Below are 113,149 nucleotides of genomic sequence, written 5' to 3'. Positions count from 1 at the left end.
GGAGCGGGACGAGGGAGGCAGCTGGAGATGGGGAGGTTTATTTAAGCTAACGTGACAAACTCACAGCATCATCCTTAACTAGGGTACCACAAACCCAAAACAGATTAAGCCTTGATAAAGTAATAGACAATCACAATGTAGAGCAATTATTGTTAAAGCAATCAACTTATATAGCAATTTTCTTCTCAATTTGTGCTCAAAGTGCTTTCTTTACCCAAGCACCATTGTGTATACCTTATTTTTCTGACTCTATGGCGCACCACATTATAAGGCGCAATATCAATGAATTGGTCTGTTTTCATACATAAGGCTTAGCAGATTATAAGGCGCATTAAGCGAAACAAAACAGTCAGATAAGTCAAACTTTATTAAACTCATTCACAATAACTCTCAACATTGCAGGTCATCTTCTTGCTTCCTCCACTTCTGTACCATTGATTCATTAATGTTGAATTCTCCTGCGGCTGCTCTATTGCTATGTTCTCCTGCGTGACTGATAGCCTCGAGTTTGAAATCCGCTTTGTAAGCATGTCTCGGGTGCCATTTTGGGGTCCTTATACACACACCATAATATTATGTTGAAGTACAGTACGTATTACTCCGCGAGGCTCCTGACTACGGTAGCTGTAATGCTCCGACAATCCATCGAGCGGTGCGGCTTCGTAGCTTACCAAGGTTTTACTAGAACATTTTGACAGATTTTTGAGCGCCATGTCCCACATAAAATCGGTTTGAGGTTAGTAAGCACAACCAGAATTAATACATAAGGCACACCAAATTATGAGCGTGCTGTTGATTTTTGAGAAAATTAAAGGATTTTAAGTGCACCTTATATTCTGAAAAATACGGTACCTAAGTATCTTGTGCCAAATATTTACACACACATCTGAGGGGCATCAGAGGCAACTTAGGGATCAGTGTCTTGCCTAAGAATACTTTAGCATCCAGACTAGGAGAGCCAGGGATTGAACCACGAACCTTCCCAATCCACTCTACCTCCTGAGCCACAGCCCCTCGCAGTCACAGCAAGAAGAAATCAGCAGTTTCACATGTATTTTCCACAAATGACAGTGCAAGTTCAGGAAGTAAGAGTAATATATTTTCCAGCATGTCTATTACCATTGAAGCTTTTCAGAAAAGGCAAAACATTTTGAGCAAATAAATAAATAAATAAAGTAAATATTTATGGATAAAACTGAATTAATTGTTTTTTAAAAAGTATAATAATAAACATAGTTAGGTTCATATTGCCTTAATACAGTAACAAGCTAAATGTTTGCTTGATTAGATCTTAACTGGTTCATTGTGCAATCAGCTAATTGTTGCAGCTCATACTAGAAGTACTTGATTCTTCATCTTGGTTGTTATTCCCACACTGAACATAATCTATAAAAGATCTATAAGAGATCTATAAGAGATCATAAACCCAGTTTAAGCAGAGACTCGCCTGTGATGTGAATGAATCATTAACCATAGGAAAACATGATGAAATTGAAGGATGCTCTCTCATAAACACCTGCAACAACGTGGGCAACATTTTCCCAAACAGTGTAATTTAACTGTCAAATAAAACTTTTTTGAGTTTGAGAAAGTTTGAACATAGCATTCTCCAAAGGGCCTATAAAGTATTAATGAATCATCTTTTTTTAGGCGTATGATATGGTACCAGGGCACAGTAAGGGAATAAAAGGCTTTGGGGCAATCTCAAAACTCCAGTGGAGGGATGGGATAGTGGAAACAAAAAAATACAGTTTTGATTGCACTTTTCCTCTTCAGAAAACAAAGTAATGTATATGTTTGTGGCTGGATCAAATACCTAATGTTTGAATTCAGGGGACAGACACCTTGTCTCTAAAAGCAGATGTTTTGGCAATTAGCACATCTGGAGCTTCCAGGTGTGCATTAACACAACGCAACAATGCTTCTAAGAATGGATGTTCTAGCAAATTCTGACCAAAATCAGATGCTGCTCAGATTAATTTTTAAAGCTACGTCTCAGACTCTACCGCATGGAAGCTAAGAAAATTTTTGAGTTAAGTCAACAGAATTCTGGCCAACAGCCTCGGTTAGCACAACATAGATTCTGACCTGTGGTTACATAATAAAGTTCTTCTTTATACCACAACTGTTGCTGGAGCGTTAACCACTTTAGACACTGAAAGAAAAAGCCTTTTCTCAACGTTTCCAAACATGGCCGCACAGCTTAGGTTTGCAAAGCTGCACCTAAACAAACAAGAAGAAAACCAATATCCTTTGGACAGACAAGGACAAAGTGGAGATGTTTAACCATAGCGCACAACATCAAAGCTGGCAAAAACTTACACAGCATATCAGCACAAACACCTGATACAAGCGTCAAGCAACGTGGTGAACATGGCAACCTAGACACTTCACCCCCGTTGCCTACTGGTGGCATCAGAGGGCCCGGTGGCGCCAGTGTCTGGCAGCCTCGCCTCTGTCAGTGCGCCTCAGGGTGGCTGTGGCTACAATGTAGCTTGCCATCACCAGTGTGTGGATGTGTGTGTGAATGGTTGGATGACTGGATGTGTAAAGCACTTTGGGGTCCTTAAGGACTAGAAAAGCGCTATACAAATACAGGCCATTTACCTTGTAGTCACTGAGACAACCAGGAACTCCTCTGTGTACCAAAGTACACTAGAGGAAAATGCAAGGCCATCTGTCCAACAGCTGAGTCATGCAATAGGACAGTTATCCCAAGCATGGCAGCAAATTTACAACAGAATGGTTGAAAAGGCTAATGCAATGGGCCAGTCAAAGCCCAGAACTCAACCCAAATGAAATGCTGTGGTAACACATTAAGAGAGCTATACACAAATGAATGCCCTCAAACCTCAATAAACTGAAGAAATGTTATAAAGAAGAGTGTGCCGAAATTCCTCCAAAACAATATGAAAGACTGATAAAGTCATATTGAAAATGATTACTTCAAGTTATTGCTGCCATAGGCAGTTCTACAAGCTCCAAGTCCTGCGAAAACTTTCTTTTTCACGACTGTCTCTGTGTAACATACCAAAACATGACTTTTTTTCATTCACTTTATTCCTTCAACTTTCTCATGGTTTTGACAGTCCTTGAAATGTGCTCTTGGATACTAGCAGTAAAAAGGTTGTTATAAATAAGTACAGAGTACTTCATTGTACTTCACTGGTGTCACCTACCACCTCTGACTGCAAGTAAACAGAGCCTCTGTCCCTCTTGTCTATTTATGTTATACTTTCATTTAAAAAATGCAAGCAGTAAAAGAATGTCACCGCAGGTCATGTTTTGGTTCAGGAAGTAAATATAATTCATTGTTTGAGCAAGCAACAGAGAGCGAGAACTCTTTTTTTTTTTTTACAAGGGAGGACAGTCATTATCTCCACAGACAAAACAGCTCACTTGTCAGGCAACTGCAAACATTAACTGTTTGAACAAACAACAGGCACTGTTGTTCTGCTGAAGACGGTCCAAAGCAAGTGCTAAATGCCAACCAATAACTTCCACACTGAAAATCTAAGAATTGGCACTTTTTTATGCAGATCAGGGAATGTCTGATCAAAGAAATACATGAGATCAAGTGTTCCCTGACAGCTTTTGAAATCCAACCGATTGCAGTCAATACGCTAAAACATTAAATTACATATATTATACGACAAAGGTGTTTTTTTAGTTGCGGCTGGCAAATTGTGACCAGAACTGAGAAGGACAGATTTTACCTACAGTCAAGGCAGCAGCTGGAGTTCGGATTCACACTCCTTGATTCTGTGCTAAATAAAAATTTTATTGTAGCTGAAAAAATAACTTCATATCAGTACAGTGCAGTGAGTTTCTGTGGGCTGCTGATGCAACATGTGGCCAGATCACTAATGAGAGACACCACTGTGATACTTTCGTCACATGTTTTGGTGCTTACGCAGCAGATAAAAGGAATCCATGTATATTATTTCAGCTTTGTATCAGCCATTAGAGTTGAAAGTTAAAAAAAGTAACAGCTATAAATGTAAATGTCACACGTCTACATTTTTTTTTGCAGTTTCTGTTAGTGGCTAAAGTGAAGTGCAAGCAAATTACTATCATTGCAGCAGAGGTGTAAGTAATAATGACAGGTGTTAGGGCTCATTTTGTTGTTGGTTATAATGAAGAGAGTGTCAGAAGGTATGCTCAGCAACTTATGTGCAAGAACCTAAATTATTCATCGGAAAGGAATAAAATCACTTCATAACACTGACAACAACAAAGAATAAGAAGTGTCAAGTTTTAGCCCTGTAACCAGATAGAAATGGGTATGACGTTTAAATTCTGGATGCCTTTATCATGTAAAATAATCCAGCTATTGTTCTTAGTGCTTTGTGTGTTTAGTTTATTAGGCTTGTATATGTAAATATCAGCAAAAGTACAGATTTTCTTTGCTTAAGTACAAGTAAAGATATCTGTGTTAAAAAAAATACTTGAGTAAAGAAGTTTCTTCAGTACTTTACTGAAGTAAAAGTGAAGAAGTAGGAGCCCTGAAATGTGCTCAAAGCAAGGAAGTATACAGTAGCTCCTTGAAGGACAGTTCTAGGTAATTTAACCAAATGTTTCACAGCTATCATGGCTGATTTCCATCCTCACACTGACAGTACACTGTCTTTAGACTAGACTGTATACAGTTAGTTTAAACTTGGAAGTGAATGAATCTAAGCAGCAGCATCTTAAATGCAACTCCTCTACTACACTTAATGTAAACCTAAATCTGATCCTGAGCACCACAGCTCTGTGCACCAGTCGCACAAACTGCTCTAATGCAAGCTAACCTGTTTATCCTGCACAAAACTAACCAGAATTGTCATGCAAAATTTGAATAACATAAGGCTAGTATACTCAGTTTGGTTAGCAGGATGTCTCAAAAAATGAAAATACGTAATATATTAAAACACATCATATTTAGATCCAATATGTGATTAAAACTATGACATTACATTTGCAGTTTATCAAGTGTGACTCAGCTGTCCTTACCTTTAAATAAAATCTCTCTCCTTCCTCTCCTGTTCTGCGTTACTACATGGTTCTTCGAGTGAAGTTGGCTCTTGTTTGTTAATGTTTGTTAATCTGACAGAAAGTTTGAATATGAAATTACCTGCCACTTAAAAAAAACCTCACTAACTTCAGGCCTCCTCTTCTGGAGTGCTAGCTTGACACTGAAAACACACATGTGAACACATTGTCCGCTCTTAAGTAAATAGTTGTTTATTTATATATATGCCTCTGCTGGTTATTCCAAGATCTCCTAAATCTTCCCATTGAAATCAGAATGCCAATATCTGTATTTGTTGTCTGTTCGTTTATCTGTTTGTTAGCAGTCTAGCATCCACAGTTTTCAAGATATCATTTTCAATTTTTGTGTGATGGTAGATACCAGTAATAGCTCTGGCCGATTTAATTTGTGAAAATCCGTAAAACCTGATGTGTTCATAGGTTGTCTAAGTCTCAAGGTCAAAGATGACCTTTAAAAAAATTTCAAGAAACCATATGGAGTAATATATCAAATTAAGAAGACAGCTTTTTCTGTACAGTGCCCTGAGACATCACAATGACACCATAAATTGTGCAAAATCACACAGCAAACTTTAAACTTTAAATTCAAACTTAAACTTTAAACTCTAAACTTTCAAGCAATAAATCAGTCATTATGAGACATAAGCACTTTCTTTATTTGAGCTCTTTAAATACAACTAGGGCTGGGCCATATTATACCGTTCACGGTAATACCGGTATAATGTTAGGCAACGATAGGAAAATGAAATATCGCGATAGAATGGGAGTAAAACGCGCATGCGCAGTGCCTTTGTTTTCATACGCACATGGCCGATTGTTGAGTGAAACAGATGAACCAGAATTGGTTTGTAAAAATGGTGCAACTTCAGTGATGTGGAACTGATTTGGTGTTTGTCCGTCAGATACACGACAAAGCACATTTTTTTTGCAGAACATGCAAGCGGCCGTCGTTATTGTCGTATTTGTCGGACTAAGATGCTCTTAAATCTGGGAGTAATCTGGGTCCTAAACTCCGTATGCTTCAGGTCAAACAACACTGCAGCATCACTGAGCGTTAAAAACTGTCTAAATTCTTTCATCTTTAATAAAACGATCAGCATTGCTGCTTTACCAGGTGTAACTATAAAGTTTAACTTCCAGGCATCCATGAAAACAAAAGTTATTACATTTAACGGAGTTAGAAGTTAGCAGGAAGCTAGCGGAAGTTAGCTCGCTAGTTTTGCTAGTTACCTAAGCATGATATTGCATGTTCTGACTGAGAGATTTCTGAAAAAAATCAAACGTACAGCTCTGCTATCACTTCCAACATAAATGAAGACAGGAAACTAAACAGCAGTGACATTTGTAGGGTTACTGAAGTTGGGCTAGCTGGTATATAATGATGTGCTACGTGATCGCTAGCGACACAGCTATGTTAGCATAACATAAACAGTGAAGCTGGAGGACGAACACTAACACTTTTCCACTTATAAAAGTTAACGTTAAGGTTCTTCATGGTTAGAGACAAATGCAATCGCATGGCAGGATGCTGTAAACGGACCAAACTTCAGTCAGGAGAACAACTGAGATAATCCATCCACAATACGAGGTTAGTCATTAATATACTGCAACATGGGAATAGAGCAGCTGCCAGAGAATTCAACATTAATGAATCAATGGTACAGAAGTGGAGGAAGCAAGAAGAATGAGTTTAATCAAGTTTGATTTATCTGACTGCTTTGTTTCGCTTAATGTGCCTTATAATCCCGTGCACCTTATGGTCCGAAAAATGCGTACTGCACACTGCAGTTTAATGTTGCAAAGCACCTCTTTTTAACTTCAGTGGATATTATACATGGTTATGCTCAGGATATGTCAGCCCATTTCTACTGGAAATGCCTTTTGGTTAAACTTTAAGCAAGGAATTTGCATTTGCACTGTTACATTTTTATAAAGCTTTAATGTACATAAAAACCAGCTTCTTGTTTAAGTGAAAATAAATGGAAGGTTGTCTTTTTGCGCTAGTAATGTTGTGGAGTTGTATTTTGTCTCGCATCAATTATATCGTCGGTTATATCGTTATCGCAAATTTTCAAATATATATCGTGATAAATATTTTTGGCCATATCGCCCTGCTCTAAATACAACAGTATATGACTTCTCAATTACACAAAAAGATGAATATACTTCACTAGATTTCCATATTAACGATACTGACATCAGCATAAAACGTCAACATCTGGAGTAGCTCTTGCTCTTAACAGGGAGTTGCGCTCTCAGAGTGCTATTTTTTAATGTGTAATTAGTTCTTTCGATTAATAATATTTTAAAATTTTCTTTCTGTGAAGCACTTCATACCCTGGTTAATAAAAGTTCTATTTATGTCCAGTAACTCCAGTTCCTCTATTTGTGTTTGTGCATTACATGGCAATTATTTACTAATCTTTATGAAGCTTGCGATGGAAAGCAGTAGCTCAGAAGTGGAGGGTGCTGCACATTCAGGTTCTGGGTGACCAGTTGGTTCCCTCAATTACTTGGAACTGGTTCCAGACCAGTTCGGTGCATTGACTTACAAACCACTCATTTTTCCTGGTTTTTGTCCTATACGCTGTGTGACTGATACCTTGTACTAGAACAAAGGGGTTTAATCTCATCAGTCTCCTTCTCACTGATGTAGTGAATAACCGAGGTGCTAGCATCCTATGGACACTGTCTATTTACTGTCATGGCAAAATTTTCAATATATAAATAAAATATATATAAAAAACAAATTATTAGAAATGGGATACTGATCTCCTATAAAGACATCATTTCAACTGAACTTTAAAGATAATAAGGTGAAGATCACTTTATTCTCAGGAATTGTGGTCCATTTTTCTTTTTCTTTCTGCCTCAGTTGGACACCTCTTCTGTCGCCTTTCTAACTCTGATCTCATGTGTGTGATACTCCCAAGTTGGGTGGGGGTAATTGATATGTTGCCTTGTGCCATTGCATAGTCTCCATGTGAAGACACGCAACACTACAGTTCAACTAGAAATCATTCAGCAGCAGCAGCAGCAGGCGGGAAAGAGACGACCTTCTGACGCTGCGCTCTCGAGCTGAGTGAAGGGAATAAGAATCAAATTTGCACCAATGAACCTGTGCGACCACTGAGACTGCAATCCCTCTTCCCTACATGATAACAAGAGTTTTTGTGGACCAGCAAAACGGCGTGTTATGTTTATCTTTTAGCTTGTCTTCAGAGGCATGGGTAAGTAATAACTGTTAAACCACAAGAAAGCAGCACGTTTGACTTTGCCTTTTAGCAGTAGAGGCAGCAGGGGTGTTTGTCAAAGCCACGCTCCTGATGGTGTTTCACAAAGGCACAGATGATTAAACTGCATATTTCTGTACTTAGAGCAGATATGGAGATAGGATGAAAACACTGTTTACTTTTGAGGCATATACCTAATGATGCTGTCAAGAGCAATTTACAACAATTGCCAACTAAATTGCATCCATTATCCCTTATAGCATTTTCATAAGTATTTTCCAATATGTCCCTTGTTTAAAAGTATCTAAGGGATATAATTAAATTTTAGTGTCTCTTTTAGTGTATGCGAGTCTCTTGTGCCCATTTATACTTTCCACATGTGAGTCATTGCTAAGTAATCCATAGATATTAGCACTCAATATAGCATCCTACAACCTGTAAATATTCATATCTGTTTAACTGGCAGATTATAGAAGTAGAGTGGTGGATTTTTTCATATTAACTTAAAAAAACGTTTTGACATTAACTTAGGCAACGGTGAGTAACTCAAGGGAATCTTTATTAAGAAGCTCCATTACTACATTCAGGCACAGCTCAGAAACAGTCATTTCAATTTTTTCACTTGCAGATTCTAATACATTTTTTCCCCCTAGTGGTGCTGACTTCTCTCTTTTCTGCTTTTCCCACTTCACCTTAAGCTAAAATTGTTTGCTTTTATGGAGAAATGGGGGCATGGCAGCATTCAGATTACAGGTAGAATATGTTTAGAAGTTAGAAAGGTAACATACAGATGGTTCACAAAGGCCAACTAAATTGGCCAGTGCAGACGTTTCATAAACGTGATGGTAATTTTGCCTGTGCACTGCAAGGTAATTATTTCTCCACACAAATGGTATCAAACCATGCCTAATGTGCCGATGCCCTAAATCATCTTCCTAAACCCCTTTGCCCCATGTGGAGATATTCCAAGCGCCGTTTTTATTAGTTGTCTTGTTGTTGTGCTACTCCTATCCCAAATTCTCAGCCTCAGCAAAAGGTCATCCAAAATTTCTGGCAACTACCCTTGACCTGTCCAGCTTTGGTGTATTTATCAGGAGTTTATGCTCCTGCTGGCATAACTGTCTGGGTCACAGTGCTGAAGCTCACAGGTCACCACAACATAACTAAAAAGGACCAAATGCTCCCACATAGCATAAAATAAAAGAAGTTAAAGGAAGATGTGATTTTAGGGTCATGGTCATGCTTGGTCAGATTTTCTGCTACACTGTATGGGCCCATGATGCAAAAACTAAATACAATGGAATATTAAATAAAAACATAAAAAAAAAACCCCAGCTCAGACCATAGACTATAATAAATAAACTCTGTATTCGTTGGAAATACAGTCAGAACATTAAAATCAAACTATTAGACATGAACAAAATACTTTAGAATTACAATTGTATATAAATAATATACAATTTCAACCATTTCAGCTGCAAACCAGGCAGTGTTAAATAATCTCAGAGAATATACTCTAAAAACATAATATAAATGCACATTAGGTGTGCAGTATAATTTACCATGATATCATACCACAGGAAAAAGTGAACCTACTGTAAATTAGTGAATTAGGTTATAAATTAGATTAAAATAAAAAAGAGAGACGCGTTTATAAGGTTATAGCTGTATAAACACTACAGGTAGATCATTTTAGTCCTTTGGCGAGTGGCTGTTATGCAACATATTGAAACCATAGTATGTGATGTAGATAAGAACCATCAGGAGTCTAATATGTGTGGCAAGTTTTGGTGCTAAGCTCCTCATCATGTGGAAGAAGTTTACAGACAGACAAACAGACATAGAAAAATATGTTGCATACTCCACGTCATCCCTGTGTCCTTTTCGGGAATTTTTGTTCCGTGTCATGTAAGGGTAACAGCGCACTATTGCAGAACAAACATCAGGTCAGTCTGGATAAACTGTTATATTGTTATGCATTGAAAAGATTTCACATACACACACATACATGCAGACAGACTGTGTCCACTGTTTCAGAGCAGGAGTTATTATCATTTTCACAGTAGCAGTACCTCAGTGGCTTTTTAAGTTCAGCGAAATGTCACTACACTTTGTCTCACTGCTCAATTGTGATGCCCCTCCAACAGTCTTGGAGGCAGTCCAGCCCTATGTTAGAGGGACACTGCCTGACATGAGAGGGTTGTCAGCTAGTGCAGCACTCTGGCTCTGTGATTCTCTCTCTTCCATCCACCTGGCATTAACCTTCCTTTGTGTCTGCACCTTCAATGGCCACACAGAGCATATGACACACATCGATCATCCGCTTGCATTGCGAATATTGTTGACCTTCACACTTAATCTATTTAGTTTAGTTCAGTTTCACTAAATTCCATTTTATTTTTGTAAATCTCTTGTGTGCAACTCCACTTCTAACTGTTCTTGTGCCAGTTTATGACAGTAGACAGTGGAGAGATTCACAGTCAGTGATAATCCTGATTTTATTAAGTCAGTTCAAGTTAAACACCAAGTTTACGTGTTTTTTTTCTATTTGCATCTTTAGGCTACAAATATTTTTAATGCATTTTGCTATTACTGTTGCATATTTTAAAATGAAAAATGGAAATAAAATTTTAAACAGGGTATTTTAAAAATTATTATGATCATATCTTAAACTGTAAGTGAATTGAGTTGTAAAGGAGCATTACGTGTTTATAATGTCTTACCAAGGCAAATCTATCCACTTTATGCATTTCAACCGCTGTGTCTTTGATTTTACTCTTCCTGAGAAAAATATATTTCCAAGTTTTTCTGCAGATGATGTAAAACAGTCTGTGTGTATCTTGCAGTTTAAGGCAAAACTCAAAAATAACAGTAACAATGCTCTGCAAACGGCATCCTGCAGACACAGAAATGTGCTTTGCAGTGGCACTGGCCCAAACCGATTTGGAACTAGTGAGGCTTCTGGTTTATCCCACTTCAGTAGGCAGCCATCCAGAAAGAGAGTGCCTTTAAACACAGCAGTCTACTGTGAGGTTCGTAGGCGGGAAGGAGCAGACACACTGGGTTTAATACATACACACAGAGATGCTTGAAAAACCAGTAGACCCACATAAAGCATCCTAAAACCCAAAATAGGAAAAATAAAATAAAATAATTCAAAGTTACATTATTCGTCAGTCTATTCTGGACTTCACAGGTTTTAGAAAGCAGTGTTTGAAAGCAGAAAAGCTTTACAATCCTCTGTAATGCTTCTTTAGAATCAAAGCAACCAACTGCAATAAGAACTGTTGATTGTAAGTACTCCAAAAGTGAGTGAGTGCTAAATCCTTCTCTAATCTCTTTTACGAGTTACATTTACTACATTTATTTTTATTTCATTTTTAGTCAGAAATCAAAGCTGACTTTGATTATCATTGAGAAGACACAAAATGCCAGATGTTTCGGCCTTTTTGGTGATAGTTTTATTTTCCCACCATGGCAATGCTGTTTTAATCAAAAACTCTTTCAGAATTAGTGAATTGGTTGCTGTTTGTTTTCTATGCATTTTCTAAATCAGTACCTGGCATTCAGTCCTCAGACAAAGTTTGATTATGATCCATTACCTGAAAACCTGTCATCTGTGCTTTGTATTGGTTATTCATCAATGTTAGCACTATAACATGATAACATGGTAAATGATGTTCCTGCTAGGCATCTGCATTACATATTGTCACTCTGAACATTAAAACATCTGAGCTCAGTCACGGAGCTGCAAGCAAGTGCGAACTTCAAATCACTGACATTTTCTCTGTCTGTTCTATGAGCTATTTTAAGAGCATACATGTGCAGACCACCTACTGACATGTTTATCAGCGTGCAGCCCACGTACCAAACATACCCGTGCATAATTCAACTTTTGTCACCCAAGCAAAATGCCAGATATTTTTATGAACTCAATTACTTGTTAATGTGATATAGAAACCAAATAAATCTGGTACATATAAATGGTCTGCACTAAAAAAAAAAAAAAAATTACTGTTATCGCATCAGTCAATTTTCTGATTGCTTTTTGGCAATTAATGATAGAAAGCTTGTATCATATTAATCAATCAAAATTTCTGTAAAGTTAAAGTAATGTGAGTACCACAGTGGCCCTTCCTATGAATGCACCCCAAAGGTAATTGCATTTTATGATCTCCTCCACCCATATCCTGTGGATAAGAGAGGTATGAAGAAAGTGCACCTCCTATTTTTTCATTCTATGTCCTTGTTTACTTTAGCTAATTGACTTTGAGCTTGTTTTCTTTCATATCCTAATAAATAATATGTTAATCCAGCTGGGACAGCAGGGTGGAAATGAGCACTGAAAGAAATTAGCAAATGACATTTTAACAAGGATGTCTGTGGTGATATAATGGGGCCTAATGAAAGTAATGTTTTCATTGATGTGCTGACAGCATGGCATTCTCCCAGCTGTACCCCTGCCTTTGCCTTGTGGGATGTGTATAACAGAAAATAGAAGGGGACAGACTACGAAAACATAGACCTGTTTGTCAATATAAATTCGTGTGTGTATATGCACAAACGTGCCCTTCAACTAATGGCAAGAGATGATACAGTTTAGGCAAATTATACTACATGAATAAAGATACATATGTCAAAGCTGATTGCTAGAATTATAAGTCACACGTCAGATGCTTTCTGAGACCAAGTATTTAATGCAGCCTACTTCTTAAAACATTTTGGAGAAGTCTGTTGGAAAACAAATCCCCGTGAAGTACGTGGTCCTGATAGCTTGTTGATGCAGTGAATATTTGTGGGTGGTGAAGTGGCCACATTTGGTTGCGGCAAATTGTATTTGCAGTGAAGTGGGAAAAGCTCTATTGGCTTTACTCATTTGGCAGCTTATGTAAAACTAAACATTCTGCACTGCCAGTTTGACATCCAAACTTGCAACATTTTTTAATCTCAGTGTTCATGAAAAAATGCCTTTTGGTGTTGCTGTTCCATCTTTTTAAGAATTTTTCAGATTGTTGATTTGGCCAGTGCCATAGTTTTTACTGTCTTGCAGATATTTTGGTTTTTCAGCCTATGATGGCGTCCTCCGCCTGCATCGATAGCACTTCGGACCTCATATTAAAAGTTCAAGTGAACAGCTACCAAATGCAAATTCAACACTTCAAATCAACTCGAGACTTTTTATCTGCTTAATCTGTCATGCAATGATGAGGGAACAGCCCTCTCACGTAAATGACACTGCTTGTCAGTCACTTGTCTAATTATTCTTGAGCCTTGGAAAATGAGGCACTTTGTTATGGAAGTGTCCGGTAAATTCTTCACAAATTAGTGAATGTACTTCTAACCGAGAATCATGAGTTAAAAATGAACCTCGAAGTCCACACTTCGATTAGTAACATTTGGCTGTACAATGGGAGTCAGTGATGGACAGTGTTAGGTAAAACTTACAACATACAAAGTACAGCATTTATGTAATCACATTAAATTTTCAGCAGTAACGTAATGCATTCAGTAATTGCTTCACAATTACAATTGTGTTGCTACCTGCGTTACAAAGTACAGCATTTATGTAATCACATTAAATTTTCAGCAGTAACGTAATGCATTCAGTAATTGCTTCACAATTACAATTGTGTTGCTACCTGCGTTACAAAGGCGCTGCAGTTAGCTGCACACTGGGCAAATAGAAAGAATCTCTGCATACAACACAAACATGAACCCAGAGTGATGATAAAGCTGAGTGGAAGCCCACCCCAGCCCAGCGGCCAGATCCCTGAGTCTGATCTTCAACAGGAAACAAATCCAGTGAGGAGCAGTCAGGCCTACAGCCTCTGTTTCTACCTATTCATGTTTCTACACTAGAATCACTGTGGTGATTGCTTTAAAGTCTCTTTGGGCTGGTTTTCAATTCTGCCTTGTGTTGTCAGCTTTGTTCAAATGTAAATCCTAAAAATAAGATTGTATGTGTGTCCTCATTAAAATATAGATTTGTGGTGGTGTGTGGGACTTTAGACTTACAGGTTTATATTGTAATTATGTGCATTTCCGGTTAATTTATGGAGTAATAAGAAACTAATGTAACACGTGGTGTAACAAATTATTTTCTCCATAAAGTAATTAAGTAACTGCATTACTTTTAAGAAAAGTAGCAAATAATGTGTAATGCTATTTGAGTAACGATCCCAGCGCTGGTGATGATGAGATAGAGTATTTTTTACATCCTCATTTGATTGACATCATTGTATAGTAAATACATCAATGTACCACATTAGTCTTGTGTGCTGTAGTGATATAAAGAACCTTAATGTGATCATCTTGCTTACAGCGTAGCAAGCTCACCTGTCTCAGGACACGGACAACCTATTAGATGATGGTATGCAGTCCTGTGATTTGGGAAAAGGCATATCTTGTTTACATTGAGGCCACAATGTGGCCCTAGCCGTGGCCGGGAAGAGAGAGTGCTGTAGCCGTGTGTCTCTCCAGCCTACCTGGTGAGGATAAGCAGGTCATTACAGAGTCCCCATACAAGCCATCTCTGGCTACGAGTTGTCTGCTGTGCAGCTGGCTAGTGACCAGAGAAAGAAGCAAACCGAGGCTTCTGACCTCTGTCATCCACCCAAAGTTATGGAAACGCCAGCCATCGCCAACCGACACAAAATGATTTTGTCAGGGTTAGGTTGGAACTTTTTTCACATTTAACTTAATTATGTAAATTTAGTTAAGTAATATGGCCTTGTCTTCTTAAGACAGATTTTTCATACTCCCACAGTATGTGTTGTTTCAAAAAAGGTGTATACAGGTTGCTTAAGAAAATTAACAAATGCTTAATATGGACATATTCACGCATTGTTATATCAATCACATCATTCTTTCTTCTTTTGTTATTCTCTTTTTATTAAACAACCTATATAAACACAAATAATCCAAAATAAACATATAATCAAGAACAGACGTAAATAATAAAAATAAATAAATAAATAAAAATAAGAAAAACAGACGGGTGTACCCTCTAGTGTGTATGTACTCGCACACACATATTCACTCACACACCCATATTCTTAAGCATACATACACATACCTACTTACATATGTGTTCACTTGTAGTCTCATACATACTAACATATACATATAAACACATAACGATTCAGAAATGTGGCATATATAGTTACAGAGATTCAAACAAGATCGGGTCTCCTTAACCGGATGTAGTGTTTCCATTTACCCCAAATTTCACTAAATATATCAAACTGGAGTCTTTTAATGAAGGTAATTCTTTCCATTTTAAACATCCCATGTACAGTCTCATGCCAATCACCCAGTGATGGAATTTTCACACTAAGCCATTTCTTGGTAATAATTTTACGGGCAGCCAAACTCAGGATACCATACAACTGCTTAGACATTTTATCTACATTTACTGAGTATAAATATCCAAACAAAAGTTCGTCCCAATTAAAGGGAAGCTGCATACCAAAAATAATCTGCAACTCAGAGTGGATCAATACCCAAAAAATGTTGATCCTTGGGCAAGACCAGAACAGATGAAAATGTTTTACTCCTTGGGCCCCACAATTTCTCCAGCAATTAGAGTGATTAAAATAATGTTTACTTTGTGCAGGGGTAATAAAAAACCTACAGATACTCTTCCAACCGTAACATCTCCATGTATTAGAACTAGAAATTCTCCACTGAAAAGCGCACTGCTCATACCAAATGTTATCTGATATTGCTATATTTGTTTCATTTTCCCATTTTTTTTTGATGTAGGTAGTATTCCACTTCTTAACCTCTTGTATACCCTTGTACAATCTTGAAATCACCTTAAGGCCTGTGTCAGCCTGATAAGCCTTGACAAATATACTCAGAACAGGTAAAGAAAAAAGATCTGTTCTCTTAGGTATAAAATTATATAGATGATGCCTAATTTGTAAGAACCTTAAAAAGTCCGTTTTACTTAACTGGTATTGATCATTTATTGATTGGAAGTCCCTAAGAATTCCCTTATTGTAAAACATACAATATGCCGTTAAACCTTGTCCAGACCATTTTTTATATCTTACGTCTAATTCATTAGGTAAAAAATCACTGTCAAAAGCGCACCATCTTAAAATCCTAACCTCTTCAATCCAATCATTCTTATTAAGAAATTGTAACCAGAGTTTTAAAGGTAGGTTAATCCATTGGTTTCCTTGATGAATTTGTTTTTTAATAAGTGTCACATCCCCTAGAATTGCCTGAATTGGAGAATCTTTTAAGGTCACTGTTTCTAGTTCTTTCCATCGCGCTTGATAATCTACATTACACCAACACACTAATGTCCTCAATTGAGCAGAAATATAATAGTCTTTCAAACATGGGAACCCCAACCCTCCTTTGTCTTTAGCCAACTGAATAGTTTGGTACTTAATCCGTGGTTTTTTCCCCTGCCATATAAACCTAGAGATTATTTTGTCCCATTCCCGAAATTGTTTGTCAGTTATTTCTACAGGGAGTGTTTGGAATAGGTAGAGCATCCTGGGCAAGATATTCATTTTAACTGTATCTATACGTGATTCAAAATTTAAAAATGGTAATAAATTCCATCTTTTAATATCCTCATTTATTTTATAACTTAAAGGATTAAAGTTTGCATTGTATATCTTAGACAGATCTTTAGTAATATTTACTCCAAGATACTTCATCTGCTCCGTTTCCCATTTCAAATTGGCTTTAGCCTTAATTTCATAATTGGGCTCATAGTTAAAAGTTAATATCTGAGTCTTCGATATATTTAGTTTATAACCTGATATTGAACTAAAGATCTCCAGAAGTGACAATAGCTTGGGGAAAGTAGTGTTTGGATTTGTCAAATAAATCAAAATATCGTCAGCAAACAAGGAAATCTTATGCTCTCGACCCCTAATCTTGACTCCAGTAATAGTATTGCTTTGTATTACACTTTGACTCAGGGCCTCTATGAAGAGAGCAAAGAGTGAGGGGCTTAGAAGACAACCCTGACGTGTCCCTCTCTGTAGGTTAAAAACATTTGAAAGCGCCCCGTTAACTTTGATTCTTGCCTTTGGTGATTTATATAATGCTTGTATAATCCTGATAAACGATTGATGGAATCCGAATTTATCCATGACTTTGTATAAAAATTCCCAATTAACCCGATCGAAGGCCTTTTCTGCATCTAAGCTCATAAGGACCATCTGAATTTTATTTTTCCTAACATAATCAATAACGTGTAGTGTTCGGCGAACATTATCTTGCGTTTGTCTCTGCTTAATAAAACCAGTCTGATCCAAACTAATTATCTGAACAAGAATATTTTCAATTCTTTTGGCAAGAATGTATGTAAATATCTTAAAGTCCTGGTTAAGAACACTAATGGGGCGGTAATTTCCACAGTCAAGCCTGTCCTTTCCTTCTTTAGCTATTATAGAGATAGAAGCCTCATTCCAAGATGGGGGAATTACTCCCGTCTTTAAAATATAGTTGAATGATGTTCTCATCAAAGGAATCAGTACCTCTTTCATTTCTTTATACCAGTCTGATGGGAATCCATCTGGGCCTGGGCATTTATTCGGTTTCAATTTTGTAATAGCTTTTTTAATTTCAAATTCAGATATGTCCTTGATTAGGGTTATATTCTGTTTTTCATTCAACTTTGGTAAGTCGAATGAATCTAAAAAAGATATCATACCTTTAATATCCACTCTAGGTTGTGTATATAGTTCTTTGTAGAATTTTAGGAAGGCTGACTGTATATCTTCAAGTTTATACACAATGTTATTTGTTTGAGGGTCCTTTATTTTATATATTGTATTTTCTAATTGTTGTTTTTTTAATTTATAAGCCAGTAATTTAGCAGATTTGCCTCCTACCTCATAGTATCTTTGTTTTAAAAAAACCATATTTTTTTGTATTTCACTTGAAAAAATTTCATCGATTTCGTTTTTCTTCTTTTGTATTTCTAATTGTAAGTTTGTAACTGCGCTTATTTTATGGGCATCTTCAAGATATTGTAGTTGTGTCTGGAGTTTTCTTAAATGCTCATTTCTCTTCTTTTTTAAATTAGCGCTGTAACCTATGAGTTTTCCTCTTATCACTGCTTTTAGGGCGTCCCATAGAATACTTGGGGAAACTTCTTCATTATTATTTTCCGCTATATAATCTATTATATCTTGACTAATTTGTTCTTTCATCGTGCTTAGAATACTTGTATTTAATCTCCAGGATGTAACTCTTCTTTCGTATCCAAGCACTACTTCCAGGTACAATGGGGCATGGTCTGATAAATCCATCACTCCTATCCTGCAATTGATCACCCTGCTAAAATCTTTTTGGTACATAAAAAAATAATCCAATCTAGAATAAAATGAATGAGGGTGAGAAAAAAAGGTATAATCCTTCTTGTTGGGGTTTAGTTCTCTCCATACATCTATGAGCCCTACGTCCTTTAAGATTAATTTGATGTTTTTGGTTGTTTTATTCAATCCCGGAGCGTGTGGGTTTGATGAGTCCAAGGACGGGTTGAGGCGAACATTCCAATCTCCTCCCAAAATCAGAGTACCTTGTGCCTCTCCAACAATCAATTCAAAAACCTTTTTGAAAAATTTTATCTCTGATCCTGGGGGAGCATTTACATTTATAAGAGTAATCAGTATACCCTCCAGGTACCCTTTGACTAACACAAACCTCCCCTCCTTATCACTGATTTCTTGGATGCATTCAAAATTTAACCTACTAGAGATTAGAATTACCACACCCCTTTTAGGACTCTGAGGGCAGGAAGAGGAATACTGATTAAATTTCCATTTCTTTAATTTATCATGTTCGAGCTTCGATAAGTGAGATTCCTGTATAAAGGCAACTTCTATTTGTTCTCTTTTTATTTTTGACATAATTTTACTTCTTTTAATATGGCTCCCCAGACCATTTACATTAAATGACACTATTTTAGTTACCTTACAGGGCATTGATGTACGACCTTATATAATTCCAATCTCTGTACATAGCCAAAGATCGAAAGGTACTCCCCCAAAACAGAAAAAAAAGAGAAAAAAGAAAAGAAGAAAAAAAAAAAAAAAAAAAAAAAAACATTATACAACGAAAACATATAATCAGGTTGACTTCCAAAAACATAATCGCTATATTAGCTATATTTGGTGAGGGAAAAACTCTTCTGTCCACTTGTGGAAGAGTGCCCTCTCCGGCACACAGGCCGAAAGCCCAGTGGTCTGTAGGGTCCAACTTATTGTGCAAATAAATGACCCGACTTTAATGTAATTTTATATGCCCTCTTTATAAGATTAACTAATTATATAACAAAACAAGTAAATTGAAATAAAATTCATATTCTCAGTTCATCTTAGGTCTCAATATTCTTGAGTTTACCTCTAGTATAGTGCTCCGTCACACACTTGCTGTTTATCCACTGTCATCTTGGTGCCTAAATATCTGAAGGCGTTCCTTGAAACCCAGCTTTGGAGTCGAGTTTCCACCTTTCTTCTTCGTACTTGTTTGCCAAGTGTGCTGTTTTATTTGATCCAAGAATGAGTCTCTGTCTTTCACAACTTCTACCGATAATCCCCTCTTCACCATATCGGTAGTCGCTTCGTGCGCCGTGTTGTATGTCACAATTCCCTCTCTGTAGAACACCCTTAGCTTGGCCGGGAAAGGCGTCTGGAAGCGAATATTGTTCTCTTTAAGCACCTTCTTCGCTGTCGCATATTCCTTTCTTCTTCTTTGTATCTCCGGGGCATAGTCATTGTCCACATATATCCTAGAATCCATAAAGTTGAAGCCCTTAGCCTGCCAGGCCTTCTTAATAATGTCTTCTTTGTTACGATAACTTGCGAGTTTAACTACAATTGAGCGTGGAGGGGCTCCTTCCGGGGGTTTTTTGCCACCGGCTCGATGTGCTCTTTCAATTCCCAACACCGTGGGGCGGGAGAGACTCATTGTCTTTTCAAATAGAACCTCTACAAAATTGACAACGGATGGAAATTTGTCCTCTTCCCCTTCCCTCACGCCATATATTCTAAGATTCTTGCGACGTGACCGTCCCTCTAATTCCAGTAGCTTAGATTCGCATCGCAACTGAAAATTTGCCATTTCAATTAGCAGCTCCTCCGAGGCCTGGATTCGAGTCTCCATTACGTCTATGCGTCCCTCTGCTTCGTCGAGTCTTATACCAATGCCGACGACCTTCTCCCTTATAGCATTAAACTGATCATTTGTGTCTTTTCTAAAAGCACGTAATTCTTTTAATATCATGTCCATCGTAGCTGGGTGGTCCTTCGCTGTGGCGTTAGCATCGGGTTGCTGGTCTTCTTCCATATTGCTGCTAGCTTGCGACGAAGCATCTTCTTCCGCTTCAGTACGTTCTCCTACATCCTTTTTCTTGGATTTTCTGGGCATTTCTATTCCTTGGTATAGTACCCCACAAAGATAAATCCAAACTTTTTATGTTTCGAGTTAGGTAAATTGGGGTAGAAAAAATGTCGGGAGCAACTATCCTACACAGCCATCACACGACCCGCCAAACCGGAAGTCCCTTTTTTCACATTTAACTTAATTATGTAAATTTAGTTAAGTAATATGGCCTTGTCTTCTTAAGACAGATTTTTCATACTCCCACAGTATGTGTTGTTTCAAAAAAGGTGTATACAGGTTGCTTAAGAAAATTAACAAATGCTTAATATGGACATATTCACGCATTGTTATATCAATCACATCATTCTTTCTTCATTAGACTACTGTGATGACACTCGGGTCACTTTAATGGACTGGGTGGACGTGTTAGAGGGTGATGAAGGGACCAAAGTGGTGATGCAGACTGAGATAAAAACAGCACATATAATGAAAGCATCAGCAGACAGAGAAGAAATAAAAAGACTTATAGAAGGATATCGTGCAGAAAGCAAACATAAATTATAACTTCTATATCACAACTAATCGAACATAAATACAGGAGTTTCTGTCTCAATGTACCTGAAATAGCAGGACATATTTTCAGATCTGCTCTCACTGGTCTGACAGAGAAACAAGGAACAACTACCAAGAGGACAGCAGAGAAGACTGAGGCAGGGAAGATTTGTGTCCTCTAATGGATTTTATGGGAAAAAATGCATTTGGGGCACACTGAGGTATAGCACTTAGAAATCCCCAAAGATTTGCACAGTGATGCAGGTAAGCTCAGAAGGTCTGACAAAAATTGAAACTCTTGACTTGCTCATGCTTTCTGCATCCACAAGAAATGGAGTCGTGTTAGTTTTGCCAGAAAAGGACATGAAAGAAAATTTATTTGAAATCTTACATAATTGTCAGAAATATTAGTCTAATAAAAATCTATGAAATGAGCTGTAATTACTTATCTGGTTAAGTTGCAAAATATTAATTTTCTACAATATTCCTAAACAATCCACTTTTTATGCAGACTCCACACCAAGATGCTCATATAAATATGGTAAATTTCATATTAAATTTGACTCCCTCAACAGTGAAATGAGAAAAGAAAGCATCAAACACCCTGAGATCTCCTTGCACTTCTTTTAATCATCTCATGAGTTCTCAAAGTGTTAAGTGGGAGGATGTCGATAATTGATGATGATGTTGTCTCTAGACAGGAACTCACCATAGCAGCTGAAACAACCATGTCTAAAAAGTGAGGATAAAGTGGTACTTAAGTACCCCTGGATTTGTCAGACACTCTCCAACAAAAGCACTCAGAGCTGCCAAAAAGAAAAGTCTTGTTCCATCTCCGCAGCAGAATTTGACTAGTTGGATGATGACTGCGTAGCAGCCAAGAAAAGCTGTGACGCGTCTCCCTGTCAGGATCATCACATCCACATGTTTCAGCTCTGACATCTCAGCATAAGCAGGTGTAATCTTCAAAGTGAACCCTGCTGCAATTACACCCAGCGAGTGTTTTAGCATGTCAGCAAGAAAAAGAAAGTGAAAGTTTGACTTTCAGTGCTGGCTAAAGTGTTCTGTGAAGTTTTAAGAGCATATTTGCAGCAGCTGAGCACACTAATTACAATTCATTTTTAGCTGTTTGCTACCAAAGGTGTGACATCTAAGTGGTGGGTTTTAAAGAATGTGTATCACCAAGATGACAGACTGTTTACTTTGTTTATTTAATTTAGTGAAACTCCAAAACTCAACACATATGTACGGCATAAATAGATATAACACATCACAAATGCTAATTGCTGTATCAACTGCAGTCTAGTGTTAAATGCAAAGCTGGGTGCTATGTTACAGTAAGTAGATATGACTTACATGGGCTTTATCTGCCAACTAGGAAGCCATTTCTTCCCTACAAACCATTCTGCTGTGTTGCTTATCATGTTCTCACCTTCTGCAAAACCCATGAACATATGCAGTATGTTTATATTTAGGTTTTATTGTAGATTGCATTTGGCAAAAGGCAAAAGGTAAAAAAGGTAACAAGAAGCACTCTGAGAGCACAAACCCCCAAGACAGATTCATCTCAGGGTGCAGTACTGGATGTTCTATAGTTTCATTTTGACTTTGAAGCATACTTTAAGAAGTTAGTTCAGTAAAAACAATTGCAACATGCAGGTTTTTGTTATTTGCCCTGTTAAAACCCATTTTAACATACAGTAGTACAATTACTTTTAATATTTTTAACATATAAACGTCATAAATAAAGTGGAAAAAAGTTTTCAGTGAATTACTTATGTTCACATATTGTACATGTATTCACATTTTTATGTATTTAAAAGGTTAGAACTTGTTACTGTAATGTACCTAACAAAGCCATAATACAATAATGTATTTACAATCCCCATATATCATTCCCTATTTACTGTAACTATATGTTGTCAATACAAACAACAGCAGTAAAACAAGACATTTTAAATAGCTTTATATAGCCTTATTATAACTTCAATATAAATCTACTGACCTTCTAATTTTGTCAGAATTAATTCGAAACTTTTTGAACTGTCGTGTTTACAGAAAGAACTATGACACACATGCACACACTCTACCAAATCATAACATCCTTGGTGAATGTAATAAATGGTATTCTCAAAATGTTGTTGACAACAGGAGGTCACCGAAAGGGATTACTGCATTCTTCCCAAGATATGCATGTAATACACCATTTGTGCACCAGTGACAGAACTAAATTGGAAAAGACACAAGAGTTAGATTTGTCTGGCATATGTTAGCTATCAGTGTCAGCTGATGTTAATTCATTAAACTAATGTTCTATATTCAGTGCTCAACAGATGCTAAAGTGGAAATTGCATGTTAACATATAAACCTGTTCTTTAAAAGCTAACCATTCACAGGTATAGCCACATATTGTTTCCATTTTCCATGAAATTGGATGTCAAATTCCGTATTCAAGTTTATTATTAACAGGACGTTTGCATTAGTTGATGGACAGCATATCATATCTGCCTGAAATGACTTCATTAAATGTTGTCATGATTCATTTAGAGGACTCTGACAGGACAGACTGGACAGGTGTCATGTACAAGCAATGACATGAAGACCTAATTCCGTGCTAGCGCTTGGCTGATTATACCTCAATCAGAGTATGTTTATTTGCACAATGTCATTATTTACTATCCATTTAACTGGTGTGTTATACAGTACATCCTTTTTTTTCTTTTTTATGATAATTTGCTTCTATTGTAAAGTCTGTTTTGTTTGCTGCAATTTCCCCACACAAGCTTTCATTCAGCAATCGAACAATCCCCAACATTGTTTTGTCATTACCCTTCTATAAAAGCACAAGAACCTTTGTGTTGAAAAGCAGCTGGAAAAGGACTGAATGACAGCGAGCAAGAGTGAGAGGACAATGCCCACCTCAAGAAAAGGATGCAGTTGGCTGGGGAAGGACAGAGCTGCTTACCAGGGTGGTTAATGTTAGAAGAAGAATGTGTGCTGACAAGATAAATAGGTAACTGAGAGTCCTGGGTTGGGGTTGCAAGTGCTACGTTGAAGACAGATTAGATGTGTCACTAGAGCCAAAGAACATTGTAGTGACAATGTCACTGACAGTGAGCAGTACTAGGCCTTAAATGTGACAGCACTTTAACCTCCTCACTCAGAGTTCCAGTAAAGGAATTGGAGGAGTTAAATCATGTGTTTGAACTGTCCTCACCCAAAGTTAGTTGATCAATTTAACAATGTCTGCAAACAGCAAAGTCAGTCAGTCCGCTTTCTTGTTTCAGAATTAAATGTAGCAACACTTGATGGATAAATAAATAAATAAACATAATGGCAAGCTTACAGTCCCAGCTCTGCCTTTCACCCTTTGACAGCTAGAACAGGATATATCCCCCCTGAATTGGAGAAGTAAATGAATGGATGGATCAGAGAGGATCAAGCTTATCCGTTTATGATTTCAGCTTTTTGTGCACAACCATCAGGTCAGCATTTGTGATTTGAGTAAGACTGATTGAGAATATGGAATATGGGTAGCCTTAAAGTAACCTAGTAACATGGTAAAGTAAGAAGGTGACAAAAGTTAACATTATTTGTTTACCATGAAAAATGGGAAGGGCAACTTCCAGAGCTGAAAGACGAAGACAACATGGAAGTGCAGATCCTCTCTGTGGCACTGGAGGCTGTCAGACCAATTTTACCATTTTTTTTTTTTTTTTGAAACTTCGCCACCTGGATACTGTAGTGGCAATGGTTGTTTTGATTGAAAGAGGCTGCTGGAGCCCATCAGTTTGCTAGACTTCACCGCCACTACGTTGAGTTATTAAGCTGTCTCTTTTTGTGTGATTTGCAATTTCTGTAGTCTTTTTAATCCTATATCTAACAAATAACATGACTTGTTCTGTGGTACAAAGTCTCAATTGGCGCTTAGAATCTGGCTTTAGCTGGCCAATACGTGTGGCCGTGTGTTCCACCCCACAGTTTGCTAACAACATAGTAAACATTAGCTGATAACATGCTGGCAACATGGCAACATGACAAAATGCTAACATTGATTGTTATTGTAAGCATGTACCATGCTGGCCATAGCATTAAGTTTTTTTGTTTTTAAAAGCCTCAGGTCTATTTCTAAAAATCTGTTTACTGACTACTTAAAATTTATGTGTCGAATTGATCTTACTCTCCTACTCTCTAGCTTTTAATGAACTCTCTCTACCTTGAGCACAACTGTGCCATAAATATTGAGCCTTATTTTTGGTTCTTGCAAATTTGACCACAGTCCTCCTTCATAAACCTTACCAGGCCGCCGCACCATGGGCCTAGACAGAGAAAATGTTAGCACCTTGTAAGTGGAAAAACAAAACGAAATTTGGTTTTATTGGCTCACTGATGTGAAGACAGGCAGTCAAAAGAGTACCTCAGTATAGCAAGAATGCTCAGATCAAAACGTACTGAGTAGACTACAAAAGAGTGTTGGTCGTGCTCGATGCACCTTTTCTTTAGATTTGACCTCTGTAATTGAATTTGAACAAAGATAATCCATGTTGTCCAGCCTGCCATGTAATTACAACAGCTTATGATCTCTCTGGATAGTTTCCAGGGAGAGGATGTGTCAGCTTATGCTCCGTTTGAATAAAGCAGTCAATAACTCATCAACAGTGGCGAGTGAATGAGTGAACACAGCAGCATGTTCTTTCTTACAGACACTCCCTACTCACAAATTATACACTGCCTCACACACACACGTGCGCACACACAACTAGATACATGGGAGAGGCTTCAAAATGCTCAAGCACGTATGCAGCTACTGCATTGCACGTACACAGGAAACATGAATAATCTCAGAACTATTATTATTATTAAAAACAACTAGTGGCTACTTGATCCACAGACACTAGCTCATACTCAAAAGAGTACTACACAGCAATGTGTGCTGTGTAGTACAAAAGAGTCACAACCAAAGGAGAAAAAAATGTTCTATTGATTTTTAATTTAAATTTACATGAAAATGACACAAAAAGTCTCTAAAAGCTGCTTCAAACAAAGTTCTTTACACACAAGTTCTTTAAATGACATTTAGAAGGTAAATAATGATTTTATTCAACGCTGAAATACGTTAAATGTGTTACCTTTGTTATTCATTTGTGTGAAGAATGACAACATATTCTCTTACTGTTCTGCATATATTCACACTTCCTTCATCACCATTTTTAATATGTAAACTGTTTTCTCTTTTTTTTTTTAAATACATTTTTATGACTTGTAGCTCCATTTACGTTAGTTTTGAAAAATGACACGGAAGAAAACTGATAATTGCTTTTGCTTTTTATTGGAATAACTGTGCTAAATGTCACTAAATTGTAGACCTCTGATCAGACAAAAACACACGATTTAAGACGAGGAAACTGTTAGCTTTCAAAATATATGAATTCATCACATAAGTATTCAAGAAATTAACTGCACCACTGATCATCACTGATCCCTATTAGCCCAGTAAATTTATTCAGTAATTTATCACTGACATTATATGTTATGTTGATAAAATGTTTATATCTTATACCTTTATATAGTGGGTATTAGAACACTGCCATGCTCTTTGTTAAATCCAGAACTGAATTCAAAATCCTGCTCCTCACATACAAGGTCTTCAATAATCCAGCCCCATCTTATCTTAATGATCTTGTAGTACCATATCACCCCATTAGAGCACGTCACTCTCCCACTGCAGGCTTACTTGTTGTTCCAAGAGGATTTAAAAGTAGATTCGGAGTCAGAGCCTTCAGTTTTTAGGCCCCTCTTCTATGGAACCAGCTTCCAGTTTGGATTTGGGAGACAGACACTATCTCTATTTTAAGATTAGGCTTAAAGTCTATTTTTTGTTAAAACTCCTTTCTCACTAACTATGTGTAATAGACCTCTCTGCATTGAATCATACTTGTTATTAATCTCTGGCTCTCTTCCACAGCATGTCTTTTATCCTGTCTTCCTTCTCTCTCCCCAACCAGTTACAGCAGATGGCCGCCCCTCCCTGAGCCTGGTTCTGCTGGTTTGTTTCCGTTAAAAGGGAGTTTTTCCTTCCCACTGTTGCCAAAGTGCTTGCTCAAGGGGGTCATATGATTGTTGGGCTCTGTATGTATTATTGTAGGGTCTACCTAACAATATAAAGCTCCTTGAGGAGACTGCTGTTGTGATTTGGCGCTATATAAATAACACTGAATTGAATTGAATTGAATTAAAACTGATAAATCTTCTTGGCTTGATTGAAACTGATTTAAACACAGCTTTGAGATGCACACAGGACTGCTCTGAATCCTTTTACAGAAGCAACTAAATCTATATACATGTATATGGTATGGTTTTGTTCTGTCCTGAGACCCCTCTGTTCTCACATTGTCATGCTAGGGAAGCCCAACAGCAATAAGAACCATGTACAGAAGAGTGAAGGCACCAGTGACAACTTATATGGCTCTAAGTTACACATATCTGAAAAGATAAGGCTAGGGTGAAATTTTGGTGCAAAAGAACTGACGATGCACAACAGTTGCAGGCACCTTAAACTCCTAATCCCAAAAGCTTGGATACTGTGTAAAATTTGAATGCAATGATTTGAAAATGTTATAAAAAACATACTTAGAATAGAACTTAGAAAACACATGAAATGTTTAAATTGAGAAAATATATTGTTTTAAGAAAAGACTAGCTTGTTTTGATCAACACATCCCAAAAGAGTTGGGACAGGGCCGGTGTTTCGCACTCTTCTTGTAACATTCTGTCGACATCAGTTATGTGTTTTTAACAACTCACCGCTTGTCAGAAATGAAGTCGTAAATATTGTAAGACACAATCATAGACAGACTGATGTAACCCTGTCAATGTGTGCATAACCTTTACAACCAGAGATTTTATGGTATGTTTACCAAATTGCTTAATAATAATATAATATATTATAAATATAATAATAATGCTGTGTTCCTGCTTAAAAGAAAATGTGTCAACTTTTCACTGTCATAAAGCATAAAATGAAAAGAACACACTGTTTACTCAGAGGTTGTGTAGAGTTGATACTTTATTCTGTTATTTACCTCTAGCAGCTTTCTGTATCTCAGTCACACTGGATGACCATGGAACGACAAAGAAGCATTATTTACTATATTTTTAATTACTCTACATTTTCTCACAGATATTGAAACTCTTTAACTTGCACTATTGACCTACTATGAGCCAATATAATATTTTTAAATGCAGACTAACCACATTGTGCAATTACTTTCAGACAAAATACAAACATTGATGCAAACTTTGGTGTAGCTCTAATTCAAAATGAGTATTACTTTAAAAAAAGAAGAAGAAGAAGAAGAAGAATTTGTCTTACTGTCATAATGTATTTATGTTTTCACTGTGGGTATGAATAATTTGTAAAATATTATAATTTTATTTACATGTTATAGAATCGCCAAATGTTTTGAAAAAATAATTCTGTAATGAATACATTGTAAACATTAATTTTTTTTAAAACAATTACTGCATATTGCGTTCTCTTTGAACTGTCACTTGTATTAGTATCATCCTTGATTGGTATTTTCTAAACTACATTTAAAATAATATACATAACATATTTTAAAGTATTATCACTTAGCAGCCTGTAGCAACAATATGCCTCACAGCTTGCTATGAATGTCAAATCTTTCTCTTGCAAATCCGACAGTCACTAATTCAGACCTTTTTTTTTAATTGTTTTCCTCTCTGGATTTATACCCACAGCCACTTTATTTGTACATATGTTGAACTCCTCATTAACATAAATGTCTAGTCAACCAATCACATGGAAGAAACTGAGTGCATTTAGTCATCTAGACAGGTCAAGATCTACATCAGAATTTAAGTGGCTTTTCATGGCATGGTTGTTAGTGCCAAATGAGCTGGGATTTTCCAATGTAGAATAAAGCCATAGAAAGATAACAGTAACTAACCACTCATTACAACCAACCATTTCTGAATGTACAACATGTCAAAACTTGAAGCAGTCTCGATTTCATTGCACACTAGTGTCAGCATTTCCCTGCCCTACTACCAACTGAACATGATTTAAATTCCTAATCTTACCTGAGTATTGTTGCTGACCATGTCTATCCCTTTATAACCACACTGTACCCATCTTCTGATGGCTGCTTCCAGCAGGATAACACGCCATGTCTCAAAAGCTCAAATAATCTCAAACTGGTTTCTTTAACATAACAATGGCTTCACTGTACTCATTGGTCTCCACAGTAACCAGATCTCAATTCAACAGAGCACCTTTGGAATGTGGTCGAATGGAAGATTCACAGCATGGATACGCAGCCCCTGTTAGGGGAGATGAAAGAAAAACTGTGAATATATAAAAAATTACATGTGCAATTATAATTAAAATATAATCCCATTATAAAGGACAGCATTTTACCTGATCAACAGAAGAACTGAAAACAGTCAATTATAATGTGTTAAAGTGGAGACATTGCAATAATCTTTACTTCATTTTTATCTTTAATTTTAATCTTTATCTTTAAAATCGTGAATATGTTTGAAACAAACACAGTCACTTGGTTACATACCATGCACTGTCCATGAAAGCTACTTGCACAGTAGCTCGCTCTATATTGAATTCAATATTCAATTCAATCAATGAAAGCCATTGAAGAATTCATACAAAGGCCACTAATTACAATTAGCCTACAACAATAACTATTATACTGCAGGCCAATACTGTCAGCGCTAACAATAGTTAATGAGTGACATGTACAGAAGTGGACAAAAGATGTTTTTAGTCAAAAGACATAAATTAACAATGAACCACACCACACTAAGAACAAGATGGATTGATTGTGATAGATTTTTTTCCCCCCAATCAGAAGACTCCTGTGAGGGCTTCAGGGCAGATCTTTTGGATTAACACATCTCAAGTTTAAGGAAGCTGTCTTATTCTTATTGTTATCACTTCCACACAAGCTCAACCTTAATTGGACAGTGCTATAAAACTCTGAATTTTGACTGTACAAATTTAGATACCAATGCTAAGTCTCTTGCGGCATACAAGGCACAGAGCTACTTCCTTCATGCATTTTAAGTATGTGTTGTCAGAAGGCAAAAATCAGAATTTTAACATTTTTGGGGTAGGTTTACATTCTAAATAGAGAGATTGGTTGAAATCTGTCAACAGCAACAAGATTGAGAGGTTCCAGGGACAACCCACAGTCTGTGTCCAAATCCTATGTACCACCGCCAGAACTCAGAATCCCCTCCGATTAAGCCTAGCCAACTGACAGATTTCAGTCTTCTGTCACTTTCCCTCCCTTCATCCTTTTTTGCCATTTTTCATTCACTTTCCATTCCTCTGATCTTTTACTGTCCCTTTAATAATATTTGCTTGTTTTTCAGCTTTCGTTTTTTTTTTTAAATATACCTGCTTCTCACATGGTGGCATAGTGGCATCCCCAAGCAGAAGATGTGGACATTACAAGAAGAGTGAGGGGGGTGAGCTTGGTGGGTCGATCTGAACTTGCACACAGCAAGCCTCACTTGGTGCCAGGGCCTTGCTGGATGCCAAGTTTTCTGTGTGACTGTGTGTATATGGACTCTTGGCAATCATTGTTAGCCAAAAGCCAAAGTCTGCCTCTGTGCAGACTTCTGCATGAATCTCTTCAGGGGCTCGCAACCTTTTTTTGGCAAGGCAAGGCAAGGCAAGTTTATTTGTATAGCACAATTCAACAACAAGGTGATTCAAAGTGCTTTAAAGAGACATTAGAAACAAGAACAAATAAAAAGCATGATTTAAAATTGATTAAAACAAGCAAATAAACTAACTAACTAATTAACAAACAAACAAACAAACAAACAAACAACAGTATATAAAATCAAAACAGATAAAATCAGAACAGTAGATAAAATCAGTAGTTAAATGTAAGTTTTGAAATTTAAGCTTAAAGTGTGGATTTGGTGCTTTATTCAAATGCAGCTGAGAACAGGTGAGTCTTCAACCTGGATTTAAATAAACTGAGTGTTTCAGCTGATCTGAGGCTTTCTGGGAGTTTGTTCCAGATATAAGGAGCATAAAAGCTGAATGCAGCTTCTCCGTGTCTGGTTCTGACTCTGGGAACTGATAAAAGACCGGATCCAGATGACCTGAGGGATCTGGATGGTTCATACTGGGTCAGGAGGCAGATGAGCCCACATTGATGGCGAGAAATTACAACAACTTATAAATGATTTAAAGACTGCACTTTAATACTATCTTGGACATATTCTGTTTCTTTTCCAGCTGCAGTTACTCTTGTTATGTAATAACTATAATGATTACTTCTCAAGCATCACATTTACATAATGACCTATGACACAAAAGAGACCACATTAAAAAGGAGGAGGAAATAAAATACAAAAATTAAAAATCACAAAATCAAAGACGAAGAGTACAAAAAATAAATATAAAAATAAATATAAAAATAACAAATCACAACAGAGCCATATTCACTCCAGCTACGTATTTGTCCTGCCCATTTTCAGCACAATAGGCTGTTAAACACAGCACTTAATTTGAAAGGTCAAATTGAAAGAAGGGAGAGATAAGGATTTGGTGTACCAATGAGTACATAAAGCGCCACCATAAAGCATTACCAGTATTTTAGGTAATGTTTCTGTCTTCTTCACTGCCCTCTTACACTGTCTCCCTCGTCACTTCATCGCTCTACTCTCTGTCACACAAGCACCCTCAACCACAAGTACAAACACACTCCAGAGGAGCCAAGGTCAACACTCACTCACAGATGTACATCTGTAGATGGCAAGTGATCTGAAAACCAGTGACACAGACTGGAAGATTTGAGGCGACTGGTATAAAAATCAACAAAGCTGCAGTGGTTAATCTTTGCTTTGATCATAAACAGTGCAGCCACACTGTTTGGATTTTCTTTTCTTTTCAATACAGATGCTTATTATAGAAAAAATTGCAGCTTCTAAGATTAGAGCTGAGTGAATGGAGTAAATTGAATGAAATCTCTGTGGGCTTCATAAGTTTTCATACCTTCCCCACTGTGGATGAAAACACTTCCAGTATCAGAAAAACGTATAATACACTGTAGCATTTCCACATAAAACCAACCTGCTACACTACAGCAAAAATAGAGCTGGCAGTATGGCAAGGTTCGTTACCTTATATATTGCAGTCTTCTGCACCCAGTCTTCAAACACATGATCTATCTGTGGCCTTTTAAGAGGAAATGTCAAATCAGCGCCTATGATGAGGTCTGGACGAGAACAACCAATGGGGCATCACTTTTACGTGGAAAAATAACAAGCGCGCCTATCCTCTGCAACGCACAAAAATGTCCATCGTCAGTCATTTAGTCTGGTATTGATTCTTAAAATTGTTTTTGGAGTCAGGAGATGATAGCAGGAAGTATTATAAATCACTTCACTAGTGTCAAAAAACCTTACTATGTAAGTTGTGGAAGTTACGGCATGGATGGGAAAAGTGTGGAAAAAATATTTTGGGATTTTTTGATTATTTTGTAAGTACAGTTATTTTTTTTAGTATTCATCATAATAAAATAACATGATGTTTAGAATCTCCAGATATCTTTCTCTGACTATATGAAGTCAGTACAAGCAACGGCAGTATCTAAAAGAAAGAAGCTCTATATACAACGCATTGACCTTCAGATCAATCTATTGTTATAAAGAAGAGGTCAGATGTGACATGATGCTTTAAATCGTCCTATATGCTGTCAATGCACACCACACTTGTGAGAATCATAGTCTCTAGGTTTTGAGGCTTTTTTGTCAATTTCTGAACAATAAATCATGATGTTACCCTTGAAGACTTTGGTGGATATAAGCCAGATTTTAATGGATTGTCAACATGAACCCACTCTACACCTGGTTTTATCCAAATTCATTCAAAACCTATTAAACTACTGTGGTTTTGACACATACACATGCACACAACCAAAAACATAAACTCCTTGGTGGAAGTAATGATGCAATGATAGAGCTATATTTTATTCTCAGTATAACACATACACACAATGATAAACACAGTATGTCCTACATGTTGCTGCCATTAAATTCAAAAAGAGCAAATATTTTTCCTAAAACAAGTTTTATAAAATATATCTACTTCTAGGCGTAAGCATGTGTTGCAGGCTTGCAGCACCAGCAATCACCATGTAAAAATATAAACAAAATTATTGTACGTAGTTTAAATGTTTGTAGTGTACAAAGGATTATTATAATTGTAGAATGATTTTGACATCCACTCTGCAAACAGAGGATAAATTAAAAAGTGTAAAAAAAAAAAAAAAGGTGAGTAAAGTCCAAACTTTATTAAGCCTTTCATCAAAGTGAAATTTTAAAAAAAAACCTGGCCAGCGTGTTCTCTGAGCTGCTTGGGGCATCCAGGCCCACACACAGTGAGGCAATGTTTAGAGAAAATGATGAAGCAAGAATGAGAAGGCAACAAGCCAAGCACATGAGAATTGGTATGGTTTACAGTACACTATCCTTACAAGAAGCCACTAAACTCTTTTTAAGGTTAGAGTCTGTTTCTATACTTTAGAACATATTCAAAACCTGGAATGTTTAGAGTTCAAAATAAGGTCTTTCAGGTGTATTTCCTATTTCAAACTCCACTATTATCATAAAAAACAGCAAAACACGTGTTCTGGGCAAAGAATATTACACTGGGTAGTTATCTTTATTTACAATTCCGCAGTTGTGTCTCTTTGCATTGGTATTTGCCAGCACAGATGAACAGAACACCCAGTACCCAGTAGCACATAGCTTGATGTAGATGATGCTGTACATAGGTCAAATGCTGACTGGGTAAAAAAAAAAAAAAAAAGCAGACTGGAACAGGGAAAGGAACAACAATGGAACTTACCTTAAATGACCTTAAATGGGTAAAGCACTGAAAAAACCCCATTAAAGAGTGAAAAATGTAGCACAATACCTACAGACAGTGGCTGAATTGTACTTGAAATGGACACTCAATTTCATTTCAGCTCTTTGTATGTTACAATTTCACTCTTCCCTGCAGCTGGTGAGGACCGACAGTAGCACAAGTAACATCAACCCACAGACACACACACAGTTGTTTGTGGCACTGCCACCCCCCTAGTGACACTAAGCGGCAACAACATGTGGATGATAGTCTGCAAAGATCTCTGCAGGGTGTGAATAGAACCATATTGGAGCCCTCAGGGAGTCCCCAGGACTGTCAGGTCTGAAAGTGGATACAGAGAAACATAAAGCCATCCTAATGTAGGAACTGCTCAAATAACAAATGTGTCAGAGAAACAGCCAATTAATTCTGTTTGTGAAATGCTTTTAAGTGGCAACAAACAGCATCTGTGCATGTATACACCAAACCCTATAGCATCATCTTTTCAATTCATTCCTAAATGTTGACCTGAATAAGGCCCAACACTTCAGTGTGAAAGAGAAGAACAAAATAGGCAATAGCGCTTTTTCAACATACTTTCATTTATCATAAAGCGCCTTGAAGGAAAATATAAATTACAGACGGAGAGAGAATAGAACTGCTGTTGGTCCAACAGCCAAGCTCAACCTCATTCAATCATACCAATGTCTGTGTTTAGTTTTTCATCTCTTCTTCCCCGTAATATTTCATACTCTCTCTCAATCTCCTTGCCTGAATACCTTCTGTCTTTTTTACCTCTTCTTTTTCTGTCTGTATCTGCCTTTTTTGTCTTTCAGACTACACTACTGTGTGACTGCACTTTCAAATATATCCAAATTACAGGAAGAAAAAAAAGTTTGGTGAGGTCCAACAGCCTGGAGATGTGGGGCTTTCTCCTGAATTATGCTATTTGTTTTCTCTCATTCCTGATGGCCTGGTGGGGCTTGCTTTCAACATTTTCATACATGTCCTGCAAAGGCAAGAACAGAGGGGGTGAATAAAAGGGCTTGTGATGGTTTGAGGGGAAGAGAGGGACGGAGAGAGTGTGAGAGAGAGAGTATCATTTGTTTCTATCCTTATCGAGAATAAGTGTGGTCACAAAACTCAAACTAAATCCTCTAAAAAGTAAGACAATTTGGCCACGTTCTTACTTTAGACCAGGTTTAGAAGTTCGGTTAAGATTACAAAGATTCTCGCTAGTTGTATTGAAGATTTTAAATGCTATCCCTCTGCCAGTGATTACAAAAAAATATTATCCAAGGCAAGAGGATCTTTTGCCAAAAGATTTTGGCAGAGTTTGTATCACCAAACATTTTTTTTTGCACCAATTTTGTCATACAATCATTCTCACACGTTTTTTAATTAAGGACACATTTGAAAAAGGGTATTGTTTTAGATTTTTGAATAATAATATAATATTATCATTTGATTATCTAGGGCATTTTAAAGGTCAGTAGTTATTTGAAGAATACTGTGTAAATGTGGTTTGGTTAATAAGGAAACTGCCACTGTTTTTTTTTTCTTTCAGTTTTGCAAACATTTCACATTATTTACAAAGATTAGGGAGCACATTAAAGGCCCAATCTGTGAATAAAAAGAAAAAAGCAAGAAAAAGCGCTTTTGTCCAGATGCTCAACATGAAGCTGGAGTTGGCAGCTTCAATTGGAAACAGATAGCATGGCACTGTTCAGTGGTAATCAGATCTGATTTGCCTACCAGCACCACTAGAACTCAACAGTTATCAGATTGTGTCTCATTCATTTAATTCATAAAAATGAAAAATGCACGAGATGTCCAACCAAGAAGTAATCCCACATATAATCCCAAAAAATGGCACAGTGACTTTTTGGGATTTCTGCTGGTAGCCTAACACTCTCACATAAATGACATGATTCCAGGAAAGAATTAAGATAATAAGCCACCCTTTGCAGTCTATGTGTGTCTTTGTGAGTGTGTTTGTGTGTTCCTATTTGTGTGTAAGTTTTACTACTTTACTATTTATGTATTTAGTCTATGTGGAAAATCTGATTATCCTGCCTTATATCCTCTCTTCTTTGTTTTGATTCATACATGCATTTCAAATATTGTTTTTCTTGTTGTCTAGCCTGCACTACTGAGAAGAACCTAGAAATACAATAAAAGTAACTGAAAACAGAAAAATATCCTTGATTTTTAATGTGTTAACAGTAGTTGCATACAAACCTACCACAACCAAAAGTGAAACCCTTGTATAGTGGCATTCTCATTCAATATCTATCCTTCAGACTGGGTGGTAATTTACTGAATGTCTGTTTATGCACTCACCAACCAAGTTATTACGAACACCTTTTCAAATTTTGGTTAATCCAAATACCTAATCGGCCAATCTTATGGCACCAACATGTTTATGTGATCTTGAACATTGGTGTTGGTGCCAGATGGACTGTGCTGCTGGTCTACTGGGGTTTTTCCACACAACCATCTCTAGCATTTACAGAGAATGATCCAAAAAAGATAAAATATCCAGTTTATTTATGCCAGAGGTTAGAGGACAATGGTCAGACTGCTTCAAGCTCATTGCAAGACAGCAGAAATGGTGTACAATTATATATTTTGAGTGGTAATATTGACACTGAAAAGAAAATACAGTATATAAATTTTAATGCCACCCACTCCTAGTCAAGAGTCACACCAGCAGACTAACATGTACTAATTTGCAATGAACGATTGCTGAGGCTGACAGCAATATTAATAATTTTGCAGGTACAAAGTATGTGACAAAAGTATATTTTGGCCTAACAATAGCGCTAGAAATTTATTCTAAATCATTTTTTGGCAACATGGATGTTAAATATATGAGAAAATACACTTATAAGCAGGAATAAGGGAATCAACAAAGTCATCCCCTGGGAACCAAGGCCATCTGTGTCAGCTGTCATAGTGACGTCTCCAGTAGCTGCTGAGAAATTTCACTTACAAACAAAGATTTTTATCTCCAATGGGATTTTTTTTGCTAATATTATAAATAATTATTTAGTATGATCCACCATCTGCAGAATCTGTATCTCAATATTGCAGCAAATTGTTTAAAATATGTTGATCTATAATCAGATGATGGACCAATCTACACAGCTACCACATCCGTAAAATATCTTATTTTTATGATACTAGTCTTTTTATTCAGGCTTTATTAAAATAAACCAATAATAAAACAAAAATTTGAACATCAACTGTCAGTGACAGATATAAAAATATTTTTTAAAAACATTGTACATCTTATGACTGCGTGCATAAAATTTGTGTGATTTAGTGCAAAAAAAGAAAATGCAGTATCTTTTTACACTGTGTCCAAGGTGTATGTAAATGTGTGTATTTATGTGCGCAAGGGCATATGCTAATGTGAAGTGTGTGTATTTTTGTGTATGTGCTAGTCCCCACTCCTCATGCAGCGCTGTCACCCTGACTCACAGCCAGACACATATTTCATGGCTTGATGGTTTCTCTGTGTGATGCCAGGGCCAGATAGCTTATCTGTGAAATCCTCCTCACTTGCCTGGAGTTTAGTTCAATAAAATGCGGGAAAGAACAGCCATTGACAAAGAAACCCCAGAGAGGAGAGAAGATCAGATACAGGAGCCAGATACACTATTCAGGTTGGGAGACTCAGGTCAGACTAGGGCATTAAAGAGGCAAGTAAGCGATAAAAGCAACATGTAATAAGTGTACAAAGCATTCATCTACATCACGCTTTCTGTAAAGTACTGCAGTTTTGCTTTGATTTTTTGTACAGAAAACAAAAAGGAACAATGATTTCTCCATAATTTTCAGATTTATCTTCAATTATATTTCAAAAACAATGTTTACATTGTGTAAAAAAAACCGATTTCGTATATCAAATAGTAAAACACATCTTATGTGTAAGATGTGTTATGGATGGATGGATGGATGGATGGATGGATGGATGGATGGATGGATGGATGGATGTTCTTAACTATTCACTTGGGCATTTTTTGACGATCTCACCTCCATCTTTACTTCTGAAGCTTAGGTTTTAGCTACACAGGTCCAGAAACTGACACATGAGCCTTTGTCAACTTCCAGTTCCTTTTGAAAATGTATATTCCCCAACCAGTTGATAATAGATTGTTGGAGGTGGCTGGCTGTTGCTAGGCAAAATTGGTTGCAGAGAGTATGCTGCATCGTGAACCTCTGATTGCTCTGCTTGCTAGTAGATTGACAAAGTGGCCTATAGATTGCATAGAAGATTCCAACTTGTCTGCAACCCCTCTCACTCTAATAAAAAGTTCACCTCAAAGTAAAAGTTGTGCTTTACTGCTAAAGAGATGCAACTTGAAAGGCATATGCTCTCCATTTCCAGTTTGTATTGCATTCTTCACAGTTTTACTACCACTTCATCAAGTAGTCTGTGAGTCTTTGGAGACAAGTTGGCATCTTCCATACAAACTACATTAAACTGCAGCAATTTTCTAGCAATCAAAGCAATTACAGGTTTTCATACAGCATTGTATACCTTTTGTTTACAATTTCATCTAGTAGCAGAAAGCAACTGCCTGTAACCTGTAACCACTCGACAACTGGTCAAAATCAGTGAATACTTCACAAAAAAAGGGGGTCGGGTTTGTTTTTAATCTGTCATGTATGAAGACAATTCAATTAAAGTATTACCGGCTGAGCCAGAGGATTGTGGAGTGGACCAGAAGTTCACCATTGACAAGGTGTTGAGGAATGTGTTTGAACAAATTTGATCTGCAGCAGATCCTCTATGCAGCTTACACAGCTTAAAGGTTCTGCTGCTAAAGGCTTGGTGCCAGATACCACAGCGCACTTTTAGAAGTCTTGTAGAGTTCATGTTTCATTGGGTCAAAGCTGTTGGCAAGATACACTGGAACAATAGCACATTAGAAAGGGATGGTCAAATGTTTTAGCATATCAGTGTATATCTGGTGAGTTTGTAAGTAACTAAGGGCACAAATATGCAATTCCAGAAACTAAAAGCTCAAGAAGTATACTAGAAGACCAGCGGCAGGGGGTGCATTTATATCAGTCAATGCAATCACTGTATTTATATGTTTTAAATAAATAAAAAAAAATTGATCAGGACACAAGAAGTAAAAGCAGGATAGTGAAGGACAAATGAGTCATGTTTTGCATATGAAGGGCACTGAAGAGGTATAAATGACTCTTCTTTTAATGAAAATAGGTGATAAATTTGCCATAATGTACCACTTATTCTCCTATTGCCATCTATTTTGAAGGATTTTTGGGTCAACCTTATCTGTGTGTGCACACACATACACACATAGCTGGAGCTGAATAAAACTCTGCAGTAACACACACACACAAACAGAGAGAGAGAGACATACAGGAATTCAATATCACTGCTTCAGTTGCTGTGAGATGCTTTCCCCACTGGTGTGCACACACGCACACACAAAACTTCAGCCAACTTCTCACAGTGGCATTGTTCAAATACACAACTGCCCTAGCTATGATTAATTCATTATAAGACGAAGCATAGTATATGTTGTCTGTGTGTGTGTGTGTGTGTGTGTGTGTGTGTGTGTGTGTGTGTGTGTGTGTGTGTGTGTGTGTGTGTGTGTGTGTGTGTGTGTGTGTGTGTGTGTAAGGGGACAAAGAAAAAAAAACTGTAGGGGAGAAGAGAAAAATGCGAAAAAGATGGAAAAAGAGAGGGAGGAATGGGGAGAGAGGGGAGATTCAGAAATGTAAAAAGTCAGCGTATAAAAAAACAGACAGAAAAAAAGAGAGAAGAGGGCATGACAGGTTTGGGTTATTAGTGCTCCCTAGTGGTCAGCTGGCGGATTTATTCATTTGATTTATTACACTGTCCCTGCTCTGGGATTTCATGTTTGCTCCCACTCACATTATTCTCATTTTGTATTTATCATGTGTGCAACTTCGAAATTGCTGCTGCCATCGACTTTGAGCCTTATAAGTAGGCTTGATATATACCCATCCCCACTCCACCTCCATTCCCACACCCACAACAAGAGTCCTCTACACATCATCAGTTCCCCACCAGCTCCCCTCAAGCCAACTCAAACATACAAACAACCCAACAATGAATTCTGAGACAGACTAATAAAGGCAATTGTGTTGATGTATGTAGCTGTTAGGCACGGCTACTGTGCGCCAATGGACAGTATTTTGCAGACTTCTATCCCCATTGTTCCATCTGAAGCAGAGTTAGGAAAACACTCCATTTATCGTATGTCAAACAACGGCCTTGTGTTTTCATATAAATGTTAATGCTCTCTCCCCGTGCACACTGTTTAGTCCAGGGGGGTTCTCTCAATAAAAGGAAGAAGGAACCGCAGCCGAAGGAAGAAAGACTACAAGGCAGCCGAAGAATAAAAAAGTAATCCAGCTTTTCACTAAAATCCTGTTTTTCAAAATGTCACATTGGATTAATAAAGGCCTTACATGGTCATGTACTTTTGTTTTGTCCAGCTGAGGAAACAGGGGCATGAATGAGAGGATTACAAACATGGCTGCACACAATTTCTTAAATAAAAAATGTATTTTTTGTAGAGTTCATAACTCTACAATTCTACCAATAATGCAAATCAAAATATATTAAACACAGGGAGAAAAACATTACAATTTCACTGTACCTGCAACTGTTATGCAGGTAATACTGGTGTGCCACAATGACGACTACGTTTCACTTAAGTCTAAAGGTTTACATGCTGATAACCTTTACAGCAGCCCCATTGTTTTAAGTCCTTATTAAAGCAAACCTCTAATCAGTCAATCACATGTAAGTAACTCAGTGCATTTAGGCATGTAGGTATATACCCATCTTCTGATGTTGCTTCTTGATGAACAGGCAAAAAGCATCATAAAGTTCATGTCTTCTCATATTGGTTTGAGTTCAGTCGACTCCAGTGACCTTCACAGTAACCTAATCTTAATCAAGTAGAGCACAATTGAGATGTGGTTGCATTGTGGATATCCAGCTGAAAAGTCTGCATCTGTCATGTCAATATGAATCAAAATGTCCGATGAACATTTCTAGCACCTTGTTGAATCTATGTTATGAAGAATTAAGGAAGTTCTGAAGGCAAAAGCAGATCCAACACCGTACAACCAAGGTGTAACTAACAAAATGGCCAGTGAGTGTATGTAAGTCCAGACCTGTTGGGCTTCATCACTGCCTGACACAGATAAACACATCAAATTAAACTAGCATTGGGGTACATCATAGTAGTTCTATCTTCTTTCTATTGATTGGGACTAGTTCGGCTACTTGTAGTGTAGCTATGTGGGACAAAATGTTTACTACAAGTGTAAATTAATAAAATTATTGTATTACTTTAATCATCTAAAATTTCGAAGAAAGAAAAATTGAAAATGTTATTAATAATCTTAAATCCATTGAACTTGACTGTGTGGATGGTAAGATGTCCACACCCAAAATATAGTCATTGCACTGTCTTAGAAGTTTAACCACCTATTTTGATGCAAAAGTATAATGTCCAATTATCAAAATAATTTGCAATCAAGGGTTTAAGATTCAGTGCATTTTTCATTTCATAATTTCATTTCATTTTCCATCGTTTTCCCTCATTCAGAACACGTAAGAGGAAAATAAATCCAAACTAGCTCATATTTAATACATTTAGTGTTCAGTTTGTCAGTATTATTCATAATCTGATTCATATACAAATTTTACTGAAAAAATCATGGTGAAAATGTATTTTCTTTTTTCAAAACGTTGTAATTCATTGAAAAAAATACATTTATGACATCCAAAATCCCTTCTGTAAAAACTAATATAATATTATGAAGCTGACTTTCTCCAGTTATAAATTATTTTTATAAGTACATTAGTTTTTTGGGTTTTTTTATTACACCACTCATTTCTGTTTTGTTAACTACTTGGGTTAAGGCAGTAGGTGTTGTACACCCTGGACAGGTCCTAGTCTACCAGACACCTAATACAGACAGAAAACAGACACATTCACAACTAGAGCCAATTTAGGATCACCTGCTGACCCAACCTAATGAGAGAAATGTCACATAACATTTCAGAAATCCTGTGATGCACAAAGTTATTTATTTACTGTAATCATGCAGGGAGGCTTCAAAGTGATCTTTGTTTTTTGATTTTCCCCTGCGTTCATTTCCCAAGTTTTGCAGCTGTCTCATTCACTGAGTTCTTTGTTCCATGCCAGCTGTTAACTCCTCTCGACAAACCATTACCACATTATTTTATACTTGTCTTTCCTGAAAATGCTGCAATAGCCTTGGAGACAGTCTGGCATGCTAGAATAAACATTTCATAATGGAACTATTGATTTGCTGTGGGTATTTTTTTATTGCAGGTAAAAGTATTCTCAAGGTGATGGGGTAATAATATGAAGGGCTTTTTTATTTGTTTATTTATTTATTTTATTCAATCAATGAAAGCTGGAGAAGAGGTGAGGAAAAAAAACAGATAAAGGAAGAATGAAAACAACAAAAACAAACATTGTCAGTGCATTTTAATTTTAAAATGACCAATAATGTCATAATAAATGAAGAATCTTTTAATCTTAATAAGCTTAGGATGAGTCAGTTTATATGAAAAAATCATATAAAGATGGATAAAATAATCACTGTGAAAAATAAGTCATTTGGTATGAGTCTGATTCTTTAAAATCAATTGTGGTCTGGCAATTGTTTGTTGAGAAGGAAGAAATATTTTCAACATAGCAAAAGGAAAGCATATCAAGTCACAAATAAATAAATTATATCTGTGCTGCCCTGCACTGTTAGTGTATGTGGATTTTATTTCAAAACCTGCATCTTTATTTATTTATTTATTTTACATCAAAGGTACAGTGTGTAAAATTGCTACATGTCAGTAGATTACAGTCAGCTGAATTTTTCTTTCTTAGCCCTTCCTACTCAAGTTTATAATTCTAGTTACGGTGGCAGCTGTTGAACAAATAACTCCCACCTACACTCTAGTGAGTGTACGCTGTCAGTTTGCTGTTTACCTCAGCTGTCAATATGCTGGGTGTCCATGTCTATTTACTCTAAAGTAAACTTTATGAAAGGACGGTGGTATGAGATGATGACTCACTGAAGCTCACTTCTCTCTGATCAGCAACACTGAGGTGAGTTGTTGAGGATATCCTGAACTTTACTGTTAGCCACTGTTAGGTGCTGTTAGACAACATTAGTCATAGTTTCTTTGAAGTGGAGCTAGCATCGTGTTTATCAGACTGTTAATCAGAAGGAAAGTGTGACTTTTAGGACACTCAAGCCAAACTTTAGATGAAACATGATGAGATGAGATAGCCTTTATTTGTCAGTTGCAGGTCAAAATTTAGGAGGCATAAAGTTATCTTATAACGATTTGTCATTGTTTTTAGCCAGTTTGTTCTCAGCTGACCAGAGATGGGAGGACCACATGTCAAACTGCTGCAATAAGTAACTATGAAAATATCAGAAATACATATTATTATATATTACAATACAAGCATGTTTATGATGCTTATTTATTTCTATTGCTGATGCCTATGTTTAAGATGATGCTTGAGGTGAAGAAGATGAGGTGGAAACGAGAGAGGAGTGTTAGTGGAGGAGGAGAAAGACATAAGGGGAAAGAGATGATGAACACATGTACAAATATTAAATGGTCGCATAAAGTTTAAAAGAGCTATTTGTGATCTTTAAATTAAAAGTAACTTATAAGGCATGACACCAACAGTCTCTAGTCACATACTTAAAAAAACGTTTGTTTGTGTGTTATCAGAGCATTCTGGTGTATATATGTGGTACATTAGTGGTCAGAAAACACTTGGCCAATTGTAACCTTTAAATAGAACAAAGTCTTGTGTTGCTGCTGGCAACAGCAGTGGACCCAAAATATTGCCCATTGCCATCTAAAGTATTCAAAGGCCAGCTCAAAATAATCCGCAACTAGAGCAGAAAATACCAATAATTCCAAAGATCTGGAAGTAATTATTCATCACTGAAAGTCTGGAACTCCGTACTTGACACCATCCCCACAAACTCTTCAAATCTGTAACTTGTAGTTTTACAGAACATTTAGTAAATGTTACAGAATGGCATTTTCCCTGTTTTTCTTAAATCTCACCTCAACAAAATCAAAATAACTGGTAATAGAGAGATCTATTTCAAAATTCTTTTTTCTTTTTCTTTTTCTTTTTACAAATAACAGAAAAAATACCTTTCAACTTACAGTCTTTATTATAAGTACCAGTTTTGATAATCACATCAAGAAAGTCAACAAAACTATTCATCACTTAAAAAAATTTTATGAAAAGTTTGTAAATTAAACTGACTCTGGAAATTCGACCACGCTTTCATATCACGCATCTAAGATTATTCTAATTGTCTATTTGCAGCAGTCTCCAAACAATCAGATTGTGTGTGTGCTTTGTAGGTTTTATCTTGCCTTGAAAATCTATACAGTTTTATGTTTTATTTTCTGTGTTGAGCACATTAAGTTTATGAATAATGAAACATGCTATATACATATTATCACCACTACTATTACATAAGTTAATATCTAATGAGCCAATCTCTGTTATTGGAATGTAAACAGACAAAACGTTTAACTAATTTGCCTCAAGAAGATTTCAGATTGGCTACCTGAGTAATCCAGCTTCTCAACTGTTTTAGCAGTTGTTTTCTTAAATAAAAAACAAAACAAACAGTTTAATAAAAATTTTATTTAAAAAAACAACAACATGTGAAGAGGTCTTAACATAACATGACAGTGTTCTCTTTATTATGAGCTTTAATGATCATGGCAGACATCTTTAGGTATTCACTACCTTGCAATGGATAGCTTACGTCTATGACGACAACCTCTTACAGCAGGACACACCAGACCGAGAAACCTCAAGTGGTTTGGGAAGCCACATTAAAGCCTACTAAAGAAAATGTATTCCCTTCATCTTTCTCTCACTCCTTTAAATTTTCTCTACTATCTCACTTGAAAACATGTTTCGCAGTATTTCACCCCCTCACCATTTTTTCTCTCTCTGTCTTGAAAACCCTCTTATTCTCTTTCTTATGCTTCCCAGCATTGTGCTTTGATTTTTCACCCCGCCCCACCTCTCTCTCCCTCTATTTCGCAGGCTCTCAGGGTGCTTTGTATCCCCCAGACACAATACCATCCATTCATATTACATCAAGAGACAGTGACACCAATTATTTGAAGGGTCCATTAGGCTGCACAACCCCATGATCCAGAGGATGAAGGGAGAATAGAGACAGATGGACAGAGAGCTGGGAGAAATATGAAGGACATTTGAGCTTAGATTAGGGTGAAATTAGATGTAGAAGGTCTGGTGAAGTTTCGAGGGAGGTAAAAACTTCAGTGGACCAGCACTTGAAACTGTCAGATCATAATAATTAATTGTCATCAAAAATAACTGAACTCCAATTATGACTTTGATGTTTGCAGCAAAAACTCAACAATGGAAAAGCTAAAAGACAAAACCAAGACTGCTGCCTCTAAATCTTTATAATTATTATTATTCTGCTCTTATATCCCGTTGCTGCAGTAGGATTGCCTCAAGCTCAAAATTTTCCCTTGTTAACTCATAATTTTTAGTTTAAGTTGTGAATTGACTAGGCTTTGTTTCTAATATTATTATCTGAGCATTAAAAAAGGACTGCACATGTGTAAGTATCATTGCAAAGCAAACCTTTACATCGTACTTCTTAAAGGGCATACACAAAGCAAGCTGTCAGCTGGCACCTGCAAAAGCAGATATGATTCTGTGTGAAAATCAGACACTGTCAAACCTTAGCACAAGAAGAGTTCCTCAGCATTAGCCAGTTCACCTGATGGTTGAAGTTGACAAGTAAATTGTATGTGTTTTGCTTTAGAGTGTGTTATTATCAAGTTCTTGACTAGACATTTAAATCTAGCTGGCTTTGCTGGTTGTGGCAGTGTTGCCAACTCCTCAGTAAGGAAAATCGCTATTGGTTGTCCTAAAAGTCGCTAGAAGTTGCTAAATGACGTCATCGCCTAATTTGCATAATTGGTCATGCTAATCTAATTGTAACCTATGTTGTTGGAGAGAGAAATAACATCGTGGAAGAGACATAAAGTGAGTAAAAAACGTCCTAAATGCATTTAGAGTTTATTTAGAACTACAAATTAAATTCACTAGAACTAAACAAATTAAGAGTGAAAGAGTAAAAGAAGAACTGACTGCGTTACAGCACCCGCTGCTTGTTGAGAGTAAAAGCGATACGCGCTTTCACGTCTTTTTTTAGTGACTTTTTTTTAGAAAAAAAAAAGTCGCTAAGGGGTCTGAAAACTCGCTAAATATAGCGACAAAGTCGCTAAGTTGGCAACACTGGGTTGTGGACAGAACTATAGTTGGTTAAACATGTTATTCTTATTGTATTAATGTGCAATGGAAAGTCCCGGTTTAAAGATGAACACTGCAGGCTTGTAGCCCTTTCAGACAGCTGCAGTATCCTCTCTTCTTCCTTTGTTTGTGAATTGAAGTTGTAAACTAGCAAGGGGAAGTAAGCATATGAAAGCTGTGCTAAACAGCACTATTCTGTTTTTTTAAAAGGTAAAAATGTTAATATTATATTTCAATTTTGTCAGAATAAACTGGAATGCAACCGAGGAACCAAAGTGTTGAGTAACAATACGCTGCATCGTGACATAAATGTTAGGGAATAAAATATAAAACCTACAAAGGCAAACCAAGGCTACTGTGCTAGCACTGCTAGGATTAGCCAAAGTCTGCAAACTGTTTGGAAAGTTATACACAGTTCAAAGTGATACACATTTCAGCAACATGTAAAACATAAATTTATTAATTGTTTCATATAGCTCCCAAAACACTGATAGTGTTTAATTTTTATTCTCTCATTTCAAAGACCAACATCCCTACTGCTAAGGAAGCTAGCCATCACATGTGACAGACTAAAGTATGGCTAATGCAACAGCTTTAATGACGATTAATTTACTGTTGGCTTAATTCTGGATTAGTACTTTAATCTTGTTACTCATACTTTTGTAGAGAGGTTTAATTGCTTTATTGCTTTAATTCATGTTTCACATATCCAGCTGCAAACTAAACATTAGATTTTTACATTTACTATAATCAGGGTAGGTAATGATATATTGTGCAATATAAATTTCCTAGATGTCCACTCCCCAGAGATGTTAAAAAAAAAAGGTGCACACATCATTAGACCTACAACACACTAAAGGGGCACCCAGATGACTTTCCCAGTGCATTTGTAATGACACTTGTGCTCCATGTGGACTCAGAACTTGAGACTCAAGTTGTACACTCGATCATCACAGCCACAAATATTAGTAATGAGTGGAGAAAGAGTAGTGTTTGTAAATCTAATATTGAACAAAAACATATTTAAATTAGATAAAACTAGAGAGGTCATATGTGAATTTATGTCATCAGAACTGAAGATTATAGTTTCTGATTTCAACCGTATACTTGTGATAAATAACCAAATGAATTGTGACCATGCAAAACACTGTGTAGTCTGAGAGATTAAATAACCATTAGTGCCACTTTTGGTTTCTAACTTTCATACTGTAAGAAAAAAGCTCCGCTCTTCTTGCATTGCATCATCTTAAAGAGCACACATCCTCTTCTCTTCTATCCTTTCGTGGCATATTTATCACTCAAAATTTGTTCTCTCTCTCTGGACTTGCTGCTCCATTTCTCCCATTTTGTGTGGGCACTAAGTTTTCCTCTGAGGCCACTGTCATTGTTTTCCATTTGGGATGACTCTAAACTCTTCAGGCATCTCCACACAGCAGAGAGGGAGATGGGAAGACAGGGAAAGGGATAGAGAACAGGGGCCAAGTCTGGGAACCAAGGATCTGTAGCCAATCTACCATGATGCTTCGGTCTGCAGTTCTGGGAGTGAAGTCAATCTCCTGCTTTATAATTTCGTTACACACATTCAAGCTCAGATGTACATGGACACACACAGCCGCAAGTCCTACTTTTTATTACACATGTGTTGAAAGTGCTGCGACACACGTCCACCCACTTAAACTCAGCTGAAAATGTCACTTTTTCCACTCTTTTCCTTTGGAAGTTAGAGGGCTTAATCGGCTACAAGTTTGGTGGAAGTTTTAAAAAACTGCAGAAGTGAAAAAGAGGGGAAACACTGTGGCAAGAAGGTGTGACATGGGGGATGTTATCTTTGAGTTGATTTAAAGTTGGTCTGAACATAAGAAAATAAAATGAGAATTTTAACCCTCATTTGGGGCATCAAATAAATACTATCAAACAAAACAATGTTTGGAGATTTTATCTTAGAAATTAACTGATTATCAAAACTATTAGTGATTATTTTCAGCTTTGAGGGGTAATAAATAGGGTTAAATACCAACACATATATACACACTTCCAAATACACACAGATATATATGGAGGATCCATATACACTTTAATTTCCACTTTTTTTTACCCTTTCAAAAGCTGAGGAAATACGTGTCTTTGATATACAGTCTATGGCAAGAACAGAAGCAAGCACATACACACAGATATACACATAAATAATAGGCTACAAAAACACCTCATGCTGCAGGTGCCAATATTGCAGGTGGCAGGTAGCATGTGGTGTGCGTCTGTCAGACACAAATGACAGTGTGAGACTTTGTAGAGCAGTGTTGCTGATGCTTACAGCATCACCACATAGCATAATTATAGAGCAGACTGTCTCTAAGCTGTTGCATCTCTTCTCTCTTTTACATGCAGGTAAAAAAAAAAAAATCAGCCTTTGACAGCTTTTGTTTTACAGTCGTTTATTTTCAAAGCCAGAAGTTGCTTGACATCCCAAAAAACTATAATATGAGGGGTTCTGTTGCAGAATCTCCCACTGTTTTGGGTTAAGTTAGATTTAACCCAGCTATTGAAAACAGTCCACCAGACAACAGACAAAAGCAGATAAAAATGATGCATCAAACACAGCTGCTATACCCCCTGCAAATACACAACCTAGTAAATCTAATAAGAGCCTATTTAATGGGTCAACCCTATGATGGGGTTCATGATGTATGGGGCAATCTTCTGCTCGTTCGCACCCTGCAGCACTTAAGCCCTTTTGACTGTTTCCACAACATCCATAAGGACAAGCTCAGCCTGAGAGCCACTGGCCTAGATGAAGTTGGTAAGGGTGGAAGTGCGGTGGGGAAGAGGAGCAAGTTAATGAAAAGGAGGGAGAAAATTTTAGATAACATCTGTGGTTAAAGAAAATAAGTTTACGACTAGCAGTGGCAGGTATTTCCTTCTCTGAGGCACTAAAACGCCAGTTCTTGAGAGCCACCAATTTTGAGGAGTAATGCATAACACTGGAATACTGCAGCTGAACTGAATGTGGCTGGAATTAAAAAAGTATAGTTGCCTCAGGTTCAGACCGCCAGCTGTTCCATCCCCCTAACAAGTATTTGCTCGGTGATTGGTATTGATCATACACACTATCAGCCCCCTGCAGGGGTAAGTTTGACTCAACTGAGATAATTATTTAGTGTTAGAAGCGAGCAAAAATCTTTATCTTTTTCACTCTAACTGAAAATCTATCTTTCAACCTAACAAAGTCGACTAAAGCCAAACTCTGGTGTTTACTAAGGAATTACCAGTCTGAATTCACCTCTCTACTTGTCCATGGTGTGCCACTCCTCTAACCCTATTACAGCTGGCACAAGCTTTGTTTGTTGATGTATGTTCAGCAGCATTTGCAAGCATCAATATACCTTTTAAGATGTATGTTATTCACCCATTTTAGTATAAGTTCAGACCAAATCATGCTTTTTAAAATGGGTCAGGGTTAAAAAAATTCTATCAAGTCTGTTTAATAAGGGGATTTTCTATACTAATACATCCAGGGTAAAGTCACACTGCAGCAGTTACTGAACATTGCCTCATGGTCCTTTTGGAGTTCTTCATGTTTAAAACACTCAAATCTCCATCCTAAAGCAAATCAGTTATTGATCATTAATTTAAATCTCGAGAATGAATTTTAAACCAGCAGTGGATTTTCATATTTCTGTCTCATCCAGCTTAACTTTTACTCCAGTCATACTTTTTAAACTTTTCCATGGACTGATATAAGGCAGTGTGAGTGAAGATGATGCAAGCTTCTTTTAGTTTTCACTCCGTCCTTTGGGTAGTCACTTTGTGACAAATTTATTCTACATGAAGTAGTTCTTTATTTTAAATTTTTAGTTTTCATTTATCGTGTACATTTAATAAGCATTATTTTTGCTCATCAGAAAGTATAAATACATCTCACTCCGACTGAGTTAATTTTATCATGTGATCACAGGTTATATTATCCAACAAGGCAGACACACATAAAGCTCCTTGCCTGTTTGTATCCATCCTTTACATTACTGTGAGCTTGTGGGTATTGTTGGTAAAGGCTTATTTCTGCTAATAAGAAACTGTAGCTCTCTCTGTTTTAAGGGCATGTATGTCTCCTGTTAATGTAGTCTGTGTGTGTGTGTGTGTGTGTGTGTGTGTGTGTGTGTGTGTGTGTGTGGTACACTGGTTTAACACATTGTGTTCTGGCATGGAAGCATGAAGCAGGAGACAATACTGGATCTCTGGATTATTTAGTATCAGTCACTGTCATACAGAAATGCAGAGAACCATGAGCTGTGTGCGGTGCACGTCTTTTAGGCGTGGCTCCTCTGATAAAGCACAGAATGAATGCCTTTAACCAAGAACACCAGAGATTTCTTTTGCTGTTAGTGATCAGGCTAACTTATCATGCTAGCATTACAGTTGTATCACTGTTATATAACTTTGCAAACTCAGACGTCTGCAATACTCACATGGTCAAGCTTTTTTCCTGGTGGTTTGTGCATATGCATAGTGGATAAAGCTATGATCTTTCACAGTAAACCGATGGGAGACCAGCAAGTGAGGCAAGCTGCTGGTGGCTCTATTCTCACTGCACTGACATGAGTTATTGTCTGTACTTTGTTAGCAAGTGGACAAGCTTCAGTGATTTGTCATTGTAACAGATGAGTTTCCTCTTGCTAACCACCATGGCCAACGTGTGTGATGTAGAGAAGATGGAATGTGTTATTAACTCATTTAATACTTTATCTAGGAACTGATGATGATGATGATGATGATGATGGAGAGTGGATTGCAGCTCTGACCATGTCTGGTGTAATAAAACAACCAAATTGACCAGGTGCAGCCTCATCATCACTTTCAGATTAGCATCTATGAGAATGTCCGAATGTAATATTTTTGACCAATTTTTTTGGAAACACTTCAACTTCATTTTTCATTTACATTTTTAATTTTCCCTGTAGATATTCACAGTCACAAACAGTTAAGCCTTTTAATTCTGCTAAAAACAATTTTATATTAACACATTTTAATATCCTTTTTTTTAATGAAGGCATAGGTCACTGCAAATATATGATTTATAAAATATGATGTTGGATTATAGAAGAATATAAAGTATTAAAAATGAGTCCAAACTTAAACATATGCAGTAATAACATTAATCCATTTAACACTGAAGGGAAACCATTTTCATTGCATTTTTAATTATATTTGCTTTTGATTTCTTATGAAAAATCTGCCAATAACACTGTTTTAGGTGTACTGAGGTACGTGCGTGCGTGTGGATGTATGTCAATATGTGTATTTATGTATTAATGTGTGGTGCCCAAATTATGCCAGTCTCGCTGAAATAAAAACTATGAGGGAATGTGGTGATGAGGACTAAAAAGCAGACCAGTAGTTTGATGTAAAATGAATACTGAGGAATGGGCAGATCACAAAAAGTAATTTACTTTCTTTATATTAAAACATTAAAACCTTTTTAAAAATATTTCATTACATAAAATTGTATGCATCACATCATCACAGTGCAACAACATAACAAAGAACAGACTTTCCAGCTAACACAAGTAGAATCTCACTATTTCCTGCTCATCATTGCCTTGAAAGTGATCGCACAGATATCTAAACCCACTCACTTTCACACACTCAGACAAATGCAAGCACCTTCCTTCATGTGATACTGGCCACTCAGTGATGTATGTGAGGTCAGTGGACTAAACATTTTCACTCTGTGGCCTGCAGCCTGCAGGGGTCTGCTTGGTCAGCACAGAACCGCTCACCCTTATCAGCAGACAGGGAATACCTGCAGGACTGCCTCAGTTTGAAAGTCATGATAAGTGTGTCTATATGGTTAAGTGTGTGTGTTTGTGTGTGCCTTTACCTCCAGGACAAACTGAGAGAGGAGGCTGCTGAAGTGTGGGTTGGTGTGTGTCAGAGTATTATACAGAAAAAAAAAATCTGGAGTTTGTTGTGTTATACAGCAAAAAGTAAAATAAAATAAAATCCTTAAAAATCCAATGAAAGCAAGTCATATCTTGACTATCAAAAGGGAGCTGACAAGGGATTAAGGATAATTTTAACATTTTACTGGTTACATTATTAAATGTCATATAATAAGTCCAATCCCTGATTCTCTGCCTGTTGTTGTATTAACCATGTCAGATCTGGTATAACACTAAACCCTCATAAAGGCTTTGATACAACAGAGGCACATCACATTTATAGTAATTGCTAAGGATTTTGTGGGGATATACAATTCCTCAAACTTTTCATTTATCACTGAATATATGTGGATGATATTCTAAAAGGACAATAACAAGGAAATCCAACAACAACACCCTAATAAATGGCTGTAAAATAATTATTAGATCAGTAATACGCTTAACTTTTTTTAAAATGTCTTTTTTAATCCCTTTAATTAAATTTGGTTGCGATGCTCAGCCCCCCTCCCTTGGGACTAATTAGTCAGATCATCTAAAAAAAATTTAAATCACTTAAACATCAGTTTCAAAAACAATTATCAATCTCAGTTTTATTTCCCATTATTAGATAATGTCTTTATAGTAAACCCAACAAATATACAACTGGCTGATATTATACTGGGCAATACTGACTTATCACAGCCAGGCCCATATTAGTATTGGTTGTTTTCTTATATACTGTGATATATTGATTTTTACAGAACATAATGCTGAAAAAGGCTGTGGTGGTTTTCAAATTGTGTTATCTCATAGTTTGTCCAGAAGAGAGGCTTCAACGACATTTTAACAGTACTCTCAGCACTGCCTGCAGCACATATAGCAGAAAACCGCTTTTTCCTTTTCATGGCAACTCTACATCAAAGTCTGCCCCACATATTGTTTCAAGACTCAGATGGGACTCGTCACCCAGGCAACCTAGAAGAGAGTGGCCTGGAACTTGGAAACAAGTTGTAAAAACTGCATTTTAAACAAAATGATTTTTTTTTCTTTAGACCTAACCAAATAGCTCAAAGATGTGTACTATAAACTGAGATTAAAGTGTTAGTGAGATACGCTAATCTTAAAGTGATAGTTTTTAGTGTCATGAAGATGGTTCTTTCTTTATCTGTCTAGATCACCATGGTAACTTATAAATGTATAACCCATGGTCCTGAACAGGCTGTGTTCATTTTCAGTTTAAAACTGTGGCCACATTTCCATTAATTATTTTATTTACAGTATGCTCTAAGTGTGATATACATTCTTTGCTGAAGGAATGTTTTATATATGCGATATGTTAATCCATATTTTACTAACACCACTGAATAAAGGCCAGCTGAAAAGCTCAAACTGCATGTATTTCATTGTCACTAGAATTTTCTTTCATTCAGCTAGTGATGCAGAAAATGTGTAAATGTTTTTACGCTTGGTCTTTATGAGCTGCTAAGTCTTTTTTACACTGCTGGAATTACAGCTACTTGAACGCACATTAGGAAATTGATATGTTCTAGAATAATTACCACCAACAATACTTATCCATCAGTAAAATTTATTTCACTTTGATATAGCAACAAACCAAAGTGATTTTCAAGCCTCCTTCACTGAGCTGTGAGAAAGAGTCAGACATAAAAAAAAACCGCAAAGTAACCTTAAATGGTCCAATGTCTCAAAAGGTCATTATCTCAAATGTGCAGCAGTCATGTTAGAAATAACCCGCAGCTCTGAGAGTGCATAGAGTGGTATAAAGATATTTTTGTCTTGAGGTGTATATAATATACCTGGAGATAATATTCTATTTTGTATTAATCACTCACAAGATTAACATTTTTCTGCAGCATCTTATTTAATTTAGCTTCATTTTCTTTATTTACAGCAACAGGGTTGCCTTTCACAGCTATATTTTTATAGTTCTTATAGATCTCTATCACATTTTCCTCTATGTTAAACTGTCTTCACAGAGCTGGTGGCTAAACAAAACAAAACAGCACCAACAAAATTACACCTTACAGCAAATGCAACTTGAATAAGGAGCCAGTCAGGTCCATTTTAAAAACCTTTTTTCATTCATTCATTCAATAAATAATATAATATTTATATAATGATCGCATGTGAAAGACAAATTAGCATCTTGTGTCATATTTTGATAGTGATCCTTCTTTTCGTATCCACTTGTGTTTTTAATATTTCTCTAACAAGCTGGTGTTCTCTGAGCAAAGAAAATTGATTCTATCATAGTGAACACTTCAAAGGATAAAGCTGTTTATATTCTCTTCTTCTTCTTGTCTTCATAATCCTTGTAATCGGAAGGTTGCCGGTTCAGGCCCCGGCTTGGACAGTCTCGGTCGTTGTGTCCTTGGGCAAGACACTTCACCCGTTACCTACTGGTGGTGGTCAGAGGGCCCAGTGGCGCCAGCGTCCGGCAGCCTCGCCTCTGTCAGTGCGCCCCAGGGTGGCTGTGGCTACAATGTAGCTGCCATCACCAGTGTGTGAATGTGTGTGTGAATGGGTGGATGACTGGATATGTAAAGCGCTTTGGGGTCCTTAGGGACTAGAAAAGCGCTATACAAATGCAGGCCATTTACCATTTACCTGATTTAAAACAATAATAATAATCCAAAAACAGCAGAAGAGTAGTCTTTATTAAACACTGTTCATACATGAGTAAATAGTGTATTTGTTGCCAATATATAAACCAAAAATTGGACATGTTTGATGGCATGGTGAATACAATATAATGTAATGTAAATGTTTCAGGTGAATAAGGCACAGACTAAAAGGATGCCGCTCTTGATTTTTGTGCAAGAAATAAACTATAGATTATCTGTGAGTCTTAAAAAGAGTTGCTAAAGAGCTGAACCGCAAGAGATTTCACCTCACTGTCGATCATATCCCTGTGGAGAAAAGCTTGTCAGACTGGAACAGGAGATATATGTAAATATTTAAACATCCACATGACACCAAAGCTGACACCTTCAAAAGCCAAGAAAAAGCGATTTTAAGATTTCCATCACAAGCACAGCTTAAAAATAACATTGAAAAGGAGCATGTGGGAGTTGTACTCCGCAACTTTGTTCTGCCTATTAACTGTGCCCTTCTGTGCTTGTTTTCTCCACCACAGAAGATTTCTCTGTCCTCCCACTGACGATTTTATTTACTGGGTTGACAATGTCATTTATATGACAAAACCACAGAGATTTTTCCGTAAGTTTATGGTTGTGTGAGCAATTATTCACATGTGGTTTTACTGCGATTAGATAACCTGGTCTGTCTCATAATATTTAGTGAAACCATAAGTAGAGTTTTAAAATGTAAATTTTATGCAGAAACTGTGGGAGAAATCATTGTGTACCAGAGAAAAACATTATTTGAGTAGACACATCTTGAAAAAAAGTTGAGGTTTGATAAAGTTTAAAGTGAACTAAAATAAAATTTTTAAAAGGAGCAGATGGCTGCTGTTTACATGAGTTTCCCAATGAATCTCTATATAGATAAAAGAAAAACTGATATTTTCACAAGAGGAGAACTAAATATTATTTTTAGTATAATTAACCTTCAATAGGTGTTGTAATCATAGACTATTAGAAAAAAAAGAAAATGCAGCTTTGAGGTTGGAAAAATTAAGCCAATGCTAAAATCCCAAAAAGCCTGTTTTCTATCTGAAGGCCACTCCATGCTAACAGCTAGCTGCAAAACGATTTTCGGTTTTGCAGATTTTTTGAGAAAAAAAAAAAGGCTTTCTGCCTCGACTTCTATAAACCCGTACCTGCTGAGCTTCAGATCTCAGTCACCCATTCAATAAAAAAATTGAAAACGTTTTTTTTTTTATTGTTGTTTTGATCATATCATGTTTCCAAATGGAACTTTTTCTGTACTATGAAACCACATGCTCATTGGCTACCTGAACACATCTTTTATGCAATGAAGATGGGAGGGGGAAAGAAAAGCAGGTGACATTACAATAGCTACGTCTTTTATACTGTCTGTGGTTGCACTGTCTAATGTGGAATCTGAGCTTCCCTGTTTTTTGTTTTGGTAGCGATTCTGGTCAAACATGCACATTAATGCAAATGATTCACAACCTTAGAAATCCTAAGCCTTTTAAAAGGAGGATAGTTTTAATAAAAGTGAACTTCCAGACTAGGGCTGAACGATATATCGCATTTGCGATAATATCGCGACATGATCAAGTGCAATTTTCTAACCTCAAAGGCTGCGATTATACTCTGGACATGTCCAAATTCATGGGCTGCATCCTCCTGAGGCCGCATTTGTAGACCGATTACGTCACAGCGACGCGCCGAAGGCTGTCCAAATTACTACCATATCCCAGAATTCATAGCGCGGCCCAGCCAAACTCCAGTTTCCAGCAATGGCGGCCGCTACTAAGTTTTAAAATTACTCATACTAATCTTTCAGGGTCACAAAATAAACTTTTAACATATTTTCAGGCGAGAAAGTAGTTGTGTAAACATCAAATATCTGCTCGGTTTATCAAGATATCCCATATTTGCAAAAGTGCTTCGACGTTTTCAGAGGCGTCTGCTACCCACCAGCTCGACAGCTAGCCGGGAGCTCGAGGGTTACTGATGCGGCCGAGAACGGCACAACTCCCGGCACATCATTTTCAGATCACCGCGGAGTTTCGCTGCTCGGGTTAAACGTAATATATAAGTCACTTAGACAACCTAAAAATGTTATTGTTGGGCTTTTTTCAGTGTTTTGTTTGTTCGTGAGTAAATCGGTTTGGCTGAGATTAAAGTTATTAGATTAGATAAAATGAAACTTTATTAATCCCCCGGGTGGGTTCCTCCTTGGTTTTCACACAGCTGACTAAACGTCAAACAGAAAACTTATTAAACAGAAGTATGAGACAGTCGAGAATTTACACCAGTGTCTGGTTATATTTTAGATAGCAAGAAGCAGACGGCCGAGTTTATTAAACTCCACCGAGACAGCGGTGACGCTAATCAGAACTAGCCTTCTGATTAGCTAATCAGATTTTAAAGGCGTGTTTGTGTGTGTGTTTATACAATTGCTATTATGTTTGCACTTTATGTGTAATGTTACTGACTGCAGAGATCAGTAAGATGTGTGTATTTTTTATTTATTAGTTTTATTTATTTAATATTATTTTTTAATTGAATGACTGTCTAGTAGTTCACAGATGTCGAAAAACTGAGTGTGGTAAAGCCACTGATTTTTTTTTATGTATATTTCTGCAATATGCACATTGTACTGACTTTCATTTTAATGTTTACACCAGGGTTCCTTGTCAGCACTTTATGCTCAGATGTTTGTAAGCTAAAAATAAACTATTGTGTATGTTCAAATATACTGTTGTGGTTGAAGAAGTTAAATAAAAATGTCAGTCATCAATTCATGCATCACCTCATGTCATCATAACAGAGGTCTGTCTTCCAGGAAAGAACAGTTTAAAATTAATGTAATATAGTATTGGCCATACTATATGATGTATTGCTTGTCTTTGTTTAATAATACAGAAGACAAAGACCTTAAAAAATAATCGCATCGCAATCGCAATATTGGGGCAAAAAATCGCAATTAGATTATTTTCCATAATCGTTCAGCCCTACTCCAGACTGTAGTCTGGAAAAAAAAAAAGATTTATCAAAGATTTTGTTTATGTTATGTTTACTTAATTTATGCGCACATATTTCATTATAGATCAGCTACTTTCCGCTGCTCCTTTCTGTTCTGTATTTAACCATATGTAAGTGTGTGTGCACATGTTTTTATTGATAAGATTTTTATTAGGATAAAAATTATAATAATAAAAGTTTTCCAATAGCTGTAATGCTTCTCAGATCTTCACATGAGGAAGACCAATGAGTAGCAAAACATTTTAATTCCACCAGTTTGATATATAGAAAACAGGTCAATTACTAGCCATTTCCTGATTGATTATATCTCTCTTTCAAAAATAATAATGTAATAAACAAATAGTGAATTTTACTTCTTCACATGTGCATAACTTCAAATTGCTCTCTCACTTTAGAAATGCACATCCTACAGCTGCCTTTGGTTTAGAACCTGCAGTTCCAGAGGTCATAACGGCTCACTGGCCCTTTTTGCCAAAAAAGGTAAATAAAAAACATAACAATGACAATGAAAACATTATTCTTTATATTCGTAACTGTTCGAATGTTTTTGTTAGAATTTATCATTAAGTAAAAATGTTTTGCTCTACATCAATTACCCGGGCTCTATTCTTTTATTTTTGCCGATAGGTTAGCAATGAAACTGAAACTTTTTTCTCTTTATATGTAACCAGGTTCAATTACACTTTGCTGCAACTGGGTCCCAAAAAAAGAAAAGAAAAGAGGATGGCTCATTACAGGTGGCTCAAACACAGCACACGACAAAAGGGATAGCACGTACATAGCCAGTGTACAATGCTTTAAAGTGTGACTGTTTTAGCACTTCACAATTGCAACCATCCACTTAAATTTAACAAACATAGCTCAAAGCAGAGATTTATAGTGACTCTGTCTAAAACCAGGCCTAAATGGACACATATTAAATAATCATAAACAGACTTCTGAGCGGTGGTAAATATTTTAATTATTTATGCTTATTAGGGATGTCACTACGCTATTTTATACTTACCAGGCTGTGGCTTCATTATAAGACTTAAATATGTTTTGTGTCCAAAATTGTTTGTTTTTGTTGGTAAAAAAAAAAATCTTTCAAAAACAGCTCTTTTCTTGGTAAAAGTTGTCACTACCTTCCCTATGCGGATACAGGTATTTAACTCCTACATTTAACGCATACCAGACAGAAAAACTGTAAACTACTTCTTTTTATTGGGTGGTTTTTTCAAATCCAGATAAAATTCATTATTACAGACAGGTAGGTGTGTGCTCATTACGATAACAGGCATCAGGGCTCCTACAAACCACAGAGAGACTGAGAAAGGAGCAACATAATTAATTTTATTTCAAGCAATTATGCATATCGTTTTTTTTGCCTATAATGGTCTATTGTTGTTTTAAATTACATATTACATAATTCATCATTATCAGTCTGTTTCAGTGCTTAATGCCCTGCACACAGCATTTTTGCATGTTTGTATGCTACATTACCTTTCAGTTTTTATACTTCAACAAAAAAGAAAGAAAATACTATTTGCCTAAAATGTTTTAAAATAAATTTCATTGTGTGCTTTTTAAATAGCATTTGTACATATTTAAAATATCCGCATCAGTATTGCACAGACCACTGGAATCTTTGCATATCATGAATGAAACCACATATTTCTGATCTTACCATGTTCCCATATTCACATCTCGTACCAGTGCACTTCCAGCCAAACCAGGATAAGAGAAGCGCACATCTGACTAGAAAGCATCAAAACCTTGCATAATCTTGCTTTCAGAATATGAAACCTGTAAAAAATGTAGCATGACATCCCTTCTATCAGCCCTACAGTAATGCTATCGCAACCGGTGCAAATCATTAAAGGTAAAAGGTCATGAACCAGCCTTAAGGCTATCACCTATACTTGTATTCATTCTCACCTTTATAGAGTGTGGATATACAAGTGAAGCTGCTAATGGGGATTTCCGCTGTGGCCAATTAGCACATGAAATGTTTTCTCATTGTGAGAACGCCAACATGCCAATTAAATTGTTTATATATATATACATACATGTATACATACAATACATTTTACACAAAAGTATCATAGCTTATGAGATCTTGTTAGTACATGAACCCAATGTGTTATTCACCTAACTTGATAACAAAAAACAAATAAAATATTATATTAGCTATTCTCACCACCGACAACACCAGCTTCAGAAAAGCGATGAGTCATGAGATGCTGGAAGGTATGAGCAAAGGTGAAAATAATGTTGGGTTATGTGGGGCACGGATGGCAGGAAGGGGCCAGCAGGACTCATTATCGAGTAGCAACTCTCCTGGCTGTATTCATATGTGTTGACAAGAGCACAGAGAGGAGAGCTGAGAGGAGACAGAAAACAAAAGTATTATTGGAAAATGACAGGGTGGGGCAGAGGATAGAGATAACAGGGAAAGGGGATGAAATAAAGTCTTTAATTAAACTTCTAGTGAGGATGATGCAAATTTCTTAACTTGTTTTCTGTATTTCATAAATTATGTTTTTAAAAATCGAATTCATTACTATTTTCTACTTTTTTAATAAAATACATGGCCACTATTACATTTAAACTCTCATTCCATTGCTATAATTTTGCAATGAAATGCAAGAAAATATGAAGCAGAACTTACTTTGAAGGTGAACACTGTCTATTTCCTGTTTGCGTTGCTCTTTCCACAGTTTCCTTGTAACTTACGAGTAGCTGACGAGTGTTTGCAGCCCGCAACTAACAAAAACAGAAATTCTGGGCAACAAACTGTGAGCAGCTATGTCACTCGGCTAGCTGCCAAACCATTTGCAAGGTTTTCGGTTTTTGTAGCTTTATAGGTTTTATAGCTCTTCGCAACCAGTTTCCCATAGTGACAACAAACAATGTCAAGCAACCACTTGGCAACTGGGTGGGGAACACATTTTTCCCTAGCAACCAGGGTTAACGGGGTCACTGACCAGTCTGTAGGCCTGTGTAAATGGGGCTTTATCAATCAGTTTCACAGTGAGGGAAGTGAGGGCCACATCCAGCAGCCACTCACATCTGATCAGGGAATATTAATTTTTTTAGGGGTCCATGGCTTCTCAAGGTCTGTGTGACTGAAGCCTAATACAGACGATGATGCACGCAGTCAATGGTACAATTATTCAATTCATAAAATTTTTATAAAACATAGACATACAGGATATGTAATGCTATATATCTAAAAGTATTACATACATTTCTATTTCACACTCACATATAGTTCTTTTGCATTTGTAGTGGAATCTATGCTGTCTGACAGAGAGCTAACTGTAGAGGTTGGATTAAAGAAATTTTTGCTTTGAAACACAACTAAAGAACTGAATATCTGCAATTTAGTCTTCTTCAATTACAGAAATTGTAACCTTTGGAAGAAAACATATTCACAAGTTAGGAAGGCCTATTATGAAGCAATGCCAAGAAAGGCGAGTATGAGCAAGCAACTCATACATCTTCTTTTCAACACCAAGAAAAACACAGGATATAACTGGAAGCACCTTTGAGGGTGAAATGAGAGAAATGGAAAAAAAAGGGAGGTGCAGTAAATCAAATACGAGTATAGGGAAGGAGAGGTGATAGAGATATGAAAAGGATAAAGAAAGGAGGCAAGAGAGCCAAAATCAGGTGTTTTCTCTGCTCAGTGCTCAAGTGGAGTTTGATTATCCTCCTTCAGGGTACATTGTACATTTATTAGATTGCATTACAAAGAATAATCTTACAACAAAAAGGTTAAAGGTTAAGATGAATACAGTAGGTACACACAACACTGCTGTATATTTTATATTAATATTCAGATATTAATCATTTATTATATGAATTACAATATGTATTTGTCATAGTGGTGGGTATGGCTAATTGGCAACTCTAAATTAGCTGTAGTAGTAAATTTGTGTCTGTGTTAGCCATGTGATTGATTGGCAACCCATCTAAATGACCTAATTTCTTCAGTCTTTCAACAATCCTTATTCTAAAGTGGGTGTTGCTCATGGATGGATGAATCCATTGTAGTTTTGTGTCTTGATTCAAAAAGAGAGTGACACCCTGGGGTAAAACTAGGTGTGCAGCTTCAATGATGCCAGACACCTAGAATGAACGCCTTTCTATGGGTCACTGGATGTTTTCTGAGAGAAAAACCATGTTTGATATTTAGAACAGCAAATGTTGAAACCTTTGAGGAGCAGTCTAAAGGTTCAATCACCACTGTGTTTTATCAATAAGTGAAAGAGGGTAGCAAAACAGGAATTAATTTATGTGAAAATGTCTCAGATTATTGCTTTTGCAGGGTTGGTTGCTCAAATCATAAAACAATGCAGCTGTCACAGCACGCGTGTGTGTGGCGTGTGCCACCAAGTGACACAGATTGTTGCACAAACCCAATTATATGGTGACATCAAGAAAACACAGTTTCTACGGTACAATAAAATCGGCAGCGACAAAGTCACCAGCAGAATTATCTGAAGCAGTGACATGGAAATGGAAATAACATGGAAATAATCAATAGATTTAAAGAAGTCACTGATTAAATGATTGGCATTTTGCAGGAGAAAGAAGAGATTACAGTACCTATTTAAAGCCTTGATAATGCTTTTTCATGTCCATAAGTGTCTGCTTTGATTAAAGCCCGTTTATTCTTTCACCTCTGTGCCTGTGACAGAGTATAATCAAGCCCTTATACACCTGGACAGCTGGAGCTCAGACGCCAAATATTCATTCCTGTTATTCTTCTTTGAAGTTTCCTACCTGGGGAGTATGTATAGTCAGCGCATTGTAATGTCACAAAAACAGGCATGGACGTGTATGTCCACATCCACCATCGCTCTCGCCATGATGATGAAATTTACATCACTCTTACCGGAGTGGACCATAAAATTTGTGACTATACAGACACATCTGCAGAGAGCCTCAACCTGGCCTCACAGCTGCATGCTATAGTCACAACCTGTACACTCTTGATTTGTTTTGTGGGACATTCATTTTCCATTTTTTCCATGTTTCTCAACACAGTAGTTCCGGTATTATTTGTATCCCTGAACATGACTTTTCAATGACGCAATATCAGCAATATATCTTTTTTTTCTGCAAAACAAAGAAATGCTGCTTTAGTACAGTAAATGAAAGAAATCGGTTACCACAACTCTTTGGGGCAGGAAAAAAAGAATTTTCTAATATAGTGGAGAACAAAACACGACGTTTTCTGTCATTTAATCATTTATCTATAACTTTGGTGTCTGAATGACATAAGGGAGGGTTAACTTTGGTATAAAAATGTATAAAAATACAGTTAAAAGTCCAAAATTTATGCCCTCTTTCACATATAGCTGTCCAGTGGGTCAGATTAGAGTCTCTGCCAGTCGATCTTGGCCCCTGGGCCTCACGTCACAGAGGATTAAGTTGTATTGAGTTTAATGCCAGAGATCCATGTTTGAGTCTTGCATATCAGAGATTTTCACACATCATTTTTATGATTTTTAATATGTTATTAATTACAAAAATTTCACTTGTTTAGGTTTAACCATGAACAATTATTTCAGTGAATATCAGAGTACTTTATTAAGTTAGTTCAGTCTGTTACTGTTCTTATTGTCTTGGAACAACTGTAACAAATGAAATAATGCTGTCATGGTGAGTGCTGTGTGGCAGGCAGGAAGGACGATCCAAATGCAGGAATCACGGATGGAGGGAAGCGCAGTTTTATCATTGGGAAACTTTAATACAGAAAACAAAAGCGAAGCATAATAACTAGAGGACTCAAGGAACTGGAAAACAAGAAATTTCATCTAGAAACTATACGGAAACTAGGAACACGGAGGAAAAGCACCGCACTGAGGAGGTGTGTGAAGGTTAACGACGCGAAAACAAGCAGGGGGAGACTGAGGACTAAAATACACAGGTAGGATCACGCGAGGATGGGGAACAGGAAGAAACACAGCTGGGACAAATCAGACATAATGAGACAAGGGAAGGCAAAGCTAGATACACTGGCGTAGGAGACAGACTATCAAAATAAAACAGGAAATATGCCTCTTAATGCACAGACACCGACTCAGAGACACAAGCTTAACTCTACGACATAACTGATATGGTAACAGAAGGAAATAGCTCAATTATAAATATCAATAATATTACAGAGATGAAATTTGACATTTGACTCTAAACTGTAAAACTGTAAACTGTAAAACTTAATTTGCATCAGGTTAATCATTAACAACTAAGAAGGTAGACGTAAAGAAAATGCTGAGGTTTGCAACTGTTGCTCTTCTTTAAAAAATGTGTTTTCTTGGTCCTCTACAAAAAAAATACTTGCTTCTGATATGTGATCCTTTAATACGGAAATTTTATTGTATTCTATTCTTAGTGATGCCAAAAAAGGAACAATTTGTGTCCATGAACACCAACAAACATTACTTTTTTCTGAATGTTTCAAGAACTGCTGTGAAATCAGGCTAAGAATTTACGTCAATCCGCCAACTACGCATGAACTCCAGGAGGTGGACATCAAACAGACGTCAAGAAAGTGTAACGGTGACGACTACTCGGCTGTCATGTCTCCAGCTGTCACTGTCCGTGACAGAGTACAATCAAAGCTTAAGAATCCCACGTCACACTTTATTTATTAAAACAACAATACAGTGGAAAAAAACATACACGTATGTCTGCAAAATATAACAACTATGTATTTAGGACAAAAATTTATATATCCTCCAAATCCAACAGCCTTTACAGTAAGACAGCCCCATAGCAAATGAAGTTAAAACAGAGCTGCTGCAATGTCTGAGATTCTAAAACCTGCAGATTAGTCTCAATCTAAGACCCTAAATAATACCAATCAGAAGAATCATGAAGTCATCATGACCAAGTATAGATGCAAAATTTGCACAGGGATTCAAGGAGAAATCATCATTAGTCAGTAAATGGTTTAATCTTTCTTTTTTTTGACAAAGAAAAAAGGTTCCCTGCAAGATCCCAGAAGTCCAATAATGACTAAAAATAATCAAGGGAGATGCATCCATCCATCTATTTTCTGCTTATCTGGGGCTGGGACATGAGGGCAGCAGCCTTAGCAAGGATATTCAGACCTCCTTCTCCCCAGCCACCTCATCCAGGTTATCCAAGGGAACCCAGAAGCATTCCCAGGGCCAGCCGAGAGATATAATCTTTCCAGTCTATCCTGAATCTGCCCCTAGGCCTCCTTCCAATGGGAACACCTCACCCAGGAGGCTTCTTCTGGGGGGACTTCAGTGGATTTCACTGCTACACTACTTAGCGCATAATATATACATGAAATATATATGATAATGCAATCTTCATTTGTCCTCTATTTTGATCATCATAAGCCAATAAAAGAATCCATTTTCATGCAATAAAAAAATATGAACTAATCATGACGACAGGAGCAGGTTTTCTCCTCTATGCCAGAAAAAGCACTTGGCTGTGTCATTGTGGCTGTGTCGGCCATCTCCAATAGCAGTCAGCATATTTGGAAGCTTGAAACTAACAGTACATGTTTACATTTTAGGCACTTAGCTGTCACTCTTATCCAGAGCAACTTACATTGAGTGCAGCGGGGGAATAAATTATCTTGGATCAACACGATTGTAAACAACCATTTAAAAAAAGGAAAGAAAAAGAGTAAGTTGAGAATGCCTCGTGCCTTACTGTACACACGATCTGTATTAATACAGTAACAGGCAAATTTGAATTTAACTAGTCAACTCGCATCAAAGACCAAATGTGTCACTCATAAGTTAATAAATGCATCTCTTATTGTTTTGTTAACTAACTACTCAAGTTTTAAGACCTTATCTATTTTGTGTATGTTTTAAAGGCATCCGTGAATCTGGCATCCCTCCCCTTTTTCAATTCTTTCACTTCTCATTAGTACACTGCCAGGCCCGGGAGCCGCTGCCAGTGCCCTCCAAGGCCTTCCCCAACCGCAGCCAATTCATGTTTAAGCCATTCACCTTTATCTACTAAAAACGCTGTAAATCCTAAAATGAGGACATGGGCCCAGCTAGTGAATCTATCTCCCCTGAGATAGACTTAGGGCCTTACCCATGGTATCCCTGGATTACACTGTCTGACAGCTCCAGCCATGGATGAATGGAGTTTAAACGGGTAAGATAAACACAGAAATGTAATATGTTCTGTAATTATTGCTTATATGCAAAATATTATGTGATAGTCATCCGTGCAATGACAAAGATTTAATTCATCAGAACTTCCTATGCAAAAAGAATTATCATGGTTCTGAACTACAAAGGGAAAGGATGAAGGAAGGGGAGGAGCGAGCAGAAATAAGCTGAGCTCCAGTTAAAGGCGCACACAATACACTGCATCACTCAAGGTGTTAATGGTTTCACTATGAGAAACATAATGAATAGCAAGTATTCTGCATGTTGCCTATTTATTTGCCCGCATCAGGTTTGAAATTATTTATTACAAATTGTAATGAATACAACAATTTGTTTTAAATATATAAAAATTGGAAGCCTGTTATTTTGAAACATCAGTCAACAGTGTAGAAAACAGAGCAGGTGAGCAGGACTCTGCAGGAGTCTTGAAGGACATGAACTCCTGAACTATGGTACTAGAAACATCAATGCCACTGGAGGAGGACCAGGAGGAGTAGTGTGTCCTTGAAATGGCTTTGGCACTCTTGCAGTGATGTCTGCACACTCCTCCTCTGTCTGTGTGTGTATCATCTTGCTCCCTATTACTTTATATTTATCCATCTCCTCTTTTATCTGTCTCTAATAGCCCATCTGTCACCTTCTGTCCTTCCCTCTATCCATCTTTCGCTTGCTTTCTCTCTCCATTAGTAACTATCCATAAAGTCTTTGCACTAACTGACCTCTACAAACTTTTCATTAATGCCCGTGTCCCCCTGATTGCTTTGAGCATGCGTGAACACAAAATAATGCCAACACAATTATACTGTATACACTGTATATGCATGACATCCATAAAATGTGATTTTGCACAAGTGCAAACACACACTAGAGCGATAAACACAGAAACACACGTACTGCATACATTCACTCATTGATGCACTAACATGCATTACCATTATTTCACTGATCTGAAGAAGTGTAGCATAAAGGAGCAGAAGATAAAGTGCTAAGGTTGCTTTGTTCTCCTCCAGCCCTGGTACAACTACTAAACATGCCTCCCGGTGAATTGTGAGCTACTAGCAAGAGAACAGCCAAAAAGGATACTAAAAATAGCACAGTGGTTTGTTTTAGTCACAGGAAGTCAATCAGAGTTGAGTTGAGTAACGGGCAAATAGGAGGAGATTTTTTCTTACGGTCATCGTGGACTGGGTCTATTTTTCTATGACTATATATTGTTATACAGTGAGGGGGAAAAAGATCTTGCATGTTCCTACTCTAAACAGCCTTCTACTACAAAGATCATCCCTTCGATCGCAGATGCATTAGTCTCCATCTTCTCCTCCTCACACAATCTTAGAGCTCTGCTGCACTCGTGGGAGCTGGAAGGCGGCATTATTTTTATTTTTTTATTTTTTTTTACACATGACAAGGCCATGAAATATGACACTGACGGGCAGAAGCTGCTGCCTGTACAGATACAGAATATAGAACGGGGTTTTACAAGCCAAACCGTTCTGACGTGACGGAACTGCTGGCCATCGCAGCTGCTGAGGAGATGGTAGGTAAAGATGCCAATTCTGTCACGCCACGCTGTATGTAAATGACAGCCCACGTCAGTCAAGCACGGAGAGCTGAAGAGATCGAAAATGAAGGGAGGTGTGAGGGTGTAGACAGAAGGAGAGGGGAACACTGACATACTGGTCAGTGCTTTTTAATGTCAATTAAAAAGCAGCACCATGACAGGAAACTTGCCATAAAGCCAGGGAGCTGTGACGGTGTGACTAATGGCAAGGACAGACCAATGCCTCGCCTACATCCCTCTTTGCTCCATCTTGTCTTTATGCGCTTCTCTCTCATTTTCTTTCCAACTAATTCTAATAGTTTCTCTCATCTTGCAGTTACTCTCAATTTCTTTCCTTTTCCAATTCCTTAACCTCTTTGCGCTCTAATTTCTCTCCCCGACCCTCAAGGCCAAAGATGTGAAGAACATGGATATGGATGTGGCCTTCACATGAGTCATGATAATGGCTGTCCCTGCTATTGACCCCTTCACCTCACCTTTCAGGTCTGCCGAGAAAAACCAAATGCCAACTCTAATTAGCATAGAGCCCATTAGCTTTCCTCCAGTAACTCGAAGAAGAGAGACAGGCTCTGAGTCACCTTATTACACGCAGAGTAATTGGGGATTTGTTTCTGGGCTTCACACCTCAAGGACCTCAGTTCTAAGGCTCACATAGCTGCCCTTGTAAATATGTTTAGCTCATATAGATCATTGTAAGTGAACAAACACACAGGTCATATCACTCAAATGTCTTTTGAAGTTTATTCCTTTAAATGTCTGATTTCTTTGTTCTCCAGTGTTCCAGAAAGATTAAATAATATAAAACAGATGTGCATTAGATACACTGATGTTGATCTGTTTTTAAATGCTCTTGGTAATTCTAGAACACAAAGTCTTGTTTTTATAGCCATCCAAAGTTATGGCTCTCACAAAGAAAAATGCACTAATCTTCCAAGATCAACAGTCAGAAGCTTGATGTCCATTTTTTTTTTGTCTTTCTGGGAGAGGTAGCAGCATCGTTGGAAGGACAGGCTAATCATGTCCCACTATCAAAAGAAAGTGAAATACTAGGATTTGATCAAAGCTCATGTCAAAGGATTGCAAGCATCCTTAGTCCCTATTGAGAGCTAGGTTGCCGTGCTTCCCCAGCATCATAAGTGTGGTGTTATTTACAGAACAGGTTTGAAACCCAAACAGCTAGAGAAAACCACCAAGGAGATCACAAAGGCAGTAGAGATCAGCTCAAAACAATTGTAGCTGACAAGAGTCCAAAGCTGAAGTGCTGCTGGAGGTAAAAGCTAATTTAGTCTTCAGTGCCCCACTCAGGCGAGCCACACAGATGATATCTGTGGATAATGCAGAGAGTTCCCATTAAGACGAATGCTGAGCAGCCTAAGAAACATAATTAAAAGGAGGAAGTTACAAAACATATCTTAAGTAGTAGTCCTACAAAATGTCCTAATAATTTAACTACAGTAGGACACTTAAGAACACCGGCGGCCGGGTTATATGTGGTGTAATCCCAAGGCACTGAACTGAAACTTCTTAAATACATTTACAACATTTATAATGATATAATATGACATTAAAGGCATTAGGCACAGGAATTCAGTGGATTATAGCCACCACATTGTGAGTCAGGAAAACTGATTTATGAATCCATTTGTTTGCAAATGCAAATTTGAATCTTTACAAATGTGGCAGATGAACCTGAGGAATGCAGCAACACAGAAGTCACAATCACTGTCTGCTTTTGCAGGAATGATGGCAAATAAAGTGACACAATCTTGGACAGATAATCAGCAAAAGAGCCCCTCAGTGTTTCACAGCCTCAATCAAACACAGCCACGCAGGGTCTGATCTCTCAGGTTGTGGCAGAATGTATTTCACTGGGTGTTTTTCTGTTGTTCTATGTTTCAGTGTCATTTCTCCTCAGTGTAATAGGAGATATGACAACAGGTCGGCGTGAACGAAGCTCAGACAGGATGGCCCCTGCTGCCTCGCTGTTACAGAAAGCAGACAGAATGAAAAGATGATTGGTTTCTCTGAAAAGTCTGAAGATGGTTCGGCGCGGTGTTCAGGTAAATATTAGATTACAACTGAGCATTCTCAGTGGGCTTGTGTGAAATGTATCCACTTGTAAGGAAAGGGGTCATTTGCACTAGCGTAAAGGAGATTTGGCCCGATGAAGGAGAATGAGCGGCTCTTGATACAGATGAATTTCTGACAGTTTCACAGTAGATGAAAGGACAACCAAAAATAAATCTAAGGAGGGACTGGTCTTAGGGGGTAAAATTGTAACATTCTGAATTTTCAATGAATCGATTGCTAGTATATAGCCTGTAGTATAAAAATCACATGTCGGTCAGTAAAAGAAACTAAATGAAGTTTAAATTCTGGAAGCAGAAAAAAAAAGGACAAAGAAAGAATCTGGGCTGCTCTGTGCTAAACTAAAGGACTGCAGTAGGAACTGAACAGCAGTTCACATTGGCACACATCTAAAATGCACACAAGGATACTAATAATATATCCACTTAAAACATTTTCGAACCTGAATATTTTGCTGACACTGTTAGAGTTTGTATTGTTGATTGTCATTTATGCTTAGAAATATTTAACCATAGATGCTTAGAGGTGTATAATCAATTGTGTAGTGATAAGTTGTGTGATCTTTAACAGGCTACAGAGGCTTGGTGTGTATTCCACACTAGAATGCACACCTATATCCTGGGAGCATGGGAAAGTTCGTACCTTGTCTTAATTGTTTTATGGTAGGATTAACGTAGCTACGTCTGTTCTAGTCTAAGTGCTTTTCTGTTTAGATGAACTGCTGGACTTCCTCACCGGGGGGGGGGTCTAGTCTACCCTCTTCCTGACCAAGGATGTTTGACCCTTTGATCAGCAACACACACACACACACACACACACACACACACACACACAGGCAAGGTACTCTTTGTTTGTATGTAGACGTCGTATGTTAATGAACCTATGCATATTCATGTAACCTCAATAAAAGGACAGTGGTACGGGAGGACGGACGAGAGCGACTGGGGTCAAGCGAAGGGACGGCGCTCTGTCCGGTCTCTCCCGTGCACGAGTAACATGAAGAACTTTGCCTATTTGTGTCTTGCTTAGCAGTGTAATTATATTGTCTTCAACGTTCCAGCGGATGGGTTCAAGCTACAAACCTATCAGACACAGAAAGAAAAATCAACACATCAACAGATTTAGACTGATCCTCCTCCCACAGATATCCCACTCTATACTAAACAGACTGAATGAAAGCAAACCTTTGGTGTGGGCATTTGTAATGCAGAGCTACTGAATTATTAAACATATAAACTGCTTCACTAATTTCATGTGAGCTAGATGTAAGTTTTTATTGAGGGGAGCCATTATGTAGGAAAAATAACAGTAAACCTGCTGATATTAGACTCACATGTTCAAGCAATAAAAGCAACAGCATTTTGCTTTTAGTATATTTTTTTGTTGTTTTTTTTTTTGTCACTTTTAGGCCTTAAAGACTGCAAGCTCTAATATCAAACTGACACATGGGGACATTTTCTTAAATGGTGGTTGACTATCTAAACAGTAACAGTGTCTTATGCACCAGATGGTTAGTGAAAGTGGGCAGCTGAAAGAGGGTCCTCTGGACCAATCAGTCGCATGGCCACAAACATTAACAGCATCCAATCACTTCCACAGTAGCTTAGAGAAGGAAGCCAGTTGTGCCATAAGCAGTTTGTCCAAGATTAGGCTTCCCACTCTGTTGCAGCACACATCAAAACAAAGTTTTATTGTTTCCTCTATGTTTACAACATAATTACAGTAAGATTTATGTCATGACTGTCCTCCAGCTTTGTCTTAAGTGCAGAATTTTGGGGTAGTTGGGTGTCCTTGCAGAAGTGCCTTCTGCCTGCACACCTGGCAGAGCAGAAGAAACAGATTAGGACAGCATATGCACCAGTTATTGGCCAACCTCTGTAAATGTCTGTCTTGGGACGGGCAGTAAAACACTGAAGTAATCTAGTGACACACTATTACTATTTACACATGTTACCTAAACACACACACACACACACACAAGATTCTGGCACAGATAATAAAAAGTACTTAAAATTTACGCTAACAGTTCAAATCATATAAAAAAAGGCTTTTTGGTCAAAATGATACTATTTTTGGGTAACCATCATAACCCATCTAATAGTTTTAACCATATTTGTGTTTTTCCACTATTTCAAGATGTGCAAAATCATTTTCTATGTTTTATTATCATCATCTTTACCATTACAGTCTCCTTTGTTGTTACAGATGGATCAGACATATTTAGTGATATAAATCAGCCACAACAGTTAGTAATATCAGCTAGTGTGAAATCTGTGTTACATGAACATTTTAACTACATTTAGCCCTCAGAGAATGTGAATTTTTCAAAAGCTAATTTACTTAAATGACAGTAATAATGGCTAAGAAATTCCCTCCAGTTATATATAGGTATGGTGACATATACATAGTGAAAATATGGCTAAATTACCTTCGGCTCTGCCATATAACAGCCATATAAGCCACTTAACTTTCACATGCAGCTCAGAAATACAAGCTATCTGTCCTCATCAAGAGTAATAGTCTGTTTCTTAAGTTGCCTTATGGGGTTGACCTTTTCCACTATACTGAATGAGCAAATTATTCTGGATTCTGTAACCTTTCTTTTTTTTCTCAGCTTCTTCAGAAAAGAAAACGTTCTGCAGCACACCAAAGCCCCAGTCAATTCCACGCCTGTGGAGTCATACATCATATTTTGAGTGTATGGATTTCTAATATCTCGGTACAGCAGTCAAGATGATGTAACAGATATGGACTCTGAGCACATATCAAGTAGATTCCTAAAGGATATTCAATATGGCTACTATGGAGCATTTGATTGGATTATTACAATAGATAACCTGATATACCTAGAAGTTACCTAGAAATTTTAAACATGCTACTGGGAGTAATTACAGAAGGTATGCCATTCATTAGGAATAAGGAAATAAGACTATAGGAAATAGGACTAAGGCGTTACACCTGATTTAATGAGATTATCCCACTGCTCTCTTTTACGTCCCAAATTGAGCTCAACGTTGCTTCCCCAGAACAAAAATAAGGTATGAATTAGCCACCAGCAGAAGTGTGTGTGTGTGTGTGTGTGTGTGTGTGGGGGGGGGGGGGGGGGAGGGGGGGGGGGAGGGAGACGACGACTACAAACTAAAGCATCCAAAGGGCTGCAAGTGAAACAGAAGCAGTTAGTATCTGTACAACTATTATCTATCTGTGTTCAACCACCCACCATCTGTCTCCCTGAAGTTCTGGATAAGATGATCTGTCCCATAATAATCTATCACTTGGGATAAATCTGCATAGGGAGACTTAATCTGCAATTATTGCCCCCAACAACACAACTCTCAGTCTTTCCTCCATGAGAAGGTGACCATTCATCCACCCTAGGTGCTAATGCTTGCGTCACCCTCGACAGTAAATAAACCAGTTTATTCATCATCAAAACAGTGTCCCCAAATGCACTGCAAGACCTAAGAAAACCGGGAGTTTTATTTATTTATTTTTTTATAGCTGCTTTATACTCATAATTTTACATCCTAAGCCTCACTACAGGAAACAGCACGCTGTACCATGTTGATCCAAAAATGTATAAATGATGATTCACCACCCTGACCACAATTTCCTGCTTTGTGTGCCAGCTCAGTTCAGTCACTGGGAGCACACACACTTACATAAATTCAAGGTGAACTAAAAAAAAACAAACAAAAAGCCAGTGGGACATAATGGTAGGTTTGAGGAGAGTGCAAATATTCTCAGGTGGAATTTATGTAGTGGTAGGATGTGTTGCAGTGACTGTGGGACCAAGGGACAAAAGCCCAATGAGCCATATGAAAAGGAAGCACTGAGTATGCTGAGTCAGCAGTAGAGCACCAGGTTTGCTCTGTAGGAGGTATGACATTTAACTGTGTATGCACAACCTTTTTACCCTTTGTTTTTTTAAAGAAAAACATGTTATTTGTGTTAGGAAGGCACTGGAGAAAATATAATTATAACATTATATTTTATATTTTTGTTGCAGTATATTGTACATTATTGTATTGTACACGATATATGTATATATAATTTTTCTAGACTGGGTTTGTTCTGAACATGTGGGATCTACCTTCTTTTTTTTGTATAATTTAAAAGTAAAAATGAATCCAGATGCTGGGCAAACAGCACTCAAAGAGCAATAGCACATTTCCAGTCTGTTTCACAGTTCATGATGACACATATATGAACTAAAAGTCAAAGGCTCCCTCAGTAAAACTGCCAAACAAGTTTGGGCCAGGTGTGGTTCTGAAGCAAATGTTCCCAACAACAAATTCTAACTTGAAATCCTTTCATGGCAGAAGTGCATGTGTTAACTTTGTTTTGAGGTTTGGGGGTTTTGTTTTGTTTTTTCATTTTTCCTTCCTGGGTTTAATAACAGACATTTTACCTTGATGCTTTTATAGTTTTCCTGACAATGTATCTTCACCGCTCCCCACCTGATTTTATCCGTGTGACGGCTCAACTTGGAGCACAGCGGGGATTGGGGGGGGGGGGGGGGGGGGGGGGGGGGGGTGTAGGTGTGGGTGCAGCTCACTTTTCTAAAATGCAGGCCTTTCAAATCCCATATCTGCTTCTACCTACAGTCAGCACCAGCAGGTGGAAAGGTGGAGAGACTGAATGAGAGGCAGAAAAAGAAAGGGGGAGATGGTGGGAGGACAAGAAAGAGACTGCCACAGCAGGTTCCCTTCACTATGGCAATCTAAGGGAGAAGTGAGTGGTGGGATTCAGTCTTCTTTTTTTATTTTTGTAACATATGAAGAATGCGTTGGGGAGTGGGCGTCCTTGGTTTTTGTGAACTCAAAGCGTTTAGTTCACCTGTCATCCCTTGACTCATTTACTTTCACTCTAAATAGCCACTTCAGCATCTAATACATAGCCCCGGGGTGAGTTTGGCCTCTGCTGTGTGCAATATTGTGTTGTGTTTGCTTTTAAAAGGCAACAGAGCTGGCGCTACATTAAAAATAACAGCTACTCCTTTTCCAGTACATAATTGCTGCCCAAGGAGGGGGAGGTAAAAGAGACAAGAGCAAGAGAGACAAGAAAAGAAAAAAAGGATATGAGACTGGATATCATGAAGTGGTAGACTGGCAGAACGGGGGGGAGGATTGGGCCAAAGTCGCACTCTAAACTCCCACTGGTTTTTTATGTTAGTTGAAACTCCATTAGCAACGATTAAAAAGCCATCGCACTAACAGCTTGTGAACCTAAATAATCACAGGGTCCTGTTTCACTGACGACTTTCCATTTCCTGATGAGCCAGGAGTGTTCAACTTTTGGTCCCATAAGGACTCCAATTGCCACATGTGAGGGGGACCTGAGAGCAGATCTGGTCAAGGAGTTGAGGTGTGCATTGGCACATTTGTTTTTTTATTTCACCATTTGCATGTTAAGCCTTTAGACTGTTTACACGCTCACCAGTCACTTCATTAGTTACACCTTTCTAGAACTCGGGTGGATCCCTCATTAACTTCAGAGCTGTCTTACCGGTAATTCTTTGTGGCCATAAAAGAATGGACCACCTCACTTTACATTACCAGTAGATCCATGCTTCCATGTTGTTTACACCAAATTCATATCCCATCTCATCCTCAGACCAGGCAACATTTTTCCAATCTTCCAATGTCCAGTTTTGGAGAGTCCGTATAAATGTAGCCTCAGTTTCCTGTTATTAGCTGAAGCCGATGTGGTCTTCTGCAGCTGTACCCCATCTGCTTCAAGCTTTGGTGATGCTCTTCTGCATACTTTGGTTATAACAAGTGGTTATTTGAGTTTCTTCTTTGAGTTGCTTTCCTCTCACCTCGAAGCAGTTTGATCATCCTACTCTGGCATCACCAAGGCGTTTTTACCCAGAGAACTGCTGCAGTATGTGTGTATATAATTGCCAGCAGTGCTTTATTTATCCAAAGCCTAGGTGCTTTGGATAAATAAAAACACTGCTTTTAACCAGGCCCGGCTTTTTACTGTTTGTTTATAACCTTGTGTAACCACAAATTTCCTCAAATCCTCACATCCATCAACACATATTTTCCAGTTAAACCACTTGGATGGCTGCAATGTCACCAAGAGATTAATTATTTCTGAGCGAGAAAACATAAAAGTACAAAAGTAACAGCCAGAACTAATAATGAGATTCCAGGAGTGAGATTTCCTGATCCTGAGCCAGATTAAACAGTTTTTACTGGCTATAACAATCTTACATCTTTGGATGTTTATTAAAATGTCATTTGACTGATAAACTAGGTGGTCTTGTTGTTCTATCCCACTGGCATCCTATGAGTCAAAAAACATTTACTAGATGCCAAAATGAAGCTATGGTGCTTTGTTTTGTTGTTTTTTAATAAGCAATCCATTTGCAACATCAAGCAAACGTATTTTAGCCAGTTCCGCTATAATCTGAACTGGTTTTCTTTCCATCTACTGTTAGGTATACTTGGTTGTACGGCTATGTGCTGTGACCTTCCTGATATTCCGCATGGATGCGAGAGCACATTTACCTATACCTTCCATGTGCATACACAAGGAAAGCTGAAGGCAGGGAAAACAACTAAAAGACCCCAACACCAAAGACGGCGGTCATCAGTGACAGTGGAAATGGTACTGATTAAATCATACACCACATAAAAGGAAGCTCTAAGCAGCTTGTAGATATGCAGTAACTGTGGGCCAGCTAAAGCAGATTAAACACCCTGCCTTAACTAAGACTTACCACTTGGATGTGTGGAAGCTTTTCCGTCAGCTGTTGACTGACCTTGAGATCAGCTGAGCTGGCGAGAATGTAGCTGAGCTTAACCTTATGTCCTTATTTTAAGCCTTTGCTGCTTTTTTCATTGGTTTAATATATAAAATCACAGTTTTGAATCAAAAAGACAAAAATGTAAAACGTTGTCAGGAATGTGTTAGAATACAGTTTGATTTAATTGCATTCTATGTATTCATTACATTGGTTGCATGAGTAATATGATGCAGTGAGGTGACCATTATGATCCCCATAGTTAGAGCTTAATTTCAGTACTTCCATCCATGCTATGCTTGCATGCATCGATATTTACGCTGCTGTTATTTGTCACAGCTATACTTTTTTTAATCACACAGATACAAATGAGTTTGATCAAAGTTATAAACACAGCTTAGAAACACACAGAATAAGTTTTTTAAAGAGTCTTCCACATGGTATGCATATTCCAGCTGTTTGCATTTTCTGTTTTTACAGCACAATAAAGGTAAAAGCAATTTTTTAAAAGCATACACCTGTGTATGCGCCATAGTAGCTCCTCTGTTAGCCTATCTCCCCTCCTCTGTTCTTCTGATGCATTGTAGGCATTGAGACAACTTTCAACATGGGGGTCGTGAGATTGATTTCCAGGTCACAGGCAAGGGGATGGACAAGAAGGCAAGAAACACTGTAAAGCAAAATACAATAATTCTTTCCGTCAAAGCCTGTCCTACACAGTACACACCGGGTTAGACTAAGAGATAAAACACAAGCGAGAATGCTGACTCTTTTTTACTTCACTTTTACCACTTAATTTTGTACCTCCCCAAATTACTAGAGGCCATTGCGTTAAAGGGAAAGATGCACCCGGACATTAATCGGTGTTGTACTGCCCACATCCAGTGATGTAGCCACCACTCACTCAGGTTGATCTGATGATGTAGACATCAAAGCAGCATGATTTTAATGCAGCGAGAGCAGATAGAAGCTAACGCACAGGCAAGAACTTTTGATACCAGAGTTATACGCCTCTCATGGTCATCTAATCACAACCCATTTGAATAGTTCTGATATGCCATTTATGTTCACTGGAAGAACAGGGCAAGATAAATTGTAAAATAATAATAATTTTAGTTTAGATCCATAGTCATTCCTTAATTACTGAGAAAAATATGGAATAAAGTTGTATTTAAATATACTTTTACTATTGTTTTCTGCACAGTTACATCAAAAACTGCAAATGCAAACTCTGCATATTGTATACATTCTGATTTGTATTTTATTAATGCACATGTCTATCCTAGTTACTGCATTTCTCTAGTTTCTGACTATTAACAGTTGTGTTGCTGCAAATGTTGGAAGCCTGCAATTTCTCTACAACCGCCTGTGTAAACAATTCTTTTTAGCTGTAAAAGAAGATGAATGAAATGACTACTTGAACAAACACTGGTTTCTCTGCTTCCTTTTCTCCTTGGGAAAGGTATTGCTACTGCCTTGCTAAACTAGTTCAATAGCAGCGAAAACAGCAATCAACTCAAAAGATTATTTGATGTGAAATTATTGACTGAAAACAGATAAATGTTGCATGACTAAAAACAGCTGCCAAATGGAATTATTGAGAACAAGTGAAGTGAAGTTCTCTGTACTTAAACATCTTCTGCTCAGTTACATTTTATCTTTCTACGTTTTTCATAATGCTTTTAAGATTGAATTTTGTATGATGTAGCATGCGGATCTAGATGTGATCTCACTGGCAATCTATAACGCTTGTGTTTACATTTGCACACGAAAAAAAAATCAATCTGCATTAAAGTAAATCCTTGCATATCTGGAAGAGAAACTGAACACAGGGAGCATGCATGCAGCTCTCCTACTGCCTAATCCTAGCCATTAGCTAAGGTAGGAAACATGCTGTGTGTGTTCTGGTGAAGCTTGAAATTCTCATGTATTGTATTTATTTATTCTCTGTCCCATCAGCTGCATGCACATTAGATTAACAGGAAGTGACATGACAACCATCTTTGATATTACATGATCATTTATCAGTGATGCTCTTAATTAGGTAGATGATTAGCTTTAAAAAGTAAATGTAAAGACCGCTCAATTAACTAAATAAATAACCATGTGTTCTGGAATTTTTTCTACATGTTGCTACATGAATTTGTTAAATCTGAATTCTAAGAAGGTTTTTTGACTGACTCTGGATCTTGGGGATGTAACCTTTTTTGAAAATGGTACAGTGGACAAAAAAAAAGACTTGGTGGAAGATTGGCAGTAACACTGTACCATAAACCTATTAAAGAACATCTCAGAGAGCATGGAGAAAGTTTATTTTTCACAGCACAGCTGACCTAAATAGATGTTAATAAACGTAGCATTTGTAAAGATTATAAGCAAGGTGGTAAACTTTGGAGAGGGAGATTACTTATATTGCAGTAAGCAATAAGCTAAAAAATAACGTGGCATTAGTTGCCACTGTTTACGTCACATTGTCATAAATGGTAAATGGCCTGTATTTGTATAGCGCTCTACTTAGTCCTTATGGACCCCAAAGCACTTTACACTACATTCATAAAATACTACAAATGGAAATGTTTGAAAGCCAAAAACTGGCTTGGCTGAAGACTTTTTCTTTCTTTTCTTTTTTTTTTTTAGAGAGGGTTAGAAAAATTGTGATTCCCAGATGATCAACTTATGATCTTTTGGCCACATTACCCACCCATAACTCACACTATTAAATGCCACCTCCAGCCACCCCAGCTTTTCTTTTCTTTTTCTTCTTTTTTCTTTTTAAACTTCAATATTGATCTTCGATGCCAGCGCAGAAGCTTGCAGTAATTGAGTCTTATCTTGATGGCTGTAAGTTTAATGAGGATGGTTGTGGCCACAGACTCCCATGGGTTGGTGAAAGGGATGGATAAAAGGGATGCAAGCATGGAGGGAGGGAAGGGGTGAGTAATAGAACATAAGGTTCCCTGTAAGAAGCTGGCCAAACAAATGACTAACTCACACGATCAAAACACGGCGTAAAATCACACAAAGTATGATAATAACTCTGCTGTTATGTTATCTCTCAGTCAGCACACTGGGTTATTATCAAACAAGTGAGAGCACAAGAAAGACAGACAATTACACAGATAAGAAAATCACTTGCTTCCAGTACTGATAATTATGGGCTTTTCAGACATGCATCCCTTTAATCTGACAGAATCTGAACATTGTGATCTCTTGACTGAACTCATGGCCAATATTACAGTCTTACTTGTAATATCTACATATAACTTTCATCATAGCATATGTCCCAATTGCATAAAGGTGAATGAATGGAGAATCATTCACGCGATTATGATTGCCAGCTTAATTAAATACATTTTTGGAGAATGCACCAAACAGAAATAACATGTAATGAAAGGAAAATTAATGCATAACTTTATAGAACAATAAAAATGTGACAGAAGCACGAATGTTATACCCTTGCCTGATTTTTAAGCGTTGTTTACAATGGTAAAGTCGATACCAGCAATAATAAGGAAAGATTTGTATTCATTCTCCTTGGATGCTTAAAGTCTCACTGAAACAAATTCCATCTATATTCTAAAAAGCTCGCTAAATACCGAGGGGTTCAGTGGTTCAAAAGAAGGTCAACATCTGTTTTCATTTAGTTTATGCATAAAAATCAATTGCTCATGAGGAAAATGAATTTAATGAGTTCTGATAACAAGTGCAATCCATTTTCCCTTGATACTTCACAAATTGGCCACAAAAATGGCAAATGCTCAGTGACTTTCAGAACATTTTTTAGCTCTGTGCATTTCAATGTAAATGCAGCAACTTAGGCAAAACACGGTCAGCTCATTAGAGATCCCCTGCTTGTTTGCAATCATCAAATGCTTGCTGAGGTAACGTGACTGAACACAAACAGGAAGTCTGTGTAGCTGACTGACAGGTGTTCAGACTGTCAACCTGCCTCTTGAGCCATCTACCTAAATCTCCATTACTGCACTGCTAAACTGAGAACACTGAGCCAGTACACATAATGAGGGGAAGTGAAGCAGCGACGCATGAAAATGCTCAAAATATCGAATACTTCTAAGAGTCAGCCATCTCTTCTGTGCTTCCCATGGACAGCCACCAAGGGGCTCAGTGTCATTTGGAGGTGAGAGCAGCATGAGCCCACCACTGAAAATATTACTTTTATTCAATGGCTGTGATATGATTGACAGCCTCGAATTGCTTTGCCCACGACCTTGGAGAACTGGTGCTCAGACTGAAGTTAGCACTTTGTGTGCATTTGAAACTGTGGACTTTGCAGTCAAGCCTCATACTGATGGAGGTAATCGCCTCTGCTTCATGTTTTAAACTCAACAGCGTATATTCAGATACAATAAATGTAACAACAGTGAGTGCTGGCATTTCTCATGATGTTCTAATGACTAGGTGAGAGACACAGCGTGATGCTGGCACCATATAGACTATTTAAACTGATTTAATTCTATCTGCTGTTAATTATTTGGCATGTACACTTATGCTGACTCATTAACTCATATCATTTTATCAAATGTCTCCCCTTTTCTCTCTATGCTGTTCCTCACCATCTCAACCAGTAACAACAGAGGCCAAATAGGCTGGTGAGACTCATCCTGTTAAAATAGATTTTTTTTTTTTCCATCAATTGCTTGCAGTGGTCTCTTTAAAATTCTGGGAGTTTACTTTATAATATAAAGCACTTTGAGATGGCCTTGTTGTGAACTAATGCTATATATACTCTCTGATCATTTTATTAGATACACCTTACTAGAACCAGCTGGGACTCCCTTTGACTTAATTCTTCATGGCACAGATTCAACAAAGGTGCTGGAAACATTCCTCAGAGATGTCGGTCCACATCAACATGACAGCATCACACAGTTGCTGCACATTGTTAGCTACACATCCATGATGGGAATTTGCCATTCCAACACTTACCAGTCTCAAATTGGATTGAGATCTTGAGACTGTAGAGGCCATTTGACTGCAGTGAACTTATTATCATGTTCAAATAATCCATCTGAGATTATCTGAGCTTTGTGATGTAACACATTGTCCTTCTGGAAGGAGAGATCAGAAGATGGGTAGACTGTGTACAGACTGAGGCCCCAAGTGTGCCATGAAAATATTCCCCATACCATGATGCCACCACTAGGGCTGGGAATCGTCACTGATTTCTAGAATCGATTCGATTCCGATTCACAAGGTCCCGAATCGATTCGATCCACGATTCGATTCAATTCGATTCGATTTTGAATCAGTCCGAAATATTATTATATGAACCATAATATATATAAAATTATGATAATTCACCTTGTATATGTACTGTCAAAAGAACCCTCTAAGCCTTGTGAATGAATTACATAAATTTCAAAATTAAGAACAGATACTAAAGCAGTTAAATAATGTAATTTTTAATTAACATTAGTATATATATTTTTTCATACATACATTTCAAGTGGATCAGGGATCCAGTGCAAATAGAACACATCTTTTGTAAACATCAGTAAAACCTCAGAGAAATAGTTTTGCTGTTAGTGTCTCACACAGCTTTTCTGAAATCCACTATTGTGTTTTGGAGACACACAGTATAACACAGCATGTACAAGTGAACTGACAGAAACTGACCGATCAGAAAATGAAAAACTGCCTTTTAAAATACTTCAAAAAATGAAAACATATTGAACAGTATTGTAAAACCTCTGTGAAACTAATGCAATTTAGCCTTATTTATAACTACCCTCTCACTTCTTTGAGACTGTAAGGTTTTTCTGCAAGAAGAGAAGCTGGTCTACATGTTGTGGAGTCAGGCAGCTCCTTTGTGCAGTAACAATGTCACCAGCAGTTGAAAACACTCGTTCAGAAGGAACACTGGTCCCAGGTATGGAAAGATACTGCTTTGCTTGTAGAGCCAAGAGAGGATACTCCCTTTCATGGTCCCTCCACCAGATCAAAGGATCCTCAGAAAGTGCAACAGGCTCAACGTCCCTGTATCGATTCACTTCTTCCTTTGCCTTCTGAGTTGGTGTTTTCTGTGGTGCTGTGGTTTTTGTTGAGTAGGCTGGCCCAAGGAGAAAAATTAATGCAGAGTCCTTTGACCTCTTAATTGGAGGGGCATAATCCACTTCATCAACACCACCAAGAGAGATGTCAGGGACAGTTTCCTCAGATGTGTCACCATCAGACTGTCGCTGTAGAAAAATGAAAACTTAATTAATAAAGAAATTACTATTTATATTCTAACTCGAGTAGTGCAAAAAAACCAAGAATTTTTTGTTTTTGTTTCTGTAACTCACAATAGCTGTGTCCACGTTCTCCAAACCTGCTGCTTCCAACACCAACTGAGAGAATGTGTTGTTACAGGTCTCTTTGGACAAGAATGGCAGGGCCTTAAAGCGAGGATCTAATGCTGATGCAATGTAGAGCTTGTCCTTTAGGGCCACATATCTTGAAAAGAGATTTTGCACATTTAACTCAGTTTATTATGTTGGATATACATGTGCATGGTTACATACACTCATGCAAGATCAGAAACATTAATATACGACTTTGTTTCCATAATTTATATATAAACATCTATAGATAGATATAAAATCAAAAGGCCTATTACTAGACAAGAGGGCTTAACTAACATTTTTATAATATATAGATTTTTTCACTATAATAAGAATTTTCATGTAATACATGCATCCATACAGTTACACTCATTCATGGCATATACACACAATTCATAAACATACCTTGACTTCAAGTTGTCGTATACAGCAGTCTTGAGGTCTTTAATCAGTGAGGAGTCATGAGAGACAGTGATCATCTTCTCCAGCAGCTGTGCATGCAGAGGTGCAATGATGGAAAGGGTCGGGGACTTTTCTTCAGACATAACCAGTGTGGCTGCTTTCAGCGGCTTCAAAGCTTTCACTATATCTTCTCCATCAGTTATGTCAGCCTCTGTAAGACTACAGAGATTACTGTCACTTCTCCTCACTTCAGGTGAGAGTAGAGCTGCAGAGATTGCTGGTTGTTGCTCTAGGAAGCGTTCCAGCATCTCCAATGTGCTGTTCCATCTGGTCACCCCATCAGTCACCAGCTTATGGGCAGGTAGATTCAGTATCTTTTGCTTCTCTTTAAGCTTGCGACTTGCAACAGTGCTGCGATGAAAAAAGGATGCTATGCGTCTCACTCGGCCAAGCAGCTGAGCAACAGCTGGAACTTTCAGTCCTGCTTGTGAAGCTAAATTGAGTGTGTGGGCAAAACAACCAATGTGCAACCAGCCCGTTATTTCTACAGCTCGCACCATATTTGCAGCATTGTCAGTTACGATGACTGGATTTTTGTTTGTAAGCTCCCATTCTTCGATTGCTTTGAACATAATTTCAGATAAATTAGCTGCTGTGTGGCTTGCTTCGGTGGTTCTTGTCTGTAAGACATGAGACACGAGTCTCCACTCCTGGTCGATATGGTGTGAGGTGATAGTCAGGTAGTTATCTGTTGCTCTGGATGTCCAGCTGTCACAGGTTATAGCGACTCTCTCTGCTGACTTGAGTGAGGCTGTAACATCGTGTTTCACTTTTTCATACATGTTTGGGATTACCACTTCACTCAAATGTTTGCGTGATGGTAAAACATAGCGTGGTTCTAGCGTATTAATGAGGTTTTGGAAGCCATCATTTTCAACAACGCTGTACGGACGTATATCTTTACATATGAAAGTTGCCACAGACTGGGTTATTTTTTGGGCACGTGGAGAAGTGGATGCCAACTTCATTGCAAATGCCTTTTCGAGTGAGCGTTGCTTGGTGTCGGCCGTTTTTGCTAGCGGGATATCTGGATGATGCCTCGTTAAATGATTTCTGAGATTTGTGGTATTTCCACAGTGCTTTACCTCCATTTTGCACATCTTACATACGGCTTTGCTTTTGTCCGGCTCTTCACTGTCTTCACAGTTCTTAAATCCAAAGTGTTGCCAGACATCTGCCTTTAGGCTCGGTGGCACATTCCCGGGAGTAGCCATGATGGTTCATGCGTCCAGGTCACTTAACTCTCGCGTGACTTCCTCATGTTAACCGCTTGCAAGTTTCATACGCGGCAAACTACATATGTATAAAAAAAAATCGATTTCCGGATTTAATGAATCGATATCGTTTTATTCCAGTTAGAATCGATTTTAATCGATGAATCGATTTTTTAAACCCACCCCTAGCCACCACCACAAACCATGAACTGTTGATACAAGGTAGGATGGATCCATGCTTTCATGTTGTTTACACCATATCCTAACCCTAATATCCAAATGTCACAGAAGAACTTGAGATTCATCAGAGCAGTTGACATTTTTCCTGTGCAAACCATAGCCTCAGTCTCCTGTCCTTAGCTGACACGAGTGGCACCTAATGTGTTCTGTAGCTCATCTGCTTTGATGTTCAATGTGGTTGAATGTGTATATTCAGAGAAACTCTTCTAATACCTTAGTTGTATTTTCAGACCATTCCCTGTAAACCCTGGAGATGGTTGTGCAGGAAAATCCCAGTAGATCATCAGTTTCTGAAATACTCCGACCTACCTGTTGGTAGCAACAACCTTTCCTCCCCACTCTGATGCTTGTTTTGAACATTAGCAGCTCATCTTGATTACATGTCTACATGAATAAATAAACTGAGTTGGCCATTTAATTGGTGGATTATCTGGATGGATTGTGGATCATTTTAATAACGAGCGGATAAACGTGCACTGAAAAAAAGGGACTGGCCATCTCTTGGATTTATGTAAGCATCTTGCATGTATTTAACACAATTGCCTCATGTTTTAAAGTTAAATGTAACTATATAGTGTAAAAACTACATGATATGCAGAAAGGGTGTATTAAATTGTTCATATCATGTTCAGGTGAAGTAAGTCAATAAGATAGCAACGTTAAATCTCGTGAAACCACGCGTGATTTCATCTCGCGGGCTTTGGATCGTGGTTTAAAAAAGGCATCCATCTCAGTCAAGTCGAGCAGCCAACTCTACGTTTTTGGTATGTCTTGATTTTTTGAATTAATATTTACCATATTTCAGACAAATGTAGTTAAACGTCTAGAGTGTCGCCATGTAACATGCTAAAAAAGAGCCGTTAGCTTATTTGCTGTTTTATCTGTTGTCAAAGAATTGGCGCTTTTTCATTTGAATTTGTCTTTGGCACAAGAGCCGTAATATCACATTAAACCTAATTACGAGGCACTCATAACATAATTTGGTTTTCTGTGTGAATAGATTTGCCAACTGACTCTTCAGTTACATTGTGTATTTACTGCACCGTGGTGTTAGTGAGATTTTGGACATTGAACAGCTTTAGCTAATATCATCAGCGGCATTATGCTAGCTTACATCCCTACCCCTCCTGCCCTCACCTGCTGTCCTTTTGTTTTTGTTTTTGTTGATGCACATTGAGAGACCACATCTATTCTGCATTTCACCAGGAGTCAGCTGATGGATTGTGGGTTCAAGGTGTTATGGTAAGAAAGTATATTCTATTTTCGTTTCTGTAACTTAATTATAATGGGTTTTTTATAATTATTAGGTGCATGCATACTCACCCTATTAATACAACTGAGAAATCCAAAATCTGCCATAGGTTTAACTTATACCTGTATGTATTGCCAGAAAGGTGATTACTGGACTCGCATTAATGCACACTTGAACTGAAATGAGGTTGTAACTTGTGGGTTGTTGGGTTGCAAATCAGAAACAAACATCTTTGGATTTTTTTTAATCCCATAAGATCTGGAAACACAGTTTTTATTCAACAAAACATTACTGATTAACCAAGCACAGTGCCTGCTGTTATTTCAAAATAATTTTATGTCATTTCAGATAAAATGCAGCATTCCAGTGCATCCCAACCATGCCTTTACAGTCAAGGTTTCTGACGGAGCTGAGTTTCTCTCTGACAGTCTGCTGAAAGTGTTTGCAAAGTGATCGGGGGAACAGGGCACAAAGCTAAAGGATGTAGCTGCCATTATGACAGTAAGAACTTTAAAATTCTTTAACTACAAAGTGTATATGTATTGCATTAGGTCAGTAAAATTTTTATGCTACATCCATTGAAACAGTCAACTATTACCTGTGAGTAATGATTCCACTAAAAGGATGCCATAATTTTCGTCATGCATTTACTGGCCCACTGAGAAAAATTTATCTTTTTTTAAAAATAAATGTTCTGGAAACTATATATCCATAAAGTTGATGTCAAACAGGAACTTTTGATATTGCTTTGTAGATGCTGGTGTTGCATGTTGACTGGTTTAAAAAGTCAAGAGTTTTTGTCTGGGATCATTTTCTTCTGTGCTACTGAAAAGTTCACAAATCTCTGTTTTCTTTGTTATAATAGTCAAGGATGACATTAATGCTCGGAGTCCCTCATCAAAGTGCTCCGCATCTGTGTCAAAGACAATTGCAACATCTTGGTGCAGGAGTTCATGGTGAGTGTTTTATGAGTAGATTGTGGATTTGCAACCTTTAAAAATGCATTTAGTTATCCACTTGATCCTCATTGGACTGGTTAGGACCAGTAGTCCTCTTTAATAATTTGAAGTTCACATGAGGCCTGGTAGTGAACTCGGCCGCCGGCCCTTGAGGCCCCACCCCCACCCCTGTATTAGGGGTCACATCAGTGTGAAAAAACTTTAAATTTGTCATTCTAGTGAACAAAGAAAAATCCCACCAGTATTTACATTAGCTTTTGTTTGAAAAAAAAAAAAAAAAAAAGACCAACTGACCAACAGCTAACCAAATTGTGGGGCTGAAAGTCTAAATTCTAACATCTTCTGAGTGACATAGCCTGGATTTCTGATGGGCCGGTGTCTTTCTAACAAAAACTAATGTAAAGCATTTGAAATTATTATGTTTTTCACCCTCTCTTAGAAACTCTGTTAGACCATGAATGGCAGCATGGCAGGCCACTCTTTGGCTATAGCTATTTACTATGTTGCTTGCATTGGTTTAAATTACTCTAACATTAGAACTGGTAGATTCAAAAGAGATGAGTTTAAAAAGGAATCTTAAAGAAATGTTTTGTGTTTAACCAGGACTTGACTGAGGCCACTGCACAGATTGAGAAAACCACAATGAACATCTGTCTCCAGAGATGCGGCAGGCAATGACTTTTCTGATGTTGTTCTTCAAGATCTGGATAACGTGACCTTTGCAGTAGCCATGCTGTTTGGACCTTTTTTATTCCTTCAACATGAGTTACCCATCACAACTCTGCTACACTTTTGAGGTGATTCAATGGGTGGTAATGGAGTTGGATGCAACTCAGCTCTCAAGAAAAGCTCACAACTAAGACAAAACTGCTCCTGCAACGAAGCTCACTGTTATGCATGTGAGGTGACCAGCTCTAGGTGAGAGGACATTTAAATCTCACACTTGTTCTGCTGCATTTTTGAAGCTCAATTCCAGGAACGGATCGCAGGGTTCATTTTTATATACTCTGCAACTGCCATGAGGACGAGCTGTTTTTTGTTGTTGTTTGTTTTTCCTTTTGCTCTGTACAAGTTCTCTGTCTGTTTGGCAGCATTTTTAAATTTCTCTTTGTATTTTTTCTTTCTTTTACTAGTGAAGAGATGTAGCGTGAACAGTTATACAGTCTAAATATCCCATATGGGTCGTGTGAAATGGTATTTTCAGTTTCATTCAGTTGAAGTAAAGAACGTTGAATATTTCTAAGTGTGCTGTTTTGAACCAAGATGTCACAGTATGATCAGTGCTGTAATTTTTGACAGTCACTGTATCAATGTTATTTTTGCGTCTCTTGAATAAAGTTTTTGACCTGCAAGTGCTAATTTCTTTAGTTATTGGGGTAAAATGGGTAGTGTTAATAGGAAGGTGTTTGCCAATTCAGTAACCTAATTTAATGTTAATGGAAACTAACATTACCTCAAATTGTTTAGTTATAATTGTTGTTTAACTGAATCTTGATGTCAGAGGCCTTAAATAGAATGTTTTGTATTGTTCTTTCCCAACATTTTTCAAAAGAAACAGTCCAATTTCTTTGCTGCGATTGATTCCAGAGAACACGGAAGAACTGACATTATTTAACTGTTGATTTATATAGATTCAGTAGAGGAGTAATGTCAGTTTAATTCTTTACCTACTGCAGTGAAATTAGACATGTTGTTTTGAAAGGTTACTGGTGGATGCCAGCAACCATCTTGGAAGAGAACAATACAATCTGTTATAAGGCCTCCATTTGAAAATTGTGTATTTGATACTAGAATATAATAGCAAAATGTAATTTGAAGATAACATGTAGTATTTAAGTGACCAAGTAGTATTGGGTAAAAGTTATTGAATCGTGTTGGGATAACGTGAGAAAATTGTGAAGGATTAAAATATTCCAAGAGCTCAAATTACTTCATCAAAACATGTTTAAGTCACATTTTGTCAACACAAATTGCACAGGTTTATTGAACATGAATAAATTGTGTTAATTTAACTCAATGGTTTAAGTTGCTGCCAAAGCAAAACATCTGTGTGCAACAAATGTCCACCATTGAATTAAGTAAATCCAACAACATATTTTTTTCAGTGTGTGTCTTACAAAGCTGCAGCTGAGTGTGAATACAATTTAACAAGTTGTGCTAGCATTGTGCATAAAGTATTATGTTGTATGCTAAGGATTCTGACATTGTGTCTAGTCCACACCCTTCAGCTTACTAAATATTTTGAAATAGACGTTCATTCTGTGTCTTAAAGTTCATGTTATAATTTTACACAGCAGGGATGGTGAAACAGCTAATACAGTTCAGATTACTTTTGTAAAATGACAAGACAAAACACCAAAAGTGGCAGATTAATTATCTGCCCAACTAATAGTTTCAGCTGAAAGTGGAAAATGAGAAGCAAAAACTGTCATTTAGAGATCAAAATAAAAACAGCTTCTGAAAAGCTATATTTTTGTGATAAGCAACAGTTTGAAAAAGCTGTTTTGTTTGTTTTGTGATAAACATGTGATCTATGGACAACTTCAAAGAAGGACACTTTGAAAGTACTTTGTAAAAGTAAAGCTGTTTAAGACATCACTGTTTTAGGTTACAGGAGTAACCCCAAGTGTCAGTCAGCATGAAGAACATTTTGTCTTTCCAGTTTCTCCTACAAAAGATTGTGAAGCCATCTGTAACATGATTTTATTGTCACAAGCTGGTAGAAAATCATCTGTCACAGATACGAGAGCCTGAAGCAAAAGAGCTCTCCCCTCTGTGTTCTGAGCCCCGCCTACAAAACACACACAGGTGCTAAAATGAATCAATGCTGAGCCCCAGCTTTACATGTGAATCAAGCTCTGCCCTTTCCAGGTGATGTCACTCTGCTTAATTCATGCCAGATTTTCTAAAGCCCCAAAACACAGCCCGAATAAGAGCAGGAGTCTAAAAATACTGAACCATGACTCCAAAGCTGAGATCCATACCAAACTGGGACTTTTGTGTTGTACCACTACTATGTATTTCATTATAAACTCACAACTGCAAAAGAATATAAGTCTTGATATCCGTGCTTGACTCTCTGTGTTAATGTGTATTCGGTTTCTTTTGACATTGCTTTCTTTCCTCTTCACCCTCATTTACCCTTCTCCCCTTTCTTCCTCTCTCCTTCTGATGCCACATGCAGACAAAACAAACACTTCAAGACGTGTGTGTGTGTGTGTGTGTGTGTGTGTGTGTGTGTGTGTGTGTGTGTGTGTGTGTGTGTGTGTGTGTGTGTGTTGCGAAAACATCTATCCTCATGAGAAAATGTCCCAAAGGTCTTAGCCAAGTGAATGTGGGCTGATGAGGTGAAAGTAATCTAAAGGGTGCTCATAGCTGCAGAGGTGGCATGAAACCCAAACACAGACACACACACACACAAACGCAGTCTCTCTCTCTGATGGGAAATCGTATCATCTCACACCCATTGAGGCATATGGGCCTTTCCAGAGACCAGCGTTGCTCCAAAGGGAGTGAAACTATCAAATGAGTTGAACCTCCACTGAGAGAAGGAGGTCGCTGCCTTTCTTTTCTTTCTTTTTTTTTTGCAATCTTCCATCCATTTCTCTCAGGGGTCAGTAATTGAGCGTCAGAAAGTGAAGAAATTGCCACAAGTATTAACAGTCACAAAAAAGCTTCATTTTTTTTTCAGTTATATATGAACTGGGGAAAAAGCCAACTGGGAACAGATGAGCAGGCCAGAAGGTGGTTTTATGTCTTTCCATGTTTGTACAAAACAATTGTTGTTTTTGTGTGTGTGTGTGTGTGTGTGTGTGTGTGGGGGGGGGGGCTGGCAGCCATTTCCCTTGTCATATGGTTGTGTTGGTAAAGATGCTCTCGCTGGTCCCTGAGCTGGTTTCCAAATGTAGAGCAAAGCCTCTCCTGACACACAGCTGCTGCTTGGTGGCTAAGTGAAACTTGTTTTCAACTTCAAGGACAAGGTGACCCTGTGCCACTGATGCTAAAAGGAAAAAATTGAGAGCATCTGATCTTCTGGGGATATTACACAAGACAAACAGGCATCCTCCGATCAGCAGTGCAACAAAGAAAGGTGTTTGATGCAGTGTGAAGATATGGGAAAACCTGCAGTTGTTGATATTGTACATTGCAAGGTGACCACATTGTGCACAACGAGAAGTAGAACATTATGCAGAGTTTTTAAATGCATTTTAAATGCATTGTTAAAATGCATTAATCTATACTCCAGCCAACACCGAGCTGGCTGCTTTGTTAGCCTTCCCCGTATATAGAGAGAATAACCCGACGGACCAGTTGCAGGAACCAAAACATGCTAGGTAAGAGTGTTTTAATCTCATGATTCATATAATAGTGATGACGGATTTTTAGGCTAATAGTTAGGCTAACACACTTACCTCTCATCTTTTCTTTCCTCACAAAACTGATAGATCCTCCACTTCTTTTAGATGTGCTTTTGCAGCAATTTTCTTATAGCTGGTGTTTTCTTAAGCTGCAGCCTGTTTGGCCTCTCAGGGCCACCGTAGCATTTCCTAGTTGTGCAATTCTTACTAAAATGATCCCAACTGGTGTGAAAGATTAAGGTTTTCCATTTTTCCCCATTCTCTACCTCTCAACCATGTTTCATGAAATTCCTCTCAGTAGTTTCTGTGTAATCTGGCCTTCATGCTTGGCTAGACTTGACTTAATGCAAGTCATTTTGGAAATAGAAACAACACAACACCACAACTACTAGAATCTCTCTTTGTTCTGGCTCAAACCAAGTATAGGGGACAGAGGTGGGTGGATCAATCCAAATATCGATAGTATTGACACCAACACTGGTACTGGTATGAGATCGATATTAGCACAATCTGATCAACACATTGTTTCTATCCTCTGAGTTCAGAATGTAGCCCACTGAACTGTGTAAAAAAAAAAAAAATCATAAATTAGAGCCACATTAACCTTCCAGCTCTCTGAAAACAGTTTAAAAACACATGTAAAGCTGAAAGGTGTGTTTAGTTGTGTTAACTAATTGTTGTAGAAAGTTAAAATTAAAAAAATAAAAAAATCTGTGACTTAGTGGTCCTTAAAACTTTTGGAGAATTTGCAGATTGATGATGATTCATCTCCCCGCGTTTCCTTGGTATCAGATTGATTCCAAAATTTGCATGATTGCACACCACTAATAGGTGAACTCAGAGGTTTTGCAGCTTTTTGTGGTTCACAGACAGTAGTGACTGATGGTGCATTCTGCCAGGCCTGCTGACCAATCGCAGCAGACTGGGCATTACAGGAGGAAGGGTTTAGAAAGACCAGAGTATTCAAACTTAATAAAATCATCCGCTATTAAATCAGCATAAAAGGGGAACCTTAACACTGAGATAATCGTTCTACAGGAAGTAGTAGTCATACAAATTTGTACTCTAAGAGAGAACTTGAACATTGTGATCACAGTGTCAACAATTTATTATCTCTAAATCTAAGATAAAAGTTGGAAAGTAGATTTATTATGTATTTTGAATCTAGGAAAGAGATGTATTAAGATTCACCATTTTCACTTATCCATTTTTAGAAGAACGATTTCATTTTGCTTTATCCATCCCTGGGTTTGCTGATATATTCATAGAAAACAATAAGTGTTCTTTCGAATGCATACAATCTGAATCTTGGCAATTTCTTTCCTCTGGCTTTGCTGCATCTACAGAAATGTAATCTTTGTGTCTGTATTAAAATTCATGAGGAAAGATAAGAGGAGACTTTCATTGGCGTGGGATTTCAAAGCTGGTTGTTCCAGGCAAAGGCAAAACATTTCCTGTACCACTCTCTAGGATCACATTTGAGGTCAGAAAAGTGGGGTCAGTAAGATTAGGGATCCTAGCACATGATTCACTGGATTTCATGTTGCTCTCCACTTTTACATTTGAACTTTCGTAACATGTTGCACCATTAACATTAACCATTCGTGATCATTTTTCCCAGAGAGTTTTCTCAAAGCACAAAATGGCTCACAGCAAAAGGATAACCAAGTTTTCTCGTGGATCATTTTGAAACCTGCTATCAGGTTTTAGTATGGATTGTGATTGATTCTTGTGCGCATTACCTTCTTCTTTATAAAGGTCTTAGTGCTTTGGAAACCTTAAAGCATTAGGCCCAGCGGAGCCTTCCAAAAGCATCATCTGGTCATCTTTGCTTCGCCATCTTCTGTTGTGCCTCTGTGGAAGCCTCAAGGACAGTCTGACTTATCTGGAGGGGAGAATAGATGTAGAAACTCTGCAAGGGTAAACAGCAGAATGAAAATGGTCTTACCTGCTGTAAGTTGTGCACTCTCACGTCCACTTAATATCCAGTATTTATTTATTGATTTATAGATTGATAGATATTCTTATTTTTTTATTTATTTTTACATCTGTATAGCCTGAAAGGTTATTTCTGCAAGAGGAAATGTGGTCTGACAAATTTTCCTTAATATGGATTTTGACTAAAGGGAAAAAGAAAAAGACTGGTTTAAATATTACCACAGGAATTCACAATACCACTTTAATTTTCATCATTACTATTATGCACAATATGGCCAGAATGTTGTGTTTATGTATGTGTTTATTTCTCTGGGTAATGCAGAATCTTGACAGATCACATTTTCTTCCACTGCAGCTGAGCCAGCTCGAGTTTTGCTGCTGTGCGATGCTACGCTGACACTGCACAGGAAGCTAAAGATCACTGTGGCCTTACTGCTCCAAAGTCATGTTCAGCCAGTCCTGTTATGATTTGTACACATTGCAGAGAAAACAAGCGCAGATAGCTGAGCACACATTTTTAATGGAGAGAAATTGCAGTGTTAATTAGATACAAATACCGAACCCTAGGTGAAAAATAAAGCCATTAGAGTTGGGCAGCAGGACACTTGTTAAACAGTTAATTGTGAAGAGCAGTTTTCTACTGCAGAATATTTTTTATAAGCTTTTCTGGCATTTCCATCAGCTCTATTGGAAAGGAACATGCACGTCCATGACAGACTTGTTGCCACATGCTCATTACCGAACAGCTGCACTTATTATCCACATTAAATTATGTATACAATGTAACAAGCATAATTGCATAAAAAAAATTTAACCAAATAAAACTGGAAATATAGTTTTGGGGGGGTTCATAGTAATAAAGGGCAGTTTTGCCTTCTACTCTGACTATATGGATTTTCCATTGTGCAAGAAAAGAATGGCCACAGTTTGACACTTCTCCTTATCTCAATGAAAAACTAATCAGTTGCAGGTGCCTGCACTCTTTGTCAACAGTGTACACTTGTGCCATTGGCGCACCTACTGCTAATTAATAGAGAAGACAGACGTGAAGTGCCATGGTCCTCTCTGTTTTAAGTGTATCTCATGCTGTCACTAGAAATTTGTTTTGTAGCGGGGCTAGACTCTGATTGCATGTTTCCTGACAAGGCTTCAGGTGCCTGGTTTCTAAGCACCAGCTGGTCACTTATTAGCTCTGGCATGCATTGGAAGTGCTATTGATGCACAGTTAATGGAGAAAAACATCCCCAACTCCTGAGCCCATTTTCTCAGTCAATAGCCAGACCTGGCAGAGAGTTTCAACTACAGGTTACATCAGTTAAGCCTTGAAACTGATGTGGAAAATATTGGAATCTGGAATATCTGAAATAAAAAATGTAGTGAGTTATGAAACAGATATATGGGGGTAGCTTATATCAACAAAATTGCCCATAAAAGTTCCAGTTATACATGTGAATATGAATATATAGTTTTATTCAGAAGGGATGCTGGAAGAAAAACTATCACTCAACCGGCTGATGGTTTCTGAGGCCTCCCAGCAATTTACAATCATCAGTAAACCCCTCATGTATGGCGACAAGCCTTTGGCGGTGACTAAAAGAACAATTTCACAGACAAGCAGCTAAGATGATATTTATCGATGGGGTAGCTGGTCTAACTATGAGACAGAGTGAGAGAGTTCATTAATTTGGGAAGCCCTAGATATCAAGCCACTGCTCTTGTATAATGAAAAGGAACCAGTTAAATTTGGGTAAACACCAGGGATTCTCCCCCTGCTGCCTCCCTCTGAAAGTATTCCAGGAGGGACAATTAGGAAGGAAAACTGAGGAAGAATGGAACTCTGTGGAGTAGGAGTGTTTGGGGATCACTCAGCAGGACTTGGAAGAAAAACATTTGGCTTACACACCACTGAATCCTAACCACAATATGCAACTACAGGCAAATAAGCAAGAAGCACAATAATCTAAACTAATGGATGGACTAATGGCTTTGTTTGTTGTTAGTATATACTGCAGTGTACATATGACAGAATTATACACTAAACTAAGATAATACAAAAAGGCCAAAATTTCATCTTTACAAAATATCATTCCACAAGATGTGCCTCAGGAAAAACTAAGGATAAAGTGTTGAACATAAAATTGATAAACTGGACACAAGTCAGATCAAAGAACAATGTCCCCTTCTGCTCGGAAAACAATCTATTTGCCAAATTTGAATTAAACATATTTCAGGAGGACTGAAGACTTGAACTAAGAAAAATGCATTCTTGCAGATCTTAAAATGTTTTTCAAGTATCAACAATATACAAATTTATATAAGTCTGCAAATAGGTTCCCCCTTTTTTGCTCTTCAAAGAGACACAGGGCTCAAAATATCAAGTAAACAAATGTAAGTCATGTGAGGATAATCATTTGTAGTGAGGGGGATAGGTCACGCCGCAGACAGACAAAAAAAAAAAAAAAAAAAATCAGACTGCTCCTTTAATTGCACTTAAAATACAATCTGATTTGTCTTGGTGTGTGGTAGATGGGCAGATAGGTTTCCATAGGGATGTGGAATAGGCAACCCCAAGAGTGTTTTTGAATTTTCCTCATACCTAAATTTCCCACAATTAAGTTGCTTCCATCTTGTACCTTTACCACTTTATTTTAGGTTTCCATTTCTCCTGCAATCAAACATAATTCCAGTTTGTAACAAGCTGCCTCTCTGGGGTTTTCACCTGTCATTTTGGCTTTTGATTAGAATGACCACTTATTTTATTAGCCAGGCGTATACTTATATTCAAGTTGAAGTTACTGAAGAAGCTTTCACATTTCACCTCTGTAAAGCTGACCTCCATCTTCCTCTGTAACACACACTAACAGCTCTGTGGCCTGCTGAGATGAAGGATGACTATGACAGTAGTGGTCTCGGGTGTTTCCTATGCTCTACTGTCGTTGAACAAAAATGCTGCAGAGATAAATAGCAGCGAAGAAAACCACAAATGCATGCATCTGTCAGACAACTGCAAGTTAGTTTTTGTGCATACCCAAGAAAGATGACAAAGGATTAAAGAAAAACACAGAATCACAATAAGGTTGAAGACCTCTGTCATTCTCCATCACTTTTTCACACAAGCTGTCCTTTATTCTCATTGTTAGTGAGCTAAATTCTCACACAAACCTCTGATGTAACAGAACATGTAAATATACTTTTCCTTGGGAAAAAATAGATCTTTCAAAAAAAGTTACATTATTACTGTTATTAATCTTTTTCCACCATGTCTATCTTCTTTGTTATGTTTTTCAAGCCTCTCCTAGTTAACCTCTCCCCCCCCCCATTACTCTCTCTTTCTTACAGTTAGACCCTCGTTTTCCTGCTGTCTTGTCTTCCTGAACTCCCCATCTCTCGCTCTCACCTCCCATTCTCTGTGTGATGACAGCAGTTTGCCAGTCGAACAGCTGTGCTCACCTGCCAAGCCGAAAACAAAGTGACAGTCTTGGCACCACGAGGTGGTGGGAAAGAGACCGGGTCTCTCACATTCTGCTTCCTCGTTATATAGAAGACGGAAACAAACATCCGTGTGTACTTAAAACTTTGTGTCTACGGATTATGTTTGTGGATTTTTAACTCCTCTCCCAAGTGTCTTTCTTCCATTTCTGCTGGTGATGATCAGCGTAACTGTGCTCCTCTGCTATTTTTTTTTGAATGCATACATAAGCACACATTTTTTGTGCACACAGCTGTATACAACAGTTGTATGCCATGTAGCATTTGTGGTAAAGTAAGCAATTGTGCCACAATGCAACAGTTCCCATCCTCTGTTTAGCAATATCTGTTCCTTTAAACGGAAGAAGAAGAACTTTTTCTCAAATGCTGCCAAAAAGTCATCTGCACTGGCCCACTGCAAACTAGACGAGGCCTCCCGCTGTTTCCGTCGTTTGATCTCGCCGGACCCACTTTGGTAGTGACAGGCGTATTTCAATAATGCAGGTGGTGCAGAGTGTGGAGCTGTTGCAGGGGATTGTGAACTGCGCTACAGTGGTGATGGTGTGGTACTACATGTGCATAATTGTGCGAAGAATTTTTCTCAGAAGTTACAACTTTGGTTTCCTAAAGGGAAAAAAAATTGACAAAGGAGAGAGCAAGCCCTCTTTAATTAATTAAATCAACCGCATGGAAGGGGCAATAAAACTACTGCCAATTTCTATTTAAGCGTCATGCTTAAAAATATATCCTCGTCGTCTCTTTTCGAATGGTTTTAAGGATGAGCTTTCCTCCTCTCTATTAGATTTAGTTTTATTTTTTCAATTTAAAAAAAACAACTCACCCATTTTCTCCTAATTGGCAGATCTACAGTGATGCAACACAGCCTGACCTCACCACCTGAATAGAATACAGCTATTAATCGTTGTAGCACCAAATCAGTGTCAGTCAAAATATAAATAGTGAATACTGTGCACACTTTGTGAAGCAGAGTCATGGTGTCAGAGATGCTGTAAAATAAATATATATATATATATAAATAAATAAATAAAGGTGGGGAGCATCATAATGCAAGCTTTTTTTTTTAATGAATAGTGGGTACTTGAAAAACACACACTCCTGTAGCATCTTGTGTTTGAGTTTCAAAGTACCTCCTCCTCTGAGTGAGTTTTACTGGCGGTCTATTCTGTCTGGCACAATTCATAACCTGCCAGTTAAAATTTGATTAGGGGAAGTCTGGGAAAGATGAAACCCTGCTGTGTGTTCTCTTGGTTCTGGAAAATAAACTGGCAATCAAATTATGCCGGCAGATATTTGTGAACTACTTACTCTAATATGTCTAGAAAGACATTCATTTGAATTATTCAAAGCATTTTGAATAACTTCAGTAATAAAGCCTGGGAAAATAGCTCCTACACTCTGACACATCTAAGATTCTCTCTTTTTTTTTTTGCTACTGAGAGCTGAATATTGTATTAGCTAAGGCGACAGGTAGCGCATTTATTTTTATTAAAACTTGGGATGGCTTCAGAAATGAATTGTCGCCCAAAAAAAAAAACTCTTCCCATGGGATACCTCTACAGTGCGTTCAACCGCTTCTGAGCTGTTGGGCATCAAAGACGTAATTCAAATTTTGATAAACTGTCATCTCATGTTCACATTTACACTTCTTGTTGTGTGAAAGAACAAAGCTATCATAATTAAAATGAAAATAACAATGGCACGTGTGTTGTTATCCAACAAATGAGACAGGTGAGTTGTCACATGTCAGATGTCAGTCTTACAATTAAATGAGTCAACCAAAGCAACTAAAAACATATTGTACTGCAAATGTTTGTAAAAATCTAATTTGAAATTAAACATAATTAACAGGTTAGGTGATCTCATTGGCTACGTTCACACTGCAAGCGAAAGCGCATCAAATCCGATTTTTTTGACCCTATGCGACCCATATCCGATCATGGTATGACAGTGTGAACGGCACAAATCCGATATTTTCAAATCCGATCTGGGTCACTTTCGTATGTGGTACTGAATCCGATACATATCCGATGTTTTAGAAAGCGACTGCTGTTTGAACGGTCAGGTCGCATTAAATCCGTCTTTTACGTCACTGACACAAGACAGACGCCAATTATCAGCGCCAGAGAAGACATCGCGAACGCTTCTCTGGCCATCCCGTGTAGATATCAGTGAAACTGTTGGGAAGACAATGTTGGAGAAACGTGAACATTTTATTTGTACTGTATAATCTGCAGATTCTGACAGAAATCTGCAACTATTCTTTGAAGCACCGCTCCTCTCTAAAACAGCAATAAGGATAATTATTAGGTTATTTACATTATTATGTAAATGACAAAATAACTTAAAGCAAAAATTGGGAAATGTAAAGTCCGAACTCTTTATATTAAGGGCCATCTATCAAACAATACTGTTTGCTCTGGGTCTAAACAGAGCGCGTTGTGTGTGAAGTCTTCTTTTGCGCATGCGGGCCGCTTTGAGCGTTCACACTAGAGCGCGTTTGCTGTTGCATTTTATTTGTAGTGTGAACACGCAGACAAAAAAAATCGGATTTGATCAAAAAATCGGAATTGAGCATTAAGACCTGCAGTGTGAACGTAGCCATTGTCAGCCGACATCATCTGATGGCTTAGCTGATACCCTTCTAAGCATCCTACTAGCAAAATTGATGTGCACCTGCAAGCCACTTTGCAACCCACCTACTAGTTTCTCTTCATCTTGTTTTATCTGACTTAATTAATAACATGCTTTTTTTCCAATAAGAGTACATTTATGCTTCTGTCTTACGTCTACGCTGTAGGCACATCATAACCTTTTCTAATACCTTATGCCATCACATGACTTGTAGCTTCCTAGAAACTCCATATCTTATCCACACAGTCTGCACAGATAGAAATGCCGGCAATGGTATCAGCTGCTTGTGTACATTGTAGGCTGTATGTAGATGAAGCTTTTGCTGTGTGTGCTATTGCTATTTATGGAGGACTTCCTGTAGTTAGTGACTGTCTAAATTAATCCTATTACATTAATCTGCTTTAACTGTGGTTAAAGCTTCCCTAACTTTACCTGAAGGTAAATAAAACATAAGCCAAGCAACTGAACATAAGCATACTGAAACAAACATCGAGCAACTCTGTATGCCAGGACATACAGAACTACAGTATGTGGCAGACAAGCAGATGGATGGCTTAGCCTCTTTCCTGTATTCCTGTATGTATTTAATAAAATAAGAAGCAAATACATACTTTGAAACAACACAACAATAAGGATTTAGTACTCCTGTCCCCAGATAAATTAACTGAGTTTTTCAATGTAAAAACAGCTCATGGCAACTTTTAAAACTGTGCTCCGTCTCTGCTTTTATGTTCCTTAACTTTAAAATCACTGCTGCAGATTAACTATTTAATGCAAAACTTCAGCTTCAAGTTTATTACTGCAGAAAAAAATGCTCATCAGCCATCACAATTGACAGGTTACTGTAATGTGTGAACTGTAGAAAGATATGTTTTCCTGTTATTGGTTGGCTGTATGGTACAAATTAATAAGAAGTACAATCCACTAAGAAAAACAAACCAGACCCCAGACCTTGAGCACAGTTTGGATCAATATTTGCATAGCCTTCCTTCTATTTATATAGAGCAGAAATTAATGCTGAATATCTGCCTCACCCTATCCCTGTATCCTCTTCTGTCACACCAAACCTCTATATGTCATTACCCACTACATCCATGAACCTCCTATGAGGTCTTACTCTTTTTCTCCTTCTGACATCCTTTGCCCAGTGTATCCAGGACTGCTCCAAAGCTTCTCAGCCTTGACTCTTGTTTGCCAAACAGCTCAAGCTGAGTTTTCCCTCTGATGTACTCATTTCTAATCATGTCCAGTCTGCTCACTTGCTTTTATTTTTTGCTGCTATCCTTCTGTCCATTGCTTTGGATGGTAGACCTGAGTACTTGTACTCCCTGCATTTATGCCATGCTCAAAACATGAAAGGGACACGCGTGGAAAAGTTGCATTAATGCATGGAAAAATTGCTTTACCAGCAGGGGGGGAAATAATATATTTAAAGCCATGAAGTCAGTAGTGAGCAAAAGACGAAGTACAATCCAGGGTCTTTAATCACCGTAAACAATTAAGCTAGGTTGCTAATGTGTATATACACTTGTAAATGTGTTAATAATGTCTGTTTAAACACTTTCCTGTGATCATTTTAGTAGGGGTGCAACGATATTCGTATCGACATTGAACCGTTCGATACAGTGCTTTCGGTTCGGTACGCATATGTATCGAACAATACAAAATTTGTAATTTATTTTATCAACTTTCCTTCTGACGATGCTGTCTGTGTGGAGCACTCAGTGAATCTGCGTTCGACTACTCCGCCTAGGCTCGACAGTGCAGCCTAGGCGGAGTAGTCGAATGCAGATTCACTGAGCGCTCAACACAGACAGCATCATCAGAAGGAAGAGCGCAGGGCAAGCTAGCGAGACAGAAGTTAAGCTCTCCTTGCAACATGGACCTCCCCCACCCTCATTCAGATCTGGCGTTTGGAATTATTTTGGTTTTCATGTGACGTATGACCCTGAAGGTAAGCGAGTCATGGACTAAAGTAAAACAGTATTTTGGATGTGCCATGCAATGCTCAATTACAGTGGGGCAAAAAAGTATTTAGTCAGCCACCGATTGTGCAAGTTCCCCCACTTAAAATAATGACAGAGGTCAGTAATTTGCACCAGTGGTACACTTCAACTGTGAGAGACAGAATGTGAAAAAAAAAAATCCATGAATCCACATGGTAGGATTTGTAAAGAATTTATTCGTAAATTAGGGTGGAAAATAAGTATTTGGTCACCTCAAACAAGGAAAATCTCTGGCTCTCACAGACCTGTAACGTCTTCTGTAAGACGCTTTTCTGTCCCCCACTCGTTACCTGTATGAATGGCACCTGTTTGAACCCATCATCTGTATAAAAGACACCTGTCCACAGCCTCAAACAGTCAGACTCCAAACCCCGCCATGGCCAAGACCAAAGAGCTTTCGAAGGACACCAGGAAAAGTATTGTAGACCTGCACCAGACTGGGAAGAGTGAATCTATAATAGGCAAGCAGCTTGGTGTGAAAAAATCAACTGTGGGAGCAATCATCAGAAAATGGAAGACATACAAGACCACTGATAATCTCCCTCGATCTGGGGCTCCAAGCAAAATCTCATCCCGTGTGGTCAAAATGATCATGAGAACGGTGAGCAAAGATCCCAGAACCACACGGGGGGACCTGGTGAATGACCTGCAGAGAGCTGGGACCAAAGTAACAAAGGTCACCATCAGTAACACACTACAACGGCAGGGAATCAAATCCCGCAGTGCCAGACGTGTTCCGCTGCTGAAGCCAGTGCATGTCCAGGCCCGTCTGAAGTTTGCCAGAGAGCACATGGATGATACAGCAGAGGATTGGGAGAATGTCATGTGGTCAGATGAAACCAAAGTAGAACTTTTTGGTATAAACTCAACTCGTCGTGTTTGGAGGAAGAAGAATACTGAGTTGCATCCCAAGAACACCATACCTACTGTGAAGCATGGGGGTGGAAACATCATGCTATGGGGCTGTTTTTCTGCCAAGGGGACAGGACGACTGATCCGTGTTAAGGACAGAATGAATGGGGCCATGTATCGTGAGATTTTGAGCCAAAACCTCCTTCCATCAGTGAGAACTTTGAAGATGAAAGGAGGCTGGGTCTTCCAACATGACAATGATCCAAAACACACCGCCCGGGCAACAAAGGAGTGGCTCCGTAAGAAGCATTTGAAAGTCCTGGAGTGGCCTAGCCAGTCTCCAGACCTCAACCCCATAGAAAATCTGTGGCGGGAGTTGAAAGTCCGTGTTGCTCGGCGACAGCCCCAAAACATCACTGCTCTCGAGAAGATCTGCATGGAGGAATGGGCCAAAATACCAGCTACTGTGTGTGCAAACCTGGTAAAGACCTATAGTAAACGTTTGACCTCTGTTATTGCCAACAAAGGTTATGTTACAAAGTATTGAGTTGTATTTTTGTTATTGACCAAATACTTATTTGCCACCCTGATTTACGAATAAATTCTTTACAAATCCTACCATGTGGATTCATGGATTTTTTTTTCACATTCTGTCTCTCACAGTTGAAGTGTACCTCTGGTACAAATTACTGACCTCTGTCATCATTTTAGGTGGGGGAACTTGCACAATCGATGGCTGACTAAATACTTTTTTGCCCCACTGTACATGGGTGGGACCTAGTGTGTTAGCGCAGTTAGCTCGTTACCGTGTTGGCCGTCTAGCCCCATGCACGGGGCGATCAGCGGTAGCTCGTTAACGGAGATTTGCCGTGTTGTGGCTTTAAGGTCATTTCAACGAGATTAACCTGAAAGCACTAGTGGGAACACAACGAATATGACTGCACATTTACGCCGACATCATCCTAGTGCAAAGACAAGTGGAAGCAGAAAAAAAAACAAGCAAGCATGCTACTAACTTTAGCCGAGTCATTTAGACAGCTGTTAGCACATGATTCTCCTTATATGTTTAATATGCTGCTGAGAATATAGCCCAGAAGAAGCGGATAGTATAGCTTTTATTTTGGAAAGAGACATTTCTCTGTAATAAACTCTCTTTTCCAAAGATGAGTGATTCCTCAATCAGATACAGGGCTCGCAATATAGCTAGCCCGACGTCCTGGGGCTAGCGATTTTTTTCAGTCGGGCTACCAAAATCTATCTCTGCCCTGCCCGTCGGGCTATTGTAGGAAGGAAAAATATATGTCAATGCTTTTGCATTCTTTCAGAAATGTAGCTGGGTAATTATGTCATTGGCATCGGTGAGCCACTGTCAATATGTGACATATTGAAATCGCGTTTGAATTTGCGCTTGTTTTTTTTGCTTTCACTTTGCAATCGCGCGAACTGTGTATAGAGAGCGACAGCACTGATCTGTGAGTGATGATAATTTGTGCACCAATTCCTCTGACATCGTCTTATTAATCGTTAGCTTACTATGCAAACATGACAAGTGAAATCTCCCGCAGCTTAAACATGTGAGAGGTTGATCGCGCAGAGAATCGCTGAGCTTATGTGAGTGCGTGTGTAAAAGCAGCAGGATATATATTTGACTACGATGACCTGGATGACTGAGAACCTTCACAGACAGATATATATTTTAGTTCTGCTGAGCCAAATAAGACAGGTCAGGGTGAAGAAGTGACAGCCAAAGAAAAGCTTACCACAAAACGGAGAAGTTATGACAAATCAGACTATAAGGCAAAAAGAAAGTGCAGCTTTATGGTTTCATGGACAAAAGAATTTCTGTGGCTGCAATATGACGAGCTAAATAACCAGGGCTGCACATAAGTGGTCCGCAGGTGCGCATTCGCTGTCAAAATAAAAACACGCACAAGGGTTAGGGTTAAATTTAAAAACTGTACTTTTGAGTTAAAATATATATTTATAATTTTAATAAATGACAAATTAAAAAGTCATGAACATTTTTTTGTATCGAAAAAATATCGAACTGTGACACCAAAGTATCGAACCGAACCGAACCGTGAATTTTGTGTATCGTTGCACCCCTACATTTTAGTGTTCGCTTGAAATAAAAAAAAAAAAAAAATCTCCCTCTGCTGTTATTGCAACTTACCTCAACTTCTGCCTGTGTGTAGATTTCACAATTTGGAGAGGCAAAGCGTGAAATGGACACGGTGGACCAACGTGTCTATTACACGCTTTGCCGTGATATCTGGTTGCCTCATTTGTCAACTCATTCATCGCCATTGCAAACTAAAAGATGGAGTCCCACCACCACTTTGAAGCCACCTGTCACTCTAACTGTACCCCTCACCCCTGTCTCATGCATGTACTGCACCACCAAATGTATGCATATATGTGGAAAATCAAGCTGTTTTTGTTACATCTGTGTGCTACGTTACAAATGTTTTCTTCACCCTGTGCATACTTGTTTCAGATCATTTCTGTTTCCTACATCATATTTTTCTTTAATTGTTTAATTTCTTGTTTTCTAGAATATTTTAGAAGTGGATAAATCAGTGATGTATGTATGTTTGTAACCAGAGCTGAAACTGACTGATATACAAGTAAATATTGTTACATGGATAGATTCACTACGTTTATAGCAAGTGCCTTTCTTTTTTATAGCACAATGTTTTAAAAAAAAAAAAAAAAAAAACAGAAAACAGTGACAAAAATGACTAAAATAAGAGAAATGTTACAACTTCATCAGACTGTACCCTCTTCTAACCTCCGTTCCACTCTAACATTCAATCTAGGTTTCTAATAAAGACCTCTCCTGATACAAAACATGCTAATCTCAGACCTTGTGTACTGGTAACTACCTTTGTGATTCATTTATAACAAGACTGTCAGCTCTGTGGAATACACTACAAGCCTGACAATGCCTCAACCTTTCCAATTCAAGGTCATGGTTTAATTTCCCTTTCCACGGCCCCATGAGCATTCTAGTATTTGCTTCATGGCTCCATTTTAAAAGGCTGCAAAGATTTATTTTTTTTTTTAAGGGAGCAGAAACGCATCTATACGAGGTGTGTAATGAGCACATGTCATCTGGAGATTTCTACAGTCTGGATCACTGGTTCAACCTTCTCTGGTACACTCTGATCAAAACCATTAAATCTACAGCCATAAAAAATTATGAACTTCTTACAAATGTCACACACAAACAAAATATTGATTGGTTGGAAATGTCACATAAGACCAGAAGACAAGAGAGGTGGCAAAGTGGAAAAAAGTTGCTGTTATTTTTTATATCTTTTACGAAACAGATATATTTCTATAGAAGATAAGCATTCACTAAAAAAAAAAAAAGGGGGGGAAACAGAAGGTTTAACAAATGCAATTTTACCAGGGTGTATGGATAAATTGGCTGAGCAACAGAGAATATAATCCTTTAGGTAGTACAGCTGGGGTTATTAATCTGATGTAGGTGATTCCAAGTAAAGCTAAACCCTTAACAGCTCAGCCTTAATACTCCTGAGGGTTAAGGTCAGTTACTGCCTGGAAATTCAAACAGTAGAAGTGTAGGAGGATCTATCTTTGATCCCACAGTTCACAAATGTCAGATTTACAAGCAAGGAAAAACACTTTGATGAAAAATATTACAATAACAAGAGCAAGTGAAGGAGACTTGACCCAAATAGGGAGTGAAGAGGTCACTCAGATCAGAGAGCTGAAGGTCAGATAAAAGAAGGTGGATCCTAAACAGGGTCAGGGAATATTTGTAAGCTATACAGCAATTAATGCTGAAGTACCCTTGAGAAAAGTCAGTTCCTAAGTATGCTTGTACTGTACAGACCCAAGTGAAGAATTTAAGCAGGGCACTGCTAAACAACAACTTTCCTCAGCCTGAGATAAACAGGGAGGTGAACAGAGGATAAACATATTTTTGCCAACCTGTCCTGGGTGGACTATGCATTTCACCCATTGTTAGCTGAGACCCTAAAAAGGTGGATGTATTCAAATTTAAAGCCTAGTCCACTCCAGTCATTTAGTACTTTAGAGTGCGCATGAGTTTCACTACACAGTTGCTGTTGCAGTACAGACAGAGCCAGCCTCCCACAGGATTCTGGTAATTGAGCAGTCCAACTGTCGCACAGCAGTTTTCATAACCAGCAAAAGAAATACCCATGCATGTACATGCAGGCGCATTACAATAATCTTATTCTGTAAAATGTTCCCTAAACTGTTTCTGTGTTATCTCACAGAATTGAGACATATACTGCAGACTGTTTGTGTCCCAATACAAAAACATCTGCATGCAAAAATCCCTAAGGATTAAAATGACATTAAATCTAAAGTGTGTTTGCATTTTAATTAGCAAACCACTTCTTTAAGGCCTGAAAATACATTTAATATATTAACCAGTGGCGGCTAGTAGTGATATTGGGTGGGTGGGCTAACAAATGCATTATAGAGTTCACACTACTAGCAGCAGCATCACATCCTTGATACCACATTACAGCCACAAGACCTTGTCAAAGCAACACTAACAAAACCATATAGAGGAATACTCAGAATGCCAGTCACACACACTCTCACACGCCTTTTGACTAGTTGTTTTTATACACATTAACACATGCCTTTTTTTGTTTTTACAAAAACAAAATATGCAAGAAGGAAGAATGACAGCTGAATGATCAGAATGCCAGAAAAATCTATTCAAGTTCTGTTGATGCAGCCACGGATGTACTTAAAAATGTAAAATCTGCCAATAGACTACAATTGCAATATCACTACTATACAACATACCGACTCAAACGACACTTCACCAATAAAAGGAGTTGGTATCCACAGACAAAAAATATTGATCTTTAAAGAAGAGTAACAGGTAACGGGAAAGAAGCATGTTACCTATTTTAAGGGGAGAGGGTGGTGAGCTTACCTTATTTGAAGAGAAGATCACATCGTTGAGTTTTCTGGGATGCAAACATGTTAATCACCCTGTCATTGAAGTCAAATGACACCAAGTGCTGTGCTTTCTCAAAGCGTGCCTTTGACTGCTCCATCAATATTTCATAGCACTGTGCTGCTACTGACGTTGTCAGCCCGCCGCATCCTGCGCGGCCTTGCTGCAGCTTCAGCTGCATATGCCTCTGGTTATGAAGGTCACCTCTTCAGTTCACCGATGGAGTAGGAAAACTTCTTCTGTCTGGTTCTGAAAGGATCCGTGGTTCGTTTTTGAAGAATGTTGTATAAAATATCAACAAGCATGAAAACAAGATAAGAAAAGTAATTGTGCATCCCCAGCAAAGCGGACGTCCAGAAACACACTTTGCTGAATGGAAGTCGGAGATTCGTCTGATCCCCGTAAAGCTAGCACATGTGCCCCACAAAATTTAATACAGTCCGTGATAGTGAATGCCTGTTTTCCGTTTTTGTTTGTTTTTTTACTAGCTCGTTGTGTCTCTGTATAGCAATGCGGTGTCCTTCATACAGGCAATGTTAACTTTAGCAAACACTGATAGCTTTACACAATTTCCAGTGTGACTTAGTCAGATAAATGCTTCAAATCCACAATTCCTTTTTGAGTCCAAGTTGTGTGTCCTCCAAAAAGCAGGCCAGGGAAACAGTAATGTGAATTCCTACTAAACATGCAATTAGCCAGTCCTTTCGTTGAAACCACGTAACACAAAATTTATAATTCTGTCGTTTTGTCCCTTTGTGTTATTTGAACATCGTTTGGATGATGTGGTCTCATTCTCTTCACTTACACTTTTTCCTCCAAAGACAGAAGGAAATGGACGACTACATAAACTAGAAAAAATTGCATTTCCTGCGAAAATGCTGTGTGGATGCCTTACGCTGAAGATTTCTGCTGAAAAAAGCAGAAAAAGTTGAAAAAACAAAAAACATTGCCCTGAGCGAGATTCGAACCTGGCCTTTCTGATCTATAGGCGGCGTCTCACCTTACTGGACCAAACTGATTCTTACAAAGAAGAGGTGGAGAGACTGACAATTCTGGTGAAATTAGCAGAAGCTGCTTAGTATTGTGCTAATAAGAGGTGAAAAGGCTAAACATTTAGCAGAAAAGAGGTGAATCAGAAGAAGTTCTGCTGAAAAGAGGTAAAGAAGCAAAAAGATGAGTTGAAAAGAGGTGTAGAAGTGCTTGCTGAAGATGGCTGTATGTGTAATGACACACTGGAGAGTGTCAAGAAAGCAGAGCGCATGCAAGCAGGGAACATGTGTAGCAACTGTCACAGGTAGGATTCGAAACTCTGCCCCCGGGTCTCACGGCAGCTGCCCTACCCTCTGAGCCAAATGAGTTCTGGTCTCAAGCAAATATATGATGAGAGAGAAAATGTGCACTGTGGAGCAGAAGCTCAAATTAGCAGAAAAGAGGTGAAGAGGAAGAACTTTGTTGTGAAATGAGGTAAAGAAACTGAAATTTGTGCTTAAAACAAGTGAAAAAGCTGAACTCTGAAATCCTGCTAAAACAGTAGTAGAGGCTGATATTTTTCAGCTACTCACTGAGCCAAACTGGTTCTCACGTAACTGAAAAAAGGTGGAAAAGCTTAAAATTCTAATGAAAACAGCAGAAGAGGCTAAGTGCACTGTGGAGCAGGAGCTCTAATTAGCAGAAAAGAGGTGAAGAGGAATAATTTCTGCTGAAAAGAGGTAAAGAAGCAAAAAGCCGAGTTGAAAAGAAGTGTAGAAGCAGAAGTGCTTGCTGAAGATGGCTGTATGTGTAATGACACACTGGAGAGTGTCAAGAAAGCAGAGCGCATGCAAGCAGTGAACATGTGTAGCAGCTGTCACAGGTAGGATTCGAACCTCTGCCACCGGGTCTCACGACAGATGCCCTACCCTCTGAGCCAAATGAGTTCTGGTCACAAGCAAAGATATGATGAGAGGGAAAATGTGCACTGTGGAGCAGCAGCTCAAATTAGCAGAAAAGAGGTGAAGAGGAAGAACTTTGTTGTGAAATGAGGTAAAGAAACTGAAATTTGTGCTTAAAACAAGTGAAAAAGCTGAACTCTGAAATCCTGCTAAAACAGCAGAAGAGGCTGATATTTTTCAGCTACTCATTGAGCCAAACTGGTTCTCACGTAACTGAAAAAAGGTGGAAAAGCTTAAAATTCTAATGAAAACAGCAGAAGAGGCTGAGTGCACTGTGGAACAGAAGCTCAAATTAGCAGAAAAGAGGTGAAAACAGCAGAAGAGGGTGAGATTTGTGCTGATAAGAGGTGAAACTGCAGAACCAATCAGAGGTACTGCTTCTGTCTGCTTCATCAGGCTGTGTACTTGTATGTATTTCTGCCATAGACTGTTAACCAGAATCTGAGGTCCATATTAGAAAAGCTGCTAAAATCATTAAACTTTGCAGAATTGTAATAAATTATCAATATGAATTACCGGTCTGTGATAGTGTATAAATTTGTAGTTAAAAAAAAAACATGTGGGCCAAGGTGGAATCGAACCCACGACCTCTGGTCTGAAGAGCGGTGTCATTACCAATCGCGCCACCTCTAAGGGGGCGGGCGCTTTGAAAAAAAGGGTGATGAGGAGTCAGAATTAGATCGCGGTGAGACGCGAAAAACGCCGTTTTTTGGAGTTACAAAACGTCGTGTAACTCAAAAACTAGGTGGGATAGAAGCATAATTCTTGCACTGGGTGAATCAGCGGACTTTGGTGTACTTTGACTGCGATTTACATAGCTCTTTGTATCTCCGTCGCGGAGATATGACGAGAGAAGAAACGGCTTCATTTTCGGAATTTGAAAAATGAGAGGAGGACAGATTTCCACCCCTCAAACAAGTCTAACTCATCTCAGAACGGTAATAGGTGAGAAAATAATTCTTGAATTGTGAGTGTCAGGAGTGTCTGAAGATATACAGGGACAAGCCTCATGTCTTAACTTTGCTTCGTTAAGGAGATATGACGATTTGAAAATGCCTTCAGTTTCAGTATTTCAGCTCTGAGTTTCACAACCTCCCCATAGACTTTGAATGGGGAGTTTTTAGACCATGTGTCACTTCGAGGCAAATTGTGAAAAAAACGTAACTCTCACAATAATTATAGTGACACTGTCTTAAAGCCAGCAAAAATACCTACGTTTTGATGTATAATTTGTGGAAGTTGAGTGGAAATTGAGCGAGTAGCAAGGAGTTGTTCAGACATGAAGAGAAAATTCAGAACGGACGAGTGTGCAGTGGGAGTTAATTGCATAGCAACCATAGCAACACATGTATTTTCTGAAAAATCACAAAGTTGTAACTGAAAACTTAAAGAGTCATTACATGAAAACGGTAACAGATATGAAAAAGCTGAATCACACAGGAATAGCCCAATCATCTGAGAACGTTTTAAAGTTTGAATGGAGTTTCTAGGTGAAAGTATGAGGAAGTAGTTAAGTTTCAAAGACAAGCAAGTTTTAGCAGAATTGTAGAAGTTTCCCATTCATTTCAATGGGACAAATTAAAGGAAAAAAGTGTAATATTTTAAAAAGTATAATAGTAATAAGTACCAAAAGATATAGCAGTCGAAAGCAGAAATAGCAGAACAGTTTAGAGTTTGAATGGTAAAAATCGGCTGAAAACTGAGGGAGTAGTTAAGCGGCAAAGAAACGGAGCAACTAGAATAATAAAGGATAAAGAATAAAGAGAAACAGGATCTCAATAGTGTGGATGCCTACGGCATCCACCCAATAATCCACTTCGTTCTTGCTAATGCTCACCGGTGCCGCCATATTGATTTCGCCTTCGAGACTCTCACAGAAGACTCCTTCGCCAAAGTTCCCGCCTCTGGGCTGAACTAGCCCAAACGGTCACCAAATCAAAGGGGCGTGACCTGACTGACACCTGTCACTCACTGCTCTATGAAGATGAATGGTAGATGATGCTGCGGAGCATGGGCTGTAAAAATTTAGCTCATGTAGCTAAATCCTGTGTTTGTCTTTTTTTTTTCTTTGGACGACTTGGTGTTTTGCTGCACTTTGTTACACCAGCGTTTAAGCAATCTGTTCTAAGATGATTTTAGATATATATACAAATATATATATATATTTATTTATTATTAAAAAGGATAGGGAGAGCTTAGCTCGTCCGCCCATTCATACCAGCCGTCCCTGATATTAACAATGAATTTTGCAAAATTGCCACATGAGTAGCTATTGAATCCAGGATCAGAGCACTGGGCAGTTCATTAGCTTCCATCTCACTAGCACTAGGCAGGATCCCCTTTTCTTGTAAAAATTTAAAAAAAAAAAAAAAAAAAAAAAAAAGCACAAACATCAAACTAAAATCTAAAAATAATCGGCCTAGTGAGAAGGCTGCAATGTGTGTGTGAGCCACCTGTTGAGAATTAATTTGTTAAGCTGATCTTTCGCAGGCCAAGAAAAGATGGTTTTGACTTGTCACGGAGTAATCGCAGTACTAGTATCATTAATGAAGGGCTCTGTTCTCTTCAAATGTTCCAGTGAGGCTCGACATTGTGACAGTGCCCCAGCATTCACGGCCATTCATTTTATTATTTACACCTAGCACGACCCAAATGTCTTCTGTCTGGAAAACCTAATGAATATCCTGTGATTAATATTTCAGTGCTGATGCATTTATTATTTTTATAATTTATTTTGCTGACAAGCCAGGAATGTGGTTTAGTCAAAGCTTTTGTATCAGAACACTCGTTCCTTTTAATAACTCCTTAGCTCCTAACAGAGCTAAAAATTATACCTCAACCACTCACATATTTTTGCCAACTAGCAAAAACTCTGCTTCTTTCTAATAACCTTGTGTATGCTGCCTTTGCTGCTTCTTCCTCTCCACTGCAGAGGTGTAAATGATCTTACACCTGTTCCAAAAATATTTCCTTCACACTCTTAGAAGACAGAGGGAGAAGAATATAAGGACAGCCACTGGCACGAAAGAGAAATGAGGATCCTGAAAGAATTGCAAAAGGGGGGTGTTAGGTTGGGTGGGTCGGGGGGACACCAGGAGAAGGAGCTAGATTACCAATCAGAAGTCAGATTGCAGAAGATTGTTTGCACCCTTAGGCGGATCAACGGCTTTTGTATCTCTGAAAGAAGGGAAAAAAATATTTTCACTGCAATTACTCCAAATAGCTGAATGCTATACACAAGCCACTGATGGGCTGTGTGTGCCAGCACAGAACTGTCCTAGCCACAGGCACATAGTCTGCATTCGATTAAACAGAGCAAGCCGAGGTAATCAGTCACCTCCACTTGCCCTTTTAAGGTCTCACATAAAAACATGCGCACACTTAGGAAGGGTGAAAGAAGAAACACCTATCAGAGGTGCCGTTACCGACTCCTTTTTGGAAGAGCATCAAGTCTTTGATAGATCACCCAATCCCCCGCGTTTTTGCCCTACCATCATGTATTCATGGCAGGTCCTGATCACAGTCTGTGCTGGTACCATGCTGAACAGCTCTTTAGCATCAGGACTGCATCTGTGTAAGAGTGAACTGAGATGATTAGTTTTCAAGCCTCTCTCACAGTAAATTTAACATGTAGATAAAGGTACTTTCATGGCAATAGCACCGCTACCAGGTAAATAAAGAATGTGACAGTGTGTTTTGGCATCACAATGAATGGCACAGGTCACAAGATGTCCACTAGATTCTTCTTTCTTATGCCGTAGAACTATTAAAAGTTCTTAATGAGTGAATCACTGTGGTATTGAATTGATGGATGTTATTGACAGTAATCATGGTCAATTCACAAACATTACTACAACCCATTTATTAAAAG

General features: G+C 37.9%; 1 protein-coding gene and 2 long non-coding RNA genes across 3 annotated transcripts; 1 reads left to right on the top strand and 2 right to left on the bottom strand.

Annotated features, from left to right (window-relative positions):
• Positions 1–28,075: 28,075 nt before the first annotated feature.
• LOC146700527 (uncharacterized) lies at positions 28,076–108,189 on the bottom strand. The gene is made up of 3 exons (XR_014922588.1): positions 107,324–108,189; positions 29,280–29,519; positions 28,076–28,287 (listed from the first exon to the last, which is right to left on the bottom strand). It is a non-coding gene; the product is annotated as an uncharacterized LOC146700527 (long non-coding RNA).
• LOC146700529 (E3 SUMO-protein ligase ZBED1-like) lies at positions 81,956–84,819 on the bottom strand. Its single transcript, XM_085470778.1, has 3 exons — positions 83,380–84,819; positions 82,936–83,086; positions 81,956–82,830 (listed from the first exon to the last, which is right to left on the bottom strand). The coding sequence occupies exons 1-3, from the start codon at positions 84,648–84,650 to the stop codon at positions 82,384–82,386; spliced, it is 1,869 nt and encodes a 622-aa protein (XP_085326904.1). The 5' UTR covers positions 84,651–84,819; the 3' UTR covers positions 81,956–82,383.
• LOC146700528 (uncharacterized) lies at positions 85,367–88,456 on the top strand. The gene is made up of 4 exons (XR_014922587.1): positions 85,367–86,132; positions 86,491–86,643; positions 87,008–87,098; positions 87,705–88,456. It is a non-coding gene; the product is annotated as an uncharacterized LOC146700528 (long non-coding RNA).
• Positions 108,190–113,149: the final 4,960 nt, after the last annotated feature.

Source organism: Copadichromis virginalis, linkage group LG10, assembly GCF_057382275.1.
Source record: "Copadichromis virginalis isolate Kocher_CV1m ecotype Utaka linkage group LG10, C_Virginalis_male_GT1.1, whole genome shotgun sequence".
Taxonomy (NCBI): Eukaryota; Metazoa; Chordata; class Actinopteri; order Cichliformes; family Cichlidae; genus Copadichromis; species Copadichromis virginalis.
Note: the sequence above shows the minus strand (reverse complement) of the source record. Positions and strands in the feature narration are given on the sequence as shown.

Excerpts from the sequence above, each read along its gene's own strand:
- LOC146700529 (XM_085470778.1), bottom strand. The coding sequence starts at position 84,650 with ATGGCTACTCCCGGGAATGTGCCACCGAGCCTAAAGGCAGATGTCTGG. Across the intron at positions 83,087-83,379 it reads TACGACAACTTGAAGTCAAG|ATATGTGGCCCTAAAGGACA; the intron begins GTATGTTTATGA and ends TCTCTTTTCAAG. Across the intron at positions 82,831-82,935 it reads AGAACGTGGACACAGCTATT|CGACAGTCTGATGGTGACAC; the intron begins GTGAGTTACAGA and ends ATTTTTCTACAG.